Here is a 123,015-nt window from a genome sequence, read left to right as displayed (position 1 = left end):
GAACACTACATTACTACTTTTTTGCACTACTTATTAACCTTTAAAAAATATAGTTACTGTAATTCAGTTTTTATCATGTATTGCAATGTACCTCTACTACATAACAACAAATGTCACAATATGTGCCATTGATATTAAACCTGATTCTGATCTGTGATTTCACCAGGGACCTATCTAATTGCTGCAAGGCGAATTTTCAGTTTACTTTCCTCCTAGCTAACCTGCAGATATTCAATGACTTATGAACAAGGGATCCTTTTCAATATCTACGATTACCAGCGTAACATATTTATAACCAAAGTATTCAGCATTTTAACGCAAACACGAGGAAATCTGCAGGTGCTGGAAATTCAAGCAACACATACAAAATGCTGGTGGAATGCAGCAGGCCAGGTAGCATCTATAGGAAGGGGTACTGTCGACGTTTTGGGCCGGGACCCTTCGTCAGGACTAACTGAGCGAAGAGATAGTAAGAGATTTGAAAGTGGGAGGGGGAGGGGGAGGGGGAGATCTGAAATGATAGGAGAAGACAGGAGGGGGAGGGATGGAGCTAAGAACTGGAAAGTTGATTGGCAAAAAGGATGCAAGGCAGGAGACGGGGGGGGGGAGGATAATCTTTTTCTCTCTCTGTCCCTCTCACAATTACTCCTTGCCTGCTCTCCACCTTCCTCTGGTGCTCCCCTCCCCCGTTCTTTCTCCCTAGGCTTCCTGTCCCATGATCCTCTCATATCCCTTTTGCCAATCAACTGTCCAACTGTTGGCTCCATCCCTCCCCCTCCTGTCTTCTTCTATCATTTCAAATCTCCCCCTCCCACTTTCAAATTTCTTACTATCTCTTCTTTCAGTTAGTCCTGACGAAGGGTCTCAGCCTGAAACGTTGACTGTACCTCTTCCTAGAGATGCTGCCTGGCCTGCTGCGTTCACCAGCATTTTGTGTGTATTCAGCATTTTTCTTTGGTGCACCAAAGGGGATGATGTCACCTTTTCCACATTATATTTCATCTGCTGTATTTGCTCACTTAGCTTCTCTAGTCAGATTGCATAGAAATGGGGCCTTTAGCTCACTAGTTCCACCTGAATTGTCAGGAACCCAATCCCAGTTTATTCTCCCCACATTCCCATCAATTAGGTACCACTAGGAACGTACCAACCTGCTCATCTTTGCCATGTGGAAGGAAACTCGCACAATCAAGCTGAGACTTCCACTTTGGATCGCGATTACACCTACTTTATTGGGGCTATGACCTAGTGGAGCCCGCCTGATTGAAATCCCTTACCTCTCCTGCCAGTCACGTACTCAAAGAACTCCAGTGGATTAAATAAAAATATGAATCCGAGCTCACTGTTCTTTTCTGGGTGTACTGTTCTTACGTGCTTTGTTTACGATTTATTAGCTTCTAACAGGACGGAATATTGTGGAGAGTGTGCCTCAGAAGGAAAAGTTTATCCTTGTCCTAATGAAAACATAATGTTTAGAACCATTAGCACCACAGAGCCAGATCGCTGACTGGCAGAGTTAAGCCGGCAATAGCCTTGGAAGCACTTCAAACACATTTTAAACGATTAATTATACAAATAAAAATACTAATAATCATTTTACTTAATAGCTTCGTTGTTTAGGGTTTTCGCTGACTAAATAACGCTGGAATCATGCCCTTAAATAACAATTATATTTGAATACTATTGACTAAGGAGCATTTAGTGAATGGAAATGTGCTAACTCTTGTTTCCGCCGGATTTGCGTTCCTTCCAAGATTGAATTGTAACTCCTCGCGTACACTGGAACTAAATAAGAGGAGATGACTATGAATTCAGATTCAATCTATCCGTCGAGTACAATCATTCAGGAAAAACTTTGTAATTCGCAAATCATCACACCGTTAACTTTGAGCAAGTACGACAGAAGATGCACAGACCAGGAGGTGTTGCGGTCGAAGCGGAGATGAATGCACTTATTTAACGTGGCTGTTGGATTCACATTTTTTTTCGGTGTAATCCTGCGACAGCCGCATTCTCCATGCACCAGGAAGTCGGGCAAACTCGCGAAGAGGCGGGTCAGTGGGTGGGGCGGAGAGCTCGCTCGAGTTACCTACCCAATGGTTGCAGGCAGCTGCGCTTGTGTGACGGCAGGCGGGTTTCACCCAGTCAGCAAGTCCTGTCGTCCTAGTGAAACTGGTCCTCGGAATAAAGCGAGCGGTACCTTCTCTGGGTTGGAGACAATTTGTTTCCACAGGTTAAGGCACCCCTCTTTCTGCACTCGCAAACCCACGAGCGTTTGAGGAGGGTGTTTAATTTTATGAGTAGCTTCGGGGAAGTCGTGCTAACGCTATTAATTAGCAGGAAATTCTTTAATGCACTTGGCAGCGTTGGCGCTGGTTGGAGATGATGCTGTTGTGGGTAGTATCGGTCGCCTGCTGGCTGCTGGCGGACAGTAGGATTACCAGGCGCTCCGCCCGCTGTGATCGGACGTGCGACATCTCCCGGTGTCCCGAGCTGCCTTCCGAGTGCTGGTCGGGACAGGTGATGGACTCGTGCGGCTGCTGCCCGCTCTGCGCCGCCGGCGAGGGCGAGTCGTGCGGCGGCCGGACGGACGAGGCCGGCTGCGGCGAGGGGCTCAGGTGCTCGGTGCCGCTGCCCGCCCACACGGGAAAGAGGAGGATCAAGGGGGTCTGCGTCTGTGCTAGCAGCGAGCCGGTGTGCGGCAGCGACGGCAGCACCTACCGCAACGTCTGCCATCTGAAGGCGGTGAGCCGCCGGGCGCAGAGCTTCAACCAGCCGCCTGTCATCTTTATCCAGAGGGGAGCCTGCGGACTGGGTAAGCGATGGACTGGTTGGTCCCCCTTATGAGCAGTTAGAATAATAAGTATTTATAAGTATAATAGCATGTCTCTATATCTGCTTGATCATGTCTTAACAAGGAATGCATGACCTTTTATTGTGTACTTTGCTATCGGCGATGATCAGTTCCACCAATGGAGATTACGATGGCGAATTTGTAGATACCAATGGAGAATGCACGAGTCAGGGTATGCTGCATCCTGATATTTCATGCATACACGATTTCATAACATTGAGTTATAACTGGATAAGCACTGTGTATTTGGTAGGCTTTAAGTTTTCTGTGTTAGTGTGCATAGAACGTGGCTGTTTCAAATGTAGACCTCTGACACTTTTTGCTCTTGTTTAGAAAATAAAGCCAATTTATCCCGAAGTTTGAATGAAAGTTCAAAATACAAAGTAAATTTATTATCCATGTACGCATATGCTACCATGTCCTGACGAAGGGTCTCGGCCCGAAATGTCGACTGTACCTCTTCCTGGAGATGCTGCCTGGCCTGCTGCGTTCACCAGCAACTTTGTGTGTTATATAAAAACCCCAGATTCGTTTTCTTGCGGGCATATTGGATAAATCCAATCGCCATAATAAAATCAATGAAAGACCGCACCCGATGTTCAACCAATGTGCAAAAGAGAACGATCTGTGCAGATACAAAAAGGAAATAATAAATAACTCGAACATAAGATGAATATTCCTTGAAAGTTAGTCCATAAATTGTGGGGACAGTTTGGTGATGGGGCGAGTGAAGTTATCCCCTCTGGTTTAAGGACTTGATGGGAGCAGGGTAGTGACTGTTCTTGAGCTTGGTGGTGTGAGTCTTGAGAATTTGTCTCGAGTATGACCTTTTATTCAAGTCAAGCCAAGTTTATTGTCATTTAACTATATCGATGTATATAACGTATATAGCCATCACGACTGTACATTTTTCCACAGATGCTGCCTGGCCTGCTGAGTTCCTCCAGCATTTTGTGTGTGTTGCTTGTATGTAGAAACGAGGCAACCTTTCTCTGAACCAGGGTGTAAAACACAGTAGTATACGTAACACACGATAAGTTATGAAGGTGAATCACACATAAATAACAACGGAAAGTGCATTAATATTACATATTGAAGGTACGGAACAGATTAACCGTTTCGAATATGATGCGGCAGGGAGCTCGGAAGGCCAGTGGCCCGGGGGAAGAAACTGCCATTAAAACAGGATGTTTTTGTTTGTCTTCAGTCTAAACAGCCAAGGGATGTGTGCTGCAGGGATTAAACAAATTTAATTCCTGAAGTTAGCTCCAGTAAATGAACTCGTCCCCGAAACTCGGCACTTTTGTACTAATTAATGTGCATTAACCTTAGGCTACAAAGAAATGCACAATAACACAACACCCATTGCTCAGAGTCGGATCAAGTGGCCATTTTCCTGTCCTGGACATTAGATGTATTTGTGTCTAAATTTTCATTCCAGTGGTTTCAGTAGAATGGAGTGAGTAGCCGATCTTCTGCACGTGATGGACTAATTGATATCAGGAGTTTTAAAATCGGAGCTGTACGTGGATAGCCCAAAATTATTGAGGTATAAATTATTAAGGTGTATTGTGCAGATAAGTTTAACTGAAAGCAAATATTCGGTTGTGGCCTGTTATTTTTACAATATGAAGTTGTGAACTGAAACTTGGCGCTATTTAACTTCACCTATTGACTATCTCTCCAGATTCTTTACTTGGCTACTACCCGTCAACCATCAGGCTCTCGAACAAAAGGGGATAACTACGTTCACTTGCCCATCCATTGAGATGTTCCCACAGCCAATGTTCTCACTTTAAGGACTTTTTAACTTGTTATTTCATGTCCTTGTTATTTATTTATTTATTTATTTATTTATATTTGCATTTGCACAGTTTGCTGTCTTCTGGTTGATCTTTCATTGTTCCTGTTATCTTTACAATTTTCTAGATTTGCTGAATATGCTCACAGAAAAATGAACCTTGGGGTTGTATGTGGTCACATATATGTATTCTGATACCATTTATGTATTCTTTGTACCAGCTCTGGCAAAGTATACATTAAAATAACACAAGTTCAGTTGCCTGATTTGGTGGATTGTGAAGAAATTCTGGGAAAACACTGTCCATAAAATCTAAATACTATCTGAACAGGGTGTGCTGTGGCAGGAGATTCTTGGCATTCATTTCTACACTGCTTTTTGTGATAATCATCTAATTGGATTGAAGAATCTCATAATTGGAAGTTTCTTGTGCTGACAGTGAGGCCTTTTATCTGCACGTTCTGATCAAGATCATAAATTAGGTATTTCATTTACTTATCTTGAAGGTTTCATCACTCTTTGGGGTATGTACTTATGTCGTCTGTCCAAAAAGAGGGAAGCCCATAGTAACCCACTGCATAGTTAGTAAGTGCTCTTGCGACCCCACACATGGGTAAATCAATGAAAAAGCAAGTTTCTGGAGGAACTCAGTGAGCCAGGTGGCATCTGTGGAGGAAAGTAGACAGTTGACAGATGAATTGTCAGGATGCAAACTGCTGCTTGTCCATTTCCCTCCAAGATACTGCCTGATTCACTGAGCTCTTCTATCTTTTTTTTTTGCTCCAGATTCCAGAATCAGCAGTCTTTTGTGTCTCCAGGTAGATAAATTACCTGGGACATATGCCAATAGTGGGTGATGATCTCATAAAATACCAGGGAAACATTGCTGCTTGTCTTTGATCCAGAACCCATGCTTTCATTGTCATTTCATATTCTGTTATGATATAAAGGAAACCATTTGGCCCATTGAATCAGTACTGGATCTTGGACCAATCCTATCAGTCTCATTCCTTCCCCCCCCCCCCACCCTGCTCTGCTGGGGGAGAAGCTGACAGCAATGCAGGTGGATGCTTCCCTGGTCTCATGGATTCTTGATTACTTGACTGGCAGACCACAGTACGTGTCGTGTGCTTGCAACACTGTGTGTCCGACAGAGTGATCAGCAGCACTGGGGCTCCAAAGGGGACTGTCTTGTCTCCCTTTCTCTTCACCATTTACACCTCGGACTTCAACTACTGCACAGAGTCTTGTCATCTTCAGAAGTTTTCGGATGACTCTGCTATAGTTGGATGCTTCAGCAAGGGAGATGAGGCTGAGTACAGGGCTAAGGTAGGAAACTTTGTCACATGGTGTGAGCAGAATTATCTGCAGCTTAATGTGAGAAAGACTAAGGAGCTGGTGGTAGACCTGACGAGAGCGAAGGTACCGGTGACCCCTGTTTCCATCCAGGGGGTCAGTGTGGACATGGTGGAGGATTACAATTACCTGGGGATACGAATTGACAATAAACTGGACTGGTCAAAGAACACTGAGGCTGTCTACAAGAAGGGTCAGAGCTGTCTCTATTTCCTGAGGAGACTGAGGTCCTTTAACATCTGCCGGACGATGCTGAGGATGTTCTACGAGTCTGTGGTGGCCAGTGCTATCATGTTTGCTGTTGTGTGCTGGGGCAGCAGGCTGAGGGTAGCAGACACTAACAGAATCAACAAACTCATTCGTAAGGCCAGTGATGTTGTGGGGTTGGAACTGGACTCTCTGACAGTGGTGTCTGAAAAGAGGATGCTGTCTAAGTTGCATGCCATCTTGGCCAATGTCTCCCATCCACTACATAATGTACTGGGCGGGCACAGGAGTACATTCAGCCAGAGACTCATTCCACTGAGATGCAGCACTGAGCGTCATAGGAAGTCATTCCTGCCTGTGGCCATCAAACTTTACAACTCCTCCCTTGGAGGGTCAGACATCCTGAGCCAATAGGCTGGTCCTGGACTTATTTCATAATTTACTGGCATAATTTACATACTACTATTTAACTATTTATGGTTCTATTACTATTTATTATTTATGGTGCAACTGTAACGAAAATGAATTTCCCCCGGGATCAATGAAGTATGACTATGACTATTTCCTTGTTACTTATTTTATCTCATGTACCCACCGACCTCCTCACTTATTCTCCTACTACCCACTTAAACTTGGGGCAGTTCAGTTATGTGCCATGTCGAATGTCATTGGCGATCATGGTCTTTTCCATGATTGCTCTTGGCAAATGTTTCTACAGAAGTGGTTTGCCACTGCCTCCTGGGCAGCGTCTTTACAAGGCGAGTAGCCCCAGCCATCAGCAATACTCTTTCGAGATTGTCTTCCTGGTGTCAGTGGTCGCATAACCACGATTTGTGACATGCACCAGCTGCTCATTTGACCATCCACCACCTACTCCCATGGCTTCAGGTGACCCTGATCTGGTGCTACACCTTGCCCAAGGGGTGACTTGCAGGCTAGTGGAGGGAAGAGGCACCTCCCACCTACCTTGGTAGAGATCTATCAACCAGCACATCTTTGGGAAACTGATACATCGGGTGGAAACCTATGTGATTACTATGGAAACGCCATTACAAACTCCATGCAAGTAGCAGAAAAGGTCAAGATCAAATGTGAGCTGCTGGAGCCATGAGCAGTACAGGGTACCTGCTGTGTGTGTGCCCTTTATCTCCTAAACTGCAATCCTATTGGCCATCAGTTACCTTCAGCATTTCTAAATACATCTTTTAGGAGGCATCAAATTGTACTTTAGTAATTAAAAAAAAAGTAATCAGTGGCAAAAATAATTTTCAATGCATATTATGATACTAGCAAATACTATATTTTAATGTTTAAAATAAGACCAGCATTTTCTCCTCTACATAATCAGAGATTTAATTAAGGTGAATGGTGTTACCGTCCATATTCTAGCCTTCCCTGACCTGTAACTGAGGGCTTGACTCTGATATGCATCTTTACTTTATCAGAGTAGTGTTTCACTAATACGGATGGCCAATGGCCAGCCAGCATATGTCCTCCCATTGCTGTTAGCTTTCAGTTCTCTTTTGAACCGCATGTAATCAGACAGCATGATTTAGGGCAAAATGCAGACAAAGGATATAATAAAAACAACAGGAATTCTGCAGATGCTGGAAATCCAAGCAACATACATCAAAGTTGCTGGTGAACGCAGCAGGCCAAGCAGCATCTATAGGAAGAGGCGCAGTCGACGTTTCAGGCCGAGACCCTTCGTCAGGACCTGCGCTTTCATCGTCGACTGCGCCTCTTCCTATAGATGCTGCTTGGCCTGCTGCGTTCACCAGCAACTTTGATATAATAAAACATTTTTTCAAAGAAGTGCTAAGCATGTTTGACAGCAGTTTTGCTGCATTCGTAAATGAATCAAAATTGTTGCGGGGCCCCCAATTTCTGGAGGCATTCTTTCTAAAAACCTGAAAGCTGTGCAAGAACTAGCTGGAGGCAAAGGATAACTGGTCAATGGTATCTAACAAATTTACCACGGGATTTCCTCTCTGCACCCTTGTGTGGTGTGGTGAGCCAGATCTTTACAAATTAATTAACGATTCATTAACTTAGTGATTGACTGAGATACAGTGCAGAGTAGGCCTTTCCAGCCCTTCGAACCCCTGATTTAATCCTAGCCTAATCACGAGACAATTTACAATGACCAATTAACCTACCGACCAGTCTGTCTTCGGACTGTGGGAGGAAGCCCAAGCGGCCATGGTGAAACGTGCAAACTCAGTGGTGGGAATCGAACCCAGATCACTGGTACTGTAAAGCGTTGTGCTAACCACTACGCTACCATGCTGCCCTTTCTCTCTGATACAAAGAAAAAAAAATGAGCTGATCCATGGATTCATCGCAACTGCGATCCTGAATGCATTTGATCAAAAGTATTTAGTGTTCAAAAGTGCAACTTTGAATTAAAGTTGAACATGGGATTTGCAAATGTGACTTTTAGGATTTGCCAGTTATGAAATGACTCAATTTTCTTTAAAATTATTTGGCAGTACCCTAATTCAAAATGACCACATTTGTATGAAAGTCTGTGGAAAATGCTGAGCTGAAATCATTCCACAGAACATTTTAAAAAAATAATTTGCTTTCTCCACTGGCTAAATGGAAACTTGATGTTATTTTTTTAAAGAGCATTTGCAGATTGTATTGTAATATTGAAGTTTAGCCAAATCTCATCAGTTCTGAGTGTTGTTAAGCCCAGCAATGGGGTAGGATCTGATTTTTTTTTTGTTTTGGTTTGAGCAGTTACTATTTAATCTGAGTGTTTTTATTGTTGGCTATTAATAACTGCATACAGTCTGGCCTACCTAATCCTTCATGATTTTAAAAAAAACACAACATTTCAGTTATTTTACATAGTTTTGAGATAGCATCATAAAGAGACTTTGAACTTCAATACTTGGCTCAGATCATGCAGATACTGCATGTTGAAGCAACTGAAAGTCAGACATCAATCTCAAAACTGGAGTGAGTGGAAAACATGAAGTAACAGTGTGTGTAGGATTTTCTATATACTATTTCAGAGGGTGTACACGCTATACCTGTACAAATACAAAAGACTGTGTCCTCTAAGTCTCACAGTATTATAAGCAGCTGAAAATACTGAGTAAGTTGAGCATCTTCTGTGCAAAAGCTTTTTTCCTCTTGTGGGTGCCTGATCTATACATTCTTTATAAACAAATTAAGTGCTTATTCCTTAGTACTCTGAATTGAGTGTAATTATTTATCTTTCCTATACTTCAGACTGTAGGAAAATTAATCTCACTCACTCGTAGTTGAGATAAAAAGAAAGAAGCAGCACAGAAGAGATCAATGGTGTCCCATTTGTGGTAAAATTTGTACCAAATCAACTGATTTTACTTTTCAAATAAATATAAAGTGCTGTGCAAAAGTCATAAACATATTTATGTAGTTGGGGTGCATGAGATTTTTGCACAGTATTTGTCAACATGGAGCAGATATTTCATGAAACGTTTTTCTTTGCTGCAGCAGCAGTACAGTACATAATACAATACAGTGCAATACATAAAATTGCTACAGTACTATGCAAAAGTCTTAGGCACCCTAGCCACGTATAGTTTTAAACTGAAGTAGGGCAAATTACAAAGGTATTGGGCAGGAGCCAAGAAGAGTTAATTGGGAACATCTTTTCTCTGGCAAATCCATATCAGTCACGTGGCGGGTGTTTAAAGATCAATTGCACAGAATATAGGAAAGGTACGTTCCTGTTAGAAGGACGACCGAGGATGGAAAGATAAGAGAACCTTGGGTGTCCAGAGAGGTGATGAATTTAGTTGAGGCAATAAAGGAAAAGTATGTAAAGCTTCAGGAGTTAGGATCAAATGAAGCATACGAGTAGAAAGAAGCCAGAAATAAACTGAAGAAAGGAATTAGGAAAGCCAAGAAGGGCCGTGAAAAGAGCAAGAGGCTAACTAGTGAGAGGGTGGGTGAAGCACCTTCAATTACTCCAAAAGACTGAGGTTTGGTAAAATACTGAAAGGCTTTTATTCGCTGTACAATATAACCTCCACAGTGAGTGTCTGCCCCCGGAGGACTGGGGGGGAGGGGCAAGACGAACACCTTTATACAGGACTCTGTGGGAGGAGCCACGGGGCAGTCAGCAGAGGGGTGTGTCCAGACAGGTAACCGAGTTACAACATATATACATGGTTTACCACAGTGGGACCACTCAAAGATGCAGAGAATGTGAGTGAGGTCCTTGATGAGTATTTTACTTAAGTGTTCACCAAGGAAAAGGATATGGAGGACCAGGAGATCAGTGCTGAGTGTATAAATATTTTAGGGCATTTAGAGGTCAAGAAGGAGAAAATATTTGGCCCCCTAATGAGTATTAAAGTGGATAAGTCCCCAAGGCCTGATGGGATTTACCCCAGGTTATTGAAAGAAGCTAGATGAGATTGCTGGGGCTTTGACCAGTATCTTCCTGTCTTCTCTAGCCACAGGTGAGGTCCTGGAGAACTGTTGAGTGGCTAATGTTGTAAACCTATTTAAGAAGGGAACAAGGGGAAAATCCTGGGAACTATAGACCGGTGGGTCTTGTGTCAGTTGTAGGGAAATTGCCAGAGAAAATTCTTGGGGATAAGATGTATGAGCATTTGTAAATCCATGGCCTAATTGGGGAGAGCCAGCATGGCTTTGTGCAGGACAAGTAGTGTCTTAACAACTTGATTGAGTTTTTTGACAAGGTGATGAGAGAGGTTGGTGAGGGTAGGGCAGTGGATGTTGTCTACTTGAACTTAATGCCTCAATAAAAGTAAGGCATTTGACAAAGTCCCTCATGGGAGGCTAGTCCAGAAGACTAAGATACATAGGATCTGCGGTGAATTTGTTGTTTGAATTCAGATTTAGCTTGTGCATTGAAGATAGAAGGTAGCAGTTCAAGGGATGTATTTGAGCTGGAGGTCTGTAATTAATGGTGTTCTACAGGGCTGTGCTGGGACCTCTGCTGTTCGTGATGTATACAAATAACTTGGATGAAAATACAGATGTGTGGGTTAGTAAAACTGCTAATGATACCAAGATTGGTGGAGTTGTGGATAGTGTCTAAGACTGGCAAAGAATACAACGTGATCAGCTGCAGATATGGGCAGAGAAATGGCAAATGGAGCTTAACCCAGATAAATGAGGTGTTGCACCTTGGTGGGGCAAATGCAAGGAGAGAGTCCACTGTTAAGGGGCAAGGTCCTTAATAGTGTTGCTGAGCAGAGAGGCCTTGGGCTCCAAGTTCACAGCTCTTTGGAAATGGCTATGAAGATCAAAAAGCTGGTTCAGAAGTTTTACGGAATGCTCACTTTTATTGAGGCATTAAGTTCAAAAGTCGAGATTATGTTGCAACATGTAAAATTCTGGTTTGGCCACATCTGGAGTATTCCATGCACTTCTGGTTGCCCCACTACAGGAAGGATGTTGAGGCTTTGGAGAAGGTGCAGAAGAGGTTTCCCAGGATGCTGCCTGGTTTAGATGCCATGTGCTATCATGAGAAGTTGGATAAACTAGGGTTGTTTTCTTGGGAGCACCAGAGGCTGAGGTTTGAGACTGAGAGGCAGAGAGCAGATGGGGAGTATCTGTTTCCCGGGGTTGTATTGTCTAGTACCAAGTGAGAGGGGGTAGGTTCAAATGGGATGTGAGGGGTAAGTTTTCTACTCGGTGGATGCCTGGAATGCACTGTCTGGTGTGGTGGTAGAAGCAAGTACATGAGAGGCTTTTAAGAGACTTTGGATAGGCCTATGGATGTAAGGAAGATGAAGGGATTTTGTACGTGGGAGGGATGAGTGTTTGGATGTTTTTGATTTGCTTTTCAGCTGACTAGCATAGCATTTTGGGCTGAGTGGCCTGTTCCTGTGTTGTACTGTTCGATGTTCTATATACATATGTGCCTGAGACTTTTGCACAGCGGTGTAAAAATGCCATACAACATTCGAAAAAGCAATAACCTTTGACTTGTTCTCAACACTATGTGTTAGCCACGCGGCGGCCTTTAAATGAAGATGCCTGCAACCAAAGCTGCCACATCATGGCTGATGGTCACCCAGCAGGAAATTCTTCAACACGTTCTATTTGGCCCTTCAACGGTATTGCAATTGCTGCAATTTATGGCATCTTGTTTTAAAATGTCGATGCCCTAATTTTGTTGATTTAAACTAAATTTGAAATCTGAAAGCTGTGGTCAATGATCCAGCAAGTCTTCATTTAAAGGCTTCAGAGTGGCTAATACGAGTTTCCTGCCTTCGTTGGAATCACTTGATGTCATGTGACATTCTGGTATTTACAAAGTAATCCTGTTATAAACATGCTGATAATGTTATATGTAGTCCTTAAGTCTTTTCATGGACCAACAACTGATGGTAAACTATCAGTCGCTACAAAAAAAAGCCAATCTTATGGATGCATGTTGTATTTTTCTTATGTAGATATATCACGTCACAATGAATTTTGCTGTTTTGTCTTGTATTAGTATATTCCAAACACTAGTACTTTGTGAAATGTGTGTGTTCTTTGAGACTTCCTAAATATGTTTCGTTGCTCAAACAGTTGACTTCAATGCTGTCAGATGTCAGGGATCTTTTGCAGCAGACTCCAAACAGCAGAAGGTGTCAGAAAAGATGAATCCTTGACATGGCGTTCACGATACTGGGGTATTTGCATCCTGGACGATTGTGTCCCGCTCATTAGCGTCCCTGGACATTTGCGTCCTTTTTTTTCACCCTGGTCATTTGCGTCCCACTGTATGTAGCTATTACTGAGTAACAAACCCCGTGTTATATATGCTAAGCTTCTTATCTCACCTTTAAAAGTAACCTAATCAATTAGTGTAATTGTAGGCAAATGAGGGGTGCCTCATTTGCAACTGAGCTACTTATAAACAAACCCCCACATGTTTCCTATTACAATTTGGCTTTAAATTTACTTTTTTTTCAGAAACTAAGCTATGTTCTTGAAATCAAGCAAAGGTGGAAACATACTTGTTGATGACGGAAATTTTATCCATTACTATCATAAGGAAAATGCTGCGGGCAGGAAAACTTACTGGAGATGTGTGGTATGATCCTGCAAAGCAAGAGTTCATACCGAGAGCGATGTAATAACAAAATGAATTAATGAGCAATTAGAACAAAATAATTGATTTTAGAGTTGAAAGAAACTGCAAAATCCTCACAAGAACCAACAAGACATCTGATTGGAACAACTTTGTCAAAGCATGATGAATTTTCAATGGCAGAAATGCCTTCTGTCTCACAAATGGGGAGAAATGTTCGTTGTTGGAGACAGAAAGCACAAAATGCTCCATCTATACTAAACCAAAGATGTAATTACGAAATACTAGAAGAATATTGTATTCACCCCATTGAACAAAGGTTTCTTGCAATTGATACTGGCATAAATGATTAAAATAGAATGCTCATCCTTGCTCCTGAAGAGGGTTTGGATGACTTGACACATCTCAGAATTGGGCAGCAGATGGCACTTTTAAAATTTGCCCAAAAATCTATTATCAATTGTACTGCATCCATGTCCAAGATGGTACATTCAGTATTCCCCGTGTTTTTGCTCTTCTGCCCAATAAGACTAAAGAAACATATGACCACCTATTCACTCTTTCGTTGCAGACTCACCCTCAACTTAATCCCAAATTAGTGCTAGCAACACACATCAAAGTTGCTGGTGAATGCAGCAGGCCAGGCAGCATCTCTAGGAAGAGGTACAGTCAATGTTTTGGGCCGAGACCCTTCGTCAGGACTAACTGAAGGAAGAGCTAGTAAGAGATTTGAAAGTGGGAGGGGGAGGGGGAGATCCGAAATGATAGGAGAAGACAGGAGGGGGAGGGATGGAGCCAAGAGCTGGACAGGTGATTGGCAAAAGGGATATGGGAGGATCTTGGGACAGGAGGCCCAGGGAAAAGGAAAAGAGGGAGGGGGGATAAAAACCCAGAGGATGGGCAAGGGGTATTAGTGCTGACGGATTTTAAACTAGGAGCAAGAAAGAGTATAGCAGAAACATATCCTAATGCAACAATAAGCTCATGTATTTTCCATTTGTCAAAATCCATCTTTAAGAAAATATGCGACCTTGGTTTAAGACAATGGTATAATGAAGATCAAGGATTCAATTTAAAAATTAGATGTTTCTCTGCATTAGCTTTCCTTCCAGAAAACGATGTGGTAGCAGGCTTTTTGGATCTGAGTGAAGATCACGACTTGCCTCCCGAATTCATCGCATACTTTGAAGTTACATATATTGGCCACGCAAGAGGTAGAAGTGGGCACAGGATTGCAGCAAGCTTTTCCATTGCATCTTGGAATGTTCATGATCGAACAATGAATGACTTGCCTAGATCTAACAATAGTTTAGAGGGGTGGCATAATGCTATCCAAAATTCAGTTGCTTGTCAACACCCCTCTGTTTGGAAATTAATTGATGCGTTGAAGAGGAAGCTATGGCCACAAAGAAGAAAATTGACTAGCAAAGAGGGATTATTGTCCAACCAAGAAATAAGAATATCGATAAGCGCCTTCAATCATTAATTGCACGTTACAATCCTGAGGACAAATTAAGTTTCTTACCAGGGGTAGCCCACAACATGCATACATTTTAAGTTTGGACTTATAAACTAATTTTTTAAATCAATAAAATGCATGCTACTATCCCTTTTTTAATTAATAAAACTGTTTTTGATAAAAAAAATTACATAAATATGTAAAATTATATCTTTTATGAAATATACATGTATTGGGACACAAATCTAATATGAGACATACATATATTGAGACACAAATGTCCAGGATGCCAAAAAACCGGATGCAAATGTCCAGGGACGCATTTGACTGGGACATAGTTGTCCAGGACGCAGTTGTCCTGGCACTGGTGATCACTTGTGGTGAGTTGCTTTGGGTTCCTTGACAAACATTGATGCCTTGTCACTGACTACAAATTCTGGCCTTTTAGCTTGCAATTTAATGGCAGGAATTCATCTGAATTTCCTAATTAATACTGTATATATCCCAAAGACATAACAAATAATTTCCAAACGTATTTGCTGCAAGTACGGCGTAAATTCCCTGGTTGTTACTCACATCTTCAATAGCTGAATAAATGAAGTGGAAAGCAGTGGAGTATGTCACATTATTCAGGCAATAGCTAAAGTTTTTCTTTGAAATCCTATTGAAGCACTGTATTTTCCAAATAATTTGAAGGTTCAAAAAATTGGTTCAAAGATGATTTCTGCTTAATTTTTCATTTAAAAGCCTACTCTGAAACAAAACTAACCATTTGTTTTTCTGTGTCGGGTAACTGTCTCGCTTTGATAGCAAGGGCAAGGAATCAACTGCAGAGATGTTGAAAGACCTTGGCAGCTAGAATGAAGGATTAGGTTTAGACACGTGGTGAAGGCAGCAAGCAGCCAGGCAAATGCATTTCTTCTTATCCTAGGGGGAGTGGAACATGTTTTAATAATTTGAGGCTTCAGCTATTCCTTATTAGATAATAGCATTGGGTAGAGATAATGCCTTAAGCAGAAATTGGAGAATATGATAGAATTTATGGAATTAATAATGAAACTAAATTCTCAATGGTAGAAAATTAGATGAAATGAAATAGATAAGTAAAGGATAAATTTAGAATGTGTGCATGGAAAACTGGCTTGGTTTTGTAGTTATCATGGTAACACTGCATACCTCATGCTTGGACATAATTTAGTTCAATATTTTCAGTACAGTTTTGAAGGTGTACTTCAGTGTAGGAGGTGCCAATTTTAAACTAGCTTGAGATGCCAATTATCTTCAGATCTGTGGAAATGTTTGAGAAGCTGGAAACCTAATTAGTATAAAAAGCACAGGAGGAGTTGGTTGGCTATTCGTGCCTGGCCTGGCTTTTTGCCGTCATCTTACCCCACGCTCTGTAATTTTCTGCTATTTAACTGTTCGTCCAAGTTTTTAGTTATTTTTCCACCTGTTTTTATAATCCTTTTAAAGTCAGAGTATTCTAGATGAATGTATCTTGCTGGATAAATAATATTTATTCTGTCCTTTTCCCTACTTGTTAAAGTGGCTGAATTGAACTCACATCACTGGTGTTGTAATAATGTTAGCCTAAGCATCACACTATCCATGTTAGTGTGTGTTTTGTTCTATTGTGCTAGTTTTAAAGAATCTGTAATGAAATTTCTCTGAGGACAAAGCAATCATACAGGCTTGTTGTGGCCAGTAATTGCATTGTAGCTGTCTGGCCATTCCTCTTGGCATAGAAATGTCCAGATACATCTAGGATTAAGCTGATGCGTTTTGGAGCAGAAACGCAGGGCATGTTTTTTTGTTTGGAGTGTATTTAGCTGAAGCCAAGCTCATTTTGAAAGGAGAATTGCTGAGAGACTAATTTCTTTTATTATACAAAATAACATGCTTCTATGTCATATAAAGTAGTAAAATATTTATCTGATGCAAAGACTGATTTATTTATTGAGATACAGTGTGGAATAGGCCCTTCCGACCCTTTAAGCCACGCTGACCAGCAAACCCCGATTTAACCTGAGCCTAATCATGGGACAGTTTACAGCAGCCAGTTACCCTACCAACCAGTATATCTTTAGACTGTGGGAGCAAACTGGAGCAGCCGGATGAAACCCACACAGTCATAGGGAGAACGTATAAATTCTGTTGGGTTGCTGATGCTGCAAAGGATTGTGTCGATCACTATGCTACCGTGCCGCTGTGTTATGGCAAATAATTGAATTGAATGATCTTTATCGTCATTATACATAGGTACAATGAAACTCTGTTTAGCTTCCACTCAGGCAATGGATAATGGATCCAGAAGCACGTGTGTGTATATGCATGTATACATGTAGGTGTGTGTATATGTGTATACAGTGTGTAGTATATAATATGGGAGATCAACTACTTTAGATCTTACAAAATTAGAATGGTATTTTTTCCTCAGTTGCTGAGTGATGGTATCCTAGAAGAGGCTAAAATTTGATTTCAAGAGTCGGGTTTCTTTACTCAACCCTAATCAGCCTGGAGAAATTGTTAGCGAGACACTATACTGAATAGTTGCTGTCCTCTGGTAGTGCGACTCCCACCTTAATGTTTGGTCAGGGGCTCCAGGGTCACGACTTGCTGATGGAGTCACAGATACTGTATGTTTTTGCAAGTTGGGTTGGTGGGGAGCTAGCAACCCTTTTTTGCCTTCTGACTTTGAAATTCCGTACTGCCCACTCCGTGGGTCTGGGAGCTTCTGACTCGTGAAAAGCTGCTCACAACGGAGCTCCAAAGGGCACTAGTGCAGCTCGTTGTGCTGCTGCCTCACAGTTCCAGAGACCCGTGCTCAGCCTGATTTCGGAAGCTGTGTGTGTGGTGTGTGCACGTACTCCCATCATGAAGGTTTTCTCAGGGTGCTCTGCCTTCCAAGACATGCAGGCTGGCACGTTAGTATAATCTGGGTGAAGAAAAGACTGTGGGGAGAATAAATTAAGGGGAAAATTAGTGGAGTTATGTGGTTGTTCTGTGAGCTGCATAGGCTTGATGGGAAGAACTAAATTCCTGTGTCATATAGTTCTGTGGAAAGTTTTTATTAACCATCTATATAAATCAATAAAGTGCTTCAAACAGGTGCTGAAAATAATCAAAAAGGCTAGTGGAATATTTATAAAATTACAGTACAAGGGTGGTGGGGTCAAGGATCTGGGTAAAAGTTGTAATGTAGCACAGTAGCATTGTGGTTAGTATACTACCAGTGACCCAGATTCAGTTCCACCGCTGTCTGCTGGGCGTTTGTACATTCTCACTCTTCGACCACGTGAGTTTCCTCCCACATTCCAAAGATGCTCAGTTACGGTTAATGATTTGTGGGCGTTCTATATTGGCACTAGAAGTGTGGTGACACTTGTGGGCTGCCCAGACCAATGTTCTCTGATATGGTTTGATACAAACATCCCATTTCACTGTATGCTTTGATATTTTGATGTACATGTGACAAATAAATCTTTAATCTTTGGATATTCTTGAGTCCTGAAGAAGGTTCTTGTGTCAAAATGGTGACTGTTTATTAATTTCCATAGACGCTGTCTGACCTGCTGAGTTCTTCCCGAATTTTGTGTGTGTTGCTTTGAATCTTAAGTATTTAATGCAGCTGCACAGAGCTTTGAGAAGACTACATCTGGAATCCACTGTATCTTAGGAAGAACAGTATTGGGAAGAATACAGCAACACCTGATTGAAATTGCATCTGGACGCCATGTCTTAAATCCTGAATAAAACATCTGAGAATATTATTGGTTAAAAGGGTGAATTGCTCAGCTTTCAAGTTATTAAGAGTAGACAGAGAATAGCTGTTTCTGAAGGGCGGAAAGTCGCAATTAGAGCTGAATTTGAGAGAAGAGGGATTATTTCTGCAAAGAAGCTACTAATTCAATGATGATGCGTCTGCTGTTAGTTTTACATTAGATCGGTAAATGTTTATTCACAAAAGAAACTAAGTATATAGGGGAGAAAAGTAGATACCACAAAGTTGGGTTGCTAATCAGCCTTGATCATGGTGAGTGGAAGGTTAGGTTCAAAGGACCAACAGGAAATTCTGCAGATGCTGGAAATCCAGAGCAACACACAGAATGCTGGGGGTTCTCAGAAGGACAGGCAGCATCCATGGAAATGAATAAACAGTTGGCTTCAGTCTGAGACCCCTCATCAAATCCCTTTATTCAATGACTGTTCATCATTAAATAATTTGCTTCTATTTCAATGTTTCCTGTACTCTGTGTCTGACAATATCTCCGTAGCAATAAAATTAAATAATTTTACTTGTATTTTATTATTAAGGGATGCAGTATTTTTGACTTGTGTGATGTTACTAAGCATGGAATGCATTGTTCAATCTACCTAAACTAAAATCCAGTGACTATCTCACAAACTGCATCGCAATACCATCTTACAAAGTTAATAAAGAAATACAGTAAATTATTGTATAGCATGCCCAACCTGGAAAAAAAATGCCTGAAAACTCACTTGATTACTTTTTTTTTTGCTTGCAGCTCAAAATGACCCCAACAGCCTGCGACACAAATACAATTTTATAGCAGATGTGGTGGATAAGATTGCTCCTGCTGTGGTTCACATTGAACTTTTTCGTAGGTATGCAAGACCCTTCTTGAGTCTTTCAATTAATCTCTCTATAATTCACGTGTTAATACTGTAGCACTCCTCAGACAAGTGAGCATTAGAAAAGAGGGTGGTATTACTTATTGAAAAGTCTCCTAAAGCTTCAAATAATGGCAGCCTTTTGTGGAAATTATGGGAAGAAAGAAATATGAAGATAATTTCCCAGACCACATGGTGCTTTCATGTTTTTAAAAAAACTAAATATTAATAATGCCTAATGGAAAAGAGGGAGAAATCTGTTTTCTGGATAGAAAAGATTTAATTGGGCCATTTCTCTCTCAGATAAAAATCGTTTATACAATTCTGTTAGCTCTGTTTGTTGTATGTTCACCTGTATTTAAATGTTTTAAAAACTTTGTGAGGTGTATAGGTTAGTCAGACTAGGAAGCTTAAAGCTTCTAGTAGGTGGGATGTCTGGCATGTTTCCAAATTCTGTTGTTACTAATTGAACAATTTTGAAATATTGGTTACTTGTGACTATGCATTTGCATTAATAGGAATAACAAGAAAGGTAGAATTAAGGGACAATACAAGATGAAGGCAAATTATAACCAATCATAAAATTTTGAAATAAAATACCAAAAGCCAGTGTTGGATACTTCACCACACTTTACATTATGAGTAGATTATTATGAATCTACTTTTATTCGCCCTGTTCTGGCTGCTTTTGAAGCTTATTAACTTCTCATTTTTTTGTCTTCCCTTCCCCTGGATTTTGAATGAAATGGATGTTGTCATCTTAAACCAGGTCCAAGTCTGCTCCACCCAATGCCATTTGTCTGACAGACTCATAGAAAGCAAAATCTGACATAATTCACTCGCGGTACTCCCAGCCACGTCTTCACTGATGTTGTTAGCAGTACTATCACGTTCTTCTATTAAGGGAAATCTATGTCATCATCAGATCAGCCGAAATAAATAAAACTGCTTTTAATCTGAAGCTTTTACCTTCTAGTGTTTTTAACATCTTTCCCATATAAGGAAGCCAATACAATACACATTTTTTTCAGAAGCAATCTTGCCAATGTCCTATAAAATGTTTGAAATATTCAGTTCCCCTCACAATAAATAAGTATTTGATTTCTTAACTACTAAAGAGGCCAACAAGTCTCATGAATCCTCCACTAGAACACCAAGATTGCTCTAAATCTCAGCCTTTGTAGATGTATTTTAAAAGTGATTTCTCCCCCCCACCCCCAATCAGGAAGGCCTAAAAGTCCTCTGCTTCTTTCTTGACAAAAGAACCAACTAAACCCCCTCCCCCACCAACCCACTCCATCTGGCAGAATTGTTCTTCATCCCGAACAATTTTTCCTTCAGGTCCTCCCGCTTTTTCTAGACCCGAAGGGTAGCCACGGGCACTCGCAAGGACCCAAGCTATGCCTGCCTTTTCTTTGGCTGTGTAGAACCGTCTGTGTTTGATGCCTTTCCCGGTTATACTCCCCCAGCTCTTCTGCTATTACATTGATAACTACATTGGTACTGTTTCATGCATCCATGCCGAGCCCCTCAATTTTGCCTCCAGCTTCCACCCTCCCCACAAATTCACTTGGGTCGTCTGACACCTTCCTCCCCTTGATCTGTCCACTTCTGGAGACAAACTGTTAACCGGCATCTTTTATAAACCAACTGACTGCCATGGTTATTTTGACTATGCCTCTTCTCACCTATCTACTATAAAATTGCTATTCCTTTTTCTCAGTTTATTCACCTCTGCTGCATCTATTCCCAGGATGTGGCATTCCATTCCAGGACATCAGAGATGTCGTCCTCCTTTAAAGAATGGGGTTTCCCTCCCTCTACTATTGATGCTGCTCTCACCCGCGTTTAATGTAATTCCTCCTCGTAACTGAAGTCGTCTAGTCCAGGTGAAATCCTGGTGAAGCAGGATTGACAAATGTAGTCACTTATCTGACATTCATCATTTGTGGAGTATTTAAGGTCTTGGAGTTGTGAAGTGATTAAAAATTCAATGAGTTACACTACAGTGCAAAAGTGAGGCTAGGGTGCCTAAGACTTTTGTACAGTACTGGTTTTTGCCAACATAGAGCAAAGAACAAGTTTGTAAATCTGTCAGGAGCAAAGGATGTTGAGAATGGTGAGGGCGGAGCACAACAAGAGTGGCATGGGACAGATGGCAAAAAAGGTGTGCCAGGGCGGTGGGTGGGTGAGGAGGGGGTGGGACGGGTGCAGACATACCCAGCTCTGAAATGACAGATAGGGTAATTTGATTCCAAATGATTGGTTTATTGACCATTACAAAATGTCCTGCTGGTGCTTCCTGCTCCCCCTCTTCTCCCTTCCCCTTTTCTCCCTTCCCCTTTTCTCAACCAAGGTTCCCCACTCCCTGCCCCCTTCCCACCCCCACCAGTCCTCAGTAGAGACCTATATCAGAATCAGATTTATCATCACTAAAGTGTCATTTAAGTATTTTTTTTTGTGGCAGCAGTACAGTGCAATGCATAAAGTTACTACAATACCATACAAAAGCATTTGGCACCCTAACTATACAGTATATATGTGCTTAAGACATTTGCACAGTACTGCATCTCATTGAATGGTTATCCTGCCACAAACCCAAGATCTTAAATACAACACAAATGATGGATTTGAGGCAAGTGACTACACACTTGGAAATTCCCCCACATTTCTACCAGTGTGGCATAATTTTCAATATACCAAGCTTTATTATATAATTCAATTCAAATTTGATTGTCATTCAACTATACACGAATACAGTGAAAGGAGACAGTGTTACTCCAGGGTCAAAGTACAAAACACAGTACTAACAGTCACACACGGAACAAAGCACACACAGCATGTTGACCTGAAACGTGAAATAACAAGGTTAAAAATTCTTTAAAGTGGGGTCATTGGTTGTGGGCACATCTCAATAGATGGGCAAGTGAGTGTAGTTATCCCTTTTTTGTTCAAGAGCTTGATGGTTGAGAGGTAATAACTGTTCTTGAACCTGGTGATGAGATTCTTTAAGACCATAAGACATAGGAGCAGAATTAGGCCATTTGGCCCATTGAGTCTGCTCCACCATTTCATGTCTGATCCATTTTTCCTCTAAGCCCCCACCCCTGGCCTTTTCCCGGTAACTATGTCCAATCAAGAACCTGGCAATCTCTGCTCAAGTACACCCAACAACCTGGTCTCCACAGCTGCCTGTGGTAACAAATTCCATAAATTCACCACCTTCTGGATAAAGAAGTTTCTCTGCATCTCTGTTTAAAATGGACACCCCTCTGTTCTGAGGTTTCAATGATTCCCCCCCCCCACCATCCTTCCAATTTCCAGTGAGTACAGGCCCACAGCCATCAAGTGCTCTTCACATAACAAGCTGTTTAATCCTGAAATCATTTTCGTGAACCTCCTTTGAATCCTGTCCAGTTTCAGCACTTGTACCTTCTACCTGATGGCAGCAGCGAGAAACGAGCATAGCCTGGGTGGTTGTATATGTTGCAGATTTCTGGGGGTACACAAGATATAAAATATAAACAATATGCATTGAAGCCTTTATATTTCTTATTTATTTAGAGCAGTTTTTTCCAACCGTGAATTGTCTGTTGCAAGTGGTTCGGGGTTCATTGTCTCTGAAGATGGATTGATAGTGACAAATGCACATGTGGTCACCAACAAGCAGAGAGTAAAAGTGGAACTGAGGAATGGAGCGACATACAATGCCAAAATACAGGACATAGATGAGAAAGCAGATCTTGCTTTAATTAAAATTGACACTCCGGTAAGTTCTGTGCTCTCGTTACTGTATAGTGTGTGATAATAAATATTATTCCCTATCTTTCAGAAGTTACACTTTAACATAAGTTAGCGCAAGTGGTGGATGCGGGGTCTAGTTCAACATTTAAGAGAAATATGGATGGATGGAGAGCCATTGTCTGGGTGAAGATTGACTGGACTAGGCAGATTAATGGTTCAGAACAGACTGGATAGGCTGAAGGGCTGCATGTTCTATGACTCTAAGCTAAAGCTACCAATTTTTCTCAGCACTGAAGTACTTATTAAAGAAAAAAAATGAATAATTGAATCTTTAATTGTATTATTTAAGGCAAGGAACCAGACATCACATTATGTGTTACCTCTAATAGAACAGTCTTTTAGTCTGTCATCAACCGTTACTTTTTGCTCTCTTTCAAAGAGGCATTATTTTCAATCCCAATATTCCACGCTGCCTTGTATATTACTGATTGACCAGCTGCCATGTGGGAATTTGCTAAAAGCCTTGCTTGAATTAACTGTGTTGTGGTGTTTAAAAAGATGGCTAAGCAAACTTTGCTTGAAAACCTTTCTTTTTATGATCTTAAATTCAAGTTAATCAGACCTGAGCTTAAGAAATTTATGATAATTTTCCTTGATTAATTAGTATGCTTCCAAATAATGGTTTTACTGGCCGCCTTTCCAGTAATTATATGATTCCTGAGTATAGGCTGGCCCCAAATTACCATTAAACAACAATAATATATTAGCAGACCTCCAGTCCTTAAGAATTTTTCCAGAATGAAAATTGGGCAGAGCCTCCTTTCTTTGTTTCTTTCAACAACCTGGGAAACATTTAATCTGAGTCTGTTAATTATCTCCTCCCAGAGATGCTAAACCATTTAATATCTCTTCTCTCTAGGTTTATCCCACTCAACACTTTGTACACCTCCTGTTCCAGTACAATATCTGTGTCATTCCCCTATTTTGTAAAGATAATTTAGTAAAAACAATGCCAATGCCTTTTGCATCTACACTTGTATTGCATTCTAAATCCTTAATATAGCCTTATCTTCCTTTAGTTATTCACTTCTGCTTATGAATTGGAGCAAAATAAAACACCTCTGTGTATTTACAAAATATTTTTGTTTTTCTTGGTTTTACTAGTTGTGCTAACTTACTGGTTTTATGTGGTTTCAATAATGTTTTAATTCTCTGATTTTTTTTCTCTCATCATGTTTTGATAACAGCACTATATATAGTCTTGTAGGTGTCCTTTAGAATAATAATTAGTTTATGGCATAAACTTTGCTTGTTTGTCTTAAACTATTCTGTGTGCTCCTTGGCATTTGGGATTGCCATTCTGTTAATGGAAATACCTTTGCTCCGCTACCTCCCTGCCCCTTCCATAAACATCTCGTAGTAGTCTGACATTGATTTATTCCACGTAGCTGTTTCCTGTTTACTTTTGCCAAGTTACACCACAGTCAAGTTAAAATAGTCTTGCTGCATTTTGGAACATTTCTGGGCCTGGCCAACCTTCAAGACTGTTTTCCTAAACCGTTCTTCCACTGATATTGCAGCCTAGATCTCGGTTTCATTAGTTAAATCATAAGCCCAGAATTTTCTAGTATTATAAGGTATGCTACATTTTGAGGGCATTGTAAAAATCCTGTGCTGTTTGTATTTTTTATGAACTTACCTCATTTTGGATTACAGTAATGTTCGAGTGTTTTTGCACTTCTTGGCTATTGCTCATGTACATGTTTGCATATGACAACAAACAGCCTGGTTGTTCCTTTTAATTTAGATTTTTTTTGTGTCTACAGGGCCAACCCTATACTTTACTGACCTTACTCAACTTAAGTTCCATGCTCAGGAGCCTGTGACCAAAGATGCTAAAGGGTTTATCTTGCCCTTTTTACACATTGTCTGTGACAACAATGACATCACATTGCCACGTATTTGTCTGCTTCTCCGCACTGACAATATCTTGCATTATGTTCTACCAACATTCTTTGTCAATTCTCTGTTTTCTAGTCTGCTTTATAAATTTCTCTTCTGTTTCTGAATCAACACTAGGTGTGCTATCTCCCTGCCAAGTAATTCTGCTCCAAAACCACTCACAAACCAGCTGATAATATTAGGGCTGAGCAAGAGATTGGGACTAATCTGGATTTTATTTCCCTTTAGTTCCTTTCTAAGCCCTGCATCTTCCTTTCTGTGGCCTACCAACCTTTCATCTTCATCTTTTCATGTTTCCGACTCAAACTAGTCCATTAGTTGTTGGAAATGTTGAAGAAACGGAAAGGTTGCAGAGAGACTTAGTCAGTTTAGGAGAGTGGGCAAAGAAATGGCAGATGAGATACAACGTTGACAAATGTACGGTTGTACAGTTCGGAAGAAGAAATAATCGGGCAGATTATTATTTAGATGCGGAGAAAATTCAAAAATCAGAAGTGCAAAGGGACTTGGGGGTCCTCGTGCAGGATACCCTAAAGGTTAACCACCAAGTTGGATTGGCGGTAAGGAAAGCGAATGCTATGTTGGCATTCATTTCAAGAGGAATAGTGTATAAGAGTAAGGAGGTGTTGATGAGGCTCTATGGGGCATTAGTGAGACCTCATTTGGAATACTGTGTGCAGTTTTGGGCCCCCTAGAAACGATATACTGATGTTGGAGAGAGTTCAGAGAAGATTTACAAGGATGATTCCTGGAATGCAGGGGCTAACATATGAGGAGCGTCTGTCGGCTCTTGGATTGTATTCATTAGAGTATAGAAGAATGAGAAGGGATCTCATAGAAACGTTTTGAATGTTGAAAGGGTTGGACAGAGTAGATGTGGAAAGGTTGTTTCCCTTGGTGGGTGAGTCCAGGACAAGAGGCCATAGTCTTAGAATTAGAGGGTACCCAGTTAAAACAGAGATGAGGAGAAATTTTTTTAGCCAGAGGGTTGTGGATTTGTGGAATTCGTTCCCACATATGGCTGTGGAGGCCCGATCATTGAGGGTGTTTAAGGAGGAGATTGACAGGTATCTAATTAGTCAGGGTATCAAGGGATATGGGGAAAAAGCCGGAAATTGGAACTAGATGGGTGAATAGTTTAGCTCATGGGGGAGCTGCGGAGCAGACTCAATGTGCCGAATGGCCTACTTCTGCTCATTTGTCTTGTGATCTTGTGATTAGCAATATATTTAAGGTTATGTAGAGCAGTGTCATAATTTAGTAGACACTTAGGACATGAATTGCTAGCTACTGTACATAAGTAATGAACCAGAATATCTGGTCTGGATGCAATTGTTAAATTATGCTCAAACCTTTCTTGAAATTTCACTGTAAAATAGGCAGAAAATGACAAATATGCAAAATAAAAGTAGAAAATATTGCATTAGCCAATGCAGTGAAGTTTGGAAACATTTTGGGATAATGCTTCTGATCTGTGTTGCCAGTTTTATGAATGAGGTACTATTGGCTGCAGCTGAATATAGAAATGGAAGAAAAAAATCAGATGAAGAATTATATAAGTGGTTTTGCATATAAATTGCATACTGAAGACCTACTGATACTTTGAATTGAAAATGAGTGGAAAATTGATCTCCAAGCCCTACCCTGCTCAAAATAACGCTTTATTTTGCATTTAGCCTTTTTTTCACTCAAGATAAACATTGGGCCATTAGCAACAGCTCTATAACAGGCTGAACCACTGTTAGGAAGGGAATCATTGGAAGCATGTTTTCTGGAAGTGCACATTCCCAAGTCATTACTGTAACAGCAAGAATGCTTTAATCTTTCATCAATCCAGAAACCATTATTGATACTATGCATCCTAGCAGATAGAAATGGGTGAATATATGAAAAGTTTGATTGGATGTTTGATGCGGACTGGGGCGCTACGGTGAGAAATGGTATTGGCTAGCAACGCAGGACTGAGATGAACTAAACGGAACCCTGGTTTGATGTTTGGTATTTCTGTGTGGTTTGCTTTTTGCAATTTGTTCTTTATTTTTAGCATGTTGGTGTTTTCTTGAACGGGCTGAATGGTATTTCTTTGTTTGGTGGCTGCCTGCAGGAGGACGGATCTCAGTTGTATTCTGTATGCATACTTTGTATTCTGAATCTTTAATCTTTGAATGTATAATGGATAATTAAGAAATTATAGAAATTTTAAGTTTATGTCTGTGAGATGAAGTTTACTCTGCCAAAGTGCTAAGATAAAATGTGATTCCAAGCTTTATCGCTTTGTGGTGTTGCTGGCAGTAGGTGCATGAACCAGCCTGGGCTCACTCATTGTTCAGCTGCTGGATAGCTGGACGCTTATCACTGTGACAACCTTTGACTGATGTTGAGGGCACACCCTTAGACTTGCTGAATGCCAAAGCTGTCAAGTTTATTTTTCAACTTGCCTCGCTGGCACTCGGAAGCATTCAAAGCATTTCGAATGAAACGGAGAGTGTGTCTTCTGCTCCAGAGCCTGCAGTAATGCCAGAACTTGTCCGGATATCTTTCTGTAAGTTCTGGCTGTTCACCTTTTGGCGTTAACTTGTGATCGTGTCAGGATTTATGGCCCTGTCATCGCTGGCTACAGCTAACCCTATACTTAATGACGTTTAACAGCGGAGTGATCTTGGGTTTCTCCGCTTTCAAGCCAGAAAATCTGTCCGTGGAATCTGAACCCAATGAAACCTTGGACAAGTGCCACAGGGCCCACTCAAATAAATGGGAAATAACTGCTTCTTGGGGTGGGGGGGAAGGTCAGGAATATTTTAAGTTATATTTAATGTTTCCATTAGATTTTTTTAAAATACAAATGTGTGTTTCTTTTATTTTAATGGACTATTTGTAAAACTGACATTTTAGGCAGCTGCTGAGCCGGGCAGTGTACGGACAGCCGCCAGTGAATGCAGCCGGCTGTCTGTACTCCTCTGTAGTATGGGCCATGCCAAAGTGCAGAGAGCCAGACTTCCTGTGGAAAACTTTCTACAAACCTCCCTAAACCAAAGAACATGACAGGGGGCAGACAGTGATTGATTTCTGAGATAATGGTAGTTCTGCCCGCAAGATTGGGGGGAGGATTATTTCTTAAACATTTAAAGAATAAAGTTTTATGTGAAGTCTTTAAAAAAGAAATGCTTTTTAAATATTTAAAGAGTACTACAATCAAATACTTTTTAAAAATAAAACATGGGTTAGCTTAAATTTAAAGTTATCCATTAGTCTTGTGAGACCATGGATCGGTGCCTGGAAAGTCTTCACTCTCCAGGGCGCAGGCCCATGCTGCAAGTCTCCCATCTCCACACCACCGATGTTGTCCAAGGACCCATACATCTTGGCACCAGTGTCGTCCCAGAGCAATGTGTGATTAAGTGCCTTGCTCAAGGACACAACACGTTCCCTCGGCTGGGGCTCGAACTCACGACCTTCAGGTCGCTAGTCCAATGCCTTAACCACTTGGCCACGTGCCCACATGAGGTTAGCTTACCCTTGCCTTTATTCCTTAGAGCCATCAGTTCTCCATTTACACAAAAGGACACATGGATGATGTGCCGGGTCTATCCTGCCTGGTGCAGGATTTATTATTTTAGTATTTTAAAACATTGGGGACAAATCTTGTGGGCAGGTTTACTAGAGCTGTTGGGAGTGGTTTAAACTAATATGGCAGGGGGATGGGAACCAGTATGATGAAGCTGAGGATGAGCCAGCTGGTTTACAAGTAGATGATGGATATAAGGAAGGACAAGCCAATGATTGGGTACAAATGCAAACAGAGCAAAGAGTTGTACCGTAGAGACAAAATTCAAAAGGGCAAAGAAAGCAGGACTGAAGCTGCTGTACTTAAATGCGCGTAGCATTCGGAATAAGGTGGACGACTCATGGCGCAATTAGAGATTGGTTGGTTTGATGTTGTGGACATCACTGAGTTGTGGCTGAAAGAAGGCCAGAGTTAGGGGCTTAATATCAAAGGGTAGACCTTGTATCGGAAGGACAGATGGGAAGGCATAAGCAGTGGTGTAGGTCTGTTGGTAAGAGATTGAATTATATTTTTAGAAAGGGGTGACATGGGGTCAGGGAATGTTGGATCTCTGTGGGGGGGAGGTAAGAAATTGCAGGGATTTAAAAAAAAACATTATGTGAATCATATAGGCCTCCAAATAGTAGCCAAGATGTGGGGTTGAGATTGCAGAAGGAGCTGGAAAAGGCTTGTAATAAGGGTGATGACACAATTGTAATGGGGGACTTCAGTACGCAAGGGGATTGGGAATATCGGGTTGGTGTCAGATTGCAAAAGAGGGAATTTGTTGAATGCCTGCAAGATGGCTTTTTAAAGCAGCTTGTGCTTGAGCCAACTCAGGGAAAGGCTATCCTAGATTGGATGTTGTGTAATAACCCAGATTGTATTGGGGAGCTTAATGTAAGGGAACCCTTGGGAGGCAGTGATCATAATATGATTGAATTCATACCACAGTTTGGGAGGGAGAAGCTTAAGTCACATTCATCAGTATTGCAATGGAATGAAGAGTATTGCAGAGGCATGAGAGAGGAGCTTGCCCAGGTGGATTGGAGGAGGATACTGGTGGGGATGATAGCAGAGCAGAGATGACTGAAGTTTCTGGGAATAGTTAACGAGGCAGAGGACGGGTATGTCCCGCAGACCAAAAAGTAGGCAACTGTGGCTGACAAAGGAAGTTAAGGACTGCATAAAAGCCAATGAAAGGGCATATAAGGTAGCAAAAGTGAGTAGGAAGTTGGATGATTGGGAAGCTTTTAAAATCCAACAAAAGGCAACTTAAAAAAAAAGCTATAAGGGAAAAGATGAAATGTGAGGGCAGATTAGCCAATAATATAAAGCAGGATACCAAAAAAGTTTTTCATTTATATAAAGAGTAAAAATGAAGTGAGAATTGATATTGGACCACTGGAAAATGAGGCTGGTGAGGTAGTAATGGGGGCAAAGAAATGACAGATGAACTTAATGGTACTTTGCATCTGTTTTCACTGTGTAAGAACACTAGCAGTGTGCCAGAGGTCTGAGTGTCAGGGAGCAGGAGTGAGCGCCATTGCTATTACAAGGAAAAAAATGCTAGGCAAGCTGAAAGATCTTAAGGCGGATAAGTCACCTAGCCCAGATGGACTACATCCCAGAGTCCTGAGAGAGATAATAGATGCATTGGTCATGGTCTTTCAAGAATTGCTTGATTCTGGCATGGTCCCGGTGGAATGGAAGATTGCAAATGTCACTCCACTCTTTAAGAAGGGAGGAAGGTAAAAGGCAGGAAACTATAGTCTATTATTAAGGTTAAGGTTTGGAGGTACTTGGAGACTGATGATAAAATAAGTCAAAGTCAGCATGGTTTTTCTGAAGGGAAATCTTGCCTGACAAATCTATTAGAGTTCTTTGAGGAAGTAACAAGCAGGGTGGACAAAGGAAAGGCAGTGGACGTCACTTACTTGGATTTTCAGAAGGCATTTGATAAGGTGCCACACGTGAGGCTGCTTAACAAGATAAAATCCTGTGGCATTACTGGAAAGATACTGGCATGAATAGCAGAATGGCTGACAGACAGGAGGCAGCAAGTGGGAATAAGAGGGGCCTTTTCTGGTTGACTGCCGATGAATAGTGGTGTTCCTCGGGTCAGTTTTGGGACTGCTACTTTTCACATTGTTTGTCAGTGATTTGAATAGTGGAGTTGATGGCTTTGTGGCAAAGTTTGCGGATGATACGAAGACAGCTGGGTAGTGCTGAGGAAGCAATGCATACAGCAGGACTTAGACAAATTGGAAGAATGGGCAAAAAGTGGCAGATGGAATACAGTGTTGGGAAATGTATGATAACGCATTTTTGTAAAAGGAACAATAGTGCAGACCATATTCAAAATGGAGAGAAAATTCAAATATCAGAGGTGCAAAGGGACAAGAATCCCAGGTGGTTAATTCACAGGTTGAGTCTGTGGTAAAGAAAGCAAATACAATGTTGTCATTTATTTCAAGGGAGAATAGAATATAAAAACAAGGAGATAATACGGAGGCTTTATAAGACACTGCTTTATAAAGAGGCTGCACTTGGAGTCTTGCCAACAGTTTTGGGCCCCTTATCTCGGAAAGGATGTGTTGTCATTGGTGAGAGACACAGAGGAGGTTCACGAGGATGATTCTGGGAATGAAGGGGTTAACATATAAGGCGTGTTTGGTGGCTTTGGGCCTGTATTCATTGGAATTTAGAAGAATTCAGGGGGATCTCATTGAAACCTACCGAATGTTTAAAGGACAAGATAGGGTGGATGTGGAGAGGATGTTTCCTATGGTGGGGGTATCCAGAACTAGAGGGCACAACCTCAAATTTGAGGAGTGACCTTTTAGAACAGAAGTAAGGACGAATGTTTTAGCCAGAGAGTAGTAAATCTGTGGAATGCTCAGCCACAGGTTGCAGTGTAGGTGGGTATATTTGATAGTTTCCTGATCTGTCAGGGTATCAAAGGATATGGCGAGAACTCAGGTGTATGGGGTTGAGTGGGATCCGGGATCAGCCACGGTGGAATGGCAAAGCAAACTTAATGGCCTCATTCTGCTCCTATGTCTTATGGTCTTATTGAGATGCAGCACGGAATAAGCCCTTCAAGCCACTCCGCCCAGCATTCCCCAATTTAATCCTAGCCTAATTATGGGACAATTTACAATGACCAATTAACCTACCAACTGCAACGTCTTTGGACTGTGGGAGGAAACCGGTGCACCAGGAGGAAACCCACATGGTCTTGGGGAGAACGTACAATCTCCTTATAAGCAGCAGTGGGAATTGAACCCTGGTCGCTGGTACAGTAAAAGGTTGTGCTAACCACTAGGCTATCATGCAGCCCCAACGATCAGATTCACCATCATCTATGGTGTGGAGCTCCAGGAGGTTCATGCTCACTCGGGGGGAAAGCCCGGCAACCTTGCACCAATATAGATTGTCTTGCTGGTGAACTACTGCACTTTAAAGGTTTACCCAATTGTTTATTCTGTCACACACTTCAATGCATTTTGCGTGGAATTATTTTAAATGCCAGATTCTGTTATAGAATGCAAAGGAATCACTGTGCCAGGGAAATGTACAGTTTTATCTGAATTATATCATGTAGATACACTAAACCCAAAGTCTGAAGATGCCGGAGTTCCAAAGCAATGAGCACAGAATGCTGGAGGAACTCAGCAAATCAAGCAGCATCTACGGAAGTGAATAAACAGTCGATGCTTCGGGCCGAGATTCTTCTTCAGGACTGGAAAGGAAGGGGGAATACACCAGAATAAAAAGGTGTTGGGGAGGGGGAGGGAAGGAGGAGAAGTAGAAGGTGATAGATGAAGCTGGGTGTGTGGGAAAGGTAAAGGACCAGAGATGAAGGAATCTGATAGGAGAGGAGGGTGGACCATAGGAGGCCATCCAGGGGGAGGTGATGGGCAGGGGAGAAGAGGTAAGAGGCCAGAGTGGGGAAGGGAAAATCGATATTCATGTCATCAGGTTGAAGTGCTACCCAGACGGAATATACGATGTTGCTCCTCCACCCTGAGGGTGGCCTCAATGTGGCACTAGAGGATTTAGTGGGCTGTCAAGTCAGAACAGGAATCAGAATTAAATCGTTTGGCCACTGGGAAGTTCTGCTTTTGGCGGATGGAGCAGAAGTGCTTGACAATGCAGTCCCGCAATTTACCATGGGTGTGTCTCACCAGTGTAGAAGAGGCTACAATGGGAACACTGGACATAACAGATGACCCCCGCAGATTCACAGGTGAAGTGTTGCCTCACCTGGAAGGACTGCTTGGGGCCCTGGATGGAGCAGAGGGAAGAGGTGAATGGGCAGGTGTAGCACTTTGGCCATTTGCAGGGATAAGTGCCGGAAGGGAGACTAGTGGGGAGCGATCCCTGCAGAAAGCAGAGAGTAAATACACTAGATAACTATCTTGTTCTTTGGAGGTAGTCAAGTTTTGACAGTACTCAGTATAAAAGTATTAACATAAAACTAACCTTGGGGGTGCTAGGGAGGGTGCAGATAATAGAAATTTATTAAACTATAGGAATAATATTTAAAAGAAATCAGACTGTTAATTGCCACTTGTATGATCTGGGCAGCTAGATGTACGAATTTGACTATCAGAGGGTCAATGATTTCTTTCATATTAAGGAACACTTAATTATGATTACTTTGATTTCACTTATTGATGAGTTGATGATTAGGTTGCCTATTACCCAATAGCCTGTTGGACAGGGTGTATGAATTGCCAATCATCATATTAAACATGAGTTAAAATTAGGGTTGTATAGTCACTCTGCTCTTTTGCTCTGTTCATAGGGATGTTCCTACTTGATATGCTGGACTGAAATGAATTTATTGGATAGATATCCTATTAATATCCGGAGGGACTATTTTCTAAATACTCTGACTTTGAGCATAAGAACAAGAAATAGGAGCAGGAATTGGCCATCTGGCCTGTCGAGCCTGCTCTGCCATTCAATAAGATCATGGCTGATCTGACTATGGATACATCTCCACCTACCTGCCTTTTCCCCAAAATCCTTAACTCCCCTGCAATGCAGAAATCTATCCAACCTTGTCTTAAATATATCTACTGAGGTAGCCTTTACCGCTTCGTCGGGCAGAGAATTCCACAGATTCACCACTCTTTGGGAAAAGCAGTTCCTCCCCATCTCCATCCTAAATTTACTTCTCCGAATCCTGAGGCTACGTCCCCTAGATCTAGTCTCACCTAACAGTGGAAACAACTTCCCTGTCTCTATCTTATCTATCCTTTTCATAATTTTACATGTTTCTATCAGATCTCCTCTCATTTTTCTGAATTCTAGCAAGTATAGTCCCAGGCAACTCAATCTCTCCTCATAGTCTAATCTTCCTCAACTCTGGAATCAACCTGGTGAACTTCCTCTGCACCACCTCCAAAGCCAGTATATCCTTCTTCAAGTAAGGAGACCAGAACTGCGCACAGTGCTCCAGGTGCGGCCTCACCAGTACCCTGTACAGTTGCAGCATAACATCCCCGCTCTTATATCCGATCTCTCTAGCAATGAAGGCCAACGTTCCATTTGCCTTGATGGCCTGCTGCACCTGCAAACCAACCTTTTGTGATTCATGCACAAGCACTCCTGTCCCTCTGAACAGCAGCATGCTGCAATCTTTTACCATTTAAATAATGATCTGCTGTTCCAGTTTTCCTTGCAAAGTGGATGACCTCGCATTTACCAACATTGTACTCCATCTGCCAGACCCTTGCCCACTCACTTAACCTATCTATATCTCTCTACAGACTCTCTGTATCCTCTGGACAATTTGCTTTTCCACTCAATTTAGTGCCATCAGTAAACTTGGATACACTACACTTGGTCCCCTTGATTTAAAAACAACTGAGCCTGTGTTGATTGTCAGCAGTATAAGAGAACAAAGTGATCCCTAAAACTGTAGGACACAATCCAACCTTTGAAGCAGTTTGCATATGAATCAGACTCAGGTTTGATAGCACTTAACATCTGTGTCAATAAACTTAAAGGGCTGGCCATGAAACTTGATGTTCTTCTGTTATTGAACATGCAGAAATCTATGTTGGTTCTTTGCTCAGATGTCTTTTTTGTAGTAAAATTTAACTTTCTTAAATTATAGATCTTTTTCTGGCTTGTACTGAAATGTTGAGTGATCATTTCTGCTGAATGATGCAATGTATCAATGATGAACTTCTAACTTGTTTGTAACTTTGTGTATATTCCGCTATCTGTAACCAAGTGGAGTGCAGTCATTATAACACCAGTCTATTTTGTAAAATAGTTTTGGATTTGTTAGGGGTTCCGTATTAAATGTGAGAGCTAGAAGATCACATTACCGTACGGGAAAACTGCTGTCTGGTTAACTCATTGTCCTTGGTTTCAAACTGCTTTATCCATCACATAGGGAGGCCACAGTGTTTGCTCCACAGTGCCATGTTATTGGATTCAACAACCAACTTGCTGAACTGTTTTCACTTTGTAATACAGTATACTTATTACTATTCCATTATGGATTTATTGAGTATGCCCACAAGAAAATTAATTCGGGTTTGTATATGGTGACATGCATGTGCTTTGATAATGAATGTACTTTGAAATTTGATTACTTTTATGTCATTTGTTATGTCTTTAACATAATTTCTGCCGTCTTTTCACTTTTTGTTCCTAACCTTATTCCTTGACCGATTAATCTGTGTCTTTATCCTCATGCAGATTTTTCTTAAAACTTTTTTGTTCTGTTTCTCCTCAAATGTAATGCCCTTTGTATATTTGTAATATTCTTTGGTAATGAGGAATGGTTTTACCTGAAAGGTCAAATGAGGTCTTTTCTCAGTAAATGTTGAATGCTTGCTGGAGTCTGTTTTGTCCTGCTTTTTAAAGGGGGCTTTTTAGTGAAGATCAATTTGAATGTTCCTCTCCATTTGAGTTTCTCTGTCCCTTAGCCCAGATCATTTCAATAAACCAGTTTCCAGTGAGTATTTGAAAATTTAATTTTAATGGTGATGTTGACTTGCCTGCTTTCATTTCTTCATCATCATTATGTGCCGTGTCCTCCTGACGTGGGCAATCATAGTCTTTCCATAACCATGATTGATCTTGTTGAAATTTTTCTGCAGAAGTGGTTTGCCATTGCCTTCTGGGCAATGTTTTTATAAGATGGGTGACCCCAGCCATTATCAATGCTCTTCAGAGATTGTTTGCCTGCTGTCAGTGGTCGCATAACCAGGTCTTGTGATGTTCACCAGCTGCTCATACAGCCATCCACCACCTGATCCCATGGCTTCATGTGACCCTGATCATTGGGCTGAACAGGTGCTACACCTTGCCCACGGATGACCGGCAACAATGAATATCAATTGAGTCAGGTTTTATAAAAACAAACAAACATTTATTAAACTCTGCTCAAAAATAGCAAAAAATATTCAACTGACTAACTTTAACCAGAAGTTAACTGCTATATGGCAACTCTGGAACAGTTCTTAAAAAGGGAAATGCGAAAACAGTTCTTAAAGTGGTAAATTCGAACACAGTTCTCGGAATAGTAAATTCAAAAGTCCAAGAGATTTATACAGTCAATTAGGAGAGACTTTCCTGAAGTAAAGAATTCCTCAAGACGTGATGTTACTGCTGATCCCAGCCAGAACCTGCCTTGTCCGCAGGATTCATGACGACAAAAATAAAATGGTGTAAAGGAACTGACCTTTTCCTCTAGAGAATAGACACTGCACAACCTTTCATACTTTAGCAGAGATTATCTCATGCAGGTCACTGTTACTTGAACGAAGATTCAATAAAGGTCGATCCTCTCCAAAACCGCCAAACGATATCAGGTTTACTCGACTCTGTGAATTCCTGTACTTTGGTAAGGTCTTCACTCTCCAATACTACTTACAATAGAAAGTAGAACTTTGAAACAAAACTGTGTCATAAGACAAATACGCAGTAATATAGAGTAACTAACATAAAACTAAACTGAAGACTAACTGCGTCACACCAGGGGTCTCCTTTATATACCTGCTGAAAACAGGTCATCATGTGACTTCACTGGCGGGAAAATTACATCATGTGACCTCCACAAAACCATTACCTCATCCTCGTAAGACAGTCACAAGGTGTGTAACAACAGACTCTTTAATTTTTCAAATTAACTGATTATCCAGGAAGCAGGACTTAAGCTATCATTCAGTCATTCTCTTTGTTGTTTGTAAATTTTACTAAGGCATTTTGGTCTATACAGTTTTTGGGAAGTCACAAATTGAAGCAGATTACACAATTCTCAGATGCATTACAACAGATCCAAGATAATTTTATCTAAACATTTATGGTTCATTATAGCTGGCTGGTGGTAGAGTGGCATCTGCACTAGACTTTGAGGTGAGTCACAGTGGTCCCAGGTTGAAATCCAGCCAGCTCCTTGCACACTTTCCATCTGTGCTGGGTTGAGCGTCGAGCTAGCAATTTGGCTTCATCTTTTTTTTTAAAAAGAAAGGACAAATGCTAAAGAAACAGCAAAGTTGCCGCACGATGCACCACACAGCACAGAAAGGAACAGCAATCATTGTTTGTGCAATTGCTTCTCTGGAGCTCAAGACCTGAATTTCTCGAATAGATAAACAAAATTTTATCAACCATAACAGTAAAGTTTCTTTCAAAGAAGTCATTAAATGCCACACAAATCAAAGCATTCTGTGGAATTTAAAACATTTACTGTTGCCTGAGTTACATTGTTTATCTTGATTAAATTTTATTTGAGTTTTTAAAAAAAAAAGTCAGTCAAAAGTAATTTTTTAATCAAAATACTGTACGTCACCTGAGATTCATTTTCTGTGGGCATTCATGGTAAATATAAAGAAACAATAAAATCAATGAAAAACTACATACAAAGGCAGACATAACCTATAAGCAAATACAAAAAGAAAATAAAAATAATAAATAAAAGGTAATAATTAATGTGGAGAACATGAGTTGTAGAGGCCTCGGAAGTGAGTCCATAGGTTGTGGAATCCATTCAATGTTGGGCTGAATGAAGTTATCCTGGTACTTTAGGAGTGAGGGATAAAAACTGTTCTTGAATCTGGTGGTGTGAATCCTGAGGCTTCTGTACCTACTTCCTGAAGACAGCGGTGACAAGAGAGCATGTCCTGGATGGTGGGAGTCCTTGATGAATGCTGAATTCCTGTAACAAAGCCCCATGTCCATGTCGGTGTGCTCAGTGGTGGGGAGGACCTTGCCTGACATGAACTGGGCTCCTTCCACTGCTTTTTGTAGGCCTTTCCATTCAAGGGCGTTGGTTTTTTTCCATACCAGGCCATGATGCAACCAGACAGCAGACTCTCCACTGCGCATCTATAGAAGCTTGACAAAGTTGTAGATGACGTGTCGAATCTTCGCAAACTTCTAAGAAAGTACAGGCGCTGCCAGACATCCCACCCTGCAAAAACTCATTTCATGGAGGTAGCACCATCAATTTGTGAGAGACTCCCGGAACTTCTGGGAGAGGTGGGATGCCTGCAATACAGTAGCTCCTTAGCAGCTGGCCAGCTAGGTTAAATAATGTTAGCTATGCTAATGAACGAATGACACCTGTTAAACTCACCTCAACATGTCTTTTACAGTCTTAACCCACCATGGGCAATAGAAAAGTCACTGTTGCAAACAGTGCAGCGAGCAACACTGTCATTATTTTGACCCCTATTAGGCAGGGGTACACTATAGTGTAGTCTAGGGTGACGTACGTTTTATATTTTCTTTGGAACGCTCTGCCATGGCGCGCTCTCTCTCTCTCGTGGTCACTCGCGCGCTCTCGCTTGCTTTCTCTCACGCTTGCTCTCACTCTCTCGCGCGCACGCTCTCTCTCGTAGTCACTCTCGTGCTCTCTCTTGCTTTATCTCGCTCTCAAAAAAATTGATTTCCGTGATATTGTATATGATTTGCGGGCATCAGGGAGCCACTATTAATATGCGGGAGACTCCTGGAACTTCCGGGGAGAGGTGGGATGTCTGCGCTGCTGTGTACTCTTAGTAATGGCACTTTTGTGCTGAACAAGGACAGATCCTCTGAAATGATAACACCGAGGAATTTAAAGTTGTTGATCCTCTCCACCTCTGATACCGTGACGAGGACAGTTTCCTCCTTCTGAAGTCAATAACCAGCTCTTTGGTTTTGCTGATGTTGAGTGAGAGATTGTTGTTTTGGTTCCACTTAGCCAGATTTTCAATCTCCCTCATGTGTGCTGATTTATCACCACCTTTGGTTGGCCTCTGACAGTGGTGACATCAGCAAACTTAAATATGGCATCTGAGCTGTAATTAGCCTTACAATCACCAGTGTAGAGCAAGAGATAAGCACATAGCCTTATGATGTACCTCTGCTGATGGTGATGTGGAAGAAAACTGTGAAATCAGTGTTATCACTGTACTAGTGGCTTCTTTATTTAGAAATATGGAAATGACCGACTTTAGTAAACAAATTTAGGTTTTGCATGTATATTTTTAATTATAATGAATGATATTTTTCTCTATTTCTCCCTGATAAAGTGAAACTTAAATATTCTCTGATGCTAGAGATCAAAATACAGCATAGCAGTCAGCTGGTCACACACCATCTGAGGAGAAAGCAGCAAAGTTAATGTGTTGGCTTCATGATGTTTCACCAGAGCTGAAGGGCAAGTTAGTCACATGTACAAAATTTAATTTTGAGTTGGTGATCAGCTGAGCAAATTGACTGAACTGGAAAATAAAAGCCTGGTCAGGAGTCAGCTGCTTCTAGTTAGCTTCATTTAAATTAGGCATTTAATCAACTATTATTGAAGTGCTTAAAATTGCAGAGAATACTTGCTATTAATTTATATTACTTTTATCTAGAATGCATGCTTAAAATAATAAAGGGTGTGCTCATGCAAGCAAGTTCAATCATGTATTTCTTAAGAAAGTTGTTCTGGGTTGAATCACTAAAGTAATCTCATGACTCTTGCACGCCATTCTCTGATTTTGTTTAAGGACAGGTTTGAACAAATGTTAACCATTGTGTAACTAAATAATAGCCTAATGTTGCTGTGAAAAGATATTTTTTTGTGGTGGGATCTGAATTCCATTGGTTGCCCTGGCCAAGCCAGCTGTAATACACACAAAATGCTGGAGGAACTCGGCAGGCCAGGCAGCATCGATGGAAAAGAGTAAACAGTTAACGTTTTGGCTCGAGACCCTTCATCAGAACTTCCCTGTCACCCAAGTTGCTGGGTACACTTCCAATACTGCCCCTCAGTTGGTGTATCTAGTCCAATCCCATTCATCTGAAAGGCATTTGTGATCTTTATTAACATTTTTCTTTATTTCATACTAATTAAAAGTACTTTAATGCATTTTAAATTGAACTTTTTCAGAATTATTTTAATTTCAGCCATTTTAAAATACTTGATAATCAGATATTTAAGAGCAGCATAACAAGTTTTTGACATCAGAGGAGTGGGAGACTGGGCCAGTATTGAGAGTATTGGGGGTAAAACTAAGCTTAGTTATTTAATAAAAGATAGAATTTCTGTTAGTAGGGGGGAGGTGGTGGAACTAGGATTATGTGTTGGAACAAGAGTTAGTGTTGGGGAAATAGCACGTTCATTCAATGTTACCATGCTAGGCCCACTGTTACTTTCAGTTTAATTTTAAATTTGTGAGAACCAATTATTTAAACTTTCTTATGCCTTTCCAAGATGCTCTCACTTGTCGTCAGATCTCCAAGAAGAGTCTTGCAGCATTTGTGCTGCTATATTTGGCATTCTCCCAGGGAATGCTCTTACCAGCTTCTGTTGTAATGTTTGAAATATTTGTTGTCTAAGTAGGAAAATTGTCCAGGAAAATTTGCTATTTTAATATCGGAAATTTCTTTATACCTTGAATGGAACAACTTCTGTCACAAAAGTGTTTTGGCATTTTTTAGTTTCCACTCATAACAGGGATAATGAATTATAGAATTGTCATCAAAGAATGCGCCTGATGATTCAGGGTAAAACATTACCTTAATATTTTGTTTCTTGTTTTCCAAATATAGTCTCTTCAATTTATGGTTCAAATGACCAACTGAAAAATAAATTTGTCACCTTGTTTGAGAAGGGAAATCCATTTTGCTTTAACGGTGGAAGGAAGAGAATACCTGCCTATGACTGTGAGGCAAGTTGTGTGGTGATATATGTTCAGAATGGAACTTCAGTTATCTGCATTCCAGTACTCTCCTCTGAATAACTGCCAAGAGACTACGTTCATCTGGCCGATACTTTATTGTACAGGCAGATAACATGAATATCTGAGAAAATCAACAGAGAAAGGTTTGCATTTCTGTCCATGACCTATTTCTCAGTGTAGGATGTTGGCTTGCTCTGTAAGCAAAACTGTGAGCACTGTCCTGCAAACTCTTAATGAACAAGTGGGAGCAGATAAGCACCAATTTTAAGTCAGCCAGAGTTTTTAAGGTTAGCTGTGATTAAACACTTGCTAGGAGTGAATCTTATCAGATCACCAGGATCAGTGAATACTTTTGGTCTAATAATAATCGCCCAACCAGATGCATGTGAACTGCATTAGAAGAACAAAGTATGATGTGGTTTTTGCAACTTCAAGTCCAGGCATTCCCAATTATCAGTCAACTGAATCTCCTGGTTGGGTGAGTACTGAAGATTTTTGCCTAAAACACACTAAGAAATATGGGACTTAAGTAATTGAAATACCTTTCCCAAGGAATTGTAGATAACCCTTTCGAAAAGACGTAAAAAGGCATATTTCTTCAGTGATATTCTTTTCCTAAATCCTTTGTTCAAGAAAGATATTAGGGGTAACCCTGCGAATTGTAGACCAGTGAGACTTGTGTTAGTCGTGGGCAGTCTAACGGAGAGGATTCTTAGAGGATTTATAGGCATTTGGAGAAGCACAGTCTAATTAGGGATTCTGAGTGGCAGGTTATGCCTTGTGAGTCCAATTGAATAGTTCAAGGTTAATGGCAGATAGCTTAGTGTGAACAGAGGGATCTTGGAGTCTACGTCCCTAGACCTCTAAGTTGCCATGCAACTCGATAGGGTGGTTAAGAATGCATGTGGCGTGTTGGCCTTCATTAGTTGGGGGATTGAGTTCAAGAGCTTTGGAGTATACTTGCAGCTCTGTAAAACTCTGGTGAGACCATATGTGGAGTATTATGTTCAGTTTTAGCTGCTCATTATAGGAAGGATACGGAAGCATTAGAGAGAGTACAGAGGAGATTTACCCAGAAGCTGTCTGGATTAGAGTGCATATCTCATGAAGAAAAGTTGAGCGGGCTAGGGCTTTTCTCTTTGGAGCGAAGGAGGATGAGAAGTGACTTAATAGGGATGTATCAGATTAAGAGGCATAGAAAAAGTGGGCAGCCAGCACGTTCCTTCCAGGGCAGCAATGGCCAATACCAGAGGACATAGTGAGTGCAGGAAAGTTAGGGGAGATGTCAGAGGTTGTTTGTTTGTTTTTTACACAGTAGTGAGTGCCTGGAATGCATTGCTGGGGGTGGTGGTAGAGGCAGACATAGTGGGACATTTAAGATGGGCATATCCTCTGAGAGGCCCATAACCTTTGAGGGTTTGAAGGTTTGCATGCCTCAATGACCAGGAGAGCTACGTTAGGTGGAGTCAGGGCTTGTGCTTTGGCCCAGACCAAGCAGGTAAAAAGGTAGAGGCCAGACTAAGAGTGGTTCACTGGCTCTGCAGATTCAGCGGTTCAGAGTCAGGGCCAACAACGTGGACTAGTCAAAAAAAAACTATTTTACGGAAACAGCCACACAGACCAATGAAGGACCTTCATTGTTGTCCTAAATGCCAGTAACATAGTGGGCAGTAACAACAGATAAGCAATTGGGTGTAAAAAAAAGAGGGTTACATGGCTGTAATAAAAATGAATCTCAGGGTTGTAAATGGTGAACCATAGCTCTCCATACCCCTACCATCCATGTACCTATCCAAACCTCTCTTAAATGTTGAAATGGAGCTTGTTTGCACCACTTGCACTGGCAGCTCATTCCACACACACAGTGAAGATGTTTCCCCTCGTATTCCCCTTAAACTTTTCACCTTTCACCCTTAATCCATGACCTCTGGTTGTAGTCCCACCCATCCTCAGTGGAAAAAGCCTGCTTGCATTTACCCTATCTATATCCATCATAATTTTGTATACACCCTGTCCTCATTATATGTGGGGGATACATTCCTCGAAGCCGATGCATAATGTGAAAACGCATAATGTTGGTAATTATTTAAATAGAGAAAGTATGGATGCATTCTGGAGGCTTTCTAAATATGTTTTATCTGTAATTTATTCACATCTTCATACCAATACAACACAAAAGCAATACCACAAGGCAACATTCATATTATATTTCATCATTTTAAGGTAATATTCAACATAATAAATCATAGGAAGTTAACATACTAGGGTGTACAGTACACTACTCACCAACAGTGGCAGGTGTGTTCGCTCCGGGAGATGAGTGGTTGTTGTGGTCGGGCAGCTTTACATGGATGAGGTGGATGGTTGTGTGTCGTCAGGATCATCAAGGACAGCAAGGGGTGAAGGAAGACTCAGAGAACTCTCAGTACTGCCAGCAGCAGGAGATGACACCGGTTTGAAGAAAGTGGTGAGGGTTGTTTGCTTGGTAGCATTTTGTTTTCCAGCATAAATTTGCTTGTAGGGAAGAAGGCTTGACTGCAGGGAACGACTGAAATGCTGACTTCGTTCTAAACTTGGGTCCATGTCCATTGCCATTTGTGCCAAGTGTTCCGCAGCCTTAAAAAATTCTGCCAGTTGCTTCACCGTAAAATCCTTCACCTGCAACTCAACACTTTCTTCTTCATCGTTGTTAACTTTAAAGGCAAGATTCTGTTCATCTTACAGTCTCCTTCGGCATTGGAACACTTAAGCAAAGTCAGTCTATCCTTTGCTGCCTTGAAACCTGATGCAGTTTTTTCATCTTTACTTAAGTAAGTGCGTTTCGGCATACGCTTCCAAAAAAGCCCAGTCTCGTCTGCATTAAATACCTGCTTTGGTGTGATGCCTAACTCAGCTAATATAGCCTGCAACTGCACAGGGTAGAGTTCAGCAGCTTCGTGGTTAACACTATCTTGCTCACTACGCACAGCTAAGTTGTGAAGCCTGTGACGATTAACAAACTTAGAAAACCAACCCCTACTTGCATTAAAGCTAACAATATCACTTGACACTTCCTCACCAGCCTCTGCACAAAGGCGACCATAAACTTCTAAAGCTTTCACACGAAGATGATCGGAACTAAGTGTTTTTTTCTTTGTTTCATGCTCAATGTACAAACTCAACATTTTCTCCATTTTTGTCATAATCAGGTTACGCACTTTGGTAACAATCTTTGAAGACACGTGATGAATCAATCACTGCACTTTTTATTTTCTCAGCATTTCTCTTTATGTTTCTGATCGTGGACTCACCCAGGCCGAAGTAGCGTCCCAGAGCTGTGTTACCTTCACCTGACACCACCCTGTTTATAATTTCCAACTTTATTTCAAGTGTTAAAGCAGTTCTCTGCCGCTTGGCTGATGGCCCAGGACTTGACATCGGATGCTTAGGAGGCATAGTTAAATATTTCAAGCACAAAATCAGTGCACCATAGGTAAAAAGAACAAAAGTTTAAGAGCGCAAGATCGCACATCCGCCCATTGCCAAAACCAATGCAAGACTGGCGGGAGTGAGACTGTGAGGTGTGCGCACGTGACTTGTATTGGCGGGAAAGCAGTGCTCCTCGCATAACTGTGAGTTTTGGACGCATGTAACGGGAAGTTGGTAGAAATAGGTTCCTCGCATTACTGTGAATCCGCATTGTCTGAAGACGCATATGACGAGGATAGGGTGTACCTCTGTCCAGATCATCTCTCAATCTTCTATGTTCGTAATTGTTCTACCTGCATTAGTTTCAATTTGTACATCCTAAAGTCTGTTGTTGTTTTTTTTTTTGCTGCCTCTATTCTCAGTACTTTGGTTTGACTAATGCCTTCAGTTACCACACTGAAGAATACTAGAAAGCTGATGCTAACCATGAATGGTCAAATTCCACTGCATCTGCTCTTCATTATAATATCCTATGACTTTACTCATGGTCTGTATTAAGTTTACTTTCTGAACTATCTTAGCCCTTTGAGGTGAGCTCATGGGACATGGAGGTGTTTATTGCAGGCTGACTCTATTTTGTGTTCCAATAATTCCGACTTTTCTTTTGAGGCCCCTAAGCTCGTTTGCCCATTCCATAATTACAGAAAGGTATTGAAATGGAAAACGATTCAATATGAGAAAAAGAAAAAAGAATGGGATGGGAACTGTTATGTCCAAGTGACGAATACAAGAGTTATGGAAAAAGCATTCCCACTGCTATCTGAAAGGAGTTTGTGACCGCTTGGGTTTCCCCCGGGTGCTCCGGTTTCCTCCCACAGTCCAAAGATGTACCAGGGGTAGATTAATTGGTCATTATAAATTGTGCCGTGATTGGGCTAGGGTGAAATTGGGGGTAGCTGGGCAGAGTGGCTCGAAGGGCCGAACAGGCCTATTCCACACCGTATGTCAATAAATGAATAAAAATTTTAAATACTACTATTTTAGATCTGACAATTGAAGCGTAATGTGGCAAACTGTTCATTTAAAAAAAAACCCTCAAAAATAAAGAGAAGCATAAGTGGTGAGCAATTGCAGAGGGATAGAAGTGTTTTGGTGAATGATTTGTTGAAGGCTAGTAGAGAAACATAAACATAGAAAACCTACAGCACAATACAGGCACTTCGGCCCACAAAGCTGTGCCGAACATGTCCTTACCTTAGAAATTACCTAGGGTTACCCATAGCCCTCTATTTTTCTAAGCTCCATGTACTTGTCCAGGAGTCTCTCAAAAGGCCCTATTGTATTTGCCTCCACCACCATCGCCGGCAGCCCATTCCACACACTCACCACTCTGTGTTTATATTTTTAAAAAACTTACCCCTGACATCTCCTCTATACCTACTTCCAAGCACCTTAAAACTGTGCCTCTCATGCTAGTCATTTCAGGTCTGGGAAAAAGCCTCTGATTATCTGCACGATCAATGCCTCTCATCATCTTGTATACCTTTATTAGGTCATCTCTCATCCTCCGTCACTCCAAGGAAAAAAGTCCGAGTTCACTCAACCTATTCTCATAAGGCATGCTCCCCAATCCAGGCAACATCCTTGCAAATCTCCTCTGCACCCTTTCTTTGGTTTCCACATCCTTCCTATAGTGAGGCGACCAGAACTGAGCACAGTACTCCAAGTGGGGTCTGACCAGAGTCCCATTAACTGAGCAACATTACCTCTTGGCTCCTGAGTTCAATTCCATGATTGATGAAGGCCAATATATCGTATGCCTTCTTAACCACAGAGTCAACCTGCACAGCAGCTTTGAGTGTCCTATGGACTTGGACCCCAAGATCCCTCTGACCCTCCACACTACCAAGAATCTTACCATTAATACTATATTCTACCATCGTATTTGACCTACCAAAATGAGCCACTTCACACTTATCTGGGTTGAATTCCATTTGCCACTTCTCAGCCCAGTTTTGCATCCTATCAATGTCCCGCTGTAACCTTTGACAGCCCTCCACATTATCCACAACACCCCCAACCTTTGTGTCATCAGCAAACTTACTAACCCATCCCTCCACTTCTTCATCCAGGTCACTTATAAAAATCACGAAGAGTAGGGGTCCCAGAACAGATCCCTGAGGCACACCACTGGTGACTGACCTCCAAGCAGAGTATGACTCGTCTACAACCACTCTTTTCCTTCTATGGGCAAGCCAGTTCTGGATTCACAAAGCAATGTCCCCTTGGATCCCATGCCTCCTTACTGTCTCAATAAGCCTTGTATGGGGAACCTTGTCAAATGCCTTGCTGAAATCCATATACACTACATCTACTGCTCTTCCTTCATCAATGTGTTTTGTCACATCCTCAAAAAATTCAATCAGGCTCGTAAGGCACGACCTGCCTTTGACAAAGCCATGCTGACTATTCCTAATCATATTATGCCTCTCCAAATGTTCATAAATCCTGCCTCTCAGGATCTTCTCCATCAACTTACCAACCACTGAAGTAAGACTCGCTGGTCTATAATTTCCTGGGTTACCTTTACTCCCTTCCTTGAATAATGGAACAACATCCACAACCCTCCAATCATCTGGATCTTCTCCCGTCCCCATTGATGATGCAAAGATCATCGCCAGAGGTTCAGCAATCTCCTCCCTCGCCTCCCACAGTAGCCTGGTGTACACCTTATCCAGTCCCAGTGACTTATCCAACTTGATGTTTTCCAAAAGCTCCAGTACATCCTATTTCTTAACATCTACATGCTCAAGCTTTTCAGTCTGCTGCAAGTCATCCCTACAATCGCCAAGATCCTTTTTTGTGGTGAATACTGAAGCAAAGTATTCATTAAGTACTTCTGCTATCTCCTCCAGTTCCATACACACTCTTCCACTGTCACACTTGATTGGTCCTATTCTGTCATGTCTTATCCTCTTGCTCTTCACATACTTGTAGAATACCTTGGGGTTTTCCTTAATTCTGTCCGCCAAGGCCTTCTCATGGCCCCTTTTGGCTCTCCTAATTTCTTTCTTGAGCTCCTTCCTGCTAGTCATATAATCTTCTAGATCTCTATATTACATAGTTTTCATAAGCTCTTCTTTTGTTCTTGACTAGATTGACAACAGCCTTTGTACACCATGGTTCCTGTACCCTACCATCCTTTCCCTGTCTCTTTGGAACGTACCTACGCAGAACCTCAAGCAAATATCCCCTGAAAGTTTGCCACATTTCTTCCGTACATTTCCCTGAGAACATTTGTTCCCAATTTATGCTTCCAAGTTCCTGCCTGATAGCCACATATTTTCCCCTTACTCCAATTAAACACTTTTCTAACTTGTCTGTTCCTATCCCTCTCTAATGCTATGGTAAAGGAGATAGATTTGTGATCACTATCTCCAAAATGCTCTCCCACTGAGAGATCTGACACCTGACCAGGTTCATTTCCCAATACCAGATCAAGTACAGCCTCTCCTCTTGTAGGCTTATCTACATGTAAGAGGTTTATTTTTTTTTAATGTCACTGCATAGTCTAATTAAAATGGCTTCTTTGTTCTGTTACAATTGAAAGGGCTTCTTTGTTATGTTAACTGCTGAGAAAGTCCTTTCTGCTAGCAGTTTGTTTGGATCACGTTACTGATAAGAAAGGTGTTATGAACCAATTGGGATAGTTATGCTTTTGGTGTATCTGTAAGATATTGCCCGGAGTTTTGTGTGCAGAAGGTGGGAGAGAGAGAGAGACAGAGGATGGACCAGGTGCCGTGAGTCCGCTAACGGGGTCAGACCCCGAGCGGGGCATTTGGCGAGGAGAGGAGACGGAGACGGGCTCGTGTGGAGCGCCTGGTCGACCACCGTTGTTGGTCCCAGGCGGCCAGTCGAGGTGGTCCGAGGGGTCGCAGAGTGAAGAAGAAAGGTCCTGAGCTCCAACTGTTTGTGCACGAAGAGATTGAACTTTGATAAGTGTGGCGCCTTTTATTTTCCTTTTATATTTTATTTTCTATTGATTATATAGTTCCAATAATATCTATAAACTAAATCATTTAATCGTATCTGGTGTATTGTCTGTTATTTGGGCAGGGTGGGGTATATCACACAGCATCCACACAAACTAATTACCTAGTTTGCCGGGGCCGAGGGCTGTTTCCCTAGACGACAGCAAGCCAAGCGACCCTGAGGCTGGCCGGGGGGCTACATACATATTGTATCAAGAAACCTTCCTGAACACATCTCACAAACTCCACCCCATCTAAACCCCTCGCTCTAGGGACATGCCAATCGATACTTGGGAAATTAAAATCTCCCACCACAGCAACCCTGTTATTATTACACCTTTCTAGAATCTGTCTCCCTATCTGCTCCTCGATGTCTCTGTTACTATTGAGTGGTCTATATATTAAAAAAAACACCCAGTAGAGTTATTGACCCCTTCCTGTTCCTAACTTCCACCCAGAGAGACTCCGTAGACGATCCCTTCATGTCTTCTTCCTTTTCGGCAGCCGTGACACTATCTCTGATCAACAGTGCCACACCCCCACCTCTTTTGTCTCCCTTCCTTTCCTTTCTGAAACATCTAAAACCCAGCACTTGAAGTAACCATTCCTGCCCCTGAGCCATCCAAGTCTCTAATGGCCACAACATCATAGCTCCAAGTACTGATCCACGCCCTAAGCTCATCCACTTTGTTCATAATACTCCTTGCATTAAGATAGACACATCTCAAACCATTGGTCTGAGCGCATCCCTTGTCTTCACAGTATGTAGAGTGAGAGTATGTAGGTACTGTCATTGATTGGGAAGTCTTAACAGTATGTTACCATCTTGTGATGGAAATTGAATAAGAAATTATGGAAGTTGTTTCATTTATACAATGATTCTGGTAATTTCCCCCCTCTGCCTTCCTCCTCCATTTCCTCATTCTAGCCCCCTGCTTACCTCTTCTCCTCAACTGCCTATCACTTCCTACTGGTGACCTTCCAGCTTCCCTTTCTCCCATGGTCCACTCTCCCCTCCAATCAGATTCCTTCTTCTCCAGCCCTTTACATTTTCCACCTATCACCTCCCAGCTTCTTACTTCATTCTCCTCTCCCTCAGCCACCAAGCTCCACCTATTCCTTCTAGCATGTACTCTTTTCCCCTCCCCCACATTTTTTCTTTTCCAGTCCTGATGAAGGGTCTTGGCCTGAAACATTGACTGTTTATTCGTTCCCATAGATGCTGCCTGAGCTGCTGAGTTTTTACAGTATTTTTTGTGTGTGTGCGCGCGTGTGTGTTGTTTTGGATATCTGGAATGTGCAGAATCTCTTGCGATTATCATTTATACTGTGTACAATATTGGTCACCTTGTTTAGGAAAAATGTTAATGCTTTGGAAGCAGTTCAGAGGAAGTTTAAGCTAATTCCTGAAGTGGGTGGTTTGTAATGTGTGAATGTTCATCAAGCAGGCACTTAGAAGAATAAGAAAAGACTTGATTCAAACATACCGTAGCGTGCAAAAGTCTTAGGCACCCTAGCTATATGCGCCGAAGACTTTTGCACAGTTCTGTGTGATTTGTAGAGTCTTGATGGTGTGGATGTGAAGAAATGTTTCCTCTTGTGGAAGAATCTAGAACAAGGGATCATAAGATCACTGTTTAAACTTAAAGGGTCACTCATTTAAGACAGCGATGAGGTAATTTATTTCCTCTTTCGGGGGCACGTAGGTAGGAATGTAGAATTGACATTACAATTAGATAATCTGTGAGCCTATTGAATGGCAGGAGAGGCTCAAGGGTTAAGTGGCATATTACTGTTCCTAACTTGGTTAATGCCCTCTCAGCAGCAAGCAGCAGTGATTATTCTGACTCATTGCAGCATATAACTGATGCTTTTTTCCCCACATTATGGTTCATAGGAAAATATACAGCCAAGGGGATGACTTTTTTCCCTTGTATGCTTGTCTAAGCATTAAAGGCATCTCTGTAGATGTAGAAGGTGGTTTTGAACTGAATCAGGCAGACAAAAATCTTGTCATGCTGCTGGTTGTACAAACGTGCTGAGGGAGCAAAGTCTTGGTTATTAGTGCTGAGCTTCTGTTTTGGATGATAGAACATATCTTAATGTGCAAATGTCAGCTGAACTTTTTCAGAGTATTGTTTCCTGCTGCAAATTTTGGAAAGCTTCCAGAAATGGCACGGTAGTTGTAGCGGAGGGTTTATGTGTAGGATTTTCACTTTTTGATGAAGTTCTTCATCTTAGCTTGTGAGTTCAAAGTTTGCCTGATTAATCCTCCCATTTGATAGTTAATCCACTCTTTGGGAGAGTGAGGCCAGCTTTCTGCTTGGTCATTGTCTCCATTGGTATAATTCCCAATCGGTGTTCAGACTGAACCGAACATGGGTGCTTATGAATACAAGTAACTTCAAATCAGGAACCAGTTGGACTTTACCTACAGTTCTAGCATGTATTTATTTCTCTGTCTAAGTTAATTTGGCATATTAATTCACTAACAAAGAATTTTGCAGTTTTTTAAAAACCATAACGGAAATCTTAGAAGAGGCTCTCCAATTGTATTTATTATGTAGCTAATGAACTGATAATTTTGTGGCCTCTGAAGTTTTGCGAACTTCAAAGTTCAAAGTATGTTTAAATTATTCAACCTTGAGATTCGTCTACTTCTAGGCAGCCGCAAAACAAAAAAACTAAAACCCAGTTAAAGGAAGATCAACACCCAATAAGCAGAGGGAGGGAAAACAAACACAAATCATGCAAACAATGAAAGCAAGCAACAGCATTCAGAATGAAAGTGGCTCCATAGACACAAAGCCTGGAGAAACCGGAACAGGTCCACAGCCTCAGTGCATCACACAGCGGGGCAAATTGTCACGTAGCCAGCAGACATATAGCCAGGAGCAGCCGGAGAAGGACACAGCTTCAGCCTCAGTGTCTTGGAGAGTGGAGTAAGGGTCACGGAGCAGTGAGCAGAGTCAGCCCGTCCCTCACCTCCGGTCCCAACAGCTTGCCTTTTCAGTCCATCTGTCCCAGTGTTTAAATTGTCCAATCTTCGACTAAGTTATAAGCAGTTCATGTCCTCTTTCATAAACAATAAACTGGATTAAGTTTGTCCATTTTCCAGATGTTTTGCAGCTGTGCAACTCGGAAAATAACCACTTCATTAGTTTGAACTTGGATTCAAATTCAGTCTCATAAATCAAAAACACATATGCATGTGTGCCAAAAACTGAGGAAAGCATCATTCTCCAAGTAATGTACCTATTTCTCTGGGCTATATACAGATTGTTAGGAATCACTGTGAACATTCATTCTGTGTGAAATCAAATGACAATAAAAAGGCTTTGTTCCTGCCCAACCCTGCAATATTTCTGGAGTTCATTGCATTTTTAAGGGCACATTGGGCATCGTGCATGCACCTCCATCAAAATGATTGGAATTGCATTGAAGGAGTGAGGGAAGATTTGAACACCAGTATATCCACTGTATGCCCTCGCTGCCTTGTATCAACATTTTATTTTCAAAGGCCTTCAACCTGCCTCTTTCCTTTAACCCATAACCCCACTTCTTCCTCCTTGAGGCCCTCAAATCTGACTTCTGCCTCATCAATAGCTCTATGCTGCATTGGCTGAAATCAATACTGATGTCCTCTGAAAGTGATTGTGATTCAGTCTTACCCTCCTTGCCCTTTTAACATTGTTAACCACTGCATTTACTGTACACTTTTTATCTGCTGTCCACTTTGATAACATTCTCTCACACCTCCACTAATCAGTTTACTTAGTTTCCTTTTGGTCCTGAAGAAGGGTCTTAGCCCAAAACATCGACTGTCTATTTATTTCCATAAAGGCTGCTTGACCTGCTGAGTTCCTCCGGCATTTTGTGTGTGTTGCTCTGGATTTCCAACATCCGCAGAATCTCTTGTGTCCTTTGATTCCTTTCTCTGTTCTCTTTAACGAAAACAACCATGAGAAATAAAGACACCTGTAAACACTTGCAAAAGGAATTTAGCATAGACCATACGATATAGGAGCAAAATTAGGACATTTGGCCCATCGAGTCTGCTCATCATGGCTAATCTATTTCCTTCTCAGCCCCTATCTCCTGCCATCTCCCCATTTTCCCCCATCCTCTGCCTGAAATATACCCAATGACTTGGCCTCCACAGCCACCTGTAGCAACAAATTCCACAGATTCACCACTCTCTGGCTAAAGAAATTCCTCCTCATCTCCATTCTAAATGGAGGTCCCTCTATTCTGAGGCTGTGTTTTCTGGTCTTAAACTCCCCCATCATAGGAAACATCCTTTCCACATCCACTCTCCACATCCATTCTATCTAGGCCTTTTAATATTCAATAGGTTTCAATGATATTACCCTCCTCATTTTTCTAAATTCCAGTCAGTACAGGCCCAAAGCCATCAAACACTTCTCATATAAGCTTTTCACTCCCAGAATCATTTCATATCATGTTTTTGGTGGAATTTCAGCTGAATTTTTCCTGTTAGTTTACTGCCTATCCACTACATCCCACACTTCAGCATTAGTATCGGAGTATTCTTGTTCCGGTCCTCCTCATTCTGACTTTACTCGTCATCTCTGTGCTTTGTAAACCTCAGTAAAACCACAAAATGTTCAGTGCCCACTGTCTTTTTGCTACATAACTAGGAGAGGAATATTGTTGCAGGAAAACATGAAAGGGGCATAATTCTGTTAAGGAAGATGGGGCAGTTATTTTAAAATCAATTTTTAGTGTTTGGGCATCACTGGCGAGGTGAACATTTTTTCACCTCCATCCCAAGTTGTATAAAATTATATATTACAACACAGAACCAGTTCATTCAACTATCTTGTTGGAGCTGCAATTATCGAGGCAAGTGGAGAACATTCTGCATACTTCTACCTTGTATTTTGCAGATAGCAGAAAGGTTTTGGGATGTCAGGAGATGAGTCAATTACCAAGAAAACGCTGTTACACAGAACATAGAACAGTCCAGCACCGGAGTGGGCCCACTGGCCCACAATGTTGTACCAAATCAATTAAATTAGTAATCAAATGGCCAACTAAACTAATCTCTTCTGCCTGCACAATATCCATATCCTTAGATTTCCCTGACATTCATGTGCCTATATAAACACCTCTTGAAAGTCCTTCATGTATCTGCATCTACCACCACTACAGGCAACATTTTCCAAACACCTACCACTGTTTTTTCAAAAAAAAACTTGCCCCTTTCACCTCCTTTGAAATTACTCCCGTTCATCTTAAATGAATGATGTATGCCCTCTGGTGTTAGACATTTCAACCCTGGGAAACGAATACTCCCTGTCTACTTTTATCTATGACTCTCCTAATCTTATAAACCTCTATCAGAGCTCCCTTCGTTGTCTGACGTTTCCAGACATCCCACCTCTCCTGGAAGTTCCGGGAGTCACCCGCATATTAATAGTGGCTCCCTGATGCCTGCAAATTATATACAATATCCCGGAAATCAATTTTTTTGAGAGTGAGTGAGAGAGCGTGAGAGAGAGAGAGAGAGAACAAGAGAGAGCGAGAGCCATGGCAGAGTGTTCCAAAAAAAAGAAAATATAAAACTTACGTCACCCCAGACTACCCTAAAGTGTACCCCTGCCCAATAGGGGTCAAAAATAATGACAGTGTTGCTCGCTGCACTGTTTGCAACAGTGACTTTTCTATTGCCCATGATGGGTTAAGACTGTAAAAGATATGTTGAGGTGAGTTTAACAGGTGTCATTCGTTCATTAGCATAGCTAACATTATTTAAACTAGCTGGCCAGCTGCTAAGGAGCTACTGTATTGCAGACATCTCACCTCTCCCAGAAGTTCCGGGAGTCTCTCACAAATTGATGGTGCTACCTCCATGAAATGAGTTTTTGCAGGGTGGGATGTCTGCGCTTCGTAGAAAACAATCCAAGTTTGTCCAACCTCTCGTTAAAGCACATGCCCTCTAAACCAAGCAGCATTCTGGTAAACCTCTTCTGCACCCTTAACAAAGCCTCAACATCCTTTTTATAATGGGGTGACCAGAACTGTGTGCAAAACTCCAGATGCAGCCTAACTAAAGTTGCTTTTTTTTAATGTATAACTTCCTAACTCTTTGTACTCAATGCCCCGACTAGTAACAACAAGGATGCCGTTTGCTTTCTTAATCATCTTATCAATCTGTGTTGCCACTTTCAGGAGGTTGTGAACTTTGACCCCAACTCCCTCTGCTCATCAACACTGTTAAGGATCTTGTTCTTAAAAGTGTACTGAATCTTTGCATTTGACCTACCAAGGTGGCCAGGTTAAACTCCATCTGCCATTTCTCTGCACATATCTACAACTGATCTATACCTCACTGTATTCTTTGTCAGTCTTCTATGCTCTCCACAATGCCACCAATCTTGTATCATCTGCACACTTGCTAACCCACCTATCTACATTTTCACCTAGGTCACTTGTATACATCACAAGCAGATGAGATCCCAGTACAGATCCCTGTGGAGCACCATGAATCACAGATCTTCAGCTGGAATAAGTCCCTTTGACCATTACCCTCTGTTCACTGGGCAAGCTAGTTCTTAATCCAAACTGCCTATTCACCATGGATCCCATGCACCTTAAGCTTCTGGATGAGCCTCCCATGAGGAACCTTGTCAAAGACCTTACTAAAATCCATGTAGATAACATCTGCAGCTCTACCTTCATCTCAATCACCCACATCACCTCATTTAAAATAAAAACTCAAAAACTCAGATGTGACTTGCCCTACACAAAACCATGCTGACTCGATCTAGTTGGGCCATCATTTCCCAAATGCTCATAAATCCTATCCAGTAAATTCTCTCCAGTAACTTCCCTAACTTTGCTGTTGTGGTCACTTTTTATATGGTTAGTGAGGTTGAGTTTCTGGTCAACAATAATCCTTGGCATTCTGGTAGTGGGTGCTCAGTGACAGTAATGCAGTTAGCTATCAGGAGAAGGAGCTTAGTCATTCTCCTGTTGGAGATGGTAATTACTTGGAACTTGAGTGACGTATTACTTGTTAATTATCAAGTTTATGCCCAAATGCTATCTAGATCTTGCTGCATTTTCTGAGAGGATGCAAATAGAATTGAATAAAACACATTCATGGATGAATATCCTACATCTGACCTTATGATGGAGGGAGTTCATTGGTGATCCAGCTGTAGATAGTTGGACCTAGGACTGTGCTCTGAGGAACTTGTGTCCTAGGATGGGGATAATTGACCTCCAATAACCATAACTACTTCCCTTCATATGAGGTGTTACTTCAACCATTGGAATGGTTTTTTTGTTGATGCTTGACAGAGCTATACCAGGATTTCATGATATCATGCTTGGTCAAAAGCTGCCACAAAGGCAAAGTGAGTAATTCTCACCTTATCTACAATCTTGCATCATTTCTTAATAACACACACAAAACTCAGAAGGCCAGGCAGCATCTATGGAAATGAATAAGCAGTCAATGTTTTGGGATGAGACACATCTTCAGGACCTTCTCAGCCCAAAATGTCGACTGTTTATTCATTTCCATAGATGCTGCCTGATCTACTGAGTTCCTCCAGCATTTTGAGTGCGTTACTCTGGTATTCCAGCATCTGCACAATCTCTTGTGTTTCATCAACATCATCATTGTCTGCCTTGTCGTAAGAGTTAGACGATCACGCTCTCATGACCATGAGTGTTCTTGGCAAATTTTTCTACAGAAGTGGTTTGCCATTGCTGCCTTCTGGCAAAATGGGGAATCCCACCATTATCAATACTCTTCAGAGATTGTCTACTTGGTATCAGTGGTTGCAATACCAGGACTTAAGATATGCACCAGCTGTTCATATGATCATCCACCACCTCCCATGACTTCACATGACATTGATCAGGGGGAGGGGGTGCCAAGCGGGTGCTACACTTTGCCCAAGGGCGACCTGCAGGCCAGCGGAGGGAAGGAGCCTTTTGCATCTCCTTTGATAGAGATATATGTCCATCCCACCATCCATCCCTTGTGTTTATCTTTTCTTAATATCTTTAGTTAAAATTATATTTGTATTTCAAATCAAGATGAGCAAGTCTGTAGAATATTTTGGTTGTTCAACGCAAGTGTATTGCCTACCCTATCCTCTCTATAGTCTTGCAAGAATGCCTGAGCAGGAGGGTCATGAGACCAACTCTATCCAAGTTCTTTTGCACTTTGCTACGAGAGGTGATTGATAAGTTTGTGGCCTAAGGTAGAAGGAGTCAATTTTAGAAGACCTAGAAAATGAGTTATTAACTTCAAACTTTCTGCATAATCACTCAGAGTTGAACTGCACGTGCATGTAACGAGTGCTGTACAACTCATCTCCTTCTACCTTGGGCCACAAACTTATTAATCACCCCTGCTGTGGACCACTTTCTGGAGGTCCAAGATGCCGACTTCTACGAAAAAGGGATCCGTATGCTCCATGACTGCTGGACTAAGTGTGTAAATGTAGGAGGGGACTATGTTCAAAAATAAAAGTGCAAGGTTTTCTAAAATGGACTCCTTCTACCTTGGGCCACGAAGTTACCGATCACCCCTGGTATTGTATATCTTTACTTTCCTGTGGATTCCCCCAAGAAAATAAAGTATGTATACTCTGACTAATGATAGCTACATAAGATTGTCTAGAGTGACTTCCCTTGGGTTATGGACGTCCTTCCCTGCATCTGAATGCCATGAACTTAACATTGAGATGTTCTATGCTCCAGGCCGTATTAAAATTGCTTTATCAAGTTACCCACTCTGGTCTGTTGACTTCATAATAAATGAACTGCAAAGAAATTTGATGAGGAATTGGGCGTAATTCCCTTGGAAAGGTTCTGTCACTTTATTTATTGTTTCAGTGTTGGAACGCAGTTCATTTAAATGACTGGCATGACTTTGCACTGAAATGTAACCAAACATGTACTGTAATCCTTTTGCCGTCTGTTGTAGGTAAAACTGCCAGTACTGCTGCTCGGTCGCTCCACAGACCTGAGACCAGGCGAGTTTGTGGTTGCCATTGGAAGCCCATTTTCACTGCAGAACACAGTCACGACAGGAATAGTGAGCACGACTCAGCGAGGAGGAAAGGAATTGGGACTTCGGAACTCTGACATTGATTACATTCAGACGGATGCAATTATCAACGTACGTTTGACACAGGCATTCTTGAAATTAGTTAAGCTTTTCACTCAATTTTCCATAGTCCATGTTTTGATCTGAAAATGTTCTGTTTTTTCACAGTATGGAAACTCAGGTGGTCCTTTAGTGAACCTGGTAAGAGTTTTTAAAATCTGTTTTCTGTGCTGCCTTGCTGGTCTACATTAAACTTAATTTTCGTTTCTTTGTAGGTCTACTTTCACACTAACCACTGTCTTCATTCTGAGGTTTTTAACCTAACACTGTACTAACATGCCAGCAGCGAAAAGATGTCTATGCAGCGCTTTCATTTCAAAGCCACCACTTAAGTCGGAATGGTTTGTATTCTTATACTTTATGCTCTCTGCATGGAAGTACTTGAATGTTGAAAATAAATTTCATAACCCTATTTTAAAAAAGTTCACCTTTCTCACTGTCGCTTCTCTGTCCAAGAGAGATCATTCTTAAATTGCGTAAGGGGAATTTTTGTGCACTGTTTCTTTCAGGATGGTGAGGTAGTTGGAATTAACACCCTGAAGGTGACTGCAGGAATATCATTTGCAATTCCATCAGATAAAATTCGACAATTTCTAGTTGAATCTCATGACCGGCAAGTGAAAGGTATGTTGAATTTAGATTTTTCTTTTATTGCTTTAATGAATTGTATCTGGTGTTGATTACAACTTGAATTTTAAATGTTCTGTTACGTTTGTTCATTTGTTTGTTACGTACTGTGTCGGATGATGTAGGCAAACGTGGTCTTTCCACGACCATGATTATTCTTGGAAGATTTTTCTGTGGAAGCAATTTTCTATTGCCACCTTCTGGGCAGTGTCTTTACAAGACAGGTGAGCCCAGCCATTATCAATACTCTTCAGAGATTGCCAGCCTGGCGTCAGTGATCACATAACCAGGATTTGTGATATGCACCAGCTGCTGATACGACCATCCAGCACCTGCTCCTGTGGCTACACGTGATCCTGATCAGAGTGGAGGTGGGGGTGCTAAGCAGGTGCTACACCTTGTCTGAGGGTGAGCTGCAGGCTAATAGAAGGAAGGAACACCTACAGCTCCTTTGGTAGAGACTCATCACCCCACCACCTGTCTTTTAAATACTAGTTGTATTACAGTTGTGTACAGGCTTGTTGTTTTGTGGAATGATTGGTGATTCTTTCCACTTACGAAACTCTCCTGAACACACATTGGAACTAAAGGAGGATTCTACCACAGATCCAAGAATTCATGATTCAATTCTGTACAGTTTACATAATCCTCGGTGCAATAAGAACTGCAAATCAGTTTAGCCTGTAGTTACTTGCACAGAATAGAATACTATAAACAATCAACGTTAGTTCATTTTTAATGGGAATTTTCTTCAGATGAAATGTAATATTGGTTTTGGTTTACCATTGTCACATACAGTGAAAAGCTTGTCTTACATACAGTTCGTACAGATCAGATCTACAGAAATAATGCAGTGCAGGTAAACGGTTGAGTGTAAGATCATAATGAGGTAGATTGAGAGGCCACAAGTCCATCTTATCATACAAAAGGTCTGTTCAAGAGTCTGATAACTGGGATAGAAGCTGTCCTCGAGCCTATTGGTACATTATTTATTTATTTTATTTAGCCAATAAGACAAAGAATAGGCCCTTCCGGCTCTTCAAGCCGCATTGCCCAGCATCACCCGATTTAACCCTGTCCTAATCATGGGACACTTTACAATGGCTAATTAACCTACAAACTATTATGTCCTTGGATTGTGGGAGGAAACCAGATCACCCAGAAAATACCCATGGGAGGACACCCAAACTCTTTACAGTGGACACCAGGATTGAATTCCGAACTCCAGCACCCCGAGCTGTAATATTGTCGTCTAACTGCTGTGCCCAAAACATTGAAAGCTTTTGTATCCTCTGCCCAATGGGAGAGGGAAGAAGAGAAAAAGTATGAGCTGGGCGTGGACTATTTTACCGAGGCAGTGAGAAGCGTAGGGTGCCAGGGTGGAGGTGCGTCTCTACCAAGGGAGGTGTTGGGTGGTGCTTCCCTCTGCTAGCCTGTAGCTCACCCCAGACAGGATGTAGCACCCGCTTAGCCCTCCTGGCACCATGCAGACAATTTCTAAAGAATATTAAAAAAGGCTGGGCTCATCCGTCTGCCCCAAAGCAGGCAACGGCAAACCACTTCTGATTTTTAAAAAAAAACATTACCAAGAACAATCATGGTCATGGAACGACCACGATTGCCCACATCACACGATGCAGCACAACAAAGGAACAAGTCCTGTGATGTCCGCTCCTCTCTGCATTTACTTGCAGTCACTTGCAGAGCAAATAGGATGCTAACATTTATCTATTAAGACACAGTGCTGAATAGGCCCTTCGAACTGCACTGCTCTGCAACCTGATTTAATGTAGCTCAATTATGGGGCAATTTATAATGACCAATTAGCCTACCAAGTGGTAGGTCATTAGATTGTGGGAGGGAACTGGAGCACATGGAGGAAACCCACGTGGTCATGGGGAGAATGTACAAACTGCTTTCAGGCACCAGTGGGAATTGAACCCCAGTCACTGGTACTGTAAAGCATAGTGCTAACCATTATGCCACACCTCACACTTTCTACGATGCATTGATAATAGCTCAGACTTCTAATGCTTGCACAGACGATCTGAACAATAAAAACAAGGTAGCTAAGTTAGGGACTGTGCACATTAAAGTTATTGTCAAAAAATTACTAATGGCCGGAGTTGCATTGTCCATTACTGTTAAAATTGGACCAAATTCAAAACCAGAGGCATTAACAGAGATGTCCTGTCATCAAAAATGTTTATAAAAGCACTCTAAGGAAAATTCCTAGAAAATAGTCTGACTCTCAATCTTCTATTGCTAGATATTTTCAGAACAAATTTAACAAACCTTAAAGATGGCCAAGAATGGTATGTGAAGGAGTTACATAATTCCATCTGTAGTTGCCCACTTAGTGTCAGTCTGTCAGACATCCTTCAAGCTGTTTGGACTATGCTGAGCGAAGATTGCCACTCACACTTGCACGGAAGCACATAATTGTTGTGCTCTTGCCCAATTTGCGTCTGAAAAATTGCGTGCCTCAAAGCAAATCTTTGTGCTAAACGGTGGGGCTTTCAGTGGCTTCAGGGCCTTACGTGTGTAACAGCTGCCATGTAGCTGAGGCGGAACAAGACTTGCCCACAAACTGGTTGCAAAAACTTCGACATATGCCAAAGCCTCCCTCACCTCAAGAAATTCCATCTGTTAGAGCAGTCCAGTATTTCGATGCTCTTAAATGAAACTGACATAAAATGTATTCAAAGACTTTTGAAATGTAAGTAAATTGTAATTGTTAAAAAGGAATAAAATAATAAATTAATTCATACACACAGTAAATAACTAGGTGCATTACAGGTAAAAAGCTTGCAACCAATTAAAAAAATATAAATCCCCTCTGAATCCTTCTTCCCCACAGCCATAAAATTTCCCTTCCAATAACCCAGCACAAGAACCATAGGCAGACTTGCCAGTACAAATGCTGAGGATTGCCGGCTAGTTCGTGTTCCATTGTCGAAGGGTCCAGGGGAGGTTCTCGAGAATTATCCTGGGTTTGAAAGGGTTAATGTATGAGGAGTGTTTGGCTCTGCGTCTGTACCTGTTGTCGTTTACAAGAGTTGGTGGGGGTGGGGGTGGAGGATCTTACTGAAACCGATCAAATATGGAAGTGTTGAGCTAGAGTAGGTGTGGAGAGGGTGCTTTTTATAGGGTAGGGGGTTGCGTCTCAGAATTCAAGAACCCCCTTTAGAACAGAGTTGAGGAATTCCCTTAGCTACAGGGTGGTGAACCTGTGAAATTCATTGACACAAATGGCTGTGGAAGCCAATTCATTGGGTATTTTTAAGGTTGGAGTTGATTACTAAGGGTGTCAAAGGTTATGGGAGAGAAGGCCGGAGGATAGGGTGAAGAGGGATAATAAATCAACCGTGATGGAATGGCGGAGCAGACTTGATGGGTAAATTGGCCTAATTCTGCTCCTGTACTTTACAGTCTTATAGTCTTATGGTCTTATTGCTGGATTCATTGAAAATGTCAGCAGAGTATAATGACTAATTTATCAATAGAATGTGACAGCAAGTTTATGATTTTGGCCTAGTGGCCGAACATAGTTGCATCTCAGGTGTCGTAAGCTTGTTGGGCATTAACTAGGAAGTCCTCAGCCACTGTAAATATTTTAGTGAGCATTTATCCTGTTTAGTGTTAAAAATACATTGTGTTGAGTTTCAGAACTAGTGGTTGTTTCCTAATGCCCTAATAAAACTGACAAGTACCTTCAAAAGACGAGTGTTCATGTGAAATGTGTTTCAAAAGCTGAATGAACTTAAGTGCTCCCTTTTTTTCATCAAGTAAATTTGTTTTGTTTTCTGTTGTAGGAAAAACAACAACAAAAAAAAGATATCTTGGAGTTAGAATGATTACACTTACCACTGGGTATGTATTATTTGGTCATGTGAAAGCTTCATAATGTGCATCCTGAAGTATTTTGTTCCACTGCTGCTCTGTTGTCAAGTAGACAGAGCTACAATTGTACTGTGATATGGAATGTGCAGCTGCAAGTGATGGTGGGGCTAAGTATGAGTCCTTGTGTTTGATGGTTGCTTCCTGTTGACAGCCTGGTAAGAATGTCACTATTGGATTGAATAACTCTTTCGCACCCCTGTCACTCGCACACACAGGATTGTACATCCCAGCAGCGTCTGACACTGAAATCAATGCACAGCTGTATGTGGAATTTCCAGGTTGAAGCCACTAGCAAAACAAAGGGCGTTTAATCCCCGGATTTAATGATTGCAGCCAATTGAGTAAAATCTGAAAGCCAATTTGTTGGAAAGAAAGTTGGGGACAAAGTAGTAATTGGGAGCGAATGTTATAATTTGGCTTTAGTGTGGTCCCTGAAGATTTGAATGAAGGCTAGGAGATGGACAGCAGAGCTTTAAATGTGCTGAAGATTAAGGAGGGTGGGGTGGGAAAAACATTGGGTACATCAAGTCTGAAGGAAACTATGGCATGAAGGAGAGTTTAAGGGTTAGTTAAGGAAAGGAATGAGCCTGGCAATATTGGGGAGGTACAAAGGGTGTGTCTGTGTAATGAAGCTCAGAAGCTCTGGTCTTCTCAATTATTTATGATGGTCACAATCTTGTTCAACATAAAGCAGTGACCAGAGAGTGGACTGGACATCAAAGTTAGTGGACATGGAGAGGATGTTTCCCATAGTGGGGGAATCCAGGACCAGACGGCACAGCCTCAGAATAGAAGGATGTCTCTTTAGGACAGAGATGAGGAGGAATTTCTTCAGCCGGAGAGTGGTGAATCTGTGGAATTCATTGCCCCAGGTGGCTGTGGAGGTCAATTCATTGGGCATATTTAAAGTGGAGGTTGATATGTTCTTGATTAGTAATGGCATCGAAGGGCTTGGGGAGAAGACTGGAGAATAGATTAGATTAGATTAGATTATGAGGACACACAGTTCTCTTTTTATTGTCATTTAGTAATGCATGCATTAAGAAATGATACAATATTCCTCCGGTGTGATATCACAGGAACACAGGACAGACCAATACTGAAAAACTAACAAAACCACATAATTATAACATATAGTTACAACAGTGCAACAATACCATAACTTGATGAAGAACAGTCCATGGCACAGTAAAAAAAAGTTCAAAGTCCCTCGAAAGTCCCACATCTCATGCAGACGGGAGAAGGAAGAAAACTCTCCCTGCCATGCCCGACCACAGTCCGACTCTGAGTCGTCCGAAAACTTCGAGCTCCGATCAGCCCTCCGACACCGAGTAGTGAGCACCATCTCTATCCGAACGCTTCGACCTCAGCCTCGGTCGCCAGCAGCAGGCAAAGCCAGGGATTTTGGGGCCTTCCCTCCAGAGATTCTCGATTGCACAGTCGCAACAGCAGCGAACCGGGCATTTCAGATATTTCTCCAGATGTTCCCCTGCTTCTCACGTCTGTCTTCATCAAATCAGAATTGTCCACAGCCCCTATTTAACAGATACAATATCATTTCACCGGAGAGCTGCACCAGAATAGGGTTGAAAGGGATAATAAACCAGCCATGATGGTATGGTGAAGCACACTCAATGTGCTGAATGGCCCAATTCTGCTCCTATAGCCTTAACCAGCCTATATTTGGTCTTTATTCACTCAAGCCACATTGATCATGTGGATACTCAGAGACTTTTTCCCAGAGCTGAAATGGCTAGCACGAGAGGGCACAGTTTTAAGGTGCTTGGAAGTAGGTACAGAGGAGATGTCAGGGGTGAGTTTTTTATGCAGAGAGTGGTGAGTGTGTGGAATGGGCTGCCAGTGACGGTGGTGGAGGTGGATACAATAGGGTCTTTTAAGAGACTCCTGGATAGGTACATGGAGCTTAGAAAAATAGAGGGCTATGGGTAAGCCTAGGTAGTTTTAAGGTAAGGACATGTTTGGCACAGCTTTGTGGGATGAAGGGCTCATATTGTGCTGTAGATTTTCTATGTTTCTAAGCCATCACCCTTTTCCACATCTAAATCCATCAAAGTCTTGCACACTCTTTCATTCTCGTGTTTTTCAGCCACTCCTTAAGTGCCTCAACCACTCTCTGTGGTGGCTGGTTCCACATCCTCGTTCTTCTTTGGGTAAAGGAGTTTCTTTTGAATTCCTTGCTGGAGCCTGTGGTTTGTGGTGTGCCAAGGATGATGCTGTGACCTTCCAATCCTCAAGCACATAGATTAGGAAGGGGAGAAAGCCAGGGGTAGTTTGGAGCTGCTGTTGGAGGAATGAGAAGCTGGGTTTATTCAGAGTGGGACCGTGACTACTCAGAAAAATAAATTTTCTTCAAACAATCAGAATTACCAAGATGTACTGAACAAAATTAGGGTCATATCCATGTATATCAAAGCCCACTTCAAAAACTATGAAATAACTTGGTTCCTCATGGTCAGTAAGAAGGAGAAAGAGCTGTGGTGACTCAGAAGATATACATGATTGTGGCAAGGGAGTTTGCTTTAATCCTCCAATCCTGCAGAGTCAAATACAATTTGTGTTCCTATTTGCTTTAATTTATTTAAATATTAACCTTGTGTTTCATTTACTTACATTCTTTAATTGTGCAACTCGCACAACATACACAACTTGTAATTCCTCATGATTTAAAGCTATTTGCATTGAAATTCATCCCCCCAGTTTGCAGTGCTGCACCCAAAACACGGCAGCATCAGCACTCAGTTCTCTGGCTCCAATTCATTGCATTTACTTTGAAAGCATGATGCAAGGAAATGGTCCAATACCCATGTGTCAGGGATGTAGGATACGAATAGTACTTGGTCCAATAATGAGAACTTGTCATCTTAAAAGTTAGCCATTTACTTCTTCTATATTCTAATCTTTTATAAAGATTTTTATCCATGCTAATACCTTGCCTGAGGTCCCATGTGATGCCTTATCAACACTTTCCTGATGTGCTTTGTCTGTTGGATTCATCCTCCTGTTACATGCCCAAAGATTTGACAGACATCCCTTTTGTAAACCGTGTTGCCTCTGTCTAATCAATCTTATAATCCCAGCATTTTTCTGGAAGTTGCTTTCAGGCTGCATAATCTATCATTCTTTTTATTAACCCTCCTTCCAATCCTCAAGCACATAGATGAGGAAGGGGAGGAAGCCAGGAGTTGGTTGGAGCTGCTGGCTTTCACAGTAACAGTAATATTGCCAACTTTGCTATTTTCCAATCTGCCAGGACATTTCCAGAATTTAGGGAATGTTGAGAAATGCCATTAAAGCAGCTACTTTTTTAGAATCTAGGGGTGTAGAACATCAGGTACTGTGATTTGCTGGCTTCTCATTCCAGTAATTTTGGAAAATGATGTTTAAAAAAAAAAGTATAGGTTCCGGTATGGGTGTCGACCCTGATGAATTTAGTATCTTGTAGTGCAAATCCCTTTCTGGTCACAGTTTGATATAACCATATGTTGTAACAAAGAACAATAATTTTGATGCAGATTTTTATTTGGATTCGTACAAGTTTTGCTGAGTCTTATTTGTTCCTCTAGCATTGCCAAGGAACTGAAGGAACGTCAGAGTGATTTCCCAGATGTTAATTCTGGAGCCTATATCATCGAGGTCCTTCCACGTACACCTGCTTCCATGTAAGTCCAGGAAACAGATTTTGTACCCTTTAGGAAATAAAATCTGCAAGTGCTGGAAATCCAAATTAAAAGTAGAGAATGTTGAAGTGTTCACCCGATTAGGCAGCATCAGTAGGAAGGGAAAAAGAGTTGATGTTATGGGTCAGCGACTCTTCTTCAGGACTGAAGGAGTGAGAAGGGAGGGGAGGGTAGAGAGAACAGAGGGACTCTCTGTAATAGGATGCAGACCAAAGTGGTCAAGTTTACTCTTTAAAATCTGGCGGTTGGATCAAAATGACATAGAGACAGACTGGCACACAATCTTTGATTGGGGGAAAAAAAGGGGCATTGACCTGAAATTGTTAAATCAATAATGAACTCGGGTTGTAACATGCCAGAGTTAGAAGATGAGGTACTATTCCTGAGTTACACTGGATTGATAATTGACGATGGAATCTGACAGGAAAGGGACATGGAACATGGCACTAAACAAGGTAGTGGGGTTGGGCAGATGGGAACAGTGGAGAAAGGGACTGTTGGGACTGGTGATATTGTAATTCAGGGGTTCTTCAGAAGTTAAAAATGAGGCATAAATATTGTGATTATAGCCATTTTTTAGATGTTCGTAGCAAACAAAAACAGTAATCAACTTATTCTACTGTAAGGAAGGCAGAGAAGAAAGAACAAAGAGAAAGACAAAGAAGTTGTAATCATCGTATACTGAAAACTAGCCCAAACTAGAGAGTTAGTGAGACATTCTAGAGATGAGAAATAACCAATGAACTAGTCAGGTACAATGTCATGACACAGGATGCAAAGAACTTACTAGAAAAATACAGAAATAACTATATGATTACTGAAAGTTCACTGAACATATACGTGATTACATAAAAATTATAAGCAAGCATAATTTTTTTGTTGAACTACAAGAAAAGTAGCAATTTTACACTCTAATCCACAGGTCCCAGTTTGTGATTTATATAGACTATGTGAACATGGAGTATGTGGAGGAGGGAAAGAAATGGGGTGATTGGGGCTTGGGGAGTGGCGATTGTAGAAGGAATTGGGTGGACCAAGAGGAGAGAGAACCGGATGGGGGTGGAACAAAATACCTGAAATTGGAGAATTTGGTGTTCATACTCTTAGACGTAAACCACCCAGGCAGGTTGTGAGACGTTGGTCCTCTAGCTTGTGTTTAGACTCGTCTTGGCAGTAAAGGAGGCTAAGGAGAGATCTGTATGGAAATGGGGAGGGGAATTAACATGCTAGTAACTAAGAACTCCAGATAGCCATAGTGGATGGAGTATAGATGCTTGTAGAGAAGGCCATACTGAGGGTACCAAATCAAAAATATACAAGGGTGGAGGAGGTTCATGTGAATCTCTGCCTTGCCTGGGAAGTCTAGTTAAGTCCCTGGATGGTGGTGAGGGAGATGGTGTTACACTTCCTTGCATTGCTGAGGAATGTGCCTGGGGAGGGATAAGGTGTAGTCTTGGTAACTGCAGAATTCAATAGGTTTTTACTAAACGTCAGTGGATGGCTTGTCTCCTGAAATGGAGATGTAGAGATCAAGGGAAGTGAGAGGTGTTGGAAGTAATCCAAGTGAATTTGAGGGTGGGGTGCAAGTTGGAAATGAAGTGATGATGAAATAGACAAGTTCTACATGGATGCACTAATACTGTCCTTGATCTGGTGGAGAAATTGCTGGTGAGGGCTATCAGAGTAGGTTTGGAACACAGGCTGTTCCTTGTAGCTAATGAAAAGGAAGGCATAGCTAGGGATTGTAAAGAGTGGGAGGAATCAAAAGAGAAGTTGTTTAGGGTGAGAACAAGATCTGTCAAGCAGAGGGGAGAATATAGAGTCAGAATATTTAGTACATGTCAATAGAGGGGGACTGGCTAGATCTTTGTTCAAAGGTTTCAAGGGTACATTTAATGTCAGAGAAATGTATACAAACATTGGACATGTATACAAAATATCGGACAAAGTCAGCACGGATTTCTGAAAGGAAAATCATGTCTGACGAATCTCATAGAATTTTTTCAGGATGTAACTAGTAGAGTGGATAGGGGAGAACCAGTGGATGTGGTATATTTGGATTTTCAAAAGGCTTTTGACAAGGTCCCACACAGAAGATTAGTGTGCAAACTTAAAGCACACGGTATTGGGGGTAAGGTATTGATGGGGATAGAGAATTGGTTAGCAGACAGGAAGCAAAGAGTGGGAATAAACGGGACCTTTTCAGAATGGCAGGCAGTGACTAGTGGGGTACCGCAAGGCTCAGTGCTGGGACCCCAGTTGTTTACAATATATATTAATGACTTGGATGAGGGAATTAAATGCAGCATCTCCAAGTTTGCAGATGACACGAAGCTGGGCGGCAGTGTTAGCTGTGAGGAGGATGCTAAGAGGATGCAGGGTGACTTGAATAGGTTGGGTGAGTGGGCAAATTCATGGCAGATGCAATTTAATGTGGATAAATGTGAAGTTATCCACTTTGGTGGCAAAAATAGGAAAACAGATTATTGAGACCTGGGTGTCATTATACAGCAGTCATTGAAAGTGGGCATGCAGGTACAGCAGGCGGTGAAAAAGGCGAATGGTATGCTGTCATTTATAGCGAGAGGTTTCGAGTGCAGGAGCAGGGAGGTACTACTGCAGTTGTACAAGGCCTTGGTGAGACCACACCTGGAGTATTGTGTGCAGTTTTGGTCCCCTAATCTGAGGAAAGACATCCTTGCCATAGAGGGAGTACAAAGAAGGTTCACCAGATTGATTCCTGGGATGGCAGGACTTTCATATGAAGAAAGACTGGATGAACTGGGCTTGTACTTGTTGGAATTTGGAAGATTGAGGGGGGATCTGATTGAAACGTATAAAATCCTGAAGAAATTGGACAGGCTAGATACAGGAAGATTGTTCCCGATGTTGGGGAAGTCCAGAACGAGGGGTCACAGTTTGAGGATAAAGGGGAAGGCTTTTAGGACCGAGATGAGGAAATACTTCTTCACACAGAGAGTCGTGAATCTGTGGAATTCTCTGCCACAGGAAACAGTTGAGGCCAGTTCATTGGCTATATTTAAGAGGGAGTTAGATATGGCCCTTGTGGCTACGGGGATCAGGGGGTATGGAGGGAAGGCTGGTGCAGGGTTCTGAGTTGGATGATCAGCCATGATCATAATAAATGGTGGTGCAGGCTCGAAGGGCCGAATGGCCTACTCCTGCACCTATTTTCTATGTTTCTAATATGCATCCTGAAATGTTTCTTCTTTGCAACCATCCATGAAAACAGAAGAGTGCCCCCAAAGAATGAATTACAGTTAAATGTTAGAAACCCAAAGTGCCCCCCCCAGCTCCCCTCCCTGGCATTAGCAGCAACAAAACATTGATTCCCCCCTCCCCCACCAGCAAAAAAAAAAGCATCGGTACCCACCACCGAGCACTGAAGCATGCAGCAAAGACACAGACTTGCAGTACCCCAAAGACTATGCGTTGACCCGGTATTTGACATACCACAGGCTCGCTCTCTCTCTCTCCCTAATAAGGGAGAAAGAGGTGTCCCTGTTTAGAAAGAAACTGCCCTAAATATAAAAATGACTATTCATTTGGATTACTTTGCAGAGTGTATTTACATATTTTCTCAAGTGGTAACCAATCCAATTATTCTCTGTTGTTTAAAGTTTGAAAACAACATTAAACTTCTGTGTTCCGCTAATCCTTGCCCAATGATATCTCTTTGCAATGGCAGATGGATAGCATCAGCCCAAGCAAGATTTTGGAATTTCTTTTGTGTATGGACCATGTTACAGTAAAGTGAAACAGATGCTGCCAAAGTTTGCAGAACCTTTTAAAATCAGGCATGTGCAGAGAAGAGATTTTTATGGCTAGAAAGTCAGCAATTTATCAACTCCTCCTGCGAACTGTTGAAAATGAAACATGCTCTCCCCAATGCTATTAATATATCAAGGAATGTGTGGGAGTTTGAGACTGTGATGATAAATTTCTTTCTCCTCAATCCCATGCACATATCTTGTATTGCTTGTAAAGGTCACTTGCATCATACTGGAATGGCTTGCATTAGAATGTCATTAAACTTCTCTCTAAGCGGTTCCTGAACACCAACAATGATTTGTTTCCATCTCTGTGTGCGTTCTGAGGTGGCCATATCAGCCAATATGGTAACCATTATAATATTTAAAAGGAAAAGAGCAGGCTGGTTGCAAGCTGGTTTATGTCAAACTTGGCACATTAAAAATTTTGGTTATATATTTTCATGATCATTTTTTTTCATGGGGTGGCATGGTGGTGTAGCGGTTAACACAACACTTTACAGTACAGGTCACCTGAGTTCAATTCCCAACGCTGTCTGTAAGGAGTTTGTACATTCTCCTGTGAAGCGTTGGCTTCCTCCGGGTTATTCTGGTTTCCTCCCACAGTCCAAAGGCGTGCCGGTTGGTAGGTTAATTGGTCATTTTAAATTGTCCCGTGATTAGGCTAGGGTTAAAATGGGGGTTGCTGGGTGTCACGGCTTGACAGACTAGAAGGGCCTGTTCCGTGCTGAATCTCAATTAAAAAAAATAAAAGGGACCGATTTATTGTCCTTTCAGTCAGATATTGGGTTTGACAATTTGATGTTTGTGATGCCAGTGACTGCTGCAGCATATCCTTGAAACTTCACCATAATGCTTGCCTCTTTCCACAGAAACAACCACTTGACTCAAACATTTCAGTGCCCCTGATTAAGCATTACCGTATAATAACTGCACAGTTCTATTCCCAAACAGACAAATCAAACTCCAGTGCAAAATTGAGACTTTTTTCATTTAAATAGTTTCCAGAATATTCTGACATGCACCAAACTTGCATTTATCTTTTTGTTTCTTATAATGGTTCCCACACTGGCTTCTTCAACGCAGGAGTCCAAAGGAAAAATAAAATTCGCCCTTATCCCAACAGCTGATGGTTAACTGACAAGTGGCATATTGTCAGGAAATGTAATGGCCTTTAATATTTTGTCAGCTTTATTTTTACTTTTTTAAAATCTTAATCTTAAAACATACTTTGTTGCACATTTGTATGCAAGAATCATTTAACATCTTTCTTGAATTATTAGGGTACTAGAAATAGACACCGAAAATGTTCGAAACTGCAGTCATTGGAGAAATCGGACTAGAGAAATTAGATAAGTGACACAACATCAGTACGTTTTGCAGTGATATAGTACTACAAGTTCTACATGTTCCAGGAGCATTACAAAGTAGATGTTGATACTGACGAAAGAATGTAAGTTCTTGTGAATGTGTGATTGTGAAAGATATTAAAGAGAGACTAATATCTCAAAGGACAGAAGGCCACAAAAAAGTAGAAGCTTTAGGCTTCTTGGCTCTTCCTTAGAACCTTATGTCTGATCTGTCCCAAAACCTCAACGTGTCTTCTGTGCCAATTCCACATAGCTCTTAATTCTCCAACCTTCTCCAACTAGCCTCCATAACCAGCTGGTGTAGAGAATCCCAGAGATTCATGTCGAGGCTTTCATAAACAACGATTCATGTTCTCCCTCTTAACTCCAGATTTACCCTTCTGATTCTTTTTCCATAGCTGCTTGGATTTCCATCTGTCTGTCTAGGTACCATATCCGATGCGGACTTTGGTGACCATGGTTTTCCATATAGCTCTATCCTTCGTTTTTTGGATGACTTCCATTTCCTTGATGTGTAGCCACCTGGCTATGCTTTTGATGTACATAAGCCGAGGTCTTCCTCTAGGTTTACTCCCCTCAATCTTTCCAGAGAGTATGAGTTTTTCTAGTTCATCTTTCTGCATGATGTGTCCTAGGAATCTGAGTTGTCTTTCTCTTATTGTTGGTATGAGTGATTGAACTGCTTGGGCTCTTCTGAGAACTTCTTCATTTGATGTGTGTGTGGTCCATGATATTCATGGATTTCCATCATCTGCAGATTTTCTCTTGTTGCAGATTTACACATTGACTACATTGTCTCGCTTACAGCTCATCCCCACCATATTCTCCCAAGCCCTTCCCTGCTTCTTAAAACTAACCTGCTTCTCAATTCTGGGAGATCTCGGACCTGAAGCATTGACTCTGTTACTCTTTCCACTGACCTGCTGTATGTTTCCAGTATTTCCTCTTTTATTAGCGGCAACTTAATGGGTTAAATGGAATTTTAAGATTTTATGACTCCGATAAATTCCAAAGCAATTTAATGAATCTTTCTGATTTCCATTAAGTCATTGCTTTATGTGGTGTAAGTATAATTGCTCCAATTAACTGTATAAAGTGGAGAAAGATTATTTACCTTTCATAGTGATTGAATCAGTTTTGTTCTAAATCAAGACCAGGAAAAAATCAACTTCCACTTGCCTTTGACTATTAACAATAAATATCCTTGTCCTTGAAACTTAATCAAGCTAGGTTGGCATGCTTGGAATGCATTAAGGCTGCAGTTTTGAACATTTTCAGTGGCTATTTCTAGTACCCTATCTATTCAAAAAATTATGTTAAGTGATTCTTGCATACAAATGTGCAATAAAGTATGTTTTAAGATTAAGATTAAAAAAAGATCAAGTAAAATAAAGCTGACAAAATATTAAAGGCCATTAAATTTCCTGTCAATGTGCCACTTGTTAATTAACCATCAGCTGTTGGGATAAGGGTGAATTTTATTTTTCCTTTGGACTCCTGCATTGAAGATGCCAGTGTGGGAACCATCATAAGAAGCAAAAAGATAAGTACAAGTTTAGTGCATGTCAGAATATTCTGGAAACCATTTAAACAAAAAAGAATTTTCCTCAAAAAGCCTCAATTTTGCGCTGGAGTTTGATTTGTCTGTTTGGGAATAGAACTGTGCAGCTATTATACAACAATGCTTAATCCAAGGCGCTGAAATGTTTGAGTCAAGTGGTTGTTTCTGTGGAAAGAGGCAAGCATTATGGTGCAATTTGAAGGATATGCTGCAGCGGTGCACTCTCAGCACAATCACCAAATTGTCAAACCCAATGTCTGACTGAAAGGACAACAAATCAGTCTTATTTATTTATTTGTTTGTTTATTTATTTGATATACAACATAGAATTGGTCCTTCCAGCCCTTCAAGCTGCACCACTCAGCAACCCCTGATTTAACCCTAGCCTAGTCACAGGACAATTTACAATGACCAATTCACCTCTCAGCTTTGGACTGTTGAAGGAAGCCAATGGACCTGGAGGAAATCCATGTGGTCATGTCGAAAATGTAGAAGCTCCTTACAGACAGCGTCGGGAATTGAACCTGTGTCACCGGTGCTGTAAAGTGATGTACTAACCACCACACTACCCTGCTACTCAATGACCACCCTTTTCTTCATTACCTTGATTCTCCATTCATCTGAGAAGAGTTCCCACATGTCCCATGTCAAGAACCTGAATTTCTGTATCAGGTTTCTAGTCTTTACATCTCTGCATTCACCAGTGAATTTGATTCTGACCACTACAGATTTTGTTCATTGCTGCTATGATCCTGTCGTATCTCAGATTTTTCAGTGTGAAACATGGGAGTTTCTTTAGCAAGAGGATTCAATGTTTGTCAGCAGACTTGTATTATTTATGATAGTAAGATGTAACAAGTGTTCAACTGTAGGAACAGCTTTTGAGAGCTTTCAGTGGAAATTGAATGTGCCAGCATGGAGGTACTCTTTGGCCATTCATGAAGATCCACTGGGAAGTGGGTAGGTGAAGAAGTCATGGTCCTGCTGCAAGAAGAGGTTTCTTGCAATCTGCAAAGAACAACAGATTGAAGGGATTCATACTAGTACATTCAAGAAGATTATCAGACTTCTCAAGAAACTACAGCTGGGTTCTGACAAAAATAGATAATCAGTTAATGTAGGTGTCATGTCCATTGGCCAATTTATCCTCCACCATTGTGTGGAGAAACCAAAAATCTCCTCTGCTGTTCATTTGCCTCATCAAAAACTCTACAGCTGCACCTGAAAGCTAATGACCTGAAAGCTGGAACTTGCACTGATCACAGACATCTAAAAACAAACAAGAGAAAATCTGCAGATGCTGGAAATCCAAGCTGGAGGAACTCAGCAGGCCAGGCAGCATCTACAGAAAAGAGTACAGTCAACGTTTTGGGCCAAGACCCTTCATCGGGACTGGAAAAGAAAATAGACCTGGAATCGGCTCTGTCTGCTTTACCTTTTGTTAATGGAAGCTCCTGCCCTGTCCCACTTACTTAAGAAAATGCAACCCATTAAGAGCCTCCAGACTTTACTGGCATTCTATATAATTGACTACATGTGAAAAGGAATCTCCTTTCATGTTCAAAGGCCACATCCATGTTAAGTGGATTTGCTGTCTGGTTCTTTAGTTGCCAGATACCTAATTGTTATCGTCCATAAATCTAAATTAAACTTTCCCCTTGAAATCATTGGTACAAATTTGACAGTTGAACAAAGAAATTAATTTTAAATTAAATCAGAGTTCTTGCTTGCCTAAAGAAGCCATCATAAAGAAGAATCAATAATCATTTAATAACTTCTTCCAGTGATGTCATGTGCTGTAAATTTCTGGGTAGTGAAGTGAGAAAATGAAACTATTATTGTTCATGAGATAATGTAGATCATCTTGGAGAGACAGTTCCGGTTAGGTGAGATAAGCCAGCATGGTAGATCTTCCTATGTAAATTTATTTCTTGACTTTTTTTTTTGACATCATCTTCCACGGTTAGAGACACATTTGGTGGCAGAAGCAAATCAAATAATCAGAATCCAGAAGCTACTTAGTAAGCATCAATTTGTCTGTCACCCCATCATGTATTGGGGTGGCATGGTAGTGTAGTGGTCAGCTCAATGCTTTACAGTACAGGATCGGGTTCAATTCCCATCGCTGCCTGTAAGGAGTTTGTATGTTCTCCCCGTGACTGTATGGGTTTCCTCCAGGTGCTCTGGTTTCCTCCCACAATCCAAAGAAGCACTGGTTGATTGGTTAATTGGTCATTGTAAACTACCCTGTGATTAGGCTTGGATTAAATCGGGGGTTCTGGGCGGTGTGGCTTGAAGGACTGGAAAGATTCTCGATAAGTAAAGACATCTTTGTTCTTTCCAGTCCTAATACAACTTAAAGTAAGTAGGTTCTGTTGAAAGATCATTAGAATGAAATGTTAAGTTGGTTTGTTCTTCAAAGATACCATTACTTGACTCAGTAAATATTTCTAGCATTTTTGGCTTTTTCTTGGGATCTCCAGCATTAGCAGTTCTAGTTTTCCCATTTCAGATAGAAAATTGGACTGTATAGACGACAATAAGTTATCACCGAAGTTGCTGTAATACTCAATTGGTTGACTTTTTTTTTCCTTTTCCTTTCTAGTGGTGGCCTGAAGGACAATGATGTGATTATTAGCATCAATAATCATTTAATAACTTCTTCCAGTGATGTCAGTGAAGCAATTAAAAAGGATCCATCCTTGTCAATTGTGGTCCGTCGAGGCAATCGAGATGTGATAATAAACGTCGTCACTGAAGAAATTGAACCTTAAAATGGAGCTGGGTCTCCTGCCTTTATGAATGAAGCAACAAAGATATTGGGTATTTACTGGATAAATGCAGTCTCTAGTTAGCAGCTTATAATCCTGTTAATATTTCTGCTACAAGGTGTTATCAGAAGATATCTACGGCCTGGGTTTAATTCTTTGTTGATTATAAGCTGAGATGATCCTGAATTTGTAAAGCACATTTCATGTATTTCCCGAGGCCTCTTTTCTTTTTATTTTGATTTTATTGTAATCTGTTTTACTTAAAATGTCAGTGTAAACAATGACTTGACTGGAGATTTCACTCCATGACAAGATTATCATTATTGGCGCTAATTCTCTTGCAGTTACCTAACTGTCACTTTGTATTGGTAAATCTGAGTAGTGATGTTGCTCACGTGGCCCTGGAAGATGTTTGTGCTGCCTTTTACTCCTACTGGATCTCAGTAGCCAAGCTACTCAATCACGACAAAGTGGACTGTGGAAACATGGGAACATATTCCCCATTCTTTCCTTCTTTCAGCACTCACTGTCCACAATTTCTACAGCACAGGCGTACTATGAAGATGAGGAGGCAACATTCCCTGGGTCATGAGAGTGATATGTTGGTGAATTACTTTTGTTCTTCCATTTTGTATGAATATTTTTCCCACCAGCAGGTTATTTTACATGCATTCCAGTATTATTCTACAAGGGAGAGTGAGAGGGCATTCTGGGGAAGTGAGAGGGTAGAAATTCTTTATCCAATGGACCAGGCTGGTAATTTTTATATCCCACCAGCTCCTGGGAAATCTGAGTTTGTGTCGTTTGTGTACACTCCACCCATCTCTAGTTAAAAAGTTTCAAGTGAAACTTGGGGGAGATTAGGTTTAAACTGCAAATGTGAATAATGCCAGTTGATACCAGGACTTTGTGGCCGTGGTTAATATGCTATTAAAGCACACTTATATCAGGGTAAGTTTTCTCTGTACTGCTCCAATGCGCAACAAAGGAAAACTTGATGCTAATTATTTGCCTTGAACAAGACTGCAGCTGAATTTTTGTTTGCACCTGGTTTTATTTGAAACATTTTAATGAGGTGAATGTCAAATAGCCCTGCACAAAACACCTCTCTAGATTGCACTAGGAAAAGTCCAGTGGAAAATTGTCCCATTAATGAGGTACTCCTGCCTCCTGCCCAGTTGTTCAGGAAATAGATATTGTCTTCGGAGTTCAACTTGTATTGTCAATAAAGGTCTTTATTGGTTATACTTGGTTTAATTTTTTTCCTGCTTTGGCGTTTGTTTCAAAATGCTGCTCAATTTTTACATTTGTTCATGAAAAGCGCACTGTACAAAATGAGAATAAAGCTACACAAAATAAAGCCACCCATTCAAATCCTGTTCTCAGTCAAGTTACAAATCCTTTGGGAATGCTGACAAGGGAATGTCCTTTGCCTCTTAAGGTCTGAGTTGCCTTAGCACAGAACATAGCAGAGGTCAGGAGCAGGAGCTTCAGCCTACAATGCCGGTGACTAGGTCTCAAAGTACAACACCTCACTCCTGTCTGCATTGAATTCCATCTGCCATTCTCCAGCCGGTTTGGATCCTGCTATAAGCTTTGATAGCCTTCCTCGCTGTCCACTGGATCCCCAATTTCCTCAAAGAAAGACACTTTACTTGTAGCATATCTACAATGGAGGTTTCACTTCTTTAAATCGTTGCTGAAGTCCCAGCCAAAGGTGCTCTTAGTTGTTACCCAATTTAGTTGTCCTCTTGTCTATGTTGAGGATTTGTATACTTGTTTTCAGTCTATTCATAAAGGATTTATCATTCTTTGCCATGTTCTGTATTAACCAATTTCCCCCGGGATCAAGTATGACTATGACTATAAATGGGTAAATTATAGTACTGTTCAAAAGTCTCAGGCACATTTTAATAGCTAGGGTGCCTTAGATGTTACTACAATACTGTACAAATTTTGTGTATTGCACTGTACTGCTGGACCAAAAAAAATAATTTCATGACCTTTGTGAGTGATGGTAAACCTGATTCTGATATGGGTTTGTATTTGTGGACTTGAGAGTGGGACAGGACGAGGGAGAGGGGAATCATGGTTGGAGAAAAAGGGAAGGGAGAGTGGAGGGGGTAGGAAGTACTGGAGAGACATTCTGTAATGATCAATAAACCGTGAATCAAATTACCTTGCCTGGTCTCTCAGGGCTGGGTGTGACTGCACCCATGCCACGTCCTGCCCCTGGCACTCCTCTGCCACCTGTCCCGCACCCCTCCTGCAGTACTCTACCCTCACCATTCCCAATATCCTTTGCTCCCACCAGATTTACAAACTCGCTCCCTGCTCCACATTGGCAATGCAGTACTGTGCAAAAGTCTTAGGCACCCTAGCTAAATATATACATGCCTGAGCTTTTTGCACAGTACTGTATGTGTAAAAGTCATCATGTGTGTAAAAATATTCCAAAAAATATCTGCAGCTCTTACAAAACAATGAAGCTTAACACTGAATATGTTTCATATATAGTTTATTCCTTTTATTGTGCTGTTTGTAGATAATTTGAGCTTAATAATTCAATTTTCGTGCTTCCACGAACCATTGCCACCATTCTCCCCTACCTCCGCTCCCCCCCCCCAGCCATCTAAATAGAAAGCTGAATATAAGGGCATCCATGTATAAGAAGATACAAATTTTATCCAAGCTTGTATCCATGCCCCACTCATAGCCGGGGTTCGGAAATCAGCAGAGGAACTTATTCACTACTTGTTACTCATAAAGTGTGAAGTGACTTCAACAATCTGGCTCTATTCGACAATTCTGGAAATAGAATTCCAAGTCTTAAATTATTTAAAAACATGAACACCATATATAGTGCTGAACCAAGCTATTAGCACTCCTTGTTATGATCCATTAATATTAATTGTATCCCTGAAATAAATGGTGTTCTGAACCCTCTGTGTAAATGACTCTGACGCTAGAGCCTGGTTTAGGTCACTATCACTTTTCTAAAGTCAGCAATTAATTGGGAACCACTCTAATTAAACCACCTTTGCCACATTCCTTTGCATAAAGCTGATATTGTAGTCATCCCCAGAGGAACTGTTCAGTTTACCTTCTATTCTTCATCTTAAAACATTTGTTCCTGTTGATTGAGTTAAAGGTCAAGCTTGGGAGTAAATTTGGTGCTTCATGCATTTTGTGAAATAATTGAGTGGAATTTATAATGAAACAGCTTTAATTTTAAATGGGTGCTGTTGGTCATTAGATTTGCATTTCACTGATATATTAAGCCTGCAGTTTGAGTAACAGCATACAGTATAGAATTGAATCTATACAGTTTTTTCACACAAAGTAGTCTTTTATTTCCCATTTTTGCTCGAGGGAGCAAATGATTAATGGGATTATGATTCAGAAATGGAAGCCATCAATCAAATGTAATCATCGTTTTTAAAGCAGCTTCAGAACTGAAAATAACTTGTTATTTATTTATTGAGATAGAGCACAGTAAATGCCCTTCTCACCCTTCAAGCCATGCCACCCAGCAATCCCCAAATTTAATCAGAGCCAAATCATAGAGCAAATTACAACGACCAATTAACCTACCAACTGGTACATATTTGGACTGTGGGAGAAAACCAGAGCACCTGAAAGAAACCCACACAGTAACAGGGAGAATGTACAAACTCCTTTCAGGCAGCAGTGGAAATTGAGTCCTAGTCGTCTGTACTGCAAAGCGTTGTTCTAACCACTACGCTACTGTACAGCGTCCTGGTTATGAAAGGTTCACAGGGTTTTATACATATTAACACTGATCACTGCAGTCTTAATAGGGTTATATGTTATGTTACCAGGCTCTTGAGTGAATTGAAAAGGGCATCATTACTGTCTGCTAATTTGTATCTTATGAACCCAATGTTATTTCAATGCTCTAATAAGTGGAGTTGCCTTTAAGAGGAAAATCTGACGAGGAACAAAAGTGGGACCTCTTGAAGCAAGCCAAAGCATTGCATTAATTGTGGTTTCTCGTTCTACATTTAAAATCTATCCCCCTGGAAACACTTCTGTGGTACATTGGTTTATTGTTTCAGATAGAGTATGTGCAGAAATGGGACATAATGGTTAAGTTGTCAGACTTGTGTCCAGAGGTATTTAGTTGTGAGACCAGGGCTAGCTGCAGAATTTAAATTCAGCTAGTTAAACAAATCTTGATGAAGAAAAGATATCTGTAAAGGTAGCCAAAAACCTGCTACATTGACGTGGAAACCAATCTGACTCATTAATGTCCTTTAGCAAGAGAACCTGCTGTTGTTGCTCAGTTTGCCATATTAACTGCTCTCTGTTAAGGGGCAATTAGGAGCAAGTTATCAAAGTTCAAAGGACATTTATTATCAAAGTATGTATATGATATACAACCTTGAGCTTGGTCTCTTCAGGCAGCCACAAGAAACCCAATAGAACCGAGATGTATTCTTAGAGCAGCTTGTACTGGAGCCTACCAGGGAGAAGGCAATTCTGGATCTAGTGTTGTGTAATGAACTAGATTTGATAAGGGAACTCGAGGTAAAGGGGCCATTAGGAGGTGGTGACCATAATATGATAAGTTTTAATCTACAGTTTGAGAGGGAGAAGAGAAAATCAGAAATATCACTATTACAGTTGAACAAAGAGGACTATGGAGCCATGGAGGAGGAGCTGGCCAAAGTTGACTGGAAAGATACCCTAGCAGGGATGACAGTGGAACAACAATGGCAGGTATTTCTGGGAATAATACAGAAGGTGCAGGATCAGTTCATTCCAAAGAGGAAGAAAGATTCTAAGGGGAGTAGGGGGTGACCGTGGCTGACAATGGAAGTCAAGGACAGTATAAAAATAAAAGAGAAGAAATATAACATAGCAAAGATGAGCGGGAAGCCAGAAGATTGGGAAAGTTTTAAAGAGCAACAGAAGATAACTAAAAAGGCAATATGGGGAGAAAAGATGAGGTGCGAAGGTAAGCTAGCCAAGAATATAAAGGAGGATAGTAAAAGCTTCTTTAGGTATGTGAAGAGGAAAAAATGAGTTAAGAACAAAGTTGGGCCCTTGAAGACAGAAACGGGTGAATTTATTATGGGGAACAAAGAAATGGCAAACGAGTTGAACAAGTACTTTGGATCTGTCTTCACTAGGGAAGACATAAACAATCTCCCAGATGTAATAGTGGCCAGAGGACCTAGGGTAACGGAGGGACTGAAGGAAAATCACATTGGCAGAAAATGGTGTTGTATAGACTGATGGGACTGAAGGCTGATAAATCCCCAGGGCCCGATGGTCTGCATCCCAGGGTACTTAAGGACGTGGCCCTAGAAATCGTGGACACATTGGTAATCATTTTCCAATGTTCTATAGATTCAGGATCAGTTCCTGTGGGTTGGAGGGTAGCTAATGTTATCCCACATTTTAAGAAAGGAGGAAGAGAGAAAACAGGGAATTATAGACCAGTTAGCCTGACATCAGTGGTGGGGAAGATGCTGGAGTCAATTATAAAGGATGAAATAGCGGCACATTTGGATAACAGTAACAGGATTGGTCCGAGTCAGCATGGATTTTCGAAGCAGAAATCATGCTTGACTAATCTTCTGGAATTTTTTGAGGATGTAACTATGAAAATGAACAAGGGAGAGCCAGTGGATGTAGTGTACCTGGACATTCAGAAAGCATTTGATAAGGTGCCACATAGGAGATTAGTAGGCACAATTGGAGCACATGTTATTGGGGGTAGGGTACTGACATGGATAGAAAATTGGTTGGCAGACAGGAAACAAAGAGTAGGGATTAACGGGTCCCTTTCAGAATGGCAGGCAGTGTCTAGTGGGATACCGCAAGGCTCGGTGCTGGGACCGCAGCTATTTACAATATACATTAATGATTTAGATGAAGGGATTAAAAGTAACATTAGCAAATTTGCAGATGACACAAAGCTGGGTGGCAGTGTGAAATGTGAGGAGGATGTTATGAGAATGCAGGGTGACTTGGACCGGTTGAGTGAGTGGGCAGATGCAGTTTAATGTGGATAAATGTAAGGTTATCCGCTTTGGTCGCAAGAACAGGAAGGCAGATTACTATCTCAATGGTGTCAGGTTAGGAAAAGGGGAAGTACAACAAGATCTGGGTGTCCTTGTTCATCAGTCACTGAAAGTAAGCATGCAGGTACAGCAAGCAGTGAAGAAAGCTAATGGCATGTTGGCCTTCGTAACAAAGGGATTTGAGTATAAGAGCAAAGAGGTCCTTCTGCAGTTGTACAGGGCTCTGGTGAGACCACACCTGGAGAATCGTGTGCAGTTTTGGTCTTCAAATTTGAGGAAGGACATTCCTGCTATTGAGGAAGTGCAGAGTAGGTTCACAAGGTTAATTCCCGGGATGGCAGGACTGTCATATGTTGAAAGGTTGGAGCGACTGAGCTTGTATACACTGGAATTTAGAAGGATGAGAAGGGATCTGATTGAAACATATAAGATTATTAAGGGATTGGACACGCTAGAGGCAGGAAGCATGTTCCTGATGTTGGGGGAGTCCAGAACCAGAGGCCATAGTTTAAGAATAAGGGGTAGGCCATTTAGAATGGAGTTGAGGAAAAACTTTTTCACTCAGAGAGTTGTGGATCTGTGGAATGCTCTGCCTCAGAAGGCAGTGGAGGCCAATTCTCTGGATGCTTTGAAGAAAGAGTTAGATAGAGTTCTTAAAGATAGTGGAGTGAAGGGATATGGGGAGAAGGCAAGAACGGGGTACTGATTGTGGATGATCAGCCATGATCACAGTGAATGGTGGTACTGGCTTGAAGGGCCAAATGGCCTACTCCTGCACCTAATGTCTATTGTCTAAGCCATTAAAAGACTGCCAAACACCAACGTGCAGGGAAAAAGAAACAGATCAGTAAACAAATAACATTTGGAGCTGAAGTTCACAATGGTGAATCCACAGCCACGAAACCAGTCATTACTGCGGCCAGTTCAGGAGCCCATTAGTTACAGGCCACAGCTTCCGTTCAGCACAGAGATGAGTAAACCTTGCAGAGCAGTGAGCTGAATTGGCCCGTCATTTGCCTCCAGCTGCGAAACCCTGACATTTTAAATCTGGTCCAGTGCTTAAATCATCCAGACCGCAGGTCGTTCCTCTCTCTCGGGCTCTGGCCCTGTTGCCTCGAATTGGTCTGTGCCCGCCCTTTCCAATTTGGTGGTTAAATTGATCAAGCCTCAGGCCTTTCCTTACTCTTGGGCCTAGGCCTGGGCCCGGGCCCCTCCACCTCAGCTCTGCATGATCTGTAAGTGCTGATCCACCCGTTGGTATTCTCATCCTGCAGGAGGTAACATCGAAGGCTGATGAACGCTGATGGGAGATGTTGTCATTAAGGACGTTAGTAAGGTATTTGACAGCATCCTCGTGGTAGGCTGCAGAAAATTGAGGCAAATGGGCAAAAAGGCTAAAATGCTAAGTTCTGAGTCTTCCATTTTCAAACTTGCCTGAGTTATTTGTCCTGTTCACAATTTCTGCCTCAACTGAATAATGATGGAAAGACAGGATGTGTGTATCTTGCAATTAGCTTTGCTAACAATCCTTTGCTTTCCCATCCTGGAAATGTACCTGTTTCTTTGGTTGTCCGATTTTTCACAGTACGTCTGGATTCTATAAATTGTTTTATGATTTCTGTTTGCTTTGCCATGGGATCCCGTTCCCTTCTCATCTTTATGCTTTCTGTTAGGCCTTTTTGTGGTCCCATTTACTTAGAGCACTGTGGACGTTTCTCATTTTTGATGTGGCTGAACCCTTGGCATCATACTATTCGATGTCTTGCAATAACACTATCCAAGAGTTAGAAACCAGAGAGGTAGAAAAAAAATCTAGCGTACTAATGATTGCCATTCCATTATTTTGTGGCACATCGAACAAGATAATGATGGAAAGAATTAAGGGTATAAGAAGGCTCTCCAAGGATTGTCCCCAAGGATTGATTGAAAATGCAAACACTGTTGAAACTGAAATAATTTGTTGCAAGAACAGCAAAAAATCAGAGACGAAGACAATTGAGTGTGTCATTAAAGAAATCGCTTTCATTGTTCATGCCTTTAATACCGATCAGTGTTTATGCACACAGTCTGGATTTGATTCAGCAGAGTGCAAATTGATTGAGGGCTATGATATGCTCCGTGCAGCGTGTGAAAACTAAGTAAATATGAAGTAACTGATTGCCTGCTGACAAGTTATGGAGGTATGTGCAGACTTTAACTTGATTTCATGCCCATTTGTCCATCAATGTTACACAGACTTGTGTATTTATCAGCCCAGAACTAACAAAGGCCACTTCACATTGACAACTGTAAACCTTCTCTAGTCACAGGTTCCTATTTGCTACTGATGTGCTTTTGAAAAAGACCCATAGCTGTGCCTGGACAGCATTCTGAATGAACACAGATGTCACTGACATCTTCTGATTGGCTTATGCCCATCTGTCACATCAAAGCCTCAACTTCAACAAGGTAATTCTTGTTTTATATTGTTCCCAACATTTTGCTGGAATTTATTCTGAAGAACTAATGAAAAAGTAGCTTTCCACTGTACTTTCCAACTAATGATTTTGAAACTATTTCTGTTGATGCCCTCACCCACCCTCCAGTCAACTCACCAGGGATAGGGTTCCTCTTGTCCTTACCTACCATCCCACCAGCCTCTGCATCCAGCACATAATTCTCCATAACTTCCGTATCCCCACTGGGGTCCCACCACCAAGCACGTCTTCCCCCCCACCCCCCCCACAATTTTTGCTTTCTGCAGGGATCGCTCCCTACGCAACTCACTTGTCCATTCATCCCTCCCCACTGATCTCCCTCCTGGTACTTATCCTTGCAAGTGGAACAAGTGCTACACCTGCCCCTCCATCTCCTCCCTCACTACCATTCACTACCATGAGGCGACACTGTTCGGGTCATTTGGTGCTCCCAGTGTGGTCTCTTGTATATCGGTGAGACCTGACATAGATTGGTAGATCGCTTTGCTTAGCACCTATGCTCCATCTCCCAGAAAATGCGGGAACTCCCAGTGGCCACCCATCTTAATTCCACTTCCCATTCCCATTCCTACATGTCCATCCATGGCCTCCTCTACTGTCGTGATGAGACCACACTCAGGTTGGAGGAGCAAAACCTTGTTTTCCATCTGGGTAGTCTCCAACTTGATGGCATGAACATCAATTTCTCAAACTTCTGGTAATAGCTCCCCCACTTCACCATTCCCTATCCCCTATTCCCTCTCTCACCTTATCTCCTTGCCTGCCCATCACCTCCCTCGGGTGCTCCTACCCCCTTTTCTTTCTTCCATGGCCTTCTGTCCTCTCCTATCAGACTCCCCCTTCTCCAGTCCCGTATCTCTTTCACCAATCAACTTCCCAGCTCTTTACTTCATCGCTCCCCCTTCAGGTTTCACCCATCACCTTGTGTTTTTCTCTCTCCCCTCCCAACACCTTTTAACGCTACTGCTCATCTTTTTTTCTCTGGTCCTGCTGAAGGGTCTCGGCCCGAAACGTCAACTGTACTCTTTTCCATAGATGCTGCCTGGCCTGCTGAGTTCCTCCAGCATTTTGTGTGTGTTGCTCGGGTTTCCAGCATCTGCAGATTTTTTTCTTGTACATTATACTAGGTCTATTTGTTGACCCTGATGTCAATATCTCAGAGTTTAATATGGGTAAGCCTGCTGGTCTATTTCACATATCACCAGGTGGCATGGTAGTGTAGTGGTTAGCACAATGCATTACAGTACCAATGACCTGGGTTCAATTCCTGCCACTGTCTGTAAGGAGTTTGCACGTTTGTACATTCTCCCCATGACCATGTGGATTTTCTTCTACAGTCCAAAAACGTACCAGTTGGTAGGTTAATTGGTTATTGTTAATTGTCCTGTGATTAGGCTAGGGTTAAATCAGCATTACTTGGCTGGAAGGTCCTATTCCATGCTGTATCTCAATAAACAAATTTTTTTTATTGCAGACATGTGGTATAACGTTTGCTGTGCAGTGGTCAGTTGAGAAACAGCTTGGCTAAGGCAAATGCAACCTACTGAGTGTGCTGGAAAGCAGAAGCAAAAATAAAATGTACATATCTGGCAAATGAGACAGACTGTGGAGAGAAAACTGCTGGCAACATTTCAGGTTCCAGAGAATGGCAGCAGGGCAAGAAGACTGGAGAAATGCTTAACATAAATCTTGTATATCATTGTAGAATGAGATTACATTCTGGGCAAAGCGAATTCCATTTATTAAAGGCCATAAGGGAAAGAAAACAAAATAGCTGATTAGGTTTTGCTCCCTAGTTCAATCACATTTCACTCGGACAATTTGCACTCTTCCCTTCCATCTTCCACAATAAAATCTCTGGCCAAGAAAAAGGAAGAGGCATGTATAGGGTTTAGGAGAATGGGGATGAATGAGTCCCTTGTCGATGAAAAAGCAATTAAGAATACGAGGGAGAGGGAGAGAGAAAGAGAGAGAGAGAGAGAGAGAGAGAGAGAGAGAGAGAGAGAGGGAGAGAGAAAGGAATCTGGAGGAAAAGAGAGAAAGTGTGATGAATTTGGCAAGCAGGGCAGCCTATGTCTCAAGCCCAAGGATAGAATTTCTAGCAAATATTTCTCCTCAATATTTACTGAAAAGGTAATCATAGTTGCTCAAGTGATAAAGGAAATAATTAGAGATGTTTTTGGAGAACATTCATATTACCATGGAGTGATAATTTCAGCCTTGCAGCACATTATGGTGAATAAATCCCCAGGACCTGACAGAGCAAATTCCTGGACTTTGTGGGAGGCTAGAGAGGAAATTATGGAAAGAATTGCTCTGTGTTAGTCACTGGTGAAGTTCCTGAGGACAGGAAGGTGACTAATGTTGTTCTGTCATTTAATAGGGGTAACAAAGATACATCAGGGAACTACAGGCTCGTCAAATGGACATCAGTAGTGTGGAAATTACTAGAGGGAATTCTGAGGGACAAGATCTAACAGCATTTGGATGGGCAGAGTCTGATTAGGAGGAGTCAGCATAGATTTGTGTCTGGGATTGGTTGCGCTATTAATCAGAGACATACTGAAGGGGGGGATGGGTCATCCACTAAATCTATATAGGTAGAACTTAAAAATCCGAAAGATGCAATCACTTTGATGGAATTATACTACAGAACCCTTAAATTGAGTGGCTGTCAGGATCAAGTAGTCCATTGGATTATATATTGGTTTAGCAGAATAAGGTTGTAGACAGCCGTCTCTCTCATTGGAAGCCTGTGACCAGTTGTGTTGTTGAGGAATTGGTGTTGGGTCCGTTGGTTAACATCTATATGAATGATTTAGATTTAATGTGGTAAACTGGATCAGCAAATTTGCTGACACCAGGATTGGGGGTGTAGTGGACAGCAAGGAGGTCTATCAAAGCCTGTAGCATAATCTTGACCAGCAGGGAGAATGGACTGAAAAAATGGGACTTGGAATTTAATCCAAGCAAGTGTGAGGTGTTGCATTTTAGCAGGAGAAACCAGGGTGGGACTTACTGTCATGTGGGAGGGGGTTGGCTTATTTGCTGGTCAAAAGCTGCTTTTGCTGTGTTGGTTGTTGATTGGCCCATTTCACGGATACTGCTGCTCTTTCCCATTGGTTCAATTGCACTCTTATACCCAATGGCTTCTGGTTCTGGCTGCTTCGGGTATAACAATAGCATTCACAGGAGCCTTTGCCTCATTCTTTTGTCTCCAAGGCCTGCTTCAGGCTGAAGTTGTGACCAGCGCTGAAGAACCATCGAGAAAGAGTATTGTGGACATAGACAGCTCCGCATTTGTTTAGTTAAGACTGGAAAGATTAGAGAACCTTGGATGTCCAGGGAGTTTATGAATTTAGTCAGGAAGCAAAAGGAAAAGTACATAAAGCTTTGAAGTTAGAATCAAACAGAGCACATGAGGATTATAAAAAAAAGACAGAAAAGAACTCAAGACAGGAATTAGGAAAGCAAGGAAGGGCCATGAAAAGACCTTGGCAAGTAGGATTAAGGTGAATCCCAAGGCATGGAGAGCAAGAGAATAACTTGGGAGAGGGTAGTTCCACTCAAGGATAAAGAGGGGAACATTTGCTTGGATGCAGAGGATGTGAGTGAGGTCTTTAATGAGTATTTTACTTCAGTATTTACCAAGGAAAAGGACATGGAAGACCAGGGTATCAGTGCTGAATGCATAAATACATTAGGGCATTTAGAGGCCAAGGAGGAGGAAATGTTGGGTCTCCTAATGAGTATTAAGGTGGGTAAGTCACAGGGCCTGATGAGGATTACCTCCAGTTATTAAGAGATGCAAGAGATGAGATTGCTGGGACCTTGACCAGTATCTTCTTGCCCTCTTTAGGCATAGGTAAGGTCACAGAAGACTGGCAAATGGCTAACATTGTACCTCTATTTAAGATGGGAACAAGGAAATATCCTGGAAACTATAGACTGGTGATTCTCATGTCAGATTATTGGAAGTTAGCCAATGTTGTTCCGCTATTTTAAAAAGGCTCTAAACATAAAACAGGAAATTGTAGGTTAGTGATTCTGATATCAGTTACAGGAAAGTTATTGGAAAATATTTTAAGTGACTGGATATATACTGTAAGTATTTACATAGACATGGACTGATTAACGATAGTCATCATGGCTTTGTGCATGGTAGGTCATGTCTTATAGAGTTTTTTGAGGAAATTATCAGGAACGTTGATGAAGGCAAGGCAGTGGCTGTTATCTACATGTCTACAAAGCATTTGACAAGGTCCTGCATGGGAAGCTGGTCAAAAATGTTCAGTCGCTCGGCATTCAGGATGAGGTAGTTAGCTGGATTAGACACTGGCTTTGAGGGAGAAGCTGGAAAGTGATAGACCATAAGACAAAGACAAAGGAGCAGAAGTAGGCAATTCGGCCCATCGAGACTGCTCCACCATTTTATCATGAGCTGATCCATTTTCTCCTATTTAGTCCCACTCCCCCGCCTTCTCACCATAACCTTTGCTGCCCTGGCTACTCAGATACCTATTAATCTCTGCCTTAAATACACCCAATGACTTGGCCTCCACTGCTGCCCATGGCAACAAATTCCATAGATTCACCACCCTCTGACTAAAAAAATGTCTTTGCATTTCTGTTCTGAAAGGGTGCCCTTCAATCCCTAAGTCATGCTCTCTCGTACTAGACTCCCCCATCATGGGAATCAACTTTGCCACATCCACTCTGTCCATGCCTTTTAACATTCGAAATGTTTCTACGAGGTCTCCCCTCATTCTTCTAAACTCCAAGGAATACAGTCCAAGAGCGGACAAACATTCCTCATATGTTAACCCTCTCATTCCTGGAATCATTCTAGTGAATCTTCTCTGTACCCTCTCCAACGACAGCACATCCTTTCTCAAATAAGGAGACCAAAACTGCCCACAGTACTCCAAGTGAGGTCTCACCAGCGCCTTATAGAGCCTCAACATCACATCCCTGCTCCTATACTCTATTCCTCTAGAAATGAATGCCAACATTGCATTCGCCTTCTTCACTACTGACTCATCCTGAAGGTTAACCTGAAGGGTATCCTGTACGAGGACTCCCAAGTCCCGTTGCATCTCAGAACTTTGAATTCTTTCCCCATTTAAATAATAGTCTGCCCATTTACTTTTTCTGCCAAAGTGCATAACCATACACTTTCCAACATTGTACTTCATTTGCCACTTCTCTGCCCATTCTTCCAATCTATCCAAGTCTCTCTGCAGACTCTCCGTTTCCTCAGCACTACCAGCCCCTCCACCTATCTTCGTATCGTCAGCAAACTTAGCCACAAAGCCATCTATTCCATAATCTAAATAGTTGATGTACAATGTAAAAAGAAGTGGCCCCAACACTGATCCCTTTGGAAAACCACTGGTAATCGGCAGCCAACCAGAATAGGATCCCTTTATTCCCACTCTCTGTTTCCTGCCAATCAGCCAACGCTCTATCCACATATGTAACCTTCCCGTAATTCCATGGGCTCTTATCTTCTTAAGTAGCCTCATGTGTGGCACCTTGTCAAAGGCCTTCTGAAAATCCAAATAGTAGATGGTTGCTTCTCTGACTGAATGCCTGTGACTAGTGGTGTGCCTCAGGGATCTGTGCTGGGTCCTTTGTTGTTTTGTCATCTGCAGTATATTGATGATCTGGATGATAATGTGATTAGCTGGATCAGCAAATTTGCGGATGACACCAGGATTGGGGGTGTAGTGGACAGTGAGAAAGGCTATCATGGCTTGTAGAGGGATCTGCATCGGCTGGAAAACTGGCAGATAGAATTTAGTACAGTGAGAAATGAGCTGCCAGCACAAGTGGTGCATGTGAACTTAATTTCAATGTTTAAGAGAACTTTGGATAGGTATTGTACATGAATGGTAAGGGTATGGAAGGCTATGATCCAGGTTCAGGTCAATAGGAGTACACAGGTTATATGTTTTTGGCATGGACTAGATGGGCCGAAGGGCCTGTTTCTGTGCTGTACTTTTCTATGACTCTTTGACTCTAAACGTGAGGTGTTGCCCCTTGGTAGGTCAAATGCAAGGAGGCTGTAAACTATTAAGGGCAAGACCCTTAACAGTGTTGCTGAGCAGAGAAATCTTGGGGTCCAAGTTCATAGCTCCTTGAAAGTGGCTACACAGGTCGACAGACTGGTGAAGATGGCTTATGGAATGTTTGCTTTTATTAGTCAAGGTATTGAGTTCAAAAGTCATGAGGTCATGTTGCAACTTTATAGAACTCTGGGTACGTCACATCTGGAGTATTGCATACAGTTCTGGTCACCCCACTATCAAAAGGATGTTGAGGCTTTGGAGAGAGTGCAAAATAGGAGTACTGGGATGCTGCCTGGATTACAGGGTGTGTGTTATCATAGAGGCTGGACAAATTTGGGTTCTTTTCTCTGCTGCAGCAGAGGCTGAGGGGAGCTTCGATAGAAGTTTACAAAATTATGAGAGGCATAGATAGAGTGGACAGAGAGCATCTGTTCTCCAGGGTTGAAATGTCTAATACCAGAGGGCATACATGGAAGGTGAGTGGGTTAGGGTCAAAGGGGATGTGAGGGGAGAAGTTTTCAACTCAGAGAGTGGTGGATGCCTGGAATGTGTTGCCTGGTATGGTGATAGAGGCAAATACACTAGAAGCTTTTAAGTGATGTTTAGATAGGCACATGAATAAGAGGAAGATGGAGGGATATGGACATTGTGTAGGTAGGAGGGATTAATTTTTGAGGGTTTTTTAAATTCACTTTTTACCTTGTGGTCCAAAGAGCCTGTTACTGTGCTGTACTATTCTATGTTCCATTCATTTGCCTAGTTCTTCAGTTTTATAATTTGGGAAGATTTGATGGAGTACCCATTAACTTAAAGGGTGACTGAATATTTAATATTGTACTTTTGAGTATTTCAGATGAGCACTAGTTTAGCTAAACACCTGGTTAATTGCTCTGCTGTTCAGTTTTCAATAAATAGTTATACTTTATTGTCACCAAACAATTGGTACTAGAATGTACAATCATCACGGCGATATTTGATTCTGCGCTTCCCACTCCCTGGATTACAAATATTAAATATTAAAAATATTAAAAATAGTAAAAATTAGTAAATATTAAAAATCTAAATTAGAAAATAGAAAAATGGAAAGTAAGGTAGTGCAAAAAAACCAAGAGGCAGGTCCGGATATTTGGAGGGTACGGCCCAGATCCGGGTCAGGATCCGTTCAGCAGTCTTATCACAGTTGGAAAGAAGCTGTTCCTAAATCTGGCCGTACAAGTCTTCAAACTCCTGAGCCTTCTCCCGGAGGGAAGAGGGACGAAAAGTGTGTTGGCTGGGTGGGTCGTGTCCTTGATTATCCTGGCAGCACTGTTCCAACAGCATGCGGTGTAAAGTGAGTCCAAGGACGGAAGATTGGTTTGTGTGATGTGCTGCACCGTGTTCACAATCTTCCGCAGCTTTTTCAGGTCCTGGACAGGACAACTTCCATTAAGTTAAGGTGTCCATTCGCAAACTGTCATCTATTTCACTCAGTGGATCCTCAAATCTGCCTCCACATTACACTTACAGAGAGGGTGTTAGTCCTCTGAGGTGTGCAGTAGAACAAAAGGACCTGGAAATACAGATCCATAATTCCTTGAAAGTTGTATCATGAGTAAATAGGATCATATAGAGACCTTCAGGCACATTGACCTTCATAAATCAGAAGATTGAGTATAAGAATTGGGATGTTATGTTGAAGTATAAGATGTTGTTGATTTAGATGACTAGTGGGGTACCGCAAGGCTCGGTGCTGGGACCGCAGCTATTTACAATATACATTGATGATTTAGATGAAGGGATTAAAAGTAACATTAGCAAATTTGCAGATGACACAAAGCTGGGTGGCAGTGTGAAATGTGAGAAGGATGTTATGAGAATGCAGGGTGACTTGGACAGGTTGGGTGAGTGGGCAGATGCATGGCAGATGCAGTTTAATGTGGATAAATGTGAGGTTATCCACTTTGGTGATAAGAACAGGAAGGCAGATTATTATCCAAATGGAGTCAAGTTAGGAAAGGGGGAAGTACAACGAGATCTAGGTGTTCTTGTACATCAGTCTCTGAAAGCAAGCATACAGGTACAGCAGGCAGTAAAGAAAGCTAATGGCATGCTGGCCTTCATAACAAGGGGAATTGAGTATAGGAGCAAAGAGGTCCTTCTGCAGCTGTACAGGGCCCTGGTGAGACCACACCTGTAGTACTGTGTGCAGTTTTGGTTTCCAAATTTGAGGAAGGACATTCTTGCTACGGAGGGAGTGCAGCGTAGGTTCACGAAGTTAATTCCCGGGATGGCGGGACTGTCATATATTGAAAGATTGGAGTGACTAGGCTTGTATACACTGGAATTTAGAAGGATGAGAGGGGATCTGATTGAAACATATAAGATTATTAAGGGATTGGACACGCTGGAGGCAGGAAGCATGTTCCTGCTGATGGGTGAGTCCAGAACCAGAGGCCACAGTTTAAGAATAAGGGGTAGGCCATTTAGAACAGAGTTGAGGAAGAACTTTTTCACCCAGAGAGTGGTGGATATGTGGAATGTTCTGCCCCAGAAGGCAGTGGAGGACAGTTCTCTGGATTCTTTCAAAAAAGAGATGGACAGAGCTCTTAAAGATAGCAGAATCAAAGGGTTATGGGGAGAAGGCAGGAAATGGATACTGATTGTGGATGATCAGCCATGATCACAGTGAATGGTGGTGCTGGCTCAAAGGGCCGAATGGCCTACTCCTGCACCTATTGTCTATTGCCATATTTGGACTACTGTGCGCAGTTCTGGTCATCTACCTACAGTAAAGAAATCAATAAGCTTGCAAGAGTACAGGGAAAGTTTACGAGAGTGTTGCCAGGACTTGAGGAAGAAAGGCCTGAGCAGGTTAAGTCTTTGTTCACTGTAATGCTGAAGAATGCGATGGGATTTGATAGACATATTCAAAATTGAGGGAATAGATACACAGGCTTTTTTCCCCTTAGGCCGGGTGAAACTAGAACTAGGGGTCATGGGTGAAAGGTGAAATATTCAAGGAAAATCTGAGGTAACACTTATTCACTCAGAAGGTGATGTGAGTGTGGAATGAGCTGCCAGCAGAAGTGTTAGAAACAGGTTCAATTGTAACATCAAATAGAAATTTGGATAGATACATGGATAAGAGAGGCATGGAGGTCTATGGTCTGGGTAAATGTTGATGAAATTAGGTGGAACTAGATCAGGCCAACATGGACTAGATGTGCTGATTGACCTTTTTCTGTGCTGTAGTAGTCTATGACTCTGATTTGGAGTGGCATATTTTTAAATTTTGTTATAAAAACTGAAACAGTTGGAGAGAAGATTAGCAAGATGGAAAGGAACAAGGAAATGCCTGTGATACAATGAGGTCAAACTGTCCTCGGGATAAATCCTATACATCCGCTTGTCAGATGAAATAATGGGTAGTTAGAGGGTCATAATACAGTTAAGATGTAAGGTATTGTAAGTGCAACATGTCCAGCAGGTCAGGCTGTGATAAAAACTGAGACAATGTCACAGATGGATATCCGATATGTCAAGCCTTCCAGTTCCGAAATCATCATTATGAATCTTTTTTGCACCTTCTCGAGCTTAATCTCATCTTTCCTATAGAATGGCAACCAGAAATGAACAAAGTACTCCAAGTGCAGTCTCATCAAAGTCTTACAGTAGCTCTAAAATGGCATCTCAATCACTGTGCTCAATGCTTAGGCCTATGAAGGCAAGCATGCTATATATCTTCTTCACTACCTCACCTGCAGTATCTCTGTTGTCAGTTTCAGAGACTATGTATTTATAGCCCTAGGTCATCTATGGAAATGAATAAACAGTCATCAGGACCCTGAAGAAGGGTCTCGGCCCGAAACATCAACTGTTTAGTCTTTTCCATAGATGCTGCCTGGCCTGCTGAGTTCTTCCAGAATTTTGTATGTGTTGCTCTGTTATTCCTCTGCCTATGTCCCCCCTGATCAATGTACTGTTTTAAACTTAAACAGGTTCCTTAAAGTTGTCATTAAATGGGTGGGGCAAGGGATAGTGGGCTAAGCTCCCACTACCTTTCAAATGCTCCCAATCATGTGTGTCTCAAACAGCCTCTGACAACCAAGTCGGTCTCCTGAACTTCATGGGTTATTTAGCTACTAAGCCCGGTGAAACTGTTTCTACTGACAGGAGAAAGGGCAAAGGCAGGTTACTGGTGCCTTAAAACCGGTCACTTCAGGCAGATGTGGCTTGTCAGCTGTAGATGGCAGCTCATCCAGGTGAAGGAAAGCTCTGATACCAAACCTCTACTGCCTTGCACCTATACTCACCCATGGGGAAGGCTTTGGGAGTAAACCCTATGGGAAAATCCAGAGATGGAGTCCCTAAGACAGTCCTATGTTGGGTTCAATGCTGACTGGCAACTCCGGCAATGCTGCTGGTGCCCAGCTGTATCGGTTTCTACCATTCCTTTGGATTCATCAGCTGCATGGAGAGAGAGAGAGAGAGAGTCTTCTACATGGGAAACAACTTGCTCTCAATATATTTCCCTGGCTTGTGTAACAACCTGGATGCAAAATCCATGATTGACCAGACTAATGGAGCCTTCAACCTTTAACATTCTTCACAGGCCCCCACCTCATCAACAGTGCCACAACTTGTTTCACCTACATTCTCATCCAAATCAATTAATATAATATCATGAAGTATTGTTCTTGAGATTACGTTGGGCAACATCTGTTGTACGTGGCCCATTTGTCAGTACGAATAGAGAGGAGAGATGAATTTATCATCCGGGCTAATATCTGAGGGCCAAAACATTAGTCTGCCTGCTCTGCTCATGATTTCTGTACTTGGTTGAGCTGATGTAATGTATTGAAAGGGAGGAGGTAAGACATTGCTTGGATGACAGAAGAGAGGAGAAACTGGAAATCAACTCAAGCTGGACATTTATTAAGAGTTCATCCTCTTGGGTAGGAAATTCAAAGCAGAAAGAGGGAAAAACACATTTGTTCCAGGAAAATTAATACTGAAGATTTTTTTCTTAAGTGCTTCACAATGCAAGTCTCATTTCAATTATGAGTGACATACGAAATAACATAGGAGATTGTATTGAGTCATTACAGCTGAAAAAACATAGGCACATAGCCACAAATTGTGATTTACCTCGCCCATAGCCAAAGCCCTGTCATATTAGAATTTGGCACAGATTATTTAATATGCTCCTCTTCTGCATTAAGAAATTCAAAGCTTTGCTGGCGAGTTGAGGAGTGCTTTAGTGATCTGACAATGGCAGAAATATGAAAAATTAAGTCTTACTATTAAATTCATCAGCTATAACCATGATATTCCGAATTCAGTGCTATTTAGATGAGCAGGATTAGAGGCCTGAACTAAAATAAGGTTGTTAGATAGAGTCTGTGGCTCTAAACAATTCTATACAGTTAGGCACATAATCAGAGCTGCTCTAAGATTTCATAAAGGATTAAAATATGCTGTTTTGTATCAAAAGGTTTTTTGTTTATTATAAACTTAAAACAGAAAGGAATGAAGGTTTGGTTAATGCATTCAGGGAAAGCTTTCTTTTGTAGGTTCTGTCTTGTGACATTGTAAAGATATCTGTAAAGTAATGGTAACAATTATATTATAAATGGTGTGAAACTGAGTCAGAGGAAGAAGTATTTCTAACTTTGCTTTCTGAGTCATACATAAAAAGTAATATGTATTTAATTTCCCACAACTGATTACAATTTACTACATTAAAACATCTAAATAAAATGATTTGTAAATAGCAGACTTTGATCATAAGGAAAGATTGTACACTAATTCATCTTAAAACTGCTCAAAATATGCTTCTTATGTAACTGTGCAATACTTAACAAGAATACTTGAATTTCTTGCTTGCCGAAATCTCTGAGACCTTAAAATATGCCGATCTGACTGGACTATGAAGTTCAATACTGTCCCAACGAGAATTGACTATGTGCATAGGAGAGCCTCTCTTTGTTTGACATGATACTGAAGCGTTCACTCTGAATCCCATTGAACCATTCAGCTTTCCAGAAAAGCTCCACTTCAGCATTCTTATAATTGTGCCAATTCAATGAATATTTTTAAAATTGCTGTATGTCCATGAAAAACCTGCTAACCACAGGGGAGAAAGGGAGCGCTTTATAAATCACTCAAAGCTGGAAGGTGATGTACTGGCTTTTGGATTTTTATTTAATCTATTGATTCTCCTTTGTCTATCCTGCTTGTTATTTCTTCAAACAATTCCAATAGATTTGTCAGGCAAGATATTCCTTTGAGGAAACCATGCTGACTACAGTCTATTTTATCATGTGCTTCCAAGTACCCTGAAACCACATCCTTAACAATTGACTCCAACATTTTCCCAGGTCAACAACTACTGAGGTCAGACTAACTGGCCTATAATTTTCTTTCTTCTGCCTCTTTCCTTTCTTGAAGAGTGGAGTGACATTTGCTTTTTTCCAGTCCTCCAGGACTATGCCAGCACCTATTGATTCTACTTTCATAAACCCTGGGGTGTACACCATTTGGTTTAGCTGATATATCAACCTTCAGACCTTTATCAATTTTCCAAGCATCTTCTTCCTAGTAATGGCAACTTCATTCACCTTTTCCCCATGACACCCTTGAACTTCCAGCATACTGCTAGTGTCTTCCACAGTGAAGACTGATGCAAAATACATAATCAGTTTGACTGCCATTTCCTTGTCCCCCATTACTACCCCTCCAGCATCATTTTCCAGCAGTCCAATATCTACTCTCGCTCTCTTTTACTCTTTAAATATCTGAAAAAACTTTTGGCACCCTCTTTAATATTATTGGCTAGTTTACCTTATTCCATTTTTTCCCTTTTTATGACCTTTTTAGTTGCCTTATGTTGGTTTTTTAAAAGTTTTCCAATCCTCTAACTTTCCACTAATTTTTGCTCTATTATATACCCTCTCTTTGGCTTTTATGTTGGCTTTGACTTCCCTTCTCAGCCATAATTAGAATACTTGATCTTTGGGCTGTGTCTATCCAGCACCTTTTGAATGGCTCCCAGAAACTCCAACCTTTGCTGCTCTGCTGCCATCCGTGCTAGTGTTCCCTTCCAACCCACTTTGGCCAGCATCTCTCTTATGCCTCTGTAATTTCCTTTACTCCAGTGTAATACTGATACATCTGACTTTGGTTCTCCCTCTCAAAGTGCAGGATGAATTCTATTACCTTATTATCACTGGCTCCTAAGGGTTCCTTTACCTTAAGTTTTGTAATCAATTCCAGTTCATTACACAACAGCCAATCCAGAATAGCTGATCACTTAGTCCACTAGTAGGCTCAACCACAAGCTGTTCTAAAAAGCCACTTTGTGGGTATTCTACAAATTCCTCCTCTTGGGATCCATCACCAGCATGATTTTCCTAATATTGAAATCTCCATGACTATTGCAACATTGCCCTTTTGACATGCCTTTTCTATCTCCCATTGTAACTTGTAGCCCACATCTTTGCTACTGTTCAGAGGCCTGTATAAAACTCTCACCAGGATCTTTTTCCCTTGTAGTTCCTTAGTTCTACCCTCAACAATTCTCCACCTTCTGATCCTATGTCACCTCTTTCTAAGGACTTGATTTAATTTTCTACTGTCACGTACCCCGTGATGGGAATAAAGAACCAGCAGAAATAGAAAACACTTTGAAGTCCAGTATTGTTATTAACTAACAATACTTATTAGCAACTATGCAATACAGTAATATAAATGTAGATGAATCAAACAGGTTAGCAATAATACTTATTAGTAACTATGCAATATAGTAATATAAATGTAGATGAATCAAACAGGTTAGCAATGATTATATATATAAGTAAATCAGTAAGTGTGGAAATATATATATGAAAAACCAAGCTCCTTTAAGTCTAGGGGTAAAAAGATACAGTCTTACAATGATGAGTAAAGTTCAGTTCAGTTCATGGTATTGAGTTGAGTAGTGATAGAGACAGAGAGGCGGAAAGATTTGTGTCTTCAGGTGAGCTGACGCCATCGATCTTCTCGTTGTCCTCCAAAATCCTTGAAAAGTCACCGACTGTGACTCTAACAAAGGGGACCGGTTTTCTGTGGTGGAACTATCACCCCAGGCGAGGGCGGACACATGGACAACTCCCCACCAGTCAACCCCTTTTCTCACTGCAAGAGCGACTGATCGATCTGCCTGATCAATCCTCCAAAAACCCACTTTTCCTGCGGGCACAACAAAACTCATTTAGTTTCCGAACATGTGTCTGAGGTCTATATCATCTGATCTCCTATTTATCTCACCGTACTGGTTACCAGCTGTCATTCAGATAACTCCTCCTTCCTCTCTCTGTGTAAGAAATGCAGGCAGGCGATGTCCTTGAAGAAAACAACCTGTGAGCAGTCTTCGTCTCTCTCTCTCTTTCAAAACAGCATGTTGGTGTTAAATAACTCTCTCTCTCTCTCTCTCTCTCTCTCTTTTCCAAGGCACAGTTCATAGGAGTAATTCAGGACCCCATCACAATACCAACAGAGCCACTCCACTCCCTCTGCCTACCTGCCTGTCTTTTCAATACAATGTGTATCCTTAGATGTTAAGCTCCCAGATATAATCTTCTTTCAGCCACGATTCAATAATGCCCACAACATCATACATGGCAATCTCTAACTGTGCTACTAGTTCTTCTATATTATTCTGAATACTGCATGGACTCAAATATAAGACCTTCAGTCCTGTATTCATCACCCTTTTCAATTCTGTCTCCATTTTACATTGCAATTCATCCTGTTGTCTGCAATTTTGCCCTATCATCAGCCTGTCCTTGCTAGCCATCTCACCACACACTGCCTCCGTTTGTAAACCAATTGCCTCATCCTCAGCCCTATCACTTTGGTTCCCATCCCCCTGCCAAATTAGTTTAAACTCTCCCGAGCAGCTCTAGCAAACCTGACTGCAAGAACATTGGTCCCCCTCTGTCATGAGGTGGTGGCTGGGAACAGACCCAAGTGCAAGACACAGACACTGAAGTACTAGGGACAGGACTAGGATACAGGCTGATGGCAAGGACATGGTCAGGAAAACCAGGAACCTGGAACAGGACTGGACAAGAGAGCTCGGAGCCCAGGCTTGGACTCCGAGCCAGAGACTGGACAAGGACCCAGTACCTGGGTCTTACCTCTGGCTCGGACCCCAGAACTAGGCAAGGATGAGGCTTGGCAGGCAGGCAGGTCAAGGCTAGAGTCTTCAGGCTTGAAGCTAGAGGCAAGGCTTGGCTGGAGGCAGGAGGCTGGAGTCTTCAGGCTAGAGGCTAGAGACTAGAGACTAGAGGCGAGGCTTGGCAGGAGGCAGGAGGCTGGAGTCATGGGACAGGAAGGGACAGAACCAACCGCAGGTAACGGCAAGATGGCCTGGCTTACCCGACGGAGGCAAGGGACAAGAAAGGAGCTAGGTACAGGGTGGCTCCAGGACAAGACTGCAGGCGAGACGAGGCGAGAGTTACCAGCAAGACAAGGCAAGGCTTCAGGCAATGCAAGGCGAGACGAGAACTTCAGGTGAGGCGAGAGTTACCGGCAAGACCAGGCAAGGCTGCTGGCAAAGCAAGGCGAGGCGAGGCGAGAGTTACTGGCAAGACAAGGCAGGGCAGGGCTTCAGGTGAGGAAACAGAAGGCAGAGGAAGGGATACAAGGAGTAAGGACAAGAACAATCCAGCAGCCACACCCTGGTCTCTGAAGGTATTTATGCAGCCAGCCCCAACGAGCATCAGCTGACTCAGTTAGAGCTCAACAAGAACAGAAACAGGGTAGACAGGAAAACCTGGAGCAAGGGTCGATGGACTGGACCGTGAACCGGAATATAGACATCACGGACCGGACCATGACACCCTCGTGTTCAGGTGAAACCCATCCCTTTTGTACAGGTCATACCTTCCCAAGAAGAGATCCCAATGATCCAAACATGTGAACCCCTGCTTCTTGCACCAGGTCCTTGGCAATGCATTCATCTGCCAGTCATCCTATTCTTACTCTCACTAGCGCATGGCACAGGCAGCATTCCCAAGGTTACTACCCCGGAGTTCCTACTTTTCAGCCTTCTACCCAGCTCCCTAAAATCTCTTTTCAGGACCTCCTTGCCTCTCCTACCTATGTCATTGGTGCCAATGTGTACCAAGCCTTCTGGCTGCTCACCCTCCCATTGTTGCAAATGATTTAAAATTTACCTCACTTGTTAATAGAGAAAAGTACTTAATTAGTCATAACCTTTCTTATAAAATAGTTTGGCCTTTATCCAGCAATGTTTGAGAACACAATGGATGGCTGCTGTTTGCCTGACAATTTCTATTGGGTCCTGATGAAGTGTTTTGGCCCAAAACATTGACTGTTCACTCTTTTCATAGGTGCTGCCTAGCCTGCTGAGTTCCTCCAGCATTTTGTGTGAGTCGCTTGGATTTCCAGCATCTGTAGACATTATCTTGCTTCTTCTGTTGGATCCCATTGCCTTCGTGGCTCTTCAGCTATAAAATTTGTATTTTTCTGCATTCTCAAAAGGAGCAAGCTCAGATTAGCTTGCTGATATACTACGCTGGAAACCATAACAAAACAAAGATGAGGAGAATGTCAGATTACAAAGGCATTCGTTGCCAATGGCAAAACTTGGCAAGACTGCCCAGAATTTCGGTTTTTCACCCTTGACAAAGTAAAGGATAGGTTCAGAGAGAAAATTTTTAGAAGTGGCTCAGAACCACCATTTTGCCGGGCAGTTCATATTCATGAAAACTTCCAAAATAGCCATAGTTATCATGCTTGAGCTGGTGCTGTTGTTGCAGGCTCCTAAGCATTATCCATGACTTTCCATTCCTCGTAGAGGTAATCCCCTTGATAATCGAGTAATGCTGGCAATAGTATACAATTTTGTCTATCTGGTTGCTCACTACCTGTTCCTTGTATATGGTTTCCAATAGAAATTGCAGTGCCAGAATAAATAGTAATGAAGAATGAATGTTTTATGTTTTTTCCATGGCACAAGTTACACATGAAACCAAATCACTTTAAATAAGCAATATTAATGTCAGCACACAGAAGCTGTTTTCTAAATGGTGGATCCAAGTCAAACTTCTCTGATGTGCAGTGGCGGTAGATCTTCTGCACCTAGGAGAATGAAAAGATAATTACTACAGGGAAATCTTAGAGTTTCATGAAAGCAAAATTACAGAGCCATCTGTCATTACAAATAGAAAGCTTGTTTGTAATTATAATTTTAATCTTGTAAGTGCTTAATGTAGAATTTTGTGATCTGTGTTAAGGTAAACCTATAATCATAACAATTATGGTGACTCTAGTTGAACGCCCGAGTTGGACGGTCTTTCACTGATTCTGTTATAGTTAGTATTTTATAGATTTGTTGAGTATGCCCACAAGAAAATGAATCTCAGAGTTGTATATGGTGATTATGTTGACTTGTACAGGGAACACCACCTCCTCCCTTCTCTTCTCACGCCAATAAAAATGTATGTAATTTTATATGGGTTAGGACATGTCTGTCTTCTGAAAGCAAATGGAATTGTTCCACTGGAAAAAACTTATGTAAGAATCAGCCAGTTCTTGTTTCTACTTGAGTATGAAAGACCTGTTTGCTGTACCTACTGTATCTGGTGCTCCTACGTGGCCTTCTGTATTTCAGTGAGACCCAATGTAGATCCTCCTGTATATCAGCGAGACCTGATGTAGATTGGTAGACCACTTCGCTGAGCACCTACTCTCTGTCTGCCAGAAAAAGCAGGATCACTCAGTGGCCACCCATTTGAATTCCACTTTCCATTTCCACTCTGACATGTCAGTCCATGGCCTCCTCTACTGCCGCGATGAGGCCACACTCAGGTTGGAGGAGCTACACCTGATGGTCTGTCTGGGTAGTCTCCAACCTGATGGCATGAACATCGATTTCTCAAACTTCTGGTAATTACTGTACGAGAGCACCCTCTCCTTTACCATTGCCCATTCCCATTTCCCTCTGTCACCTCATCTCCTTACCTACCTATAACTTCCCTCTGGTGCTTCACCCCCTTCCCTTTCTTCCATGGTGTTCTACCCTCTCCTATTGAATTCCCCCTTCTCCAGACCTTATCCCTATCACCAATCAACTTCCCAGCTCTTTATTTCACCCCTCCCCCTCTCCTGATTTCACCTATCACCTACCACCTTCAACTTCTTCCTCCCCCCCAACTTCTTACTCTGACCTCATCTTTTTTTCCAGTCCTGATGAAGTGTTTTGGCCTGAGATGTCAACTGTTTACTTTTTTCCATAGATGCTGCCTGACCTGCTGAGTTCCTTCAGCATTTTATGTGCGTTGCTTGGATTTCCAGCATCTGCAGACTTTCCCTTGTTTATGAAAGACCCACGAACTTTTATTATAATCTTCTCCATAGACTTTTTGGTTCACTAGTTCTCATAGGTTGCTGGATAAAGGCCAAACTATTTTATAGCAAGGGTTATGCCTAATTAAGCATTTTTCTCTAATAACAAATGAGGTAACTTTTAAATCATTTGCAGCAATGGGAAATTTATATGGAGATTTTCCCCTTAGTCACATAAAGTTATAATGACTACATGAGAGAGTACCAAGTTATAACCGGGTCATCTTGGAATGTTAACACATGCTGCTACAAATGTAAATCCTTTGTTATTATTTCATTCAAAGCAAATTAGTTTAGTTGTTAGAAATGGAAATAGAGCAGGAAATACTGGTAATGTTCAGCAGGTCAATCAGTGTCTGTTGGGAACAAAGCAGAATTAACAGTTTGGGCTCACAATCTTTTCTTCTGAACTAGAAATCTGTTGAAAAGTTTGATGTTGCAGAGAAAAGGAGACAAGGAACAAAAGAGATATGTGGTTCTATCACTGATACTTCTACACATGAACATTCTTTGCAGCAGAAAACTGTGGTTGAGGTCTAGCCCTTTAAATTTCAGGAGGCCTTTATTCCCTGCACCCCCTCACCACTTACTGCTCGGCAACAGCTTAGGTTACCCCTCGGAATTATTGTTAGGTCATTAGTCAGTATACAGGGTAAGTATGAGCAATAGCTTGCTCTGTTTTTGGTTAGGCTTGTGTATGGTCACAATGTCCATCTGTCTAGACAATAGTCTTCAAGTTCTGTGTAATTTCATCTAATTTCTTTGAATTCAACTTTAAACCATGACAATTCCTGAAAGCAGCAATAAACATGGACTAGTATTCCATTGGTCCTTCCAAACCACATTGCACTGCTGCTCTGGATGATTAACTTTTCAAACTGGTGGGTAAAGTGACATGGTTAGCTCTTGTCAAACTGTATTGGTGAACATTCTGGATGCTGGATGTCAGAAATAACAAAAGGAAATTCTTAAGTTTTCAGGCAACATGTGTGATGAGAGTTAACATTTCAGACTAAGGAACTTCCCATCTTAAACATCCATAACAAACAGGAAAGAATTTTGAGTACAGGATTTGTTGAGCCTTCAGGAACAAGTGATCATAATGTTGTTTTTTGGGAGAGTATGTCACTAAAAGCTAAAGCCAGTAAATTGAATTTCAGAAAGGCAAAGTTTGTGCAGATGCAGCAAAGACTTCAGAAGGTAAACTAGAAGGAACTGCTTGATGTTGAGTTAGTTGAGGAACAATGGGGTCAATTTAAAGAGGTAATACACGCAGTGCAGGTGATGTTCATACACAAGGTCGGGAGAAGCAATAAAAACAATAGATCAACTACATGGATGAATAAAGATATACACAAAAGTTATTGAAGAAAAGGCAGTTGTACAAGGAATACAGAAAAAATAGTAATGATAACTTTAGAGCACATAAAAGTGTGACAGCTATAGTCTAGAGGGAAATTCGGATTGCTAAAAGGAAGTGTGAGAAAGATATTGCTGATAATGCTAAGACTGACTCCAAAAGATTTTTTTAATACTTTAGTAGTAACAGAAAAGTCAAAGAGGAAGTTTTATTTATTGATTATTTATTTATTGAGATACAGTGCAGATTTAAGTGTATTAGGAACAATAGTGGGATGTTAAATTATACAGAGAAGGACATAGCTGATACTCTTAACTCATATTTTGCTGGTGGTGTTAGCAATATGCCAATAAGTATGGAGAAAAATAATGTTGTTTTAAGTGACCTAGAGATCTTAGAAAGTGAGGTCCTGCTTCAACTCAAAAGGCTGAAAATTAATAAATCTGCAGGCCCAGACAACATATATCCTAAGATACTTAAAGCGGTCTGTGATTTTATATATATACGGGACCCCTAACATGAATTTTTCAAAAATCATTGAAGACTAGTGAAACCCCTAAGGGTTGGAAATAGGCTAACATTGGTATCCAAGAGGGGTTACCACACTGACCCTGGTAATTATAGATCAGTAAACAATGTGTATTGTAGGTAAGATAATAGAAACAATAGTAAAGAATGAGATGAAAAATCAGCTGATAAGACTAGGGATGTTAACAAAAGGCCAACATGGGTTCAGGAAAGGAAAATCATGTTTTACTAATATGCTAGAGTTCTATGAAGAGGCAGCTAAAATTTATGATAACAAAAGAGTGGCTGATATCATTTACTTGGACTTTCGGAAGGCTTTTGACAAGGTACCCCACGAGAGGTTAATAATCAAATTATAAGACATAAGGATTCAGGGTAAGGTGTGCAAATGGGTGCAGAATTGGCTCAAAAACAGAAAACAATGAGTTATGGTGAGAGGATCATTTTCACACCTAGAAGATATTAAAAGTAGGGTTCCACATGGAATAGCTTTGGGGCTGGTGCTGTTTTACATTTACATTAATGATTTGGATACACCAATAAACCAGTAAAGTTTGCCAATGACACAAAATTAGGGGGACGGACTGATAACATTCAGGTAGCAGAATCAATACAATTAGATCGAAACAATTTCCCGATGTGGGGGGATAAATGGCAGATGAAGTAAATATAAGTCAATGTGAAGTATTACATATAGGAAGTAGAAATATTAGATATAAATATACAGTGGGGGGTATTGAGTTAGAATGTGCACTGTCTGAGAAGGAATTGGGTGTCCTGGTAGACTCCTCTCTATCAACATCTAGAAATGCACAGAAGCCATTAGGAAGGCTAATAGAGTGTTGGGCTACATAATTTGTTCAGTGGAGTTTAGGTCTAGAGACATTCTCCTTAAGCTGTATGACGTGCTTGTGAGGCCATGCCTTGAGTTCCTCGTACAATTTTGGTCTCCATATTGGATGAGGGTTGTGGAAGCACTAGAGAGAGTTTAGAGAAGGGTAACTAGACTCATTCTAGATCTGCAGGGTATGAACTATGAAGAAAGATTGAAAGAATTAAATCTTTTTAGCCTATGTAGACAGAACGAGAGGGGACATGATAGAAGTGTTCAAAATCATTAGGAGGATGCCAACTGCTACTTCAAAATTAATCCATCATCGAGGACCTGGTTCCACAGGTGGAGACTGGTTAAGGGCGATTTGAGAATAACTTCATGAAGCATTTCTTTACACAGCAGGTTGTGGAGACAGGGAACAAACTATCTAGTTGTGTAGTTGAGGGTAGTAAATTAGAGACTTACAAATCTAAACTCAATAGTTATTTCAACACATTATGTGAATAGGAATTTGATAAGCCTTGTTGGACTGAATGGCCTGTTCTTGTCAAATACTTTCTAATTAGCTTTTCCTAATAAAGCTGTAGGATAATGGTTAAAGGTTAAAGGTTAAAATGAATCTGAATGAAACTTGCTAAGGACAATGTTGAAGAGATAGAGTTATAAAGTTCAGGTTCTTCAGGCCTGACAGTACATCGGAAGCACAAGAAAGTCTATGAAATCCAAAGCAACACACACAAAATGCTGGAGGATCTCAGCAGGTCAGGCAACATCAATGGAAATTAATAAACAGTCAATGTTTCAGGCTGAGACCGTTCTTCAGGACTGAGAAGGAAGGGGGAAGTTGCCGGAATAAAAAGGTTGGGAAGGAGGGGAAAGGGAAAGTGATAGGTGAAGCCCATGTGTGGGAAAGGTCAAGGGTTGGAGAAGAAAGAATCTAATAGTACAGGAGAATGGACCATAGGAGAAATGAGGGGATCTAGGGGAAAGTAATAGGCAGGTGAGAAGAAATAAAAGATCAGAGTCAGGAAGTTGCGGGGGGGGGGGGTGATTTTGTTTACTGGAAGGAGTAATTGATATTCATGCCATCAGGCTGGAGTAACCAGATGGAATATCAGGTGTGCTTCTCCGCTCTGAAGATGGACTCATCTTGGCCAAACAGTACATGCCAACCACATTGTCCACCCAGATAGTCCTAATTTCCTGCATTCGGCCCATACCCTCCAAACTCCTTCTGTCCATGTACCTGTCCAAGTGTTTCTTAAATGATTCTATTGTACATGCCTCAACCCCTTCCTCTGGCAGCTCATTCCATATATTCACAACACACTGCTCGAAAATGTTGCTCTTAAATCCCTTTTAAATCTTTCCTTTCTCCACCTTAAACCTATGCCCTAGAGGTTTAGACCCACCTGCCCTGAGAAAAGCACCTTCCATCTCTCATAACTTTAAACACCTCTATAAAGTTGCCCCTCATCCTACATTCCAGGAGATAAAGGACTAGCCTGGCCAATCTGTCTCTATAACTCAAACCCTCTAAGTCAAGTCCAGTACGTTTTCTTTTATTTCATCAATATATTTTCAGAACTATTACTTTTTCTAGAAATAGTTTGCAGTATATTGTTTATGAAAAGTATTTTTAAATTCTAAGAGTAATTAACATTAAGATCCAGACAAAAAACAAACAAAGCTGATAAAGTTGTAGCAACTATTTCGGACAACCACAATGGAAATTACTAATGCACCAGGAAAATTTCAGTGGAAAACTCCTAATGCATTGGAATGTATCCCGTGAGAGCATTTTTGGGGTTAGCACATATAGAAAGTAACTTCAGCAACTGACTTCAGCCATCAATCTTCAAATTCATATATGAACTGTGGATTGAATCTAAAATGCAGCTCTAAACCAGGACTGTGAGCCACAGTTAATTGGAGGTGTGTAGTTCAAAGGAAGCATTGTAGATATGGAATTGCCCTTTGATCTTTAGCGGATAAAATATTGTGTAGTGTTGGATCAGGCAGACCTTCTTCCTCCAAAAGGGTCTCCATCTGATGCCAGCTGTGTCAGTAGACTGCGGTTACTTCTCTCCAGTGACTTTGTTCACGCGACAATATATCCCATAAGCAAACAACTAATTTCAAAACTTGCAAATTCTCTATCACTATAAATTTGTATTGAACAAAGGCTAAACACCATAAAGTTATCAAATTGTTGGGTTACAGAAAGGAGGGTAGTTAACTCATTAAATCCATCTCTGTTCTTCCTAGAGCAATCTATTTTGTCGCAACCATTGCTTTTTCCACATACCCCTGCAAATTATATTCTGATTACTGTTCAATAACCCTGATTGGGCTATCTACCGCCCTTACTGACATTGAGTTGCACATCTTAAATAGAGCTGCCTTCTTAAATAACATTCCAAATCTTTCTTTGCCCATCACTTTGGTAGATCTCTGAAAAGAAAATGATTAACATGTATTAATTAGCAAAAGAAATATACTTCTCTTTGTTACTGTCTGATACAAGAGGGCATGGATTTAAGGGGAGAAAGGGTAAATTCAGAGGCAGTGTGTGGTACAAGTTTTTTTTACATAGAGCGTGCTGGGTGATAACTGGGGGGGGTGGTGGAGGCAGATACACGATGGACTTTTAAGAGACGTTTAGCTAGGCACATGAATGTGCAGAAAATGGAAGGATATGGACATTGCGTCGGCAAAAGGATTTAGTTCCGTTGGCCATTTGATTACTGATTTAATTGGATCGGCACAACATTATGGGCCGAAGCACCCATTCCTGTGCTGTACTGTTCTATGTTCTATTGCAAGCAATAAAAATGTTTGCACGTTCTGTCCTTCCAAATCAATGGCCTGGTTTTCTTGACGGTTGTTATATGACTCAGTTGAAATTTGGTTACTTTAAGGAAGCTTGTGGTATTAAGTCATACAGTTTTTGACATTTATAAAAACAGAGAGCTAACAGATGAAAAAAAAAGGAATGATTCCAAAGGGTTATAATTTTCAGAAATATAAAGCTTTCATCTTCAGATACAAATCATATGAAGGATTAACATTAGCAATATGCAAACTGTGTTTGGGTGAATTGACAATTAGTGGTTTTACCATCTTGCAAAATAGCAAGGATATTGTGACAAGATGTTACCGTACAAAGTAGTAAGGAATTGAAAACATCTTAGCAAGTGGATTACTGGGTAACTTTCCATGCCAAAAAAACAAGCTGGTTCTCAGAAAAGGCCCTAAAACAAGGCAAGTTGTGTAATGTTTGCTGCTTTCTAAATCTGTCAAAACAAGTTTGTCTTTGTTGACCTTTCTACATTAGTGCTAAAAAAAATCGACAACAGCAGAAACTTGCATTTATTTTATGTTTTAGTGTTACGAATTCTCTTAAGGTCTTTCATAGAAACACAAACTCCAAATTTTATTCCCAAATGTTCGGCTTGATAAACGGAAGCTTGGTCAAAGAGGAAGTCTTTAAGTAATGTCTTAAAGGAGGAAACAGACGTGGAAAGGATTATGGAGCCAATTCCAGGGCCTGGCTTTTGGCAACTAATGGTACGACATTAATGGCAGTGAGATTCATTTTGGTAATGCTCCAAGGAGGTAAAAAAGTAAACTTGCGAGGCTGGGGACAGAAGAGTTCATTCATAGAACTAAGGGAACTTGCAGAGATGAAGCATAGAGTTTCAAACTTTTTTTTATTGAAACATTGCTGATTCAGAATGTTGGACAGTGAGCAGAAAATGAGAGTTTAAGGAATGGATGACATTGTAATGGACTTCTTAAGTTTCTGGAAACTGGAAAACAGAAGAAAGACCAAGATTGTACTGGAAGAGTGAAGTATAAAGAGCACCTAAGGTTAAGGAGTTTCAGTAGCAGAGGAGAGGTCATGTGGTATTGTATAGGAAAGGAGTCTTAGTCATGGCATAGTTATACATCTGAAGAGAGCTCCATTATCTCAAATAACCATCGGAGGGGAAAAAAGGAAATAGACTTCAAATCCTAAACAAGCATTGAATTTGATCATGGCTAAAATTTGTAATTGTTTGCAATTTTCTTGAATATGCTACTTAACAACTCAATCCATTAACTAGTAATATCACAAACATGAGAAAATCCGCAGATGCTGGAAATCCAAAGCGACACACACAAAATGCTGGAGAAACTTCATTTGTCCTGATGAAGGGTCTCAGCCCAAAATGTTGACTGTTTGCTCTTTTCCATAGATACTGCCTGGCCTGCTGAGTTCCTCCAGCATCTTGTGTGTGTTCCATTAACTTGTAATGCAATTTCAATATATTGTGAAGATTCTTTTTTGTGAACTCTCAGTGCAGTTGCCCAATTTCTTAAGTTTATTTTGAATACATAATGTGACAATACAGCTTTCTGTGAATCTCAAAATGTTAAGTTATCCACTTAATTTAAACATAGCTGAGACCTGTATTAATTTATCGGTTTGCAATATGCGCTAAGACTCAAATAGGTTGGAGATAATTCAGAAGGTATGAAGCTCAGACTGTTGATGGCTGGGCTGAGTTGTTCTCCAATCTTGGCTATTTAATTGCAAACATTTTGTCACTATGCGAGGAGATATCATCAGGGTGCTTGATAATTGTGGCATCCTCTGAATACTTGGCCTTTATATACTTATGAATCAGCTCATTGGTCATCATTACAGAAACTCAGTTGTGATTTGGGGATGAAATCTTGGCCAAACTGGGAGAAAATTATCCATAAGTATCCATGAACATCAACTTGCTATAGAGCAGCATGACAAACTCTCCCTCGTCTCTACCCAAGACCACCCCTCCCTAGTCTCTACCCATGAAGATCGAGACAGACACAAATTCAACTGGGCATCAGTGAAAGTTATGGCACAAGCAAACACCTGACATGCAAGAGAATTCCTAGAAGTGAGGCTTTCCGTGAACAATTCTGTAAGCAAACACATAGACCTTGATCCTCTTTATGAGCTGATGATGGCAAAATTCCAGACCACAATGCTTAAAGTTTGCCACACAGCCAATCAATGACGAGATATCCTCCCCCCAGCTGAGTTTCCAAAATAGCAACCAGTCAGCTGATCGATAATAATATAAAGGCCAAACATTTGTGGGACACACCACAATTAACAGCCGCATTGACAATGTCTTCTTGTATGGTGATGAAACATTTGCAAATAAACTGCCAAGATCAGAGAACAACTCAACCCAACTCAAATAAGTATTACACTTGCATTTTATGATCGTGAGCAGAGAACACCAAAGTATACAGCAAAGAAAATCTGTATAGCGGAATCTAAAATTATTCTGTCACATTAACTTATAGCTAGCTTTGTTCCAAATATTTACCTAGTTTCCATTTTAAAGTTGCAACATCTACCACCATAATTTCCATACCAGTGATCCGCATCACTACCCATCATCAAGGACATAAATACAGAAAGGTGCCAGATAACAGCCAGAGCGTCATGAAGGATCCCACCCACCTTGCTCATGGATTATTTGTCCCACTCCCATCAGGGGGGAGTCTGCATAGCATCCATGCTAGGACCACCAGATTCAAAATTAGTTACTTTCCCCGAGCAGTAATGTCGACCAACACCTCCATCTACTACGCCACTCCACTACTATATAATTTCTTTATGTTCGGACACTTCTATGCCTAGCATCACTTTATAGACATACAATCAAACAAGCTATCTTATGTATTAACCAATTTAATAGCACTAGTAAAGACTGGACGTCATAGATTGAGAGAGTTGAATTGTATTGTAAAGTAAGCAACATAGAGAAGCAAGAAAAAGCCCGTACACTTCCTAGCTTAATGGGCCCAAGAACTTAAAGTCTCTTACACAACCTAGGAACCCCTGAAAAACCAACAAGTAAGATGTTTAACAAAATTGTTATAATTTCACAAAATCACTTGAGCCCTAATCTGCTGGCAATAGCTGAGAGATTTAGATTTTACAAAGGAAACAATCAAAAGATGAAAGCATTTCTGTATACATTACAGAACTGCGCAAACCTACCCAGTATTATGGCTTTAGAGATGGACTTTCTGATGCATTAAGGGACAGGCTTGTATGTGGCATGCATATTCAAAGCACTCAAAAGAAGTTACTGTCCGAAAGAGACCTAAACTTAGAATGGGCAATGACCATTGCAATATTGTTAGAGATTGCAGCAAAGGATGAAGCAGAACTACAGAAAAGGTTAGAATGTGACGTGTACAAAATGTCCCTTGACAGTGCAAAAAGCCTAAATTTTATTGATATGGCAAATCCTCCCATGATGAAAATGACTGATGGTTCACAGAAAAAAATCTGCAGGATGTGTCACAGACAAGGTCACATTGTGCAAGTCAGACAAAAAGCACAACCAAGTGAGAAGTCTCAAACACAAACTAAGCAAATGCATAAAATTACCAAATATAAAACAGAATCAGACAACATAGAGTCTGACAAAGGTAAACTGTCATGCCTAAAACTGCATAGTATAACTGAAGCTGATCACAAAATCCTCTGGATCACAATAGGTCTGGTGTAAAACTAAAAATGGAGCTGGATACAGGGTCCGTTTTGTCCATGATTCCAGAGGCTGACCAAAACAGACTGTTTTCAAAGATACCATTAAAGAAGACGTCAGTGATGCAAAAGACTTACACAAGTGAAAAGGTGTCGTCCAAAGGCAAACTGAAAGGAAATGTGAAGTATAGAGGCCAAACACAACAGTTAGAGCTTTATGTATTTGAAGGTGAAGGGCCAGCACTTTTTGGATGTGAATGGTTGAGGAAAATCCAACTAGACTGGCACTTAATCAAAGCTCTCAGTGATAATACCGAGCAAATGAACCCCATCTTTTCTCAAAATCAAACATAGGTTCAAAGGTTCGACTTCTAATTTTCTCCAAACTAAGACATAGCATCACTTGAGCGAACCATTGTGACAAAGTGGGAGCCGATGTATCCTTCCACTTCAACATAATGGCCCTCCCAGCTATCAATGTAACAAATGTAATAACATGTTGCAAAGAAATACCACGGATATTTTGAGGAATTATTCCAAAAAGCACAGTTAATTTGTTAGGTTGTAAATTAATTTTAAGTACTTCAGAAATTGTCGAAAAAACTGACTTCCAGAACTGTTCCAGCATAGAACAAGACCAAAACATGTGTGTCAGTGTAGCTGTCTCAGTTGCACATCTATCATAATAACTATCAATGTTAGGGAATATTTTAGACAATCTCTCCTTCGTCAAATGGTAACAATGTAGAATTTTAAATTGAATCAGTGAATGACTAGCATAGATCGAAGAAGAATTAACCAGCTTCAGAATCCGCATCCAATCCTCCATCAAAAAAGTCAAGTTGAGTTCCTTTTCCCAGTCTTGTTTAATCTTAAATAAAGGACGCTTATCCCGTTGTAATAGTAAATTATAAATTCCTCCAATGGAACCCTTCATCGAAGGGTTCATACTCATAATAGTATCTAACAGATCAGCATCCAATATGTAAGGAAAATTACTTAAATATTTTTGTAAAAAATGTCTAACTTGAAGGTATTGTAAAAATTGTGAGTAAGAAAGAGAATATTTATCAACTAATTGTTCAAAAGACATCAGTCTATCTTCTTTAAATAAATCCAAAAAAGAATTAATACCTTTATTTTTCCAAAGTAAAAAAATTGGATCACTCAAAGAAGGCTTAAAAAACAATTTTGATAAATTAAACTACAAAGTTTAAATTTTTTAAGATTAAAAAAATTGCACAACTGGAGCCAAATTTGTAAAGAATGCTTAATCACAGGGTATAAATTTAAATTAGTAACTTTAGCATTCAAGGTAACAAGAGCCAGAGAAATGCTACAGTATAGGGACTCAAGTGACCCGAAGGTGGCTACAGCAGGGATCCAAGTAAGTACTGGCAGGAAGTGGAGGGCAGAGGAAGCTGTTCAGGAGGCAGAGGCGAGGCTGCATCACAGGAGGCTGGTGGGAGTGGTCACACAAGGCCGAGCTGGGCTAGGATCTTTTCCAACTCCCCAAATGGACACCAGAGGTTAGGAAAGGCGTCGTCTAGTTCAGGAGGAGGTGAGAGCAGTAGTGGAGGAGATGAGAGCCTGCAAAGCGGTGGGAATGAAGCAACAGGGAGCTTGGACAAGATGGGAGAATGCGGTTGAGAGGAAAGTGACCTGGGCTGATCTTTGGAAAGCCGAACCACACCGCATCCAATTTCTCATCCAGGCAGTATACGATGTGCTTCCAAGCCCATCAAACCTGCACACATGGGGCAAGGCAGAGTCATCTGTGTGCCCACTGTGCTCCAAGCAAGGAACCCTGGAGCACATCCTCAGCAGCTGTGCAAGGGCACTTGGTGAGGGACGGTACAGGTGGAGGCATGATCAGGTCCTGAAGACCATCACTGAAGCCGTCAGCACAGAGTTGAGTGGGCGAAGCGGTCCCGACCCTCCAAGCAGACCATTGCCTTTGTCAGAGCTGGGGAGCAGCCAATACCTGCCAAAGGAACATCTGCAGGCATTCTGACCTCTGCAAGGGACTGGCAGCTGTTAGAAACATAGAAACATAGAAAATAGGTGCAGGAGTAGGCCATTCGGCCCTTCGAGCCTGCACTGCCATTTATTATGATCATGGCTGATCATCCAACTCAGAACCCAGCCTTCCCTCCATACCCCCTGACCCCTGTAGCCACAAGGGCCATATCTAACTTCCTTTTAAACATAGCTAATGAACTGGCCTCAACAGTTTGCTGTGGCAGAGAATTCCACAGATTCACCACTCTCTGTGTGAAGAAGTTTTTCCTAACCTCGGTCCTAAAAGGCTTCCCCTCTATCCTCAAACTGTGACCCCTCGTTCTAGACCTCCCCAACATCGGGAACAATCTTCCCGCATCTAGCCTGTCCAATCCCTTTAGGATCTTATACGTTTCAATCAGATCCCCCCTCAATCTTCTAAATTCCAACGAGTACAAGCCCAGTTCATCCAGTCTTTCTTCATATGAAAGACCTGCCATCCCAGGAATCAATCTGGTGAACCTGTTGGTGGACCTCGAAGGGCAGCTGAAGTTCCCCAACCATATCGCAGCCACCACCCTGCGACCAGGTATTGTCCTAGTGTCTGAGTCTACTAAGCAAGTTGTGCTGCTGGAGCTGACAGTCCCATGGGAAGATAGCTTGGAAGAGGCCTTTGAAAGGAAGCTCTCCAAGTACGCAGGACTGGTCAGCAACTGTCAGCAGGCTGGATGGAGAGTGAGGTGTCTCCCAGTGGAGGTTGGTTATAGGGGATTCATAGTCCGTTCTTTAGTTAGAGCCTTCAGCATTTTGGGCATCGAGGGAGAGAGGAAGAGGAGAGCCATCCGCAGTACCACCGATGCGGCAGAGAGGGCCTCAAGATGGCTGTGGCTCAAAAGAGGGGAGCCATGGAGTCATAAGTAGCTAGCCATCTGGACACAAGCTGGGGTCTGATCAGCCCTGGCTGGGTCACCTGGAGGAGGTTGTATGATGTTGAAAGACCCGAAACACCCGATGATTCCAGGAACATCACTGAAGATGTGTCCAGAAGCATCAATAGATGTATGTACACAGCTAATTGTATAGGTAAAGCAGCTCCCAATAACAACGTTAAAAAAAACTGTTTCACAGCTTTCAATTCCAAGTCTACCCAAATTGGTCGATCATTCTTATCAACCCAAAGTAACCAAAAGGACATGTATCGCACATTAACAGCCCAGTAATACATTCTTAAATTAGGCAAAGTGAGACCTCCATCCTTTTTCAACTTTTGTAAATAACGTTTACTAATACTTGGTCTTTTATTATTCCAAATAAAAGATAAAATAATAGAATTAATCCGATCAAAAAACTTCTTAGTCAAAACAACAGGGATATTCTGAAATAAATATAAAAATTTTGATAAAGTCATCATTTTGACTATATGGATGCGACCAACAAGTGGAAATAAATACTTCATAGAATCTACCAAGGGAACAAAATTAGCTTTATGAAGATCCTTATATTTTTTAGTGATTATAACACCTAAATATCTAAAAGAATCAGTGACTTTGAAAGGAGTATTATCATATATAGAAACAGATTCATTTAAAGGAAACCGTTCACTTTTACTAAAATTTATTTTATATCGTGAAAAATCTCCAAATTCATTAAATAATTTTAGCAAGGCAGGAATAGATTCCTCGGGATTGGATATATAAACCAATAAATCGTCAGCGTAAGGAGAAATCTTATGAATGGTCTCATTTACAAAGATCCCATAAATATCTTTAGCTTCACGAAGAGCAATAGCAAGGGGTTTTAATATTAAATTAAATAACAAAGGACTTAATGGACAACCTTGTCTTGTCCCCCGTGAAAGCTGAAAACAAGGAGACCTACAGTTATTAGTAATCTTCATCTCATGTTCTCAATATTTATTTATTATAATAATTTCTTCCTTTTCCTTTTTCACAGTTTGTTGTCTAGGTGGGTGGTCTTTCATTGATTCTGTTATGGTTATTATTCTATAGATTTATTGAATATTCTCACAAGAACTGAATCTCAGGATTGTATATGATAACATAAATGTACTTTGATAAATTACTTTGAACTTTGAACTTTGAGTTATGGACTTTGAAAAGGATAATTGAGAGTGTTTCGTATCTCTCACTCAGAAGGTTCAAATGTTCATTTTATTGTCAATGTAGGCAGGTACAATGCAACTCCGATATTTGTCTTCTCCAGAAAGCCATTAAATACAGGAACGCCATGAGAGATGACGAAAGTAAAGACATCAACTCCCCAACTGGCACGATAAAGAAAATAAATAAAGTTTGCAGACCCCAAAACCGCCCTTCCCCTGCAGCAAAAACAGTGACAATAACAGTCCCCGACCCCCTCACTTGCAGAAAAGAACAGTGACAGTAGCACCAAACACCCTCCCACACTCACATATACACACAAATGAACAGATCACCAACCTGCCAATTGGCCACAAGAAAGAAAACACTGAAAAGCTGAAGGAAGCCAATATAAAGTACAGTCCAATAATCACATAAACCTCAGAATATGAGAAACGTCTTTTCATCTGCATCCGAGAAGAGGAGCCGCCTGAGTTAGTCCTTCCATAAAGAGTGACCACAGACTCAGGTCCTAATGCTGCCAATCTGGTTGCTTCCGTTGGGGACCATTGCTGACCCTCCCACCCCCAGCGTATTCACCTTAATGCTTCAATCTCTCTCTCCATTTCGAAATGGCGTCACTCATGACTTCGCGCCTCGCCTCTGCTCTTTTCCACGAGTCAGCTTCTGTTCTCGGTCCTTTTCGCCCCTCCCCCCATCTCTAATGTCCACGGGGCAGCTTTCCGGACACAGTATCAGTCTGGAGCCTGCCGTCGAGTTCCGAACTGTACGTCATTGGCTCCAACAGGTTCCGTAACTCCAACAACACAAAAAGAACAAGCAGGAAGCATAGAAAAGTGAAATAATTGGAGAGATGTACTATCAGGAAGATATTGCCTGAGGATTCATTGTTTGCTGGTGCTGTCTTGCCCGGAAGTCTTCATTTCCACTGGATAAAGCAGATCCACGTGGAGATATCAGGTCTGCGTAGTGGCACAACCTTGCAGAGACCTGGGTTCATTACCAACCTAAGGTGCAGTCTGTATGGGGTATGCATATTCTGTCTCGGACCACGTGGATTTCCCATCTCAACTTATCTTCCACATCTCACATGGGTTGGTTGGCGAGTTGGCCACAGTTAATCGTAACTGAGTAGTAGAAGTTGGGTAGAGGATGTGGAGGGAATAAAAAATCGGGTGAATTGTTTTGACAAAGTGGCTGGTTGATGCTCAGCGTGGACTTAGTGCGCCAAAAGGCCCGTTACTGTGGTGTATCTCTGTGTGAAACTATTAGACTGTGAACTTGCAGTGTTCAAATTACATTTATTATTGAAGTATGCATGCAGTACACAACTCTGAGATATGTCTTCCCACAGACAGCGACGAAACAAAGAAAAACATCAAACTCCCAACACACAAACAAAAGAACTAATTGTGCAAACGGCAAAGAAGTGTGAAAAACACAGAATGTAAAACATCAATCCACCAAAGTCATCGAAAATGTCCAGACCTATTCAGTTCAGCTCAGTCTAATGCAGTGTTGTATTTTACTGAAGGCGCAGAGCCAATCCGCCCAGACCAAAAGTGCACAAAATAGCAACAAACAAAGGAGCAACCAGAAAACAGAAGCACATCAAGACATGAACCACAGAGCCCAATCCACAAACTGAGTCAATTAAACCTTGCACAAGACCCAAGACTCTGACACCATCGTCCGGCAGCTTCAAGTGAGAGGGAGAGAGAGGGACCGTTCCTCCAGAGGCACCATCCTCCTGGAGCAACAGGTGAGAGTGAGAGAGAGACCGATCACATGCAGGTAGACAGCGCTGAACACCCACTCACCTTCTGCCTTCCTGCTCATTGAAATCAATCTTCCTCGACACTTTAAATCAGCGAGATCGACAAGAAATGGAGTCGATCATGGGCTGATGCCCCATCTCCAGGCTGCATACTTTGCTCTAAACCTTGCTAAACCCCCTTGGAGACAGCAGAGCGCCAAATCACTCAGTCAGCCAGAAAACACACCAGTAAAATGCAGATCACAGGCTCCAACACTAGCAGCACCATATTTGAAAGAAAAAGCAGTAGAAGAGGTTAAAGAAGTAGTTTTGTGAACTGCCTGGAGGACGTCGCACTTGGTCACATTGTTCACTGGCGCCATCTTCCTCATCTGGAAAGTTAACTTACATTAAGTTATTTGTTGAATAAGACAACCTAATTTGTTCTTCATCCTATTCTTTTCAGAGATGAAAAAAATGTAACAGTCTAATGTTAGAGACTGATACTTAATAAAGTAGGGAAAGTGGAAATGCAGCTAGAGTCAGCGTTTAGCATCTTTTCATCCATCACTAATTTTCTGTGCCTAAGCCCTTGTAAGCCAACTTCATCCTGATTAGATACTGAGGCAGGTAACTTTATTTCAGATCTGTAATAAAGTGGAAGTAATGGAATTCGATGTCGTTAAGACTAATAGCTAATGTGGCCTGTAGTGCAATAACTCATTCAGATTTAGACTCTATAATTTACTTATCACGGCTCCAAGTTGGCCAGACATTCCTATTTCTAAACAGCTCTCTCCCTTTCTCTCTGTTGATTCAGCTGAGAATAATTACACAAAATAGACATAAATATTGGTTGATTTCTGTCCGACAATTTAATATGAATATTTAACTATACAGCACTGAACATTTTTGATTAACTTTTAAATTGTGTTACAAATGCTCATGGCATAAAATATATGCATCAGCTTCTGTGGCAGTGAATTTTTCCAGACTTCATCTGTAACACCAGTGGGCGTAACTTTGACGAAAATCCCAATTTAAACAGTAAATTGGCGTTCCACTGAAGTTGCAGTAAAGGGATTGAAGAGGACCTCAATATATTTACTTCACATCTGATATTAATTCTGTAGATTTATGAGGGCAGACATGCAGAAAATCAAAACTAATCCACAATGTTCAATGACACCTATGTTCAGACTTTTAAATTATAAAATTATGTATTTACTTACATAGAAACATAGAAACATAGAAAATAGGTGCTGGAGTAGGCCATTCGGCCCTTCGAGCCTGCACCGCCATTTATTATGATCATGGCTGATCATCCAACTCAGAACCCTGTACCTGCCTTCTCTCCATACCCCGTGATCCCTTTAGCCACAAGGGCGATATCTAACTCCCTCTTAAATATAGCCAATGAACTGGCCTCAACTGTTTCCTGTGGCAGAAAATTCCGCAGATTCACCATTCTCTGTGTGAAGAATTTTTTTCCTAATCTCGGTCCCAAAAGGCTTCCCCTTTATCCTCAAACTGTGACCCCTCGTTCTGGACTTCCCCAACATCGGGAACAATCTTCCTGCATCTAGCCTGTCCAATCCCTTTAGGATTTTATACGTTTCAATAAGATCACCCCTCAATCTTCTAAATTCCAACGAGTATAAGCCTAGCCGATCCAGTCTTTCATCATATGAAAGTCCTGCCATCCCGGGAATCAATCTGGTGAACCTTCTTTGTACTCCCTCTATGGCAAGAATGTCTTTCCTCAGATTAGGGGACCAAAACTGCACACAATACTCCAGGTGTGGTCTCACCAAGGCCTTGTACAACTGCAGTTGTACCTCCCTGCTCCTGTACTCAAGTCCTCTTGCTATGAATGCCAGCATACCATTCGCCTTTTTCACCACCTGCTGTGCCTGTATGCCCACTTTCAATGACTGGTGTATAATGACACCCAGGTCTTGTTGCACCTCCCCTTTTCCTAATTGGCCACCATTCAGATAATAATCAGTTTTCCTGTTTTTGCCACCAAAGTGGATAACCTCACATTTATCCACATTAAGTTGCATCTGCCATGAATTTGCCCACTCACCTAACCTATCCAAGTCACCCTGCATTCTCTTAGCATCCTCCTCACAGCTAACACTGCCACCCAGCTTCATGTCATCCGCAAACTTGGAGATGCTGCATTTAATTCCCTCGCCTAAGTCATTAATATATATTGTAAACAACTGGGGTCCCAGCACTGAGCCTTGCGGCACCCCACTAGTCACTGCCTGCCATTCTGAAAAGGTCCCGTTTATTCCCACTCTTTGCTTCCTGTCTGCCAACCAATTCTCTATCCACATCAATACCATACTCCCAATACCGTGTGCTTTAAGTTTGCACACTAATCTCCTGTGTGGGACCTTGTCAAAAGCCTTTTGAAAATCCAAATATACCACATCCACTGGTTCTCCCCTATCCACTCTACTAGTTACATCCTCAAAAAATTCTACGAGATTCGTCAGACATGACTTTCCTTTCACAAATCCATGCTGACTTTGAGGATTTCACCGCTTTCCAAATGTGCTGTTATCACATCTTTGATAACTGACTCTTGCATTTTCCCCACACCGACGTTAGGCTAACCGGTCTATAATTCCTCAGTTTCTCTCTCCCTCCTTTTTTAAAAAGCGGGGTTACATTAGCCACCCTCCAATCCTCAGGAACTAGTCCAGAACCTAAAGAGTTTTGAAAAATAATCACTAATGCATCCACTATTTCTTGGGCTACTTCCTTAAGCACTCTGGGATGCAGACCATCTGGCCCTGGGGATTTATCTGCCTTTAATCCCTTCAATTTACCTAACACCACTACCCTACTAACATGTATTTCCCTCAGTTCCTCCATCTCACTAGACCCTCTGTCCCCTACTATTTCCAGAAGATTATTTATGTCCTCCTTAGTGAAGACAGAACCAAAGTAGTTATTCAATTGGTCTGCCATGTCCTTGTTCCCCATAATCAATTCACCTGTTTCTGTCTGTAAGGGACCTACATTTGTCTTAACCAATCTTTTTCTTTTCACATATAGTGATACAGGTTGAAAGAGTGCAGAGAAAATTTACAATGATGTTGCTGGGTCTGGAGGACCTGAACTATAAGGGAAGATTGAATAGGTTAGAACCTTGGAACGTAGAAGATTGAGGGGAGATTTGATAGAGATAGACAGAATAATGAGATGTATGGATAGGACAAATGAAAACAGGCTTTTTCCACTGAGGGACTACAACTAAGATTATGGGTTAAGGGTGAAAGGTGAAAGGTGAAAAGCTTGAAGTGAACATAAGGGGAACGTCTTCACTCAGAAGGTAGTGAGAGTGTGGAACAAGCTGCCAGCGCAAGTGATGCATGCAAACTCAATTCCAACGTTTAAGAAAAGTTTGGATAGGTACATGGATGGTAGAGGTGCAGGTCAATGGGAGCAGGCAATGTAAATGGTTCAGCATGGACTAGGTGGGCCAAAGGGCCTGTTTCTGTGTTGTATTTTTCTATAACTCTATGACAGAGCAGAGTAGGCTCTTCCAACCCCCAGAGCCATGCCACTCCAGCAACCCCCGAGAAACCCATTTACAGGACAAGTTACAATGACCACTTAACCTACCCGGGAATTGTAGTTAGCCTAATCTCAATGGTTGGGAAAGTGTTGGAGTTTATTATTAAGGATGAGGTTTCGAGGTACTTGTCACCTAATGATAAAATAAGTCAAAGTCAGCATGGTTTCTGTCAAGGGAAATCTTACCTGACAAATCTGTTAGAGTTGATTAAGGAAGTAACAAGCAGGGTGGACAACGGAGAGGCAGTGGATGTAACTTACTTGGATTTTCAGAAGGCATTTGATAAGGTGCCACACGTGAGGCTGCTTAACAAGATAAAATCCTATGGTGTTACAGGAAAGATACTGGCATGGATAGAGGCATGGCTGACAGGCAGGAGGCAGTGAGTGGGAATAAAGGGGACCTTTTCTGGTTGGCTGCTCGTGACTAGTGGTGTTCCTCAGGGCTCAGTACTGGGACTGCGACTTTTCACATTGTTTTGTCAATGATTTAGATAGTGGAATTGATAATTGATGGTTTTGTGGCAAAGTCTGGGGATGATACAAAGATAGGTGGAGGGGTAGGTAGTGCTGAGGAAACAATGCAGTTGCAACAGGACTTAGACAAATTGGAAACACGGGTAAAAAAGTGGCAGATGGAATACTGTGTTGGGAAATGTCTGATAATGCATTTTAGTAAAAGGGACAATAGTGCAGACTGTTATCTAAATGGGGAGAAGGTTCAAACGTCAGAAAAGCAGAGGGACTTAGGAGTCCTCGTGCAATCCTCCCAGAAGATTAATTTACAGGTTGAGTCTGTGGTAAAGAAGGTAAATGCAATGTTGGTATTTATTTCAAGGGGAATAGAATATAAAAGCAAGGAGATAATGCACTATCAGGCTGCTCTTGGAGTATTGTCAACAGTTTTGGGCCCCATATCTCAGAAAGGATGTGTTGTCATTGGAGAGAGTCCAGAGAATTTTCACAAGGATGATTCCGGGAATGAAGGGGTTAACGTATGAGGACCGTTTGGCAGCTTTGGGCCTGTACTCACCGGGATTTAGAAGAATGCATGGGGATCTCATTGAAACATACTGAATGTTGAAAGGTCTAGACAGGGTGGATGTGGAGAGGATGTTTCCTATGGTGGGGGTATCCAGAACTAGAGGGCGGAGCCTCAAAATTGAGGTGTGACCTTTTAGACCAGAGGTAAGGAGGAATTATTTTAGGCAGAGAGTAGTGTATCTGTGGAATGCTCTGCCACAGACTGTGATGGAGGCTAAGTCTGTGGATACGTTTAAGGCGGAAGTTGATAGTTTCCTGATTGGTCAGGGCATCAAAGGATATGGTGAGAAGGCAGCTGTATGGGGTTGAGTGGGATCCGGGATCAGCCATGACGGAATGGTGGAGCAGACTAGGATGAATGGCCTAATTCTGCTCCTGTGTCTTTGGCCTTATGGACTATCTTTGGACAGTGGGAGTAAGCCGAAAGACTTGGAGAAAACCCACGAGTTCCCTAGGGAGGACATACTGAGACTCCTTACAGAAACTATATACTATATATTCTATAAATGGCATGATAACCAGATAATAAAGATTATTTAAACAGTTTTTGAGTCTTTCTGATAGAGCTCAATGCTAAAAATCATAGCTGCAGTTTGGTGTGATGAACAATTATTAAATACCCAAACAACAGGAATTCTGCAGATGCTGGAAATTCAAATCTTTCCCTTCCCCCCTCTCTCTGCATTCCGCAGGGATTGCTCCCTACGCGACTCCCTCGTCCATTCGTCCCCCCCATCCCTCCCCACTGATCTCCCTCCTGGCACTTATCCGTGTAAGCGGAACAAGTGCTACACATGCCCTTACACTTCCTCCCTTACCACCATTCAGAGCCCCAAACAGTCCTTCCAGGTGAGGCACCACCACCTGTGAGTCGGCTGGGGTGATATACTGTGTCCGGTGCTCCCGATGTGGCCTTTTATATATTGGCGAGACCCGACGCAGACTGGGAGACCACTTTGCTGAACACCTATGCTCTGTCCGCCATAGAAAGCAGGATCTCCCAGTGGCCACACATTTTAATTCCACATCCCATTCCCATTCTGACATGTCTATCCACGGCCTCCTCTACTGTAAAGATGAAGCCACACTCAGTTTGGAGGAACAACACCTTATATTCCGTCTGG

The 123,015-nt window shown here is 41.5% G+C and overlaps 1 protein-coding gene across 1 annotated transcript; it reads left to right on the top strand.

Annotated features, from left to right (window-relative positions):
* Positions 1-2,028: 2,028 nt before the first annotated feature.
* Positions 2,029-76,508, top strand: htra1b (HtrA serine peptidase 1b). Its single transcript, XM_063071212.1, has 9 exons — positions 2,029-2,815; positions 19,261-19,360; positions 22,931-23,135; positions 57,215-57,409; positions 57,506-57,538; positions 57,907-58,021; positions 61,840-61,897; positions 65,512-65,607; positions 74,953-76,508. The coding sequence occupies exons 1-9, from the start codon at positions 2,383-2,385 to the stop codon at positions 75,119-75,121; spliced, it is 1,404 nt and encodes a 467-aa protein (XP_062927282.1). The 5' UTR covers positions 2,029-2,382; the 3' UTR covers positions 75,122-76,508.
* Positions 76,509-123,015: the final 46,507 nt, after the last annotated feature.

The sequence above is a fragment of the Mobula hypostoma genome, chromosome 19 (assembly GCF_963921235.1).
Source record: "Mobula hypostoma chromosome 19, sMobHyp1.1, whole genome shotgun sequence".
NCBI lineage: Eukaryota > Metazoa > Chordata > Chondrichthyes > Myliobatiformes > Myliobatidae > Mobula > Mobula hypostoma.
The sequence above is the reverse complement of the archived record's forward strand: the minus strand, read 5'-3'. Positions and strand labels throughout refer to the sequence as shown.

Coding starts and splice junctions, on each gene's coding strand:
- htra1b (XM_063071212.1), top strand. CDS start 2,383: ATGATGCTGTTGTGGGTAGTATCGGTCGCCTGCTGGCTGCTGGCGGAC. Junction 2,816..19,260: donor GAGGGGAGCCTGCGGACTGG/GTAAGCGATGGA, acceptor TTTTGCTTGCAG/CTCAAAATGACCCCAACAGC. Junction 58,022..61,839: donor TCATGACCGGCAAGTGAAAG/GTATGTTGAATT, acceptor TTTCTGTTGTAG/GAAAAACAACAACAAAAAAA.